General features: G+C 35.8%; 3 protein-coding genes across 3 annotated transcripts; all 3 read right to left on the bottom strand.

The window, feature by feature from the left end:
* Positions 1-40,693: 40,693 nt before the first annotated feature.
* On the bottom strand, positions 40,694-132,138 carry LOC149578283 (uncharacterized). The gene is made up of 4 exons (XM_089828085.1): positions 131,694-132,138; positions 41,601-41,669; positions 41,301-41,407; positions 40,694-41,203 (listed from the first exon to the last, which is right to left on the bottom strand). The coding sequence occupies exons 1-4, from the start codon at positions 131,821-131,823 to the stop codon at positions 40,937-40,939; spliced, it is 573 nt and encodes a 190-aa protein (XP_089684211.1). The 5' UTR covers positions 131,824-132,138; the 3' UTR covers positions 40,694-40,936.
* Positions 102,894-106,819, bottom strand: LOC149578284 (uncharacterized). The gene is made up of 6 exons (XM_089828079.1): positions 105,525-106,819; positions 105,153-105,385; positions 104,885-105,037; positions 104,343-104,743; positions 103,800-104,205; positions 102,894-103,665 (listed from the first exon to the last, which is right to left on the bottom strand). Exons 1-6 carry the CDS (start codon positions 106,196-106,198, stop codon positions 103,340-103,342), a joined length of 2,193 nt encoding a protein of 730 aa, XP_089684205.1. The 5' UTR covers positions 106,199-106,819; the 3' UTR covers positions 102,894-103,339.
* Positions 132,139-134,069: 1,931 nt separating the features above from the next.
* On the bottom strand, positions 134,070-134,597 carry LOC149578282 (uncharacterized). The gene has a single exon (XM_089799917.1). The coding sequence runs from the start codon at positions 134,595-134,597 to the stop codon at positions 134,070-134,072; it is 528 nt and encodes a 175-aa protein (XP_089656043.1).
* Positions 134,598-144,179: the final 9,582 nt, after the last annotated feature.

Raw genomic sequence — 144,179 nt, 5'->3', positions numbered from 1 at the left:
TTACTCAAATGAATAATCTCATATTCATTACAATATTATCTCTTAGGTAATGACCGTCTTGAAGTGTATGTGAGGATCTAAAACCCACATTCCACGTATACATTTCTGGCACCCACTATGGGGCCAAGAAATCAATTTTTCTGGCCTCAATTTCTCTGTTTTCAGTATCTTTTATGATTCTATCGCATTCATTTGTACAATTTTCCATATTTTCGCACGAGAAATCTCATTTTTACATGAAGACCTAAAGATTTTGTGTCTTGCTCTACACTTTCTCACATGAATAAGTGCATAAGCATGCAATTTCTCACACGGTGCACTCTGTTTCTTCATGCGGTTCTGTGCAAGATTTCGCACAAAATTTTGCAACAGCACAGTTTTCCAGATTACAGTTTTTAATTATGTTTGACCAAAAGTTTTTCTCTAAAGCATATCTTTCGGATTTCTATTTTTCTACAGCATAACAGTGGTTTACAAGACATTTATTTTTCAAAAAAAAGTATAAAATGAATTTTGACTTTTGATGTTTTCATAGGTTTTGACATTTTCTAAGCTATTTTATGGGTACAAAAAAGAACAAAAAAAGTTATATTTTATTTTGCCATAGTTAAGCTTTCGTTTGACTAACAATGTTTTCTGAAGTATTTTATTTCTGGTTTTCAAACAACTTGATAGTTGTTTACAAGACACATGTCGAAGACACCTTATCAAAACACTTGAAACAAGTACTAATTGTGTGATTGCAGGACACTTTGTCAAAGGTACGCATGTCGAAGACTCATTTCAAACCCACTTGAAATGTTGTATTTTCTTTATTGCTTTCCACACAGTATAAATAGGGTTTGTGAACTTTGTAGGGTGCAAGACAGGGGAATAGGGAAGTATGTTCTTTATCACTTGGAAGTGATGCCCAAGGGTAAATCAAAAACCTAGAAGCCTCTAAAAAATGGTACCCGAGGGAGGCAAGCAAGTTAGTGGTTCTCCCAAACAAAGCCTTTAATGAAGAGATGATGATTTCCTTTTAGGAAATCAGTCTTGGAATAGGACAAGGTGGGATCAATAAATTAGCTCGGTGATTAAAATGTCTTGTGTGTTTGGGTAAGGTGACGAGGTAGAGGAGTATGCTCTTTCCCTTGAGGGAAATCAAAAACTTGGACCCTTAAATCTGAACCACCAATCCATGTCAACCTTTAGAGGGCCTGCCAGAGTGATCCAACCTCCAGGAATGACCCAAGTGAGCACAATCCTTTCATCGAAGATTCCACCTCACTCTAATAAAGAATCTTTGTTGAGCGAAAGACTCCAAAGCCATATTAATTTCCTCTTCTTCATTATGATATCACATATCAAGAAGGGGCTATGTAAACTACACTGGTCAGTGTCGACTCCAATGTTTCTAGTCAAGTGTGTGCACTTATAAATGTTGGTGTGGACTACTAGCCTCAACTTATCTTGCAAAGCCATCGAGGATTAATATGAACTGAAGCCAAGTAAAAACCTCTTAGATAGTTGCTACCCAGTTCACCTCTAAAAGGAAGCATAATCTTTGTGCAAGGAGGGGGAAGAATCTCTCTTGTAGAACTCACCATAGGCATGTACCTAAGCGTTGGAAGGTGGTATATGTGCTTGACCCCTGCCACAAGGGTGTTCATTCAACATATATGTTATTGAGCCCTTGGAATACACCAAAAACACGGGTGCCCTCTAGTTGGGTGACACGGCTGTGTGAGGTGAACGCATGCACATAAGTTGTGGGACAAAAGTTTTGCCTTCTCTACCATTTTTTGTTATAGGGATAAAAGTGTGTTTGTTATTGAGTCTTAAATTTGTCCAAACCTGTTAAACAAACAAAAAGGTCAAGACTTCCCCATCCCTCTGAGTTGCTTTGCCCTCGATTGGATTGTTTGTGACTATTGCTTGCTTCTCATTATCTGAAAACAAACTTTCTTTTTTAAACCAAAATGTTGTTCAAAAATTTGAGAGCCATCTTGCTATCTACCTGAAATCTGTCAAATGACCAACAATCTTGTCCCAAAACTATCAAACTGCCTATCAAATTTGTCTGCGCTCTAAGTCTGGTTTGTTATCTACATCATTGTACCTCTTCTTTGTCTACAAACAGTATCAAACAGCGGCTTCTTTCTTAGCTTTCTATCCTTGGTCTCTTGTTCTTGCCATACTTCATGTCACGATAGTCATAATATTTGGTTGTTCTAGCCACTACTTAGACAACTTGTACCTTAGTATACAGTACACTTATCTTGCTTTTTGAGACTATGTTCTAGTGTAGTCCTTGTTTAAGCTTTCTCTTTCTGTCCTTGTCTATGACTGCGGAAAAAAGAAGTGGAAACATGTTTTATCCCCAAAGACCTAGATGAGGTAGAGCTAGGGGTACTAATCATGGTAGAGGTCACTCTTTAGTTCATACACAGTCTATCTCTAGTTCATCTAGTGAGGAATCTTCACAATCCCCCTCACCTGTCAGATCATGTTCGGAGAATGTTCTCTATAAACTTACAATAAACCAGGAACCCCTTGTATCAAGAGGATCCTAAAACTAGCAAAGGTCATACATCTCTAAACAATATAGCTGAAATCTTATTCAGACAACCTTTTCAACCAAAACACATTGAAACTTGTTACATGCCTACAATGGCTGATCAAGAAACTGAACATGGAGAAAAAAGTAGAGACCAAGATCAAAATAGGAATGAACGAGATAACAAACCTCTCTTTACTAATGAGAATAAAGAAGAGGTAGAAGTACTCCCTGATCATATCGAGAAATATCATTAGGACAAAAACTTCCAAAAGGTCATGGAAATCTTTCTTAATGAAGAGAAAGAGAAGTACTTTCTCAAACTTGCCCAAGAGGGAGCCAAGCTACCTCATCACTTTAATGTTGAAACCATAATTACACATGAAGAGGAAACTAAGACTTCCAAATTGCAAAAGCAACTGAAAATCATACAAGAATAGTTAGCCCTAATGATGCATGATAAAGAAAAACCTATAAAAACATACACCTTAGATGCTCTTTGTCCATTTCCTTTTGACAAGAGTATAGGCATGCCTCCTTTTCCAAGAGGAGTTGAGTTATCTAAGTATGATAAATACTTTGGAACCACCAATCCCCAAGATCATTTGTGGGAATTTGGTGCCTTATCTATGGAATTCATGCATAATCAGACATATCTCATGTATCTATTCCCAAGAAGTCTAGTTGGTTAGGCTATGGAGTGGTTCTCACACTTTCCTATTGGTATCAAAACATTCAATGAGATTGCTAACTTGTTTTTCCAACATTACTCTTACAACATACAACACTCGATTAATATTCGAGACTTGTGGAACCTTAAACAAAGAGTTGGAGAACCTTTCCTCACATTCCGTTAGAGATGGAGACAACTTTATACCAAATACTCACGTAAAATCCTAGAAACAGAGCAACTTGACATCTTTATGGATAATCTCCTACTTGATTTTGGGTATAGAGTTCAACTTCAAGGTCCACGTACCTTCAAAGGCATGGTCACACAAGCTATTTGGATAGAGGAATTCATGGCCAAAAAGGGTGAAATAACCCTTCAAAAGGACACTAAACAAGGGTCAACCTCTAATAAAGACAAGTCCAAATATGTGAACAAAAATTGAGAAGTTGTATGTGACGGAGTTGTTGACAACATTACTCCTAAACCTACTAAGGCAGTGTTCAATCTTATAGATAATCTCAAAGCATCCAAGAATATTGAGAAACCTCCTTCTAACAATAAGACATCTGAGAACAAACCAAGGAACTCATGGGCTACACACCCTAAACAAGATTTTACCCCTCTTGGTGAACCTTTGGATGTGGTTTACAAGACCTTGTTACAAAACAAACTCATCTCTCCATTGGAAAATTCTTGTCCTTATGATCCACAACCATGAGCACCATGGTGGAATGAGACTTCATTTTGTGAATACCACTAGAACAAAGGTCATAAAACTAGAAACTATATCAACTTGTGTCACAAAATCCAAGACCTAATCGATGATGGTGACATTGTTGTGGATGGACATAGAAAGAACTTGGATCACAAGGCTTTCAAGGAGTCATTCCCTCATTATGAAAAAGGAGAAAACTCCAAACCAAAACCTAACAACAAGGTCAACTATACATACTCTAACAATGATGATGAGATAGTCCATATGATTGAACTAGTCAGTGTTGAGTATTGTGACATTATCACCATCAAGGGTAAACAAGACAAAACTAAACCTAAGACACCATTTGTCTTAAGAGGTCCTACTTCCAACACATCTAACTGCAAGTCATCACAAACTTGTGCCAATGTTGTTACACATTCTCATGCCAAGTCAGTACTCAAAGGCCCTACACATTCTACTCCTAAGATAGAACAACACAAAGAAAAACCTCTTGCTAGTCCATCTGGAAAAGGAACAAAACTTGCTAGTTGCAGTATACTCGATTAGTTACAATGAACAAATGCTCAAAACATGATCTTTGAACTACTCAAAATCTCACCTGCTCATAGGCAGATTCTCAACAAAGCCCTCACTGAAGCAAGTGTCCCTCAAGATCTTGATCTTGAGGTTCCAATCTATGGTAGGTCATTTGACTTCACCTTACTATATGTCCTTCTCTGAGGAGGATGATAATTCACTGAATCATCTGCATAATCAACCTCTACACATTGAGGTCATGATACACTAAAAAAATGTTCAACGCATGCTTATCGATAATGGAGCTGGTTTGAATATTGTCTCTACTACTTTGCTCAGACAATTAGAATATTTTGAAGAGTTTGTTGACCCTAGTTGTAAGATAACTATCAAAGCGTATGATGAAGTCATGCACAAGTCTTTGGGTCTTTTTGTGTTACCTCTTTGGGTTGGTCCTGTCAAAATGGATGTCACTTTTCAAATCTTGGAAATTCCCTTATCTTACAATATTCTACTAGGAAGACCATGGATACATGAGATGTGGGTTGTACCTTCCACTTATCATCAATGCGTAAAGTTCCCATTTCATGGCTCTAAAGTCACTATAACTGCAAGTACTAGCTATACCTATAACATGTTAAAATCTACTACAAACTTTGTACCTATTAATAGAGAGTCTATAGATTACCTTGATAACAAGCTAAAGCAAATTGAGAAGTCACTAAAGCTGAAAGAAACTAGAATGGGTGAATATCAAATGGAACTTGTTCTGTCTTTGACATCTCTTCCTGAATCTCCCCATCATTATGGGAGACCATTTGAAGCAAAGAGGCCTTTTGTGTTGACACCTCAAACCAAGTATAATGGTACATTTGTTAAAGCTACAGTCCCTCTTGAGGAGGAAAGTGAAAACAGAGCTATTGTTGCATGGATCTATAAAGAGGAAACTCCAATTGACCTCATAGAAAAGTCCTATGAAATTACTCAAGAGAAGTATGGTCCAGGTCTTAAACTCATGAAATGCTTTGGCTACAAAGGAACTGGTCCTATTGGATGTAATAAAAATGGTCTAATTGATCTAGTCAAAGCGATAGTTAGGAGGAACTGAGATACATTTGGTCTAGGCTTCAAGAAGATTCCCTTCCATCTAGGGATCAACAAATTTGTACCAGAACCTAAAAATTCATTTGAAAATGAGTCACAAGTTGAGTCTGATGACAATGTTGACAATGAGGATCCTTATCCTTATCCCATTCCTGATGATCTTGCTAAATTCTTTGTTGAACTTGATGATTTTGTACCACATGTCAGCACCATGGATGGTGATAGTGTTTCTTTTGATGTTACTACTAATTCACATCATACCCAACAAGAACAAGAATAGTCTAGTCATTCTTTACACATTGAGAATCTTTGTAAAACTCTAGATGATGATGGAGAGTTTGTTTACATCATTGTTGGGTAATTTTATAGTCTGTCACCATGTAGCATAGATTCTCAAGAATATGAATTCGACTCTCTCTCAAAAGAAACTATAGACAAAGATATAGATCAAGTTCATGTCTATGAAAACTTGCTCAAAGTAGGTGAAGTGTCTAGGGTTAGCTCAGATGAGTTTTATACAACTAGTATCATCAAGTCTTTGATTAATGACATTAGAACTCAAAGGCGTTTGAACACACTTGTGGACAAAGTCGCTCTAGGTCTCGAATTTCTTGTCCAAGCATTTGTTGATTATACTATGAATTCTATTTAACCTGTCACTTCTCTTTCACTCGCCTATCCCAAGCTCATAGACTAGAATTCTAATGCATCTAGAGAAGTCCCTAAATTCCAAAATGACTATGCTCTTGCATGTTACTTAAATGTTGTCAACCTGTGACATCTTCCACCAACAAAAAAATTCTCAACATGACTGAAGCTAACATCAAATATCTCAGTCATACAATCAAGAAGAAAATAAATAAAATGTATGTTGGTGAAAACCATAGTGTGGAAGTATTAGAACCTAAAAATGTAAAACAAAAGACATGACCAAGGGTTAAAGCCTCTCTGAGGCACCTACGGATGAGATATTTGATGCACTTCCTAGTCATTTCCAAGAAAGGTCATCAATGTTGATAGAGCCAATGCAACCGATCAACTTGGGAATATAAGAACATCCTCACATGATACATCTTGCACAGTCGCTATCTCTAGGAGAAAAGGAGGAATTCATTACCTTCTTCCAATAGAAAAAGAAAACTTTGCATGGATATACTCAGAAATGCCAAGATTAGATCCTGATCTCATAATGCATCACTTGTCCATTGCACCAAGAGTTAAGCCAGTCAAACAAAAACTTAGAAAAATGCATCCTCATGTTGCATTGCTTGTCAAAGCTGAATTGGAAAAGATTTTGAAAGTTGGTTTCATCCGAGCTATTGATTATGTTGAATGGATATCAAACATCATTCCGATCTCCAAGCATGAAAAATCTATCAGAGTCTATACAGATTTCTGAGATCTAAATATAGCATGTCCAAAGGATGATTTTCCACTATCTAACATTGATATGATAGTAGATATGATGGCAGGATATGAAATGTACTCACTCATGGATGGATTTTCTGGTTATTATCATATCAAAATTACACAAGAAGATCAAGAAAAGACTACTTTCACTTGTGCATGGGGAACTTTCTATTGGAATGTGATGCCATTGGGCTTGAAAAATGCTCGTGCCACATATCAAAGGGCAGTTACTATAATTTTTCATGACATGATGCATAAAACAATGGAGGACTATGTTGATGATACCCTAGTTAAGAGCACAAAATGCAATACTCATCTTCAAGATTTGGGACCTATCCTAGATCACATGGAAAAATTCAGTTTGAGACTGAACCCCAAGAAGTGTGCATTTGGTGTAACATCTAAGAAACTACTTGGCTACATTGTGTCTGCAAAAGGAATTAAGGTTGATTCAAAGAAAGTTCAACCAATCATGGACATGCCTCCACCTCATAATATCAGTTAGATGAGGGGCTTACAAGGAAGACTTCAATCCATTCACAAATTCATCTCACAGCTAGCAAATAGGTCACAACCTTTTACTAAGACACTGCATAAAGGTGTGAAATACAACTAGAGTCAAGATTGTGAGCAGAGATTAACATAGATAAAACAATACCTTGATAATCTATCGATCTTGATGCCTCCTATTCATGGGAAACCTCTCATCTTGTACATTTTAGCAACAGAATCATCTTTGGGTATCTTACTAGCACAAGAAAAGAAAAGAGCTATCTACTATCTGAGTCACACACTTATTAAATGAATTATAGTATCATTGAGAAGGCTTGCTTGGCAGTTGTCTTTACTTCTCATAAGTGGGTTATCCTGATTTCCTAGTATTCGATCGAAACTATCTTGATAGTTTTTATCGAAACTAAGAAAGCGGTTTGCTAGCTGTCGTTGTAGACTGTGAATAGTTTCGATAGAAAATAAGAAATTTAGTTTCTATGAAAAGTTTGCAAAATAGTTTCGATAGGAACTCAGTTTCTATCGAAACTAGCTAGATAGAAGACCACATGAATAGTTTCAAGTTTTTTCAATGATTTTCTCTCTTCGGAGCTAAATTACCAGGTCCAAATGAAGCATTGAAGACCTGAAATTGTACATGATTGAAGTACTCTGAACTAGCTTTCTAATGACTATGAATTTGGTGCTTTTCAAATTTTTTAGGTATATATTTTTTAACATGAATTAAATATAGGTGTATTATAAAAAATAAACTGAGATATTCGACGCTCATGGAAAAATAGTATATATAAAAATAAAAATTTTGAAAAATAAGTACGGTCTCTGTATTTGAGTCACCTTTCAATCAAATTTTTCTTTTTAAAAATAGGGTAAATATATAATAAGTTACATATGTCAAAAGCCACGTATGTCAAAATTAGTGTTATGCCAACTTTAAACTACAATAATATATGAAATACTAATGATAAAGATATAAGACCAACTCTACAGTTTAGGTATGGATGTTAACAAACTAAATTCAAAAGAATCACATTGATATCTATTGTAGAAAAAAATTTATGTGTGTCAAAAATAGTGTCACTCTTTAAAAATCAGGTTTTTGATATCATACCAATTTTCGTAGGAGAAAAAATAATTCAATAAAATCAATTTAAAAAAATATAGATTTAGAATCTAGACACAAAATCCTAAAAGACTCTAGTTTACTTCATCTTCAAATTCCTAATCATTAAACGAGAATTTGCATTTGAAAGTGAACGTTTTCTTAAAAATTCAGAGTTCAGTGTCAGTTTAGGCAAAAAAGTGTAACCCACTATTGTGCGTTGTTGAGACACTACATGCTCGCTCATACTACACGACTGGTGGCTAAAATTGATCCACTGAAGTACTTACTCAGCAAAGCAGCTCTAATAGGAAGATTGGCTAAGTGGGTCATGATACTAAGTGAGTTTGACATTCAGTATGTTGAATGAAAGGTTATCAAAGGACAAGCAATTGCTGATCACTTAGTAGAAGCACCAATGGAAAGTCTTCTTCCACTCAACATTGATTTTCCTGATGAATCAATTCTAACAATTACACATCAAACTTGGGTGATGTTCTTTGATGGTTCTATTAGCATGTATGCTAATGCTATGGGGGAATATTGTAGAACATTATGATGTATTTATAACTGTGTTTGTCTTTGATGACAACATAGTAATAAATTTGTAGAAGACTAACAGAGCAAGCAGACTGAGATTTTTGTATTCAGGGCAATACATTATGTATCTGCTCATGCATAGTTACCCGCATATACTACAGCATGTATGTGAAATGTGGGAAAGTGTGCAAAACCTAAATCGACAACATACAAAAGTTATTAATGATTTACAAAGAACCATAAGGAAAAAAATATTAAGAAATAGTTTCTATTGTATGATCAATATAGCACATTGTATTTGGAATGAAGGGTTGCGCAGTTAACCATAGGTAGTACATTGACCATTGATGATGTTAGCAAGTGTGCAGGTATGAAAGTTGCATGTGTGGAAGGTTGTATATAACTATGAGCCAACAGCATTAATTAAATGTGTATTTCATTTAATTAACTTATGATAAAGTATGGAGCCGACTCAAGGAATTAATATTGAGTATGGTACAAAGGAAAGATGTTTTTTGAGTTTTAGTTATCATGATTGGAGATTAAGAAGCAAAGAAGACTTTTGAATTGTGAAGTAGAGGAGCAGAGTAATCTGCTAATGTGTGGCCTTAAAGGTTATTGATGGATACAGAGTTCCACATCTGATTGCATGATCTGAAGGTGAAGAAGTCTGGCGTACTGGATAGAGGAAGAAGCTAAAGATTATTTCACATCTATTATTCTAAAAGAGATAGTATCAAGATCAATTGGATAGTGGGCTCGTTGATCTAATCTTGAATCTATTTGGACAGTGGGTTCATATGTCTTCTTCAACTCCTAACAAGGTTGGAATCTCCTAACAGGGATTCAAAGTCTCCGAACAGGGACTCATTGTACTAAGTGTTGTAACAAACTCCTAATAGGGTCCATCCTCTAACAAGGAATATTCAGATTAGTACATTATTTTGTGGGCATCATTCCCACTAGGGTTTTCCCTTTGATCAAGGGTTTCCCTAGTCAACATATTTGGTGTTATTGTGTATGCGCATTTCTTTATGATTGTTGCTTAAATGGTTGAATATTAAAATTGTTCAAGATTAATATATAACTGATTCACCACCACACCCCCCCCTCTTAGTTATATTGGTGATATATTATTTCTAAAAATTGGTATCAGAGCATCAGGTCCTTGAAGGGAAGTTTAACAACTTTGGGAGATCCATGGTGAATTTGTTCAAAAAGGAAAGTTCTAGATTTAATGGCACAAACTATGACAATTAGAATGATAAAATGAAGACTCATCTCTTGTGCATGGGTCCAGGATATTGGCTTGTGACCAAGACATCAAAAAAATATTGCAGAAGAAGAAAATCTTGAAACATGTACCAAGGAACAAAGAGAAGTGTTTATGTGTAACATAAGGGCAAGAGAAGCAATATCGTTAGCATTACCTGAAAGTGAGTACAATTAGGTAAAATTACTTAAAACATCTCATGAAATTTGCAAAATTTTAGAGGCTAATTATGAGGGTGATACACATGCTAAAAGGGTTAGATTACAAAATTTGTATTGTTCTTTCCAAGATGCTAGAATGATGGAAGATGAATTTGTAAGAAGTTATGTTAGGAGAATATCTAAGATTGTTGCAAGAATCACATCTCTTGATGGAAAGAAATCTGATGATGAAGTAATATGGAAATTTTTGAAAAGTCTGACATTGCCTTTCAAGACAGTAGCACAAATGATTCAGCTGATGATACCATGTACTACTAACTTCACCAAAGAGATATTTCTTGGTCGATTAGAAGTTGCAAAATTTTATTTGGAACAATTCAGAGAATTGGAAAAAGTTGAGACAACATTCAGTGCACTAAACATCAAACCTGGTCTAGCAAGTAGCACAAACGCATAGGGAGACATCGTTAGCAGCAGCAAGACCATTGAAGAAAATATCCAAGAGGGAGTAGCTCTTCTTGTGGAAAGAGAAAAAGATGGTAAGAATATCTTCAAATGTTGGACATGTAATGAATATCGTCATTATGCATCTAAGTGTCTTAAAAGAGAAGGAAAGTATAAGGGAAGGTTCAAGTCTATAAGATCTAGAAATTGTTTGTATGCTAATGAAGAAGAAGAAGAAGAGGAATCTTATCAAAACATGAGTGAAGATGAATTAGGATTCGTAGCTATAAAGGAGGATGATCTTGATAGATAAATTAGAGAAGAAAGTACATTAATCTCACAAGTTGAAAAGAAAGATTGGATCATTGATAGTGGTTGTTCACATCACATGACTAGTAATATGAACAAGTTTGTCAAATTTAGAAGCCATGATGAAGGAATTGTCAGAGTAGGGAATAATGCAGCCTATCATATTATAGGAATTGGAACTATCACACTTGATGGAAAAACATACACTGATGATGTTTACTTTGTTGATGGACTAAAGCATAACCTATTGAGCATTGGATAGCTTATGGACAAAGTTTACCAACTGTTGTTTGGTAATAACACATGCATTATTAAAAACAAGGAAGGAAAACTTCTTAGTAATGGCACAAGAACTAGAGGTAATGTATTTCAATTAAACTCTATTGTAATAACATGTTTGATAGCTAATATTGGCAATAGTTGGCTATGGCATAGAGGATTTTGTCACATTAACTTTGATAACATTGTGAAGGCCAACAATACACTAGCTATAAGAGATTTACCTAAGATCACAAAGCCTAGTAATACTATTTGTAAGGAATGTATTTTGGCTTTGCAGAAGAGAGTCTCATTTCCTAGCAAGCAGTTTTGTACTACACAAAAGCTAGCACTGATTCATACAGATCTTTGTGGTCCTGCAAGAACAAGAGGATACTATGGAGAAAGGTACTTTATGATTTTTGTTGATGATTTCACTAGAATGATGTGAGTAGCTTTTCTTAAAGAAAAATCAGAAGCATTTGAGAAATTTAAGATATTTAAGAATAAAGTTGAGAACGAATCTGGAGCCAAAATCAAGAGCTTAAGGTTAGATAGAGGAGGAGAATTCACCTGTAGAGAATTCAATATCTATTGTGAAGAGCATGGTATTAGGATACAACTATCTTCACCCCATACACACAAGCAGAATGGGATTGCTGAAAGAAGAAACAAATCAATTGCTGAAGCAACAAGGGCTATGTTGTTTCAGAATGATGTACCAAAGGCCTTCTGAGAGAAGCAGTCAATACTATAGTATATACACTGAATAGAGTATAGATTAGGAAAGGTATGGACAAAACACATTATGAGTTATGGTTTGGTTACTCACCATCAGTCAAGTACTTTAGGATATTTGGAAGCAAATGTTACATCAAAAGAGATGATGATATCAGTAAGTTTGATCTATGAAGTGATGAAGGTATGTTTCTTAGCTATTCATTAAAAATTAAAGCTTACAAATGTTTCAACTATAGAACAAAAACTATAGTACAGAGTGCAAATGTTAAAATTGATGAAAAATTTGGCACAAAGAAAAGATAAAGGATCATAACTCTGATGGAGATGATTATTCTAGAATACCTAATAGAAGAAATGAATTATTTCTCAAGACTAACAAAGACTTGCAAAATAATGTGCAAATTGACGGTGTAAGAGAAGAACAGAGCACAGTTCCTAAAATAAGAATTTAAGTAGCAACTCCTGCCTCAAATAGGAACATGATAAAACATCATCCTACTGACCAGATAATAGGAAGCAAGGAAAAGGGAGTAATGACTAGGAGCAGAATTAATGAAGAACTATGTCTGATATCTCAAGTAGAACCAAGAAGTGCAGATGAAGCAATCAAAGATGATTATTAGATAAGAGCAATGGAGGAAGAACTCTAGTAGATAATTATAAGTGACACATGGGAGTTAGTTCCTAGACCTAAGGACAAAAATGTGATTGGCACAAAATGGGTATTCAGAAATAAAATGAATGAACAAGGAGAAGTAATAAGGAATAAAGCAAGACTTGTATGCAAAGGCTACTCTCAGCAAGAAGGAATTGATTATGAGAAAACATATGCTCCTGTAGCAAGGATGGAAGTAGTTAGAATGTTCCTAGCATATGCAGCAAACAAGAATTTCAAGGTATATCAGATGGATGTTAAATCAGTATTCTTGAATGGAGAACTTGAAGAAGTTTACATTGAAAAACCAGAGGGTTTTCCTTTGACAGAAGAGAAGGATATGGTTTGCAGACTAAAGAAAGCATTGTATGGATTAAAGAAAGCACCAAGAACCTGGTATGCAAGGTTGGAAAAATACTTAGCAAAGCTTGGATTTGCTAAAGGAACAACAGATAGTAACTTGTACTTGAAGAAAATAGGAGATGATTTGTTGATAATCATTGTATTTGTTGATGATGTCATTTTTGGTGGAAATGATGAAGCTAGTAACAAATTCTTAGAAGACATGAAAGATGATTTTGAGATGAGCATGATAGGAGAAATGAAATTCCTCTTAGGATTGCAGATTGTTCAGAACAAGGAAGGTATCTTTATCTCTTAGACCAAGTACTTAAAAGATTTGCTAAAAAGATTTGGTCTAGAAAATTACAAACTTGTTGGAACTCCTATGGTAACTAGACACAAGTTATCAAGCAAGGATGAGACACCTACCATTGAACAAAAGAAGTAAAGATCTATGATTGGAGGATTGCAGCATTTGACTCATAGCAGACCAGATATAGCCAATGCAATCGGAATTCTGGCCAAATTTCAAGCTGATCCTAAAGAATATCACTATGTAGCAGTAAAAAGGATATTCAGATATCTAAAAGGAACATTAGATTATGGAATTTGGTATGAAAAAAACAATGACTTTACTCTTTGTACTTATACAGATGTTGATTGGGCTGGAGATAGGGATGACAAAAAAAGCACTAGTGGAGGAGCATTTTTCCTAGGAGAAAGACTAGTTTCTTGGCTCAACAAGAAGAAAAATTGTACCTCACAAAGTACTGTAGAGGCAGAATATATTGCAACAGAAAAAAATTTTAATCAAGTCTTATGGATGAATAAAATGATGAAGGACATTAGAATTACATTCACAAAACTTATTATCATTTACTGTGATAACACAAGTATTGTCAACATGTCTAAGAATCATGTTTTACATTCTAAAACTAAACACATTGTCATAAAATATCATGTATTGAGAGAGAAAGTTGTTGAGAAAGAAATTAAACTAAAGTACATTAATACTAAGGAGTATATTGAAGACATCTTCACAAAGGCCTTTCCAAAAGATACATTTGAGTACCTAAGAGGTATGCTTGAGGTTATGCCCCTACCTAGCTCAAAATAAAAGATGCAAAGAGTGCATCAGTCCAAGGTATATAGCACTATTATTAGACTGGACTATATGTTGATGCTTCCTCGATGGGGGAGTATCTATGATGAATAGAGTCAGTCAAGGACTCTTGGAAATAGGTAATTGGTGTGCAACTGTGTCTTTAGATACTTGTGTTATTTATAGAACTATATGCAAAAGTTGAAAAGCAATAGACCGACTTGTGGTCATGTTGGTAAACTATTGTATTTTCAATTTTTGTACAATCTTTGACATTGATGTCATTGGGGGAGAGAGAGACATGAAAAACATTAGAGAAAGTTTGTACTATGGGGGAGAAATGTTGCAGTGAAAGATTTGCATGAAGAAACTTGAGTGATGAAACTTGTTGGTATTCTTGGAACTAGATGTTTTTCGTCTATGTTGCCATCAATGCCAAAGGGGGAGATTGTTAGCATGTATGTTGATGCTATAAGGGAGTATTGCATAACATTATGATGTATTTATAATTGTGTTTTTCATTGATGACAACATAGTAATAAGTTTGTAGAAGACTAATAGAGCAAGCATACTGAGCAGCAGACTAAGATTTTTGTATTCAAGGCAATGCATTGCACATCTGCTCATGCACAATTACTAGCATATACTACAGCGTATGAAAGCTATTAATGATTTACAGAGAACCACAGGGAAATAGAGCATTAGGAAAATATTTTCTATTATATGATCTATATAGCATATTGTATTTGGAATGAAGGGTTCATAGTTAACCAAAGGTAGTACACTGACCACTGATGCTGTTAGCAAGTCTGCAGGTACAGAAGTCACACATGTAGAAGGTTGTGTATGACTGTGAGCTGACAACATTAATTAAATGTGTATTTCATTTAATTAACTTATGATAAAGTATGGAGCTGACTCAAGGAATTAATATTGAGTATGGTATAAAGGAAAGATGTTCTCCAAGTTTTAGTTATCATGATTGGAGATTAAGAAGCAAAGAAGACTTGTGAATTGTGAAGTAGAGGAGCAGAGTAATCTGCTAATGCATGGCCTTAAAGGTTATTGATGGATACAAAGTACTAGATCTGACTGCATGATTTGAAGGTGAAGAAGTATGACGTACTGGATAGAGGAAGAAGCTAAATATTATTTCACATCTATTATTCTAAAAGGGATAGTACCGAGATCTATTGGACAGTGGGTTCGTTGATCTAATCCTGAAGCTATTTGGACAGTGGGTTCAACTATCTTCTTCAACTCCTAAAAGGGTTGGAATCTCCTAATAGGGATTCAAAGTCTCATAATAGGGACTCATCGTACTAAGTGTTGTAATAGACTCCTAACAAGGTCCATCCTCTAACAAGGAATATTTAGATTAGTACATTATTTTGTGGGCATCATTCCCACCAGGGTTTTCCCTTTGATCAAGGGTTTCCCTAGTCAACATATCTGGTGTTTGTGTATGCTCATTTCTTTATGATTTTTTCTTACTTGGTTGAATATTAAAATTGTTCAAGACTAATATATAATTGATTCACTCCCTGTCTCAATTATATTGGTGATATATTATTTCTAACAGGTTCCTTCACACAACAAGGATCAGGTGTCAAACTTGTGTTCATCACACCACAAAGGTACTCGCTACCTAATTAATACAAGATTTTGTTTCCTTGCACAAATAATATCATAGAGTATGAAGCTCTAATTAATGGCATGAATATTGTAGTTGAATGGAGAGTGAATCAATTGAGTGCCTTTGGTGATTCACAGCTTATAATTAACCAAGTCAACAATGTATAGCAAACAAAGGATAAGAAATTGATTCCTTATAAGTGCATGGTGGATGCCTTAAAGAAATAATATACTCATATCACTTTCCAATAGATTCCTTGGGTAGACAAAAAATTGGTTGATGCCATGGCTACTATGGCTTCCTTGTTACAGATGCCAGAAAATGATCTTCAACATGAGTTCCTGGTGGAAATGTTACTCTACCCTGCCTATGTCTCTTCCAAATCTAGAATGATCTATTCTATTGTAGGACACGATTCATCCTGCTACCACCACATATACTCTTAGTTGTGTGACCAAACCATTATAGACAATTTAACTTGAAATGAAAAACATCACCTTATCTGTAATGCTTCACGGTATGTTATTATTTCTAATGACTTGTTTAGAAGAGGTCTCAATGAAACACTCCTTAGGTGTCTAGAATTCGATGAGTCCAAATGTGCATTAATATATGTACACGAGGGAATTTTCAGATCTCACTCTAACGGCTTGACACTAGTTTGTAAACTTATTAGAGCTGGTTACTATTGGTCAAATATGGAGCAAGAGGCAATCAAATATGCCAAGTCCTGCAAACAATGCTAGCTCCATGGGAATTTGATTCATGCTTGAGCTAGAGATCTAATTCCATTTGTTACACTATAGCCATTTCAACAATGGGCATTTGATCTCGTGGGTCAAATTCACCCATCCTCTTCAAATGGACATAAGTTTATCATTACCACTACAGACTACTTCACTAAGTGGGTAGAAGAAGTCTCTCTCTCCATAGTGAGTGGAAAACTTGTAGCTTTGTTCATCATGAATTACATCATATGAAAGTATGGCTTACCTCCCTCCATTATTACTGACAATGGAGGACAATTTAAAAATAAGGATCTTAAGGAATTGTGTAAAAAGTTCAGAATCATGCAACACTGGTCTTCTATTTATTACCCCTAGGCTAATGGTCAAGCGGAAGCATCCAACAAGGTGATCCTTAAGATTTTGCATTGCACAGTTAGTAAATCTGGAAGGGACTAGAACCTCCAAATTAATCTGGCTTTATGGGCTTACAAAACAAGTATCAGAACTCTAATGGGTACAACACCATTTGCTTTAGTATATGGAGCAGACATTGTGCTTCCAACTGAGCTTGAGATTCCTACTTTGAGAATCTTCATGAAAGGCCTCATTACTGATGAAGACTATAGAATGTCAGCTTCAAGAGCTAGAATTTTTAGATGAACATCAGTAAGTAGCGTACGACCATCTTCGAGCTTATCAGCAATGTATGTCTAGAAGTTACAATAAGAAAGTTAAGCCACGTGACTTCCAACTAGATAATCTCATTTTGAGAGAAAACCCTAAGAATCAACAACAAGTATAAAAAGGGAAGTTCAAACCCAAATTTATTGGTCCGTACATAATCACTACAATTTTCGAATCTGGTGCTTACCAACTTTCTACAACCAAGGGAGAGGTGCTCAAGGAGCCCATCAACACTCTCCACCTGAAGTAGTTCTACAGCTGATATGATCTCAAAAGCTCTATCTATATACTTAAATGTCCTAAAAAAATTCTAAAAATTGTAAAAAGCCTTGAAAAAATCATTACCTTGGTGAAAACCTAGCAATAGGTGCCTTGGTAATACCAAAAATACAAAAAAAAAAAATCAAAAAGAGAAAAATTCAAGAAAAAATTGAAAAAGAAAGAAAAGTGCCATTGATTGAAACTTGGAAATAGACATCATAGTAGCAAAATAGAATTTCTACCAAGAAGTTGAAAACTTGGTAAACAGACACCTCTTGTTCCCAATACTATATCTTACATCACATCTTTAGGCTCATGTACAGTTGTTTTCCTACTTTAGTTTGTTTCTTTCGCTCATGTATCCATGGATTGAATCTTGTCATAACTCGGGGGAAATACCCTAAGGTGTCATAGGAATCTCTTAACTGTCAATCACTAGTTTTTCTAACTACGTCTGCCTACTGTTGCTAGTGTCACTTTTTGAGATTTCTCTCACAGATAATCTCTTAAGAATCAGTCACTAGTTGTTCTAACTATGTCTACCTACTGTCGCTAGTGTCACTTTTTGAGATTCTTCTCATGGAAGATTTCTCTCGCGTCAGTCACCAGTTGTTCTAACTACATCTACCTACTATCGCTTCTCTCATTTTTTGAGATTTCTCTCATGGAAGATCTCACTTGATTCAGTCCTTGGTTGTTCTAACTGTGTCTGTCTAATGTTGCTTAGTTCCTACCAAGGTTCTTCTTACTAAAGATTCCTCTTTGACTTTAGTCACCAGTTGTTCTAACTATGTCTATCTATTGTTGTTACCCTATTGAAGAGATTTCTTTCAAACATGTTCTGAACATTGACACTTGACATCAATCCTATAACACAGAAATTGAACTCAAAACAATGAATTTATTTGGAATATACTGAGCTTTTCTTTGTTTGTTTTGCTTTTTGATTTATCGTGTCTCTTTGAGCAACTCGATGATGTAACTTTTGACTAGAGAAGCAAGGACTAGGGGCATGATCTTTTCTTTTCTTTCTATTTTTGGTTTAGTTCCAATGATTTGAAGCAACCATATAAAAAGGGTGTCCACTATAAGAGCCTCCATCTCGTATTGGATGGCCATGTGTACCTCAATTCCTTTTATATGGATAAATTAGTGAGGTTGGTTCTACTCATTTCTTGTTTGAGTGAATTCTCTGTGATATAGTAAATACTAATACTCATCCTACTAAGTGAACATACGGGTTACTGCAAGTATACTTAGCACACTTCTGTCTCAGGTTACGAACGTAAGGATCATTATGGATAGAATACTTACTGATTACTTTACATAAGAAGGATCTCTCGTGTGTCTGGTGTGTCTGCATGCAAGAAACATTCTGGTCATCCTAGAATTTATGCTTTGATGCTTATGTTAACTTGCTATATTAGAAGGAAAAAATGTTTTGGTCATTCTAGCTTCTTGTGCCTCAAATGCTTACATTTAATCCTGACAAAACTAGAACAAATGTCCTATTTATATTCCTATGATTGCAATGTCAATGGGGATTGTATGACATCTGGGATTCGCTACATGCTCAGTGATGATAATTATCAAAGCTTGGTAACCAGACCTAGGCTTGCATCTAGTTTAAAGTTGCATCTAGCATAGGATTGCATTGCATAAGCACATGGTTCGATTGCAGATCTACTTGCATCCTTTATGATGAGGAATTGTTGACTTCTTCAAAGTATCACATTTCTTCAGAACTACACAAATGATCTATTCATCACCCCCTAGCTAATTTGGCTACTCTGAATCCATTTTCAAGATCGAATTCAAAATCTAACACACTTAAATAGCTCAAAATCACATTTTAAAATTTTGGGACCAACATGATCGAACTCTTGTGTAGTCTATCTTTCTGATACTTTGTGAATCTTGGAATCTTTTCAAATCACATTTTCTTCAAAATTTTCCAAATTTCTAAAAAAAATAAACTCTGTTCAACTTTGGTCAAACTTGGTCTTTTGAACCTCACAATCGCTTTGAATTGGCTCCAAATTTTCTTCAAATTATTCTGATCTCTTCTCTATTCTTTGAAATCTCGTATTTCTCCTATATCTCTTGATATATTGCTCTATATCATATTTCTGGTGTGTCATATTTTGATTTCGCTCCTAAGGGGGCAGGATGATTACATGATTGAATCTAAATTTCAACTCAATCTGAATCTTATTTCCTCATCACTCGAGGCATCTTTTCCCCTCTACCTGGCATCATTTGCCATCTATATTATCTTTTGATCCTTTGATCAATGTTATAACAATTCTTGTCAGAGTTCAATGGATAGGTATCAAGATAGTCTAAACCTCAACTTCTGAGGATCAATCCTCGTTCTAGAGATGATTCTATGACTCATGATAGGTCTTGTTATCTCTTTTATCAATCTAGGTATCTAGGTGCTCTATCTAGATTCCTTAAGGTTAAGCTTCATTCTGGAGATAATCTTTAAAAGCTTATCAATCTAGGTATCTACGTGTTCTATCTAGATTTCTTAAGATTAAGCTTCATTTTGGAGATAACCTTTAAAAGCTTATTAATCTAGATATCTAGGTGTTCTATTTGGATTCCTTAAGATTAAGCTTCATTATGGGGATAACCTTTAAAAGCTTATTAATTGGTCTATGTATCATCAATTTCGGAACCAATCTCATTTCTTGATCTTTGCATCATACTTCTAATTTCTTTGAATTGAACATGTTAATCCCACCTACATTCAAAGAGGGGCCAAATGTAATACCCCAAAATTGATTTAAAAGCTTATTAATCTAGATATCTAGGTGTTCTATTTGGATTCCTTAAGATTAAGCTTCATTATGGGGATAACCTTTAAAAGCTTATTAATTGGTCTATATATCATCAATTTCGGAACCAATCTCATTTCTTGATCTTTGCATCATACTTCTGATTTCTTTGAATTGAACATGTTAATCCCACCTTCATTCAAAGAGGGGAAAAATGTAATACCCCAAAATTGGCACATTTCCATATTAACCAAATTTTGGTTTATTCAATCATTCCTAAGTCTTATTTTACTAAGCAAGTCTAATTCTGATAATCACTACTTGACCTAGGTGTCAAATGAAGAAAACCCTAATTTGCATTAATCACACTATTTAATTCTTAAGTATCGACTCAAATTTTCTACATAAACCTATTGATTTAATTTAATTTAATTATAAGTGTTCCACTTTAATTAAATTAAAATTACCTCTTTAGCTAATGTACAAAAGAATTAAATACATGTAATTTAATAAGATATCTCCTCTTTTTGAATTACTGAATTTAATTATTCAAGTATTTAAAGTTATTCATTTATGAGGTCATATTCTATTTTATTAAATTAAATATTCTCAAAAAGGGATCAACTCCTTTTATCACTCAAAAAGGAATCAGTTAACTCCTTTTATCACTCAAAAAGGAATCAGTTAACTCCTTTTATCACTCAAAAAGGAATCAATTAACTCCTTTCATCACTCAAAAAAGAATCAATTAACTCCTTTCATCACTCAAAAAGGAGTCAGTCAACTCCTCTTATCACTCAAAAAGGAATCAGTTAACTCCTTTTATCACTTAAAAGGTAGTCAGTTAAATCCTTTTATCACTCAAAGGCAACCAGTTAACTCTCTTTTCATGAGGAAGTTTCCTTTATGATTGGCTCTCCTCTTCAATCATGATCATCCATTCTAATTAATCTCTATCGTCAATCACCTCTTGGATTCTATAAAAGAAGCTCTCCATTCCTAATTATGAAGGTAGAAAATTGGAATTTGCATTGAACTTATGTTGAAATAACCACTCATTTGCTCTTACATTCTTAGCTTAAATTCTTGCATTGTAATCTCATATTAGCTTAAGATGCATTCATTTAGCATAATATGTTTCTTTATTTCTTAGCTTAACAATGCATTCTCATATAGATTAATCTTGCATATCTCATATAGCTTAGAATTCTTCATTCTAGAGGTCTGGTTGCCCACTTCTCATTCTGAGAGCAAAGGCATAATCTTTCTAGTTAGAAGGCAACAAGTCACACTATTGGATTTACTTGGATGAATAATCTCATATTCATTATGGGATGATCTCTCAAGTAATGACCATGTTGAAGTGTATGTGAGCATCTGAGGCCTACATTCCATGCATACAGTAGTTAGTTGTACTATACAATGATAATTATTATGTTATGCAATTTGTTTCAATAGTGGAAGTGTACTAGTAGTTATTATAGATAATTTTATGAATTCGTAAACCTTAAACTATAAATCGCATTTTGACAAAAAAAATTGGTTGTCTTCATATGAACCTATCTACTTTAAAAACATCTTGTCTCTTGAGTATTTGTTGATCTCATATTGGCTTTGACAATTGAGTGTCAACACACTTTAAGTCATTTACTAAGCTCTTGTCAAAGTAGTAATACATGCCAAGTATAATGTGTAAATACAAGACCATGCCAAGTTGCAATGAGTGTTAATTCACTCATGTGTTGAGTCACTCAAGTCCCAAGTAGATAGGTTATGCCAAGTGATTCAAGTGTTGAGTAAACAGTAGATGTTGAGCAATTCAAGTGTCGAGTCAAAATCATAATTACAGTATGTGTCAAGCATTACTAACTTCAAGTGTCAAGCAACACAGATTGGACATGTTTGTTTGTGGCTACACAAACAACTATGTAAACCATTTTCAAGTCGACATAAGGTTATATTTTGATTCTTTAAAGATAAGGACAAATATATTTGTAGAATTCCTCTGTGTTTACATGCAACCAATTAGAAAATAGGAAGGATTAAGCGACAAAAAGAATGAATCTCGGCTATAGATTCATACTTAACCCTAAGCTACCAAAGTCTTTATAAGGAAGATGAAGCCCCAACAAAAAATATAGAGAGGAATCAAGCGAGTATGAAAGAGATCATGTTATAGGAGGTAATGAGGGATGAATGATTGAATTTGTTCAAAGAGCATACAAGGTGACTTAGCAATAAGAGTGAATTGCAGAATCAGCTGAAGGAGAAGAAAGAACAGAAGGATACAACAATTGTTACATCATATCAGAAAGGATCAAGAAGGACACTATACGGATTTGATCTTTAATCAGGCAACTAGAGCCAATCACAAGATCTATGTTGAAACATCCTAATAGGTGATTTTATTTAAATATCCTAGGTGGAGTAGTCCTAACAGATTGTTGTAAATCCTTTAATAGGGTGGCATTCCAAGTGAACGTCCAGAAGTCCTCTAACTAGGCACACTTCTAATAGGCTATTGAAATCCTCTAACAAGGTGGGACTTAACAGTCCTTGTAAGCCTTTAATAGGGTAGGCCTTTCACAAGGTAGATCATGTTTCATGGTCAAACCATTGTAACCTTAATTGGCTACACTTTATTACTGTAGTAGTGAAGATTTGTGGGTGTCATCCCCACCCCAGTTTTACTTTTTCTTTGGAGGGTTTCTGGCTAATCATATATGGTCATGTCAAATGTGTGATTGCTTATATATTCACATGATTTAGATGTATGTGCTCTACATGTTATTTCAGTTTATCTATTGAATGCATGAGATGGATGAGTGGTGAAAAGTTTTATGGGTTCATGTTTTAACTGTTGATTCACCCCCTCCCCCCTCTTAGAAGTTTACATTTCCTACTTGTAATTCTAACAATTGGTATCAGAGCCAAGTTCTCAGAAGAAGAAGCTTTGCAGCTTAGAGGAAAGACCTTGAAATGGAAGTCTACAAATTGGGAAAGTCCATTGAGAACTAGGAGATTGAGATGCATCTCATACTACATCAACAGAATGAAGCCAGAGATGCTTTGAAGAGTTCTCTGAAAAGAAGGAAATAGATTGCTATAGAGAAAATGACACACAATACAAAGAGATTGACACCACAAAGCTATTTACAGATGCTAATTCTAGTGAATCTGATGTAGCAATTGTAGATCTAATAGAGAGAAATAGAACACAAGCTGAAGAAATCAAAAATCTCAAGTTTGAGCAAGAATCACAAGCTATATTGTTGTGTGAGGTGACTGAACAAAAGAAGAAAACTATAGAAGATAAGGCCATGATTGAAGAAGAAAAAATAATTTTGGCAAACAAATTGGAAGAAAAGTCAATAGAGCTATCCAACATCTCAAACATGAATTGGATACCTTGAGCCAAATGATGAATGCTCATCATGATTTGAATGTCCAGGACATTGAGATAACTACATTAAAGTTGTAGAACGAACAACTGTAGAATGACCTAAAAGGAGAAAATGAATTTGCTGAAAGTTTCAACAAACCAAATCAAACCATCAAGTATTTTGAGCAATTACTAAAATCCCCTAGACCCAATAGAGATACATCAGGATTGGGCTACACAAGCATTGAAGAAGGAGAATCATCCAAAGTTGTTGAGGAAAGGAACAACAAAGGTAAGAACTCCAAACCTACATGTCATCATTGTGGTAAAAAAGGACATATTGCTAATGTGTGCAAGAGCAAGAATACAAATCAGAATGTTAAGCCTAAAAACATGACTCATTGTCATAAGTGCAACAAACAAGGTCATTAGGCACATGAATGCAAAACCAGAACCATGCATGCACCAAGATTTGAAGGACACTGCTACAATTGTTAGAAGTATGGGCATAGATCCTTTGAATGTAGATCTAAGTCCATGTGGTCATCAAACAAGTCAGCAAAGGTAAGAAGCTATGGAAGCTCTTATAATTGGGATTACAATACAAGATATAACTATTTCTATTGTCAGGAATATGGACATGTACCTGAAAACTACATTAGGACTCATTTAAATGGTAATTACAAGAGGTGGTTGAGTCAAACTACATGTTTCATCTATTTGAAGACTGGTCATATCAGTAAACATTGTCCAACTAGGTCCAAGGCACCAAGTTGTGAATTTGATAAAGGTAAAGGCAAGGCAGATGTTGAACACATTGGCAATGAGATGAACAAGACATGGAAGAAGAAAGATGGGGAAGGGATCACTTCACCTAATAGGTCAAGTGGTCACACTTCATCAAACTAAGCAACAGGAGGTAAGTGGGACTGATATTCAAAAGTAGTATATCATACATCAATTCCAAAAGAAATTAGCACTGAAAGGATTACATTAGCATGAATAAAGATGCCAGGAGTTGTAGAAAATTCAAAGTTAACACTTCAAGTTTTCATGTTGTTCTCAAGCATGAAAAGTTCTTTGTGAATGCCAAGTGAAATACTAGTTAGAGCTGAGCTATTAGTTGAGTTCAAGCCTATAGTAGTTGCCAAATGATGGTCATGTAGTAGATGCTGAGTGAAATTGAAATCATGTTGATGTTGAGTTTATAGCTATACAAGCATTAAGCATTAAATGAAAATTTTTGAAGGGTATAAGGTCAATTTTCATTCATAATTCATCATTTCAAATTCAGGCAAATACAAGGAGAGCAGAAGGTGACTCAAAAACCAAGTTTTAAGCGATTGCATTGATTCCAACAATGATCCAACTCTAGCTCATTGAATTTCCAAGGTGTTCTTCATAAGCTGAGTCACACAGTTTAAAAAAATTTAAACCCTAGCTTGTCAAATGGCATCTAGTTCAAGGAATGTAGAGGGTCAAGAAGTTTTGAATGTTCAATTAGTTAGTAATGAAGTAAAACAACTAGAATTTAAAGCAATATCAGACGTTGCATAAAAAAGACTTGTTAGGTGCACTTTCCATGATTCCTCCAAAGGTCATAATGGTCCAAGATGTCAAAAATGGCTATAACTACAAGATAGGTGGAATAGGAAACATGGAAATAAAGCAAGCATATGACAAATTGTGTGAAAATGGCATTTTGAAGGAAGAATTCAAGATTGTTGAAAGAAAGGGTTTGACCAATGCCCTAGATTTTTCCACAGTGTTCAAAATAGATTGGATCAAGATAGTGCTAAGAAGAATACATGATGGATACTTATGGCTGGAAGATGGTCCCATTAAAATTTCAAAGAGAATAGTTCATAGGGCAACTAGTTTTCCAACCCTAGATTGGCCAAAAACCTTGTGAAGTGACCAAAGGAAGTTATTGAGAAAAACACAGGAGCAAAATGGAACAAACATGGAATGACTATTGATACTATCATAGATCCTTTATTGGACTTTTCCATAAGGGTAATTTCTCACAATTTTTATTAGTCAAGTAGGTTAAATAGTGTACCTTGCATTGCAGTAGATGTGGGCTACAAAATTGTAAAGAGGGATATTCATACCTATGATCTAACTGAACTACAATTGCAACAGATAAATGAGAACCTAGGTGCCATTAGAAAAACCAAGAGTGCATAGTGTAATTTTGGACCAATCCTAATTTGCATATTTTTCTATGTTCAAAACACATTCCCATCCTTTGGCAAGGTAAGTTGGAAGACAAATAGATTAGTAGTAGTTCAAGTCAATGAGTATATTGAGAAAATAGGAGATAACTTTGAGACTATCATGACAAGCTATTTTGAAGACTTCAAGAAGTCTATGAAATAAAGGATGAGAATACCAATTTCCTTGGTTGAACAATACTACAACGACATGTTTTCTTGTAGATATTGATTACACATACATAAAAGTTGTTGTACCTAAGGTAAGATGGCTAAGACCCTTAGGATATGAGATCAATGTTGATGAAGCCTCAACTACCATCACTGCACTCCTAGCAAAGGAGATTGATAAAAGTGCCAAGATATTTGGTAATTATGATGTTATAAAATCTAAAGTTGATATGGAGGTCAAGATAGCCTCAACATTGAATAAGAAAGACAAATTGGTGAGAAAATTAAAGGTCAAATTTGGAGAAGGTGCAGGTGAAGAGGAAGAAGAAGATGATAAAGAGGATGAAGAAGAAGAATAGGAACAAGCCCAAGAACCTCTTTCTTTGACCCAAGACATGGGTGAGGACATTGAAGAAGAGGGTGTCGAGGAAGAGCAAACCAAAGAAGCACCAATACAAATAGAACCTAAGAAAAGAAAGGCCAAGGCACAGCCTGTGGAAAATACAAAGGCAAAGAAGATTGCTAAGCCCAGCCCAACAAAGCCAATAGCACCAACAACAAGGGAAAACACAAGGGCCACTACACAGAAGGCCAAAGAGCAAGCCAAAGAAAAGACAAAGGCTACTGAACAAAAGGGCCCAGAGCAGAAGAAGCAAAGGAGAAAATACATTGCACAGCTTGAGATTGATGATGAAAGGACAAAATCTAAAGATACAAGCCAGTTTAGAGTGGTAAGTCACACACCAAAATTTGATCTTGAAAATATCTATGAGAATGTTAAGAATAATGCAGATTTGATAGGTTTGAAAAATATTGATTTTGAAAAACTTGGTAGAGAAGAGTAGAATTTGATTGAAGAATCAATTTATGAAATGTTGCCTAAGTTCAAGAACACCCCACTTGAATTAGATAACACTATGCCAAAAGAATTGTATAATATTGTTTAAAATAAGTGGCATTATTGTTTAAACCTGGAGAAACAAATTAGAGAATCCACACTAGCCTAGGTAATGCTAGAATTGTCAAAGGGTAGATTATTAAGGCCAACAAGAAATATGGTGGAAGGTTTGCACCAAAATACAAAGCATTTAGCATTCTTCAAAACAATATTGAAGATGTTGTCAAGAAATCCACTCAAATGTGGAAATTGGTTTATGGATTGACAACTATCAAAGAAGGAGAAGAAGATCCCTTTGAGGGGAGAAATAATGATGATGATAACAATGATAAGGAGGAAGAAGATAAAGAAAAGGATACTACTGAGGAGGAGACACAAAAGAAAGATGAAGACATGGCTACAACTGAAGAACAGTAGGAAGAATAGAGTGTGCAAGACACACAAATGCCTCGTATGAGCCCTCCACGTGACACAAGCATGCTTGCAAAAACTATAACTCTTAAGGATGTTCCTGGTAGCTCAACTCAGAACATCAATCTTTTAACTATAGAAGATATGAAGAAGATTCTTGACCAGTCCACACTACAAGTAAGATTATGTGAAAATCCAGTATTGGTTAGGGTTGATGAACTTCAAAAGGTAGTAGATGACATTACAAGGGATAAGGTGTATACAAAAGAACCACCTTCTACGATCCCTTCAGCTACTAGTGATCAACCCTTGATTCAAACAACTAAAGATACATCTATCAAGGTTGACACAAGAATCAAAGAAAACACAGTTGAGCAGAGGTAGACTACCAAAGAAGAGGAAAAGGAAACAACAAAAACAACAACAACAGATCAAACAAGACAGCTAGACACATCTGTACCTACAGCACAACCACTAGGTGCAACTCAAATCATTGCGATTGATGGAAGCAAATCTGAAGAAAGAAATGATACACCAAAGGAGAAGGAGCAAGACGCTATTCAAGCATTGGTGACATTACCAACATCTGATACTTCTACAAAAGTCCTTTAGAAGCTGAGCACAGAGGCAATACCACTACAAATTTTAGTACCAAGCTCAAGCTCTACAAAAGTTGACAAGGTAACTCATTATGGTGATGTAACTTTAGATGAAGAAATAGTGATACCTCAGTTTGATTATGCAACAATGACACTAGAACAAATAAATGTGTTACAACAAGCTTTGGAAAAGAAGAAACATCAAGAAATACTTAAAAAGGAATTTAGGCAAAGGCAGGCATTACAAGACATCAAGGAAATCTTCTTAGATGCATTCAACCTGCCTACACCTGAAGAAACAAAGCCTCTGTTGGAACAATTGTTAGACATTGTTGAGAAGGTCAATAATGGAGATATTGACACAAGTGCAAAACTTCTTGAGTGTTCAGAGAAGAAATTTCAGAATAAAATAAACGAGAAAATATCTGGAGAGATTGCACTCACTCAAGTTGCACTAACCACAAAGGTTGAAGATGTGAAGAAAGTACTGGAGAATATTTTCTCATTATACACTAAATTGTTCGATCCCACACTCTTCACTCAAGAAACAAGCCATAGAATTCTAAGTCTGGAGAGAAATTTAAAAGTCTCAAGTATGCAATTACCTCAGAACCCAACTCAGAGTGAGAAGCATTTTCATGCATTGCTTCAATCACAAAGTCAACTAGTTGTGTTAACAAAAAAAGAGGCTCATATAAGAGCCAAGTTGACTAATATACAAGCCTCCCTCACCCCACATATGGAGATACTCCATAAAGAGCTAGGATATGCAAAAAAATTGTTAAAGAAAGATCCTCATCTTTCTACATCAGATGGACCAATTCACCTAGTTGTCGAGCTGGCAATCCAACTCAAGTCACTAGATGTTGCATGTAACAACTGGGATGCAGCTCTGAAGATAATTATGGAGGTCCACAAATCCTTTTTGGATAGATACACTCTAAGTGTATAGACCCTTTGACATAAGTGTCAAAAAAGGGGAGATAAACTAAAAAAGGGGGAGAAAGAAAAGAGTAAGGGGGAGATAAACCAAAGGGGGTGCAAACAGGGAAAGGAACAGATAAAGAAAGAAGAGAATAATGAAAGGGGGAGCTAAATTAGTTTTTGACCCCAGTGATATACATTTTGAAGAATACAAATACATAGACATACACAAAATAGAAGTAGAGCATATCATATGATAGAGCATCAATTGAAAATAAATTGAAGTCAAAGAGTATCAACAAGAGAAAAATTTACTCAGAAAGGAGAATAGATTTTGGATAGAAAACAAGCATATTAACTTAGGGGGAGTTACAAAATTTTTGAGGTATATAGTCTATTACAAAATTTTGCAATTTTGAAGTTTTGTATATGAGCCAAGTTGTGAATATATTATACTTGAGAAGGTTACATAATTATGTACAATTAAGTGTTTTTGACACTCATGTCAAAGGGGGAGATTGTTGATCTCAGATTGGTTTTGACAATTGAGTTTCAACACACTTAAGTCATTTACTAAGTTCATGCCAAACTAGCAATACATGTTGAATATAATATGTAAATACAAGACCATGCGAAGTTGCAATGGGTATTGAGTCACTCATGTGTCAAGTCACTCAAGTGCCAAGCAGATAGACCATGCCAAGTGATTCAAATGCCAAGTAAACAATAGATGCTAAGCAATTCAAGTGTCGAGTCAATATCAAAATTATAGTATGTGTCAAGCATCAGTAACTTCAAGTGTCGAGCAACACAGATTGAACATATTTGTTTATGACTACACAAAGAACTATGTAAACTATTTTCAAGCTGACATAAGGTTAGATTTTGATTCTTTAAAGATAAGGACGAATCTATTTGCAAAATCCCTATGTGTTCATGTGCAACCAATCAAAAAAAAGGAAGGATTAAGAAACAAAAAGAATGCATCTCAGCCATAGATTCATACCTAACCCTAAGCCACCAAAGTCTTTATAAGGAAGACGAAGCCCCAACAAAAAATATAGAGAGGAATCGAGAGAGTATGAAAGAGATTGTGTTATAGGAGGTAACAAGGGATGAATGATTGAATTTGTTCAAAGAGCATTCAAGGTGACTTAGCAGTGAAAGTGAATTGCATAATTAATTGAAGGAGAACAAAAAATAGAAGGATACAACAATTGTTACTTCAAATTAGAAAGGATCAAGAAGGACATTGTATGGATTTGATCTTTAATTAGACAACTAGAGGCAATCACAAGATCTATGCTGAAACATCTTAATAGGTGATTGTAGTTAAATCTCCTAGGTGGAGTAGTCCTAACAAACTATTGTAAATCCTTTAACAGGTGGCATTCCAAGTGAATGTTCAGAAGTCCTCTAACTAAGCACACTTCTAATAGGGTGTTGAAATCCTCTAACAAGGTGGGACTTAATAGTCCTTGTAAGCCTTTAGCAAGGTAGGCCTTTCACAAGGTAGATCATGTTTCATGGTCAAACCATTGTAACCTTAATTGGCTACACTTTATTGCTACAGTAGTGAAGATTTGTGGGTGTCATCCCCACTCCAATTTTACCTTCTCTTTGGAGGGTTTCTGGCTAATCATATCTAGTGTCAAATGTGTGATTTCTTATATGTTCACATGATTTAGATGTATGTGATTTACATGTTATTTCAGTTTATCTATTGAATGCATGAGATAGATGAGTGGTGAAAAGTTTTATGAGTTCATGTTTTAACTACTGATTCACCCCCTGCCCTAGAAGTTTACCTTTCCTACTTGTAATTCCAACAGTATTAACAAAGCTTCTTGTAGAGTTTTTTGAGCATTGAAGGGTCAATATGCAGCCATTTATAAGATGTCTCAATAGTCGTGCACTCAAAATTGTTAATGCTTGTGAGAAAATGTCCTAGTAGTTGTGCACAAATGGATCGATTATGAATCAAAAAAGCTAAAAAATCATCTGATATTGGTAGATATGAAACTTATTAATGCAATTTTAGTTAGTATTATTTTGTTACCTTTAAAATTAGTATATAAGGGGTCGAGTGTGTGTGTGGAGTGGACAACTATTAGAATGTGTTTGGATATTAGTGCTTTTCCTCTATGGGTTGATAATAGCTTATTATTACGAACATTTTGTGGCATATCCCCTTTTTAATTAAGTCATAATAGAAGAGATATATACCTAATTCCATTCCACATTTTATGGAATTCCCCTTTTTTAATTAATTCATAATAGAAGAGATATGCCTACTTCTATTCCAAATAGTTTCTTAGTCTGAGGTATGAAAATTGTGAAAATAATCATAGCTAAAATTTGATCATTTGGATATGAATCATTTATTATCAAAAAGTGTGTTCAAGTAAATACTTTACTATGATTAGTTCGGGTATTTAATTACATGTGTGAAGTTTATTATGAGGAGCTTTTAACCTCTTGGATTAGATGAGAATCATTTATTAATAGATTCTTTGGCGATTTATATAAAAGCTTGTGCATGGGGAGTCTTTTTAATCTTTAGTGAATAATCTTACATGGGGGCATATTTTGGAGGGAAGTGGATGATCATTTTAATCATTGTTCCGAGAGGTGGTTTTTTGAATAGAGTATATGTCATTTCATGTTTGTGGCATCTCTTTTTATCCTATCAAAACTCTATCAAGATTTTTATGGACACTTGTGTTCAACAAAGTAGGGAAAAAAAAAGAACTACTAGAGATTGGTGATCAATGAATACAACCCATTATTTACAAGTATCATAGAAAGAAAACCCTTTGATACATGAGGATGATCGCATTCAAAGGTTGCATCAAGAAAATGTAGATTTAATGAATTTGTTTTATGTGTGTGGCACATGTGGATTTCAATTTTGTTCAAACTCTTTTAGATAAGTTTCTTTGTTATAGTATAGTAAATCTAAGGTGTCCAAGATAACTTGTTAATAAGTATTTTGTTAAAGAAAATCTTTTTAAAGAGTATATATAAGAATTAAAATAAGAGATGGGAGTGGTGACATAGAAAAGTGTGACCATTAAGGTTTCTATTGTTAGAAAATATAATAAATTTTTGAATGTTAGAGGGTACTATTATATTTGCAATAAGAAATATAATAAATTTTTGAATCTTAGAGGGTACTATTATAATTGCAATTCAAAAATATAATATTATTTTGAATGTTAGAGGGCACTATTATAATTGCAATAACACTTGGATTCTTTCTAATAGGATGCAAGGATACTTGGTAGGGTAAATAAGCATTAAAAATGAAAAATTTAATAGTCACTGCAGATTAACTAAAATAATGTCAAAACATATTGTTTCTAGCTAGTAAAGGGGAAAAGTTTGGGAAATAGGCTGAGAATGAATTCTAAGACATGCAAAAGGTATGGACATTATACTAAATGCAATCTACAGATTTTTTATTGCATAGTATAAAATCCCATCCTCATAGGTCTTTGTTCTAGTCTTGGTCCAATGGTTTATTATCTCACTAATAACATATTCATGCTATGCCCTCTTCAAGATCACACATATGAGATGAGTTAAATTTTAACTATTTACAACACCATTAGTTTCACATATTGTGTTTAGTAGGTTGGGAATTCAAGAAAAATATTGTAGTATACAAATTAATTTAGCTTTGATTATCTTTTAATAATTTTAGCAATAGAGATTATTTGTTTATATGGTTCTCATTTTACCTCTCTAGTACATTTGCAATTCATTGTTTCAACCATTATTTGCAAGGCTTTGGTGTTTATGCTTCGTGGTATCAATACAATCATTACACTTCTATTTAAACCATATATTTTTTAAACTTTGATCATTGTATTTGACATTTTATATGATATACCAGGCCCAAATAAGAATATAAGAAATTAGATATTACATAGATGTGATTATTGTCTAAAACTTGCTTCACATCTAACATTTCATCTCTTATTTACTTTTATTATAGATCTTGCATCTTTTTTCCATTTCATATGGTTGTGAACTAACCATTGATCATATCTCTATTGTATTTTGTATATTTTTGTTAGTATGCTTTTGTTGGTTGCTTTGGTCATTTCACTTAATTTAATTTCTTTTTGTACCACCTTGCCACTCTTAGCATGTTTCATAACATTTCAAGTGTTTATTGGTATATTTTTTTTAATCAATTTTAAAACCTTGCATGCATTCTTGGTTAGTCCATGACCAAGATATGTTGTTCTTCCCTCTTTTCATCATTTCAAAGTAATATTTTGAACTATTTACTTTCATTTTTTTTCAATCTAAATCTAACCCTTTTAGGTTCATTGTTTCATTTCTCGTTTGATTATCACTTTCCTCACAATTGTGTTGACATGCTGACAACATCCTTCTACTTCCCTTAATTTGATAGCACTTGCAACACACTAAAAATATTCTAATGATGTTTTGGCTATGTTGATAAGTTTTACAACTTTTCCTTGACTCTTTTTGTCTTGACTATCTCTATTCCAATTATTGAACATGATCGTCCAGTGTAAATATATTTGTGTATTCATTCTCCCCCAATCCATACTTAACATTGATTTTGGAATGACAAGAGCATCCCAAAACAACACAAATTGGACTGATTAGTGGGAACATGTGATGGTTGTGCAGCTAAAGATAATGCATGGTAAATATTTGCACTAACTACTTATGCAATCAAATAAGGATACAAATTAAAATATAAAATAAATCATCCCATACTCCAGAAAGAAAAGTCAGTAGAAACAATCTCCTCAATTTTTTCCTATAATCTAACTTCCCAATTATATAACTATTGTGAATCACTATCACATAACCACATGGGCCTCAAACAAACATATCCAATCTAATATAAACCAAAAAATAGGCAAGAGGAAAGTATAAGGAATTCATCCTGCACTTGAGTTATAATTGCACTCCAATATTTGTCCTTCAACCAACAACTATGAAAACTAAAATCTCTAACTCCCATCTTCAATCTTATGAAATGTGGTGCCATGAATAACTCTCTTCTTTGCATTGAAATGTTTTCACAATGTTGAATAAGTCCACCTCAACTCCAAAAATATGAAAAATAACATAAATTATTAATGTAAAATCAAAATTTATCCAAATACCTCATCCAAATAAGGAGATTACCATAAAAGAACAAATAAAATACAAGATGGATGGGTATTGTCATAAACCGCCTCCTTTAAAAATAATTAAATAGGTTAACTATAACAACTTATAACTCCACAATAATTTGTAGCAATAGATGCATTGTCACTTGTCACCTAGATATCCAAAAAGGAAGAAATGTTCTTTAAACATAGAAAATGTAATATTCTAAAAGATATACTATCTAGTAAGCGACACCACCAGTACCCTTGAAGCAAAAGATTCTAGGACTATGTCAAGAAGTTGTTGTTGTCATGTGTCAAACTCCTATTCTCAAGTAAACCTTAGGACTTTGGCCATATGATCTATCAAATATTTTAGGACTTATCACATCAAAGTTATTCTCCTAAAAATATTTACAACTAGAATAAAGAAAATATTTAATTATATATATTTTTGGATGTTCTTTCATTAGACACCCAAGGTAAGAATTTTTTTGTGAATATGGGCTCATAAAAAAAAAAATTAGTGGCAATACCACTCTTTTAGATTGCAAGTGATTTGGAAGAAACACCAACATTGAATCAATAGCTCTGATAATTTATTCTTTCTCCACTTCCAACACATGTCATGACCAACCATTCTTCTCTAACAGCCCAAATCTTCAATCAACCTTCTGAATGTGGAAAATTCCACCCTAAAAATGTCCACCTCCTCCAAATGTATCTCACTTGATTCTCCAATCCACTAAAATGCACTTTCATTTAACTTTGCAACATCATTCAAACCCTTCTCTAAAGATTAAACATCAATATACAATTAAACTAACTCAACCCATAAAATGTAAATTATCATCATTCTCAAATATGATAAAACAATTCATTATTTTGTTCTACTACATTGTTATCATGCTTATGTTCTTCTTGAGAATAACATCATAAAAAAATGAATTCTACCTTAGTTCTACTCACTATTGCAACTTCAATTTTTTCTTCGATGTGATACGTCACTAGTTTTATTCCTTTTCAAGAACATAATATTGTTGCATACTAATCTTGCACATTCAAGACAACATGAGAACAATAGTCTTGAGATCCATCCACCACACTTCATAACAAATAATCAATCTCTCAAACAAGGGTGTCTTCATCATTACTAATTTCAAATAAAGTCATTGGAAAACTCCTCGACCTCCACATCTCATTCCTCAATTTCAATCTTCTTAAAATTATTTAATATTGCAAAAACTATCTCCATTTAAAGTAATTTAGTATTACAACAATCCTCCTCAAAGAAAATATTGAAATTAGATTTTACCTCACTATTGTTTACTATAGCCTCTACTCCACCTTTGATAAGTTGACTGCAATCTTCTTCAATCTAAACTAGTAAATCATCCTTGTCATATTTATTTGTATTCTCTAAAGAACATTATTTTTGGATTAAGGTAAAAACATGTTTTGAGGGACTCGAAACCCCATACAAAAACAAAAGATAAATGATAAAGAGTCCACCCAATTTTGCAAGGATCAGGAACCTAAAATACCATCATCAAACAACTAGGTTTTACAAGGACCTGAAACCTACAAATAGCATTCTAACAAAAAAAATAGCTAGAAAGTAAAACCATAGTAAAAGACAACTAGTACAAAGATACAAAACCAAAAACCTAAACTAACGATCATGGCCAGCAAAAGAAAAATAGGACAACCCTGTCCCTAGAGCTCCTCCACAGCCTTAGCCAAATCTTTGGCGGTATCAAAAATCTCTTGAAGGAGATCCTCAACAATGGAGACAGGGGCAGCTTCAATGGCCCTTTTGGTGTTCTGCCTTGTTCTTCTGCTAGGACCACCAGTCATTTGTATCTGCATAGGAAAAATAATTTTGTCATTGCTCCCCATGCCCAAACTAACCATCACCACACAAATTGGTAGTAATCATGTCCATCTGTTGTCTGTTGTCCTTGACCAATTGCCTTAGGCCAAGCCATTTTCCTTCAAGCTCCATTCTTTTCTTTCTTTCAATATCCAAATTCTTCTGCATCTCTTTAACATTTTTCTTCAATGAATAGATTTCATTATAGAGCCATGTATCTGCATGCAGAGTCACATTTACTTTTATTTTAGCTTTGTCAAGAAACAAAATCCTTCAACTGAAATTCTTCACCTCAATCTCCTCGTTCTCACTCTTCAGCTCATGGTAATTAGAATCAATGTGGATCTCTTTTGGTGTAGCCACTTCTGGCATAGATTATGTGTCCCCAGCAAGATGCTTTTCCTTCTTATCAATCATCTAGGTCATATCAACAGTATTTGGCTCGTGGGTAGTAAGCATTGTATTATCATCCTTCTTGGTTTCCATCTAGCACCCCTCTTCCTCAACAACTTCATTAGTAGGTGTATTATTTGTCACCTCAATATCTTTGTCCTTAGAAGAGATCAAAGAAATGTCAAGGTTCTTAATTTTAGGGTCCAGAGAACCCACATTACTCCATGTCCCACCTAACTTAGCCACAGAGTCATCTTGAGTGCTAGAATACCCTTCATTGTTTGAGCTAAAATCTCCACTCTTTGTTTCTTCTTCCTCTTCTTTCTCATTCTCTGCTTCCGTAGTGCCCTTTTCTTCTTTCAGGTTATCTTCCCTAACCTTGGGTTTTCTCTTACTTTTCCCTTCACCTTTAACCTTCATGTTTTTCTTTTTCTTTGCACTTTCCTTCTCACAAATTTCAGTAAGCATATCTTCTACTAGACATTCCTTACCTCCAAAATTAATAATTTCTTCATAATCATCCTCTTCCTCTATGTCACATGCATGAAACTCCACTACATCTCTCCTACATTCCAAACATCATTAGAATGATTAAAAATTATCATCTCCTCTTTTGTAATGAATGACTCTTCTCCTTCCCGACTCTTTTCGAATGTTGTTTTAACTTTATAAGTTTTTTCTCTAATGTAATCTTTTATTCTCTATCTAGTTTTATCAACTTCTAGGAATTCATCCAATAATAGAATTTCTAGTCCTCTTCCTCGTTTCCATACTTGAGGCCTCACGAACACCAATACAAATCCTCTTACCAACACTTTCATGTTCAAATGCAAACCACCTCACATTCGGTTCTATTTACAAACTCAAAAATCTCTTCCCAACAAATACTCTAAATAGTTTTTCTTACAAGTTGCACTACATATGCAACAAAATCACACACTTCACCATTGGCACCTAGTGCAAATTATCTCATATTTGAGATTTAGCCTACACATTTAGGAACAACAACTTTGATATCTAATGCATGATAAAATTCCACACAAATCACATATGCAAATTAAATAAGGATTTGAATTCAAATCTTTAAAAAAAATAGTTCACTTGCAAACAAGAAAAATCAATAGAAACTCTAGTTCTTCTCAAATTTCTATTACAATCTAGCTTCCCAATTACATAACTATTGTAAATCACTATTACATGACTACATGAGCTTTAAATAAACATATCCAATCTTAAATGATTAGAAAATAAGCAAGACGAAAGTACAGGGGGCTCATCCCACACTTGAGCTATAGTTGCATTCCAATCTTTGTTTGCCAGCCTACAACTAGCAAAATTGGATCCTCTAATTCAATCTTATAAAATATGATGCCATGAATAACTTCATTTTTGCATTGAATATTGTCATAATGTTGCACAAGTCCACCTCAACTTCTATCAATGAAAAGTAACATCAATTACTAACACAAAATCATATTTTCTCCAAATACCACATCTAAATAAAGAGGCTACAAGATAAAACAATAAATATAATACAAGATGCTTCATACGTGTTGTTATAAACCACCTTCACTAACATCCAATTAAATTGCTTAACTATGAAAACTCCATAACTCCACAAGAATTTGTAGTAAGACATGCATTGCCACTTGTCTCTTGGATGCGTGTAGCCTTTTCACACTATCGCCCCATTGCAAATGGAGCCCCCTCTTTTTTCTTTTGTTGATAATAAGTGTTAGTTTAGGAGTAGATTGACAACAATTCCAAAGTCTAAGTTATTCAATCATCAAGTCATGGAAAAGAAAGACTGAAATCAAGTTTCATCACAATCATGTGGAAAATAGAGAGTTCATGAAACATATGCAAGGTAAAAATTCAAGCCAAGCCTTCTCAGGCTTGACAATTTCAAAATCGAACTCCATACATATCAAGCATTATCAAGAGAAATGAATTTTCGAACAAATAGAAGGCAAGAGTTTGATGAAGATCAAATTCAAAGTAATCAAGGGAAAAAACATTAATGTCAAGATCGAACCAATCTAAATTCAATTTGGAAATACTAAGTTTGGGAAAGGAGAACACTAACTTAAACAATGAAAACACCAAAGTGCATGAGAAATTCCAATTTTATCATGACCAAGTCCCTTCAGCACCCACTAATTTCAAACCTCAATCAGATACATGAGCCTTATTTGAACTTAATTTCCAACCACCCATCTAGGTTGGAATCTTATTTGTACTAGAATTTTTCCCTGAACTTAGTCTATCCACCTTGTTTGGGTAGAATTTTTTATTTGCACTTATGTTCAGTTCCTTATTTATGCAACATTTTTGCCCAATACACAATGGAGGCAACTTATTCATCCCTTATTTATGCTTGGTGCCCAATATATTTACCTCATTTATGCTCCATTTTCGTCATGCTTTCCTTGTGCAAGTGCCTTGTTTAAATCAAATTTTTGCAACCCCTAAGAGCTAGTGCTAATTCATGCTTAATTTGGTAAAATATCGAGCAGTTTTGCCCAATGCTTGATGAATTTCCAAAAGAGATTCATGTATTTTGCACAACTTGATGTGAAATTTCAAAAATCACTAGGATCTCACTCAATCGAGCTATCAAATCCAAAAATATTTGTGTTGTTTGCCCTAGTACAATAGAATTCCGAAAAAACTCTATGACTTCTTCCCAATGGGACGCGGAATCTGAAATGCATGTATGGACAGTTGAACTTTGTGTATTTCAAAAATTGACTTCATAGCTTGCCCTATTGCCCTATGATTTATGAAGTTTATCCAATCTCCTTCAAAATATTTGATAAATAATGTTTTAAAAGACATTAGTATCATTAGCCCTTGGTGTACTGGTGAAGTTGAATGGTTCTAAATGAGCCCATTACTAATCATGTCTTGTTGAGTCGGTGGCTCCGACACCATAAGGAATGTAGTCAAAGATTGTGCCCCAAGTGAAAACTTTGGCAGAATAGATATCCCTCAATCTTTAGCTCTCAACCGAAGACATTTTTGGAACCTTCAACAAACTAAATTAGAAAAAAGGTCAGCCTAAAAAGAAACAATCTCACTAAATTCTGAAGTATAAGTATTAATGGCAACTATTACTCGATCAAATTTGATTTTAAGTTGCAGAGTATTTGAAAGGCTTTTTTGGTGAAGAATATCCGCTTGCTTATGGAATGAAAATATATGTTTTAATTTAATTGACTTTAAGAGATTAGGTCAGCCCAAATCAAGACACATAACTATTGGTATCAAGACATACATAAATTGAATGTTGAATCCAATTCAAAACAAATACTCAAAGGGGTAGATTAAGAGAATAAAGACCCGGCAGCAAAAAATTGATTATTCCTTCAAATCTTGAAGAAAACAACATTGATATTGGGAAGCAAATTTGAAATATTCCTAAATCTTGATGGATTGAAAGCATTAAGATCTGATCAAACCAAGAAAATCAGGCCTGTACAAGTTTGAATTACTCAGACTCAAATTTTTGTCATTAACAGCAAGGTGCATTCATTTTCCCATGTTAAGTTCGAAATGTGAGGGATTGTTTATGTATTTTGACAAGGGTTTCTAATGATGATTGTGATTGTACTCGAATTATTCAAGATATTCATTGGTTAATATAAACTCAGGATTTTAAAGATCGTCAAGGTGACTCTAAGCTTAGAGTTGTCTAGTTACTCTTTGTTTTCATTAAGAATGAATCATGCAGAATAATTTAGAAGCTTCATATTTAGTCTAGATATATCTTGGAGATTTCAGAGTTTTCTTGAGCTATCTTACAATGTTTTGTACTATATTTGTTATTAAAAATTAAAATTGAAAAAATAAACGTATCACCCTTCATTTCAATTGCACAATAAGATCCAAAGTCTGTTTGCTGTGTGAATAAAGTTAAAGGTAGTTTGTGGACTTAAAATTTCATAGTTTTTTAAAAATACTGTTTGTAGCTACTTATAAATTCGTTTATATACTTGTGAACTGTCATTATTTGGTTTCCATTAAATTAGTCTGTACTCTCCAAATACTTGGATTAGGTTAAACATGACACGCTACTCCCAGCACAAGTTACTATTCTATGATCTTCTTGTACTAGTCTCACCTTTCTAGTTTGCTATCTTGTAGGATCATCGTCCCACCGTTCAGACAATGTAGAGCACACGTAGAAACAGTGATTTAGTAGGTGGCTAAAGGCAATCTATGCATTAATTATCTACATAGTTTATTTTTGCATATAAGCATGTCTGCACCATGAAAGTGCAATCTTATATTACATTCAAATGACCTGTAACCATCAACTTATTGATAAAAATATTAAAATATTTTTCTAGAAGCTCCTCCAAATGATGGAACTGCAACCCAAGAATTATATGCTAACAAATTTGACCACAGACAAAAACCATGTTTGTGGTTTTCCTTTACTCATTAAACTCTCCAATAGGTGTTTGTCTCTTCAAGCTTGATGGGCTTTTTTTCTTCTTTCCTCCATTCTCATTCATTTTCTTTTGCACATTTGAAGCCTGTGACATCGAACTCACAGCCTTTTGAAGAGCCTTTTTCCTTACCTTTTCCTTCTTATTCTCCTCCAGAATCTGTGGAGGACCTACAGCCCTTGGAGGATCCACACGAGTATCCTGAAAACTAGGTCGTGCATAATTTACAATAATTTTTTTGCCATCCAATGCCTGCAAATGAAATGAACTGAATATTACAAATAAAACATATTTTTAAAGGTAAGTAAAGATGCATCCTGCTGACTTCCAGAGCATAGGAGAAACATACCCGACCATCCATTTGGTTTACAGCAACATCTGCCTCTATTTCAGAAGCAAATTGCACAAATGCATACCCTTTTGACCATCCAGTTTGAGAATTAATCATCACCCTAGCTGCAAGCAAATTTCATGACCATTATAATACATATCGTTATGAAACAAATTAGTTTATGTAAATGCCAAATGCAAAAGAGTGGACAAGAGACAAGCTATTGAGGAAAGACATTGAACAGCAACAGGATGAAATAAATGAGTCATTACAAATATTAGCTCAGTGAACAATAAAATGGAAAAGGCATGCTCTTACCATCAACCACTTCACCATAGCGTGAGAACATATCTTTTAAAACTCGCTCATTTGTGTTCCCAGAAAGCCCTGCAATTCATTTGATTGTTAGTTTTAAAATGAAGAAATCATTGTGTCATGCAGTCTTCTAAAACCCCACCTAACATTTAAGTGCCCATCTTCCAAAATGTCTCATTATTTTTCATAACCAAATCATGTGAATTCCGTGAAGCTGTATAAACACAATCTTGCTCAAAGCCACTCCGATCTTAAACAACTGTTGAAGTTTTCTATAGAGATACAGGGCTCTTTTGGTGAGGTAAAAGGTGATGGGATCCAAGATATCGAGCTTAAAATATTATAAAACTGTGGGGTATGGATGTTAAAAAATTAGAAATCTTTCAAATGTTGCATATTAAGAATATTTCCAATTTCAAACAACTCATATAACTGCATACTGCAATATGCAAGGACAATGGCAATGGAAGCAATATGAGAAGCATCAAGCCAAAGTACATTGTCTTTTCTCATCATTTTTGAAAGCTCTATATCTATTGATCATGTACATCAAGAAGTAGTCCCCACCTTTACCACCATTCTGTATAAAATGATGCCAAGCTTTTGAACAGATTATTGTCATTTGTCAAAAATCAAAGAATTCTGGTGGACGGATCTTTGTAAGTTATCATAGTCAAAATCAAATGCAATCAACACACGTAATGCTTTATTTAGCAACCTTAGCCAGCATCTTCTCTCCAGATCAAAAAATGGAAATATGCAGATTGAAATGGTTGAAGAGTGTTTGGAGACGTTTAATCAAATACAAATTGGTTAGTGCAATTAGGAGTTTTGCAAACTTTGTCAGTGTTCTCCACAGTCCTAGCATTGGCTCAAGTTGTTTAATACCAAAAATAAATGTGATCTTGGTACGGTATAATCAGGGTTGGCAAGGATGTTCTGGTCAGATATTCTCTAGTGAGCATCAGCACAACATGAGGAATCAAAGATATTCCACAATGAGATGTCATCTCATAAAATGCATGACTGCTTAAAATGAACGACTACACGTTTTTACTAATGGTTGATATATCAATCAATAAGTGTAGTGTGAAGCCTGAGTTTATTAATTCTTATGGGGAATATCACAATTTTTCTTTACGAATGAATATGTTGATATTTTGTATCTCCATATGGACAGATGGTAAGATAACATGAAGTACGAATAAAGCAAATAAAGATGACTAAGCACATCAGAAAAACCCTAAATTGATTGTTATATGTTCCAGATGATGCACAGGTTGTATTATAAATAGGATCTTTAAGGATCAATGAGTTATCAAATGTTGCCACACAAGGAGCAGAACAAGTTCAGACAATACACAATTTCAGAAAGATCTTCATAAAGCCTCAAGATAAAATGGTTGGAGATTGAAAACTACGTCCATCTCATCAATCACTTGGTCATTTTCCAAAGGCATAGGTTTGAAGACATCTTTTGTTTTTGTAAAAGTGACTTATGTCATTTGTTGTAACTAAAGTTAGATTTTGGACTTATTTTTGTAAAAGTTGGGTAAAAGATTTTGAATCTTATTTTTGTAAAAGTTCGGTAAATCCTAACTTGCTTGTAAATGGGTAGTTACTCTAAGTGATCACTTGGTTAGCTATCCTAGGTGGTTTCTCTAGGTAGTTATCCTAAGTAGTTAGGAAAGTAGTTAAGTGGTTATGAGTTGGTTATCAAGAAGAGCCTTAATATACAAGGCCTTTTGCTATATAAAAGGGAGGACTATTTGGCAAAGGGGAAACTACAGAGAAATTCTTTTAGATCCACACCATGTACAAAAATGCTTTTAACTTGTATATTTTCAAAAGAACAAAGATGAATGCATTTAGTCATATGTCTGTGTCCAATTATTATTGCATACTTCTCGTATGTGATGTGTGCACTCTCTTTTGTAATGGTGGAATTCTATATCCTTTTCATTCTATGTAATTGATTTGATGAAATGCATCCATCTTGTGGTAGCTTGATGTGGATGTATTAGAATACCCTATATTTTCCTATGTCAATGTTTTGTATTCTTATTTCATCATCATTATATTGTATACGAAAAAAAACCTTTGTAATCATTCTACATTATAAGTCTCAACTAGTATTCGTATGTTTGTTCTTGGGGTTTATGTTAACCATTTTCTTTAGTTTTTCTCTGTCTCCTTTTTGTACTTTCGGGTGAAAAGTACTCAAAAAATACAAATACACCCATAATCTAAAGGAGCTTCTCCTCTCAAATGCAGAGGAAGGTTGCAGTTTGATAGTGATGGAGCTCCAATCTATCCAACTGTTGGTGCGGTTGTCACTGCTCCTCGGGCGAACGGAGTCATTTTTGAAGAAGCACTCACAGTGACAAATCTGTTTACCAGCAGATTTTTGCCGATTCTTATCTTTAAGGGAGATGTTTGGTATAATCAGATTTGGTAGAGTATTCACCATTTCTCAGGCATTCAGGATCTATATACAAAAGCTTACCATCAAGAGCAGAAGCAGATCAAGTATGCTTGCATCGATGCCTTTGTATTGTTTGCCATTGGTCATTACAAACAACCTTCAGCAGGCAGATTCTGGAACGAAGATGAAAATAATGTGTGTGTTCTTCTCCATGTGGCCACAACAGCACTTAATGGGAGTTCATACATCCTATTGAGTAACAACGATTAAAGGTTGCAGATAATACTGTGTTTTGTACTGGGCATATTTATTCTACGTCTGAATGAATGTCTCAATAATTGAAAGCTATTGCAACCACTGTATTTATCTATTTGTTACATGGTTGTTAAAAGCAATGGTACTGGTGGGACAATTTGTCTTGGAGCTGCTGTTGTGGCCATTTCCTTTTGTGGCTTGGGCTCAGTCACAAGTAATTCAAGAATGTCTTGCATTTTCAGGATAGGGAACAATGCCACCTTCAAAATTCTGTACAGATAAGAATTAAAATTTATTAAGAAAATTGTATACAAATTTTAGTGAGAAAAGAGAGCTCAAAGTAATTGTTATAAATTTCCAAGCCAAAAAAAGGGTCTATAGCAGTACAGTGACTGCATTTGCGTTTAGATGAAAAACAGAGTCACAGAGAAGTATAGTTAAGTTTTTATCATGAATTGTCAAGCTATGAGTAGAGATTTGGCCTTCATTAAACAGTCAAGGAAACAATTTGAGAGATGGCAATAAGATCTACTACATGATAATTACACCACTATCAATATGGTGTATGAAGCATCAAAGCATCATTGTCACAATGATAATATGATTACAACCACTCCTTATATCAAATAATTCAAAGATCCTTGTATTATGTTAAACTTAGTCTTGGAGAATGTCAAGGCTATAGTCATTTAGAGATATGAATTTCATCATGCAGAGTTAAGCAAGAATTGGTCCAAGTTATCCATATAGTCATCATGTAGAACTAAGCAATCCTGGTGGCTAATTATTCTATGCATGGATATCCATATTTGAAGCAATCTTCAATAATAATGATTCATGAATACCTGATCTGTCATAACCCATCATTTCAAGACAAGAGTGATTACTATTGGAAGAGCAATCGTATTCTATTAGCAGAAAATTATGGAGAGAGTTTGGATTGACTTACTGCCATTGACAAAATAACAAAGAACTGGTGTCAATGATACTAGAGTGATTCGTTATGTTAATCCCGATGACATCAGCTCTCGTGGGTGTGTTTGCTAGGAAATGAGTGCTCCCTTTCGAATAGGATAATGAGGAATTCTTTAGGAGTATCTAACAAACAGGAAGGAAGAAACAAGCAGATTGCATTAGGAAGGATCTTAATGAGCATCTTGAGATAAGTATTGACTACTACTTTTATTTGCATATCGTAGTCAATCTCTTAGCTATATCCATGCATGTAATATAAGAATTATTTGGTTTATTATGCTCTTGTTCTTTTCCTTGATCCTCAGGATGATTCTTTGCAAAGAAGAAAAATAAAAACAGAAAGAAGTTTGCCGTATTTGATTGTTTGGCGATATAAGAGTGGGAATTTTACATTGTGTGGGGAGGTGGGGGGCGGATAATAAACAATGTTCCATTCCCACTTGAACCATCTTTAGAGAGATGTTCCATTCTCAAATATCTATGAACCCTCATGTGCAGATAAGTATTCTTATCTTTGAGTATTACATTTATCTACTCATTGTAGTCTCTCTCGTATTTGTAGTTCTATACATACTATAAGAGTTATGTGCCTCAACCTTTTCCTTTGTCTCTGAGGTTGTTCTTGTAGGAAAAGAAGGTTGGTACTTTACACATGTTATCAAATATTGTGCAGAACTCAATCTTATGACAATAGCTTCAAACAAGTTTTGATATAGAATTCATTAGTCATCTGATGATCATGCTGGATAAAGCAAACCTCTTGAAGCGAATATCTTTGATGATTGAGATTATGAGTATCCTTCTATATTAAAAGGGAGCATGACAGTTCATTCGAGACAACCTTGGACAAAGAGGGAGCAGATAAAGGATATATTTCAGTTAACCTGAGGGAGCCTAACATCTGACTCTTCATCAGAGGTAACTTTAAACAAGGAGCTCAAAAGTTGATATTAGATTCAAATGGAATTTTTGACATTTATCAGAAGTAACCTCAACAAGGAGAAAAGATTAGTGATTCTTTGTGAAGAAGAAGTTCCAAGTGCAATCCCTTATAATGCATTCTTCTCTATGTGAAATAAGTTTGGGGTGAAAGCACCTTGTTCCACCCTCTAGGAGGAGCTATGTTGGATCCACTTTGACATGGTTCATGGTGGATATCATGTGAGTTACTCCATGATTTTGCTAAAAAACATTATGAAAGGTGTCTTTAATCAATGTTTGATTATGGTCCTTGTTGTAAGGTGACAATCTTAACAATGGTTTGTCCTATTATCATGATGGACTACATTAAGTTGTCCCGGAGATCATGATTACTTTTTGTGATGGACTACATTAAGTTGTTGTCCCAGAGATCATGACAATCTAATTACTATTCATGATGGACTACATTCAATTGTTGTCTCGAAAATCAAATAACACCTATCCTACTATAGGATATGATATAGAGAAAATGTTTTCCTAGTAGGTGTCATGGACACGATGCCAATGCACATACTAAGAGAATATAAGTATGACGAATATCATATGATTGATACTTCTTGTTGGATCATATTCCGGATGATATCAAAAGTGATGAAAACATTGCCATTGATGTCAATAGCATGAAGATAATATTGTCATTAATATCAAGGTGTTCAATTGGAAGTGTTGGAAAGAAGATAACATTCCTCATTAATGTCAAGAATGAACAAGACTTGTTAATATCAAAGGAAAAATGACATGTATCTTTGAATAAGCCACAAAATCTGTAAAAACCCTCAACAGGCTATATCCTTAACAAACATCAATTTGCTTTTGTCAATCAACAGTATGATATTTTGTCAAACATTTGGCAGGCAAATTATTATCACTCAATAAATAATGCTTTAAATTCACAGCCAATTGCTCACAATTTTAATTAAGTCTTTATCAATTTGGACAAATGAACACCATTAAACAATTCAGAAGTAATTCTACAATTGATGGCAATGCTACTAATATCCAATTTAAAAATTGACTTCTGGAAATTTATAAGAATGCAATAATGAACCTAGAAATTGACTTCTAAAAGATGAAATATGGATTGCAGCTCTCAATAAATAATCCAATTTACTCGCAGGTTCAGAAATACATGCTCCTCGCTTATAATCCTAGGTGCTCTAAAACCTGATTGCTGCCCTTCAATAATTGAAGGCAGCCTTCCACAAAATCTAAAATCGCTGCCAAATATAGGGATGACAACCACAGTAGATTCCTCTTTAACCACGCCAAACAACAAACAATAATGGCATTCCAAATCACAAATTCTCCAGCCACAATGAAATTCCCAAGTATAGTACATAACAGTCGAGAATTACTATAATTTCAATAAGAGAATTCTCAGAATTAATTCACAATACCTCAGCTGTGAATTACCAGGCACTTCTTAATTCCAAACCCTTATACTTCAGCAAGGGCAAAGAAATCGGCAAACTCAAACTATTCGCAGGCAACAAAAGAAAATAATCAATCGAATGATTTACTCATCAAATGGGTTCATATTTATAATCTCCAAATGGCACAAAGTTTCCCAAATGAACTTCACTTAAGAAGCTTCCCACACACAACATTAAAACATAATAAAGTGTCATTATAAACTAATTTGTTAATTGCTTTTGGCTTCGAAAATGACCTTTTCCACCATAACTTCAAATTCTGACATGTAAGGCCACTGTTTCTTGTTCCCATGACTTAAAACTTTTCGTCCCGATTCCAACGAGCTATGATATTGAGGTGACCAACCAACAACACTAACAAAAATAGCAACCTCAGTGTATTTAGATGAATAATAGTAATAATTCACCCGTCTTGCGAAAACAACTAAAGAAGCATCAAAATCGAAATCTGACAACATGAAAGTGATCTTGATGATGAAAGATGATGAATGAACCTGACAGAGTGACTTACTATAAATAGACGCTCCCTCCAAGATTCTTGGAGACCAAACTGGAAGCCTAAAATAAAAACTGAGAGCATCCTCCAACTCCTCTGACTCGACTCAGCTCATTGGAACCAACAATTGACTTAACGAGGTGACTTACTATAAATAAACGCTCCCTCCAAGATTCTTGGAGCCCACACCCGAAGCCTATAATAAAAATTGAGAGCATCCTCCAACTCCTCTAACTCAACTCAGCTCATTGGAACCAACAGAATGACTTATTATAAATAGTAAGTCCCTCAAATGGAGCCAAAACACACCATAGAATGCTGGAAAGCCTATACCCACACAACGAAGACCCTCAAATCCTACCGTCAACTCACGAGGGTCACGATGGTGAATTGACCTAGCCAACCGCAGGAACCTGCTAAAAATGGGGGCATTACAGTCCTCCCTCCCTAAGATTGCTTGTCCCCAAGCAATCCTAGAGCAAAATGGACATCACAATCCACCTAGATCCCAAAGGTAGAACTGCGTACTATCCCTCCAATGTAAAAACAACTCCTCTGGCACCAACACCCAAATAACGGACATCAACATTAGAATCCTCTGAAAATTGACCTAAGGCGCCGATGAAGGCTACAACTCATCGCAACTCAACCCAACTAAAATACCAACTCTGTCCACACCTAAGTCCCCATCAAATTGATACTCATACCCAACTGCACTATGGAGATGGTAACAACCATATGTACCTAAAACACTACCAGCAACTCCAACCTCTGCCAATCTATCCTGGGTGTGTAGATACTGCAAGGGGTCTAATTTGCAGTTATCAATCTCGTCTGCAAAAGATGGTGCTAACCCATCCCATAATGGATGGCATGAAACTAGAGCCAACCCACACCAACGTGAAACCAAATCCTCTACCTGTGGATCATAAGAAACATGATGAGCACTCCTCACAATGTAATGTCGATAAAAAATCTCGATCTCTGTCAACGGCTCATTATCATCAAACTAGGAATCAGAAGATGGCTACACTCTTTGACTCCAAACTATTGGCCAGGCAAGATCCTAGGCAACCCTCTCAGCAAACCCAACCTCAAAATCCCTATGGGGAAGCATAGTAGACAAAGTCTCTACAATCTTTCCTGCCAACCTTTGAATAGCACGAGAACCTCAGATGAGAGTACCCTTAGACACTGTATGAATCCTCCCTCCCATCTAAACTCTCCAATAGATACTCCATGAAGGACTCTATGCAGTAGAAATTATATGTGAAAGCATCAACTTACAACCCACAACTAATCCCTCTAAAAATGTGGCACTACCATCTATCTAATGGTACCAAGTGTATGAAATGAAGAAATAGATCCGCTTCCGATTGAAGGAAGCAAATCACCATGAGAGCTCGTCTTCCTTGATGCTCTCACCTCCTTTGTACCTACTGCACGCATATGCTAGACGGATGTGTTGGCCACATCATCACATCCCTCATCCCCAACCGTGGAAGAAAACTCACCGCCAACCACAATATATAACTGGACATGGTTTGGGGTTAATGTCGACTATACCCACTCTAACTCCACGATAACCTCATCCAACAGTGACTGTGACTCTTGAAGAGCCAACTGAGTATACTAAAGAGAGTCCACAGTCACCTAAAGCTCCTGGGTAAGCTCATCTACCTCCTCCTATTTCCCTAACAATGTCTCATAACAGGTGCTACCCCACTCCAGAAGGTAATCCCTATCAACAACTAACTGAGAGTAACTATGCTTCAAGATCCTGACAGCCTCTCGAAGCGTATGAACCTCTGCTAGGGAAATACTACTATCACCGTGCTCATCTAACACAGGAGCACCCCAACTAGATGTAGCTAGCATCTGACGAATAGCATCATAATGCTCAAGAGTTGAAGAAATGTCACTATCACTCACCTTCAGTTGACAAGTCACATGATGCCTCTATAACCCCTACCTCCTATGCAAGCTCTCTGTCTCACTAACTGCACTGTGATAGGAAAACGAATCAGAACTACCCACCACAAGATCACTCATTGCATGTGTGCTATCAACTTTGCACAATTTTGCATCTGAGATATAACTACTATGTACCTCAATCAACTCCTCATCTGAAGAAATAGAGGCCTTGACAATATCAATATCCCCACGTCTCAACTTCCACCTCAAAAGATAAATCCTATAAACACTGGTTCTAGGACCCATCCAAAACCTCCTCAGAGTCCTCAACTGATACCTAGCAAGGGATATCGTACCCGGTGCAACTCAGCATCATCAAATGTATCATCAGATGCGTCCATACTATCTGCATCCACATCTCCTAATAAAGCCTCAACTACTGACACCTAATACTGCACACATGACTCAACGTCAAGTTGTGAATCAATAACACTAGAGCATGAACCCACATCTACTGACTCTGTTGTAACATACAAATCACCAACATCACAGCTTGGTGACTCCATACATGCATTGGTCCCACCTGGAAGCCATTGCCTCCTGTACTGGAGTAACACTATGATAACTCACATACAAATCTCCAATAATAATCCCCTCCTAGAGAGAGCCAGAAGTGTCAGTAGTAACAACTACATCAACTATCTCTGTACTAGCTGCAACAACTCTAGGAGCATCAACCTGCTGAAGCTCAATGCCGCTATCCACCAAGGGCACTGACACATCTACTAATCTCTATGAAATGAGTCCATCATCAACACTACGGATGGGGCTAGTAGGTGTCGTACTAAATATAGGTACATCAGCATCATGGACACCTATCGGGGAAAACTCAAACTTCCTTCCCTGCAACCTCGATGTCGGCCTTCTAAAGGCGAAAACCATATACCTTGCTACCCTCTCAACTATCGCAAGATCCTACAAGCTCTCTACCAACCTCTGTTGAAGAAGCTTCAATTTCTCCAAACTCTCCTGCAAGGCATTCTTTCTTGCACTCACTTCCTCATTACTCCACTGACTTCTAGAAATGTCAGTCCTGTGTCTATCCATAGCTAGAGAAAATAAAGTGCTGGACACTCTAGAAATCATATCTAAAAATCTTAAAGTCAACACCGAATAAAATAAGAACTTAGCCCAATTCATGCAGGCTGGCAAGAAACCGCACCGATACCACTGTAAAAACCCTCAACAGGCTATATCCTTAACAAACATAAATTTGCTTTTGTTAATCAACAATTTGATATTTTGTCAAACATTTGGCAGGCAACTCAATAAATAATGCTTTAAATTCGCAGCCAGCTACTCACAATTTTAAGTGATTAAGTCTTTATCAATTTGGACAAATGAACACCACTAAACAATTCAGAAATAATTCTACAATTGATGGCAATGCTACTAATATCCAATTTAAAAATTGACTTATGGAAATTTACAAGACTGCAATAATGAACCTGGAAATTGACTTTTAACAGATGAAATATGGATTGTAGCTCTCAAAAAATAATCCAATTTACTCGTAGGTTCAGAAATACATGCTCCTCATTTATAATCGCAGGTGTTCTAAAACCTGATTGCTTCCCTTCAATAATTGATTGCAGCCTTCCACAAAGTCTAAAATCACTGCCAAATATAGGGATGACAGCCACAGTAGATTCCTCTTTAACCACACCAAACAACAGATAATAATGGCGTTCCAAATCACAAATTCTCCCGCCACAATGAAATTCCCAGGTACAATACATAACAGTCGGGAAATACTATAATTTAGTTAAGACAATTCTCAGAATTAATTCACAATACCTCAATTGTGAATTACCAAGCACTTCTTAATTCCAAACCCTTATACTTCAGCAAGGGCAAAGAAATCGGCAAACTCAGAAACTCTTCGCAGGCAACAAAATAAAATAATCAATCGAATGCTTTACTCATCAAATAGGCTCATATTTATAATCTCCAAATGGCACGAAATTTCCCAAATGAACTTCACATAAGAAGCTTCCCACACACAACATTAAAACATAATAAAGTGTCATTATAAACTAATTTATTAATTTCTTTTGGCTATGAAAATGACCTTTTCCACCATAACTTCAAATTCTCACATGTAAGGCCACTATTTCTTGTTCCCATGATTTAAAATTTTTCGTCCCGGTTCCAACGAGCTATGATACTGAGGTGACCAACCAACAATACTAACAAAAATAGCAACCTCGGCATATTTAGATAAATAATAATAATAATTCACTCATCTTGCAAAAACAACTAAAGAAGCATCAAAATCAAAATCTGACAACACCAAAGTGATCCTGATGATGAAAGATGATGAATACACCTGAAGGGGTGGCTAACTATAAATAGATGCTCCCTCCAAGATTCTTGGAGCCCAAATCAAAAGCCTGAAATAAAAATTGAGAGCATCCTCCAACTCCTTTGACTCAACTCAGCTCATCGGAACCAACAAATTGACTTACTATAAATAGTAAGTTCCTCAAACAGAGCCAAAACACACCATAGGCTGTTGGAAAGCCCATAACCACACAACTAAGTCCCTCAAATTCTACTGTCAGCTCACAAGAGTCGCGATGGTGAACTGACCTAGCCAACCGTAGGAACTTGCTAAAAATGGGGACATTACATAATCATAAAGCAACGATAAGGATATAGCATTCTAATAGTTATGAAAGTTTCAAATATGTTCTCAATGATGAATGCTTCACATTGATCATATATGCCTATCGGTGACCATTTTAGAAGGCACATAAATGCATCAAAAAGCTGTATAAATTACTAACATTAAGATATAGTGGGAAGCCTGCTCCAAGAGAATGAAAATAAAGGTAATGAGATAAAGGAAAACTATATTTGGTTACATAGCAATTACATATGTGCATTAAGATAAGAAGATACATTAACTTCTCAAAGGCAAATAAGATTTGTGAAAGAAAATATCATGTAAGATGACTGAAATTAAAACATATCATTTAGTATCAAAGAAGACAATATAGATGTGCTGTTTAGTATCACAGAAAATTATTGAAAAACCAGACAGTCTATGGAAGCACAAGAAATAGTGGAGACATAGACAAAACAGTGGTAATATAGAAAGAAGAACTACCTAAAGTCCACCCGATAAGAACAGCAATAACTAGTAAAGTTTTTAGGAGCGACCTCGTGAATAAACTCAACAGCAGCATTAATTAATATAAAGGCAGTGATAATAAATGGAAGACCTGATAGGAGACATGTATCGAATGAAGAAATCTAATGAAGTTGCTAATTAAATAAGGAATGTGAGTTTTCAGCGATAACAAACAAAATCTTCAGCCGATATACATTTTCCAGTGAGTGAATGAGAAATAATCTGTTCAGAATAAGATGACTAAGCAATGGAAGTTAAACAGAGGCATCAACAAATAGAAGTTGACGCAGCATCCAATAATATATATTTTGAATAACATACAGCAGGATAAATCAAAACTTGCTACCGTAGAATGATGGAAGTCAGGTCAGCAGATATATATATTTAACATCAAACATTGATGATTAAAATACACAAACAATGGAGGTTTATATTCAGCGATGATGTCAATGACAAGATGACTAAAAATGATGAGACAAAGTGCAATATAAAGTCCAGCATAATATTAGAATACAAGATCATCGAAGAGGAATAAAACAATGGATCTCCCAGTTTTCAGGAAATAGAATGCAGTTATCAGAGCATTAAATCAAAGGTAAACAATAAAGTAATTGTATACAAGGAAAGGGAGTCGTGTCGTCCACGTAGACACTCAGAAGATTTATGTCAAACTCTTGGAAGAAATAAATTATCCAACTCAACGTTGTCAGAGCAAATGCAACTCAGCAATATAGATCGAGCATAGAATGAAGGGGAAACAAAAACATATATGGCAGATTGGCCAGTCACGAGTCATGGAGGGCATATGATGAACACAACTTCTATAGAAATAACATGCAAATCTCCAGTGGCCCATAGGTCATCAATACGACCATACTCCAGGGCTATCTCACGAAGAAGATAAAGACTAGAGTATTAGCAGCAAAATTAAAATGAGGAAAGAATACTTTGAGACATCAACCCCAAGTATTACCAGTATCCATCAAATACTCAGCAGATACACACAAATCATATGCCGTCAAATCTGAATATAAGAAGAAGAATATGATCAGAGCGATATCAAGCAAATGACAAGATCATTGACCTTGACTCAAGAGATGTATCCTGGATATCATGTTATATTAATGTTATGCAGAGACTTATGGCTGTGACTTGGACTAGGGAAGGACCTTAGGATACTCAAACGTATTCATGTTTTCATAGTATAAGTGAGAAATGTTTCATCCAGACGAAACACGAAAGCCTTGTTTGTCATGTCCTCATTCATGAGCCGCTGGAACTTTGGAAGATGTGGAGGAACCAACAACAATATAACAATATGATTAAAATTAATCAATCAATTTGAAAGAGAGAATAATTTAATTATTAGAAATGGACAGTTGGTCTTAAAGATCACAACCTTTCAATAAAAGGTTTTGTGAAGATATAAATACAAAGATTTAATTCATTATTTTAAACAAGGTGTGGAGAAGTGTAATGACTACAAAGAAGAATGTGGAAGCAGATGTGGAAGTAACATGAAATAATATAGGAATAAAGAAGATTGGATTAAAAATAGAGAGTAAGAGTGCTAAAGAAGGAAGATTCCCCTATAAGAAACTTGAAGGGGTGTTCCACTAAAGATTCTTGCACAGAAGAGAGTTCGGAGGAGGAAGATCTGGATAAGGAGGATGGACAATTAAGGGAGGAGGATTTCTTAGGGTTGAATGATGAAAGTACTCTAAAAGAAAAGAGAACTCTAGCTAAAACTGAACAAAAGAATCATAAAATTCAGGTTGGGGAAAGTCAAAAAAGAGGGAGACGGACTATAAATGCACTAATCCAAATAGTTGAAAGTGCAAGAGGTCAAAGTAAACTGAAAACGGGAAGGGGAAAGACCCCTTCCTAAAGAGGATGAAGCTCCTATCCTGGAATGTCAAGGGCTGCAATGCCTCTAACAAAATTCATTTGATCAAGAAAGGCCTTGATCAAGCGAGACTGGATATTGTCCTTTTGCAGAAAACAAAGATTAAAAGGGAAGATGTAGCAAGAGTAAAGAGAAATTTTGGAAAATGGTGTAGTGAATGGGTTGCGGCAGAAGGATCTTCTGGAGGTGTGAGTGTGTTATGGAAGGACTCGGTTAATGCTGTTGTAATGCAAGAGGAAAGCAATTGGCAATGGTTAAAGTTAAGATCTAAACAGCTTGAAGTAGAATTCAATATGATAAATGTTTATGGTCCTGTGCAAAGTAGGGACAAAAGAGAACTGTGGAAATCTCTAATAGGTGTAATGGAGGCCCTTCAAGATGAGATATGTAATGACCCCAGCTTTTAGCCTTCACGTTCTCCAAAGTCTAAGTGGAGCATAAGAGGAAATTAAATTAATTTCTTATAAAGTCATTAAATAAAATAAAATTAAAAATTAAAAGTTGACTTTATATTTAATTAATGTATTACAAGGGAGAAGCTTCTAGAGTGTATATTAATTATTTGAAAGGTGGAATCCTCTAGTAATTTAATTTTCTAGAAGCACAATTAATTTTTGTATTGTAAGGGAGGAGTTTCTAAAGAGTGCATTAATTATTGGAAGGGGGAAGCTTCTAGCACTTGCAATTAATTAATGTTTTAGTTCCTTCTAGAAGGGTGAAGGAAAAGGATAAATAGGGGTGAGAGTCTCATTGTTGAGCATCGGATTTTTGTGAATGACATTTGATAAGAACTTGGATGTGTGACTCACATATCTTTCTTGGCAATAAAGGACTTTCATCCTCTCTTGTAACATTCTAGATGTCATTCCCTTGGGGTTTGGCCTTTGGAATACATTGCTTTGTAATTGATTTTATCATTTTGAGAATTAATATAATTTCAGCATCGGTTCAATCTTCAATTTGCAAAAAAAAAATATTCCAGCAGTTGGTTCAGTTTTTGGGCATTTCTAGGGTGCCCATTATAGTGGTATCAGAGCTACAAGTCCTGCCATCCTGTGAAGATCTTCAGCATCTATGTTTGAGCATGCGACAAAGGCTTTATAATTTTCACAATACCAGAGCAAGAAAAAGGATTTCAGACTTGCAGAAAGAACAGGGTAGTTCATCGGTGTAGAGGAACATACAATCTAGTCATACAAACACGGAGGAGATATTCTTTGAACAAGACAGCAGTATGGGTGACCGAGATGATAGGAATATCGGTCCAGATCAAGAAAATGTAATGTTCAAGTTATTGGGTACATTAGAGGAGGGGCAACGGATGCAACAAGAGCAGAATAGGTGAATGGATATGATGCAACAGGAGCAAAATAGGTGAATGGATATGATATTGCAGCTAATGGCTAGACAGATGGGCATCAATATTAATCCAAGTGATGTCAATAATGGAAACAACAATAATAGAGGCAATGATAATATAGGCCGAGACAACATTAATGGTAATAATGGATATCAAAACAATGGAAATGAGGCTGATAACTTTATACATGTTGCACGTCCAGCTCAAACAAGCAGCTCGAGACCTCTTCTACCCACCTTCCCACCCAGAGATCCAGTTCAGCCGATTAATGAACCGCAGATTGTGGAGTTACAGGATCAGTTCAGGAGGGATTGGGAGGCCAGCGGACCGGAATTTCAAGCCTTAGAGATTACTTGGACTTGAGGATGAGACGCATGCCTAGATCAGGAGGACAAAGTCAAAACCTTGAGCTGAGAAAGAAAGTTGGGAAACTTTCTTTACCTTATTATGATGCTTCAAGGAAGATGACCGCACGAGCTTGGGTGCAGAAGATGGATACATACTTGCAGCTGAATCCTATGCCTGAAGAGGAGGCTATAAAGTATGCGGCTATTCACTTGGATGGACTGGCACATGAGTGGTGGCACCATGGCATGGTAACCTTGGGACATAATCAAATCACATCTTACGAGGAGTTCACGGAGAAGCTCATAGAAAGATTTGATACCAAGGATCTTGAATTACAGTTTAAGGAGTTGGCACAACTCAAGCAGTGGGGATCAGTTGAGACATTTATCAATGAGTTTCAGAGGTTAGCTATGTTGGTCACAAATATTTCAGAGAGGAGGTTAGTAGTGTTGTTTATGGATGGACTCTCAGAACCCTTGCAAGGATGGGTCAAAGGGCATGACCCAGCTATGTTGCTGGAGGCCACTAAAAAGGCTCGTGACTTAGCACCTTCTTCATATAGGAGAAAATTTCAGCACAAGGATTCTTATATGAAAAAGGAAAAGGAGAAGGACAAAAAAACCTTTTCACAAGGATGCTCAGCCCAAAAGAAATAAGTTGGATAATGACACCTTGAATGATTTAAGAAAGAAGAAGTTATGTTTTCATTGCAGAGAGCCTTGGGATTTATCTCATAAGCGTCCTCTCAAGGCTAAGGCAAATCAAATGGAGTATTTCTCAGCAAAAGAGTCACAGTCAGAGAGGGAGGATCAGCACTCTGATTCAGATGAGGATAGCACTACAGAGGAGAGCAGTATTCCTGAGGATGAGAAGTCATTAGCACGATCAACGGGGGCTCAGAAGGAAATCACATTTAAGGTCAGAGGTACTATCTAAGGGCAAAAAGTGATCTCACTCATTGACACTAGGGCTACACATAATTTATAGATGCACAATTGGTAGCCAAGAGAGGTCTATAGATTGAGGAGCACACCAGATTTAGAGTTATGGTAGCTAGTGGTGACAAACTATTATGCACTCGGAAGATATCTAACCTTCACATCAGGTTTGGAGATGGCTATGAGTTGGAAGATGAGTTCTGTGTAGTAGACATGGGAGACTATGATGTCATCCTCGGCATGGTATGGATGACCTCGCTAGTAGAGTTCACACTTAACCTAGCAAAATTGGAGATGAAGTTTCCGCATGAGGGAAGAACTATTGTACTTAGAGGATTTTCAGATGGGAGTTGCAGAGTAGTTTCCTTGAGAATGCAAAGACTTGTTTGGCATAATAACATAGAGTGGGTAGTAGAATGTTTCACTATGCCAACTTCACAAGAGCCACAAGTGAAGAGTCATCCACCAAATATCCAGGAGATACTTGATAGGCACGCTAAGGTATTTGGCGAGATTCTACATGGGGTTCCTCCTGATAGGGGGATAGAGCATGTTATTGAGCTCGAGGAGTGAGCCAAACCAGTCATGATTACGCCCTATCATCATCTTAAGAAACATAAAGATGAGATAAAAAAGGCAATTAAGGAGTTGTTGGAAATAGGGCATATCAGGCCTGGTAAGAGCCCCTTTGCTTCAGCAATAGTGTTGGTAAAGAAGAAGGATGAGACAATGTGCATGTGCATCAATTACAGGGCATTAAACAAGAAGACCATTAAGAATAGATATCCCATCCCACAAATAGATGAGCTGATTGATGAGTTACATGGTGCATTTTTTTTACAAAGATTGATCTACGGTCAAGGTATCATCAGATCAAGATGAGGGAGGAGGACATTGTGAAGATAGCTTTTCGGTGTCACTATGGCCACTTCAAGTTTTTGGTTATGCCATTTAGGCTAACCAATGCCCCTGCTACGTTCCAGAGTTGCATGAATTAGGTATTCAGGGAGCAGCTTAGGAGATTTGTCTTGATTTTCTTTGATGACATTTTAGTCTTTAGTAAGACTTGGGAGGAGCATTTACAACATCTTGAGATGATGTTGTCCACTTTGGAGAAAGAGTCACTGTATGCCAAGGAATCTAAGTGCGAGTTTGGGATGACTGAGCTACTATACCTTGGGCATATCATCAATGCAGATGGAGTTCGGGTAGATCCTAAAAAGATTAGGGTTATTGTTGACTGGCCTACCCCTACGAATCTTACACAGCTTAAGGGATTCCTTGGTCTCTACGGATTTCACAGGAGATTTGTTAAAAGATTTTCAGAGATCGCTGCACCCTTGACAGATCTTACCAGGAAAGGGGCCTTCACATGGACAGAGGCAGCTCAGAGAAGCTTCGATCATTTCAATAAGGTGATGTCATCATGTCCAGTACTAGCTCTACCAAATTTCACAAAGCCATTTGAGCTTCATTGTGATGCGTCAGGAGTTGGGATTGGGGCGGTCTTGATGCAGGAGAAGCATCCTATTGTTTTTGAGAGCAAGAAGCTCTGTGGAGTGGAGAGGAGCTATTCCATCTATGATCGGGAGATGTTGAATATAATGCATGCATTGGCTAAGTTTCAGTCCTACCTAGTTGGGGGAAAGTTTGTTATCAAAACTGATCACAACAGTATCAAATACTTCATGAGCCAGCGTGATCTGAATGATAGACAATAGAAGTGGATTACAAAGTTAAGAGCCTATGACTTTGGCATTGAGTTTGTCAAAGGTAAGAAGAATGTGATGGCAGATGCTATATCCAGGAGACCTTATATTTGTGCTCTAGCTGAGATTATAGGAGATTGGAGAAATAAGATCACAAAAGAGTATGCGAGGGACACTTGGGCTTCTGGAGTAATTGCAGGCACCATACATGATGATCATTACGTGGTGATGAACGGATTGATTAAGTTTCAAGGTAGGATATATTTGATTCCTTCATCACAGTTTAGGGAGGTAATACTGAAGGAATTTCCCGATGCACCTACAACTGGACATCCATGGGTCTTTAAGACCTATAAGTAGATCCATGAGAAGTTTACATGGAAAGGGCTCAAGGATGATGTTCAAAAGCATGTTAGGGAGTGTGCCATTTGCCAGTGGAATAAGGGAGAGCACACATATCCTGTAGGGTTGTTACAGCCTTTGCCCATTCCAGATAGGAAATGGGAAAGTATTTCTATGGACTTCATCATCGGGTTACCACAAGTACAAGGGAGAGATTGCATCTATGTGATAGTTGACCAGCTAACAAAGTTTGCTCACTTTTTTGTTATTCCATCCACTTACACAGTAGCACAGGTGGTCAATCTTTTCTTCAGAGAGATATTCAGGTTAAATGGGCTACCTAGTTTCATTGTCAGTGATCGGGATAGTAAATTCATGAGTACTTTTTGGCAAGAACTATTTAGGTTGTGTGGTATAGATCTTACACCTAACACTAGTTATCGTCCACAGACAGATGGGCAGACAGAGATTGTAAATAAATTGGTGGAAGGATATCTGAGGAACTATGTGACTGCACAACAAAGGGCTTGGGTCAAATGGCTACGTATGGGAGAGTATTGTTATAACACCACTTATCATATGTCCATCAAGATGACTCCATTCCTGGCACCGTATGCTTATGAAGCACCTAGTTTCATGGATCTGGTTTTGGGGGATAGTGGAGTGCCCAAAGCAAAACACTTCTTGCAGGATAGTCAAGATATTTTGAGGGTGCTCAAGGAGAATGTACAGCAAGCCCAAAATCAGCAAAAATTGTATGCTGACCAGCACTAGATAGAGCGCAGTTTTGAGATTGGTGATATGGTTTACCTGAGGCTACAACCATACAGACAGTCATCACTCAAGAAAAGCGGAGCAGAGAAGTTGAAGCCTAGGTTTTATGGTCCCTACAAAGTGATTCGCAAGGTGGGCGAGGTTGCTTACGAGATTGAGCTTCCAGAGGGTAATCGGGTACATAATGTGTTTCATGTGTCAAGGCTTAAGAAAGCCATCGGTCAAAGAGTTGTGCCTTCAACAGAATTACCACCATTAGATGAAGAGGGAAAGCTCATATTAATTCTTGAGGCTATTCTGAATACTAGGGAAAGGACTCTGCGAAGCAGGTTGATTAAAGAATATTTAGTTAAATGGAAATATCTACCAAAGGAAGATGCTACTTGGGAGAGCGAGTAGGTGCTACAGCAAACAGGACTGAGATTGCTTGAGGGCAAGCAATTTCAAGGAGAGCGGACTGTAATGACCCCATCTTTTAGCCTTCACGTTCTCCAAAGTCTAAGTGGAGCATAACAAGAAATTAAATTAATTTCTTATAAAGTCATTAAATAAATTAAAATTAAAAATTAAAAAGTGACTTTATATTTAATTAATTTAATTAATTATTGTATTACAAGGGAGAAGCTTCTAGAGTGTGTATTAATTATTGGAAAGGTGGAAGCCTCTAGTAATTTAATTTTTTAAAAGCACAATTAATTTTTGTATTGCAAGGGAGGAGTTTCTGGAAAGTGCATTAATTATTGGAAGGGGAAAGCCTCTAGCACTTGCAATTAATTAATATTTTAGTTCCTTCTAGAAGGGTGAAGGAAAAGGATAAATAGGGGTGAGAGTCTCATTGTTGAGCATCGGATTTTTGTGAATGACATTTGATAAGAACTTGGATGTGTGACTCACATATCTTTCTTGGCAATAGAGGACGTTCATCCTCTCTTGTAACATTCTAGACGTCATTCCCTTGGGGTTTGGCCTTTGGAATACATTGCTTTGTAATTGATTTTATCATTTTGAGAGTTAATATAATTTCAGCATCGGTTCAATCTTCAGTTTGCAAAAATAATCTATTCCAGCAGTTGGTTCAATTTTTGGGCATTTCTAGGGTGCCCATTACAAGATAACAATGTTGGGAGGTGATTTTAATGTTATTCTCTACCTAGAGGAAAAAAAAAAAAGAGGAAGACGTTGTAGATCGGTAAATCAGGAAGATTTCTCAGCCTTTGTGACAAAAAATGGTCTAGTGGATATTCCCTTTAAACAAGGTGAGTTTACATGGACTAATAGGAGACCAGGGTTTGTAAATATTGCTGAAAAACTGGATAGATTTCTGATGGGGGGTGACTGGATGAAAGTTGAATGGATGGTAGAAGCAGAAATTTTGCCTATACATGGTTCAGACCACTTTCCCAATTGGGCTTAGAATACAGGAAGAATCTTCATCGGATCGATGCCCCTTCAAATTTGAAGCAATGTGGCTATGGGTGGATGGTTTTAAAGATTTGATACAGCACTAGTGGAGAAATGCTCCTATTTTTTCAGGAAATGAGGAATTTATTGTTTTTAAAAAGTTACAATTCATAAAGGAGAGGTTGAAGGTCTAGAATAGGGAATCCTTCTAGAACATTTTTAGGAAGAAAGTGGAGTTAGAACTCTCTTTAAAGGAATTAAATGATAGAGTGATTTTGTAGGGTATGGGGGAGGAGGATTTTGAAGAAGAGAAAAAAATTTAAAAGGAATATGAGGAGATTTTGTCAAGAGGGGAGGTGACCTGGAGACAGAAATCTAGAGAGACATGGCTAAATGAAGGTGATAGAAACACAAAATTCTTCCATAATTCAGTAAAAGTTAGAAGAGCTCGTAATAGGATTTTCTCCATTGTAAATTTGGAAGGGGATTTGGTGAAGGATCCAAAGATGTTAAAGCAGGAGGCTGTCTCATTTTTCCAAAATAGAGGTAGGTTGGAAGAAAATGAGGGGGAGGAAGAGGCTAAAGTTTTAGAATGCATTCCTAATTGTGTAACAGAAGAATAGAATAGGATGTTTGCAAAAGTGACAAAGGAAGAAGTGAAGTGTGCTTTATGGGGATTAGGAAAGGATAACAGTCCTAGGTCCGATGGTTTTACAGGGAGGTTTTTTTGGTTTTTCTACGATTGTTTGGAGAATGAGGTTTGGGAAGTAGTTGAGGAATCTAAGCAAGGGGGGTTTGTGTTGAAAGACTTAAACAACACATTCATCGCATTGGTGCCAAAGAAGGATGCATGCAAGACCTTTGAGGAGTTTCAGCCTAACTCATTATGTAATACTCTTTACAAAATTATTTCAAAGGTCATAGCAAATAGACTTAAGAAGGTGTTAAGCACTATGATATCCAAGGAACAAAGCAGGTTTGCTCAAGGAAGATCCATATTTAAAGGTGTTATAATAGCTCATGAAATGATTCACTCTACTAGAGTCAAAAATCTTAGTAAAATGATGGTGAAGTTAGACATAAGGAGAGCCTATGATGAAGTTAATAGGGATTTTATGTTGAAAGTCTTGGCAAAATTTGATTTTAAGTACTGTCTTTTTGCCTTTTTCTCTCCCTTGTCTCCTCCATGGGGTTTGAAGAGGCCTTCCAGTACTTCTCATTCCAAATCAGTTAGACACTGTACCAGTCTCTCTAGGCAGCAACAATCCTACAACGATTCTACCGGCATTCTAAGACCATGGACCATTCACGGGTTTACCCCTCTATTACTGATTTCTTTGTTGCAAGGAAGGACCCTTAGTGCCTTACCTTGTCTTCTTTCTTGTTTTGTCTCTTGTTTTTGTTTCTTCTTAGTCACCATTTGGTGCTTCTGCTTGGTTGGCTCTTCTATTTGTATGCTCAGTCCCATAAACCTTGTTGGTTTCTCGTGGACATTAATAAATTATCTTATCTTATCAAGATGGATTAGTTGGGTGAATGGTTGTATTGGCTCAGTGAGGTTCTCTGTTCTTATTAATGAAAGTCTCCAAGGATTTTTTGAAATGGAGAAAGGTATTAGACAAGGAAACCCATTATCCCCCTTTTTTTATCATTTTAGATAAGGTATTGGGAAGGCTGATTGGGGTTAAAAGAGATGATGGGCAATGGAAAGGAGTTAAGGTAGCAATTGGAGTGGATGTTGTGTCATACCTTCTGTTTGTAGATGATACATTCCTAGCTAGGAATGCTTCAAAGATTGAAGTCAGGCTCATAACAAAAACGTTAGAGCTTTATGAAAAGTATCTGGATAGAAGATTAATTGGCGAAAATCTGAGATCTTCTTTAACACCCCTATAGGTAAAAAAGTTTATAAGCAGAAATTTAAACATCAAATAGGGTTTGCTCCCAAGTAGATATTTAGGGATCCCGTTGTTTCAAGGAAAAAATAAAAGGGAGGTTTGGAAGTGTTTAGTAGAGAAGTGCTTTAAGAAGATGGAGGGATGGAAAGGAAGGTGGCTATCCTCGGCAGGGAGGATTTTGATATTAAAATCGGTGGTGTCTGTTGTCTCCATTTTTTCAATGATGTCTTAATACTCTAAAGAAGAAGATTAGCAGTGTGGAAAAACAAATGCGAAGGTTTTTTTGGAGTGGAACAAGGGAAAGTGATAAAATCCCTTTGTTGAGATGGGATAAGATTTGTTGGCCAAAAAAGTTTGGAGGAGCAGGCCCAAGAGACTGGAATCTAATGAATATGGCTTTAGGTGCGAAATTGGTGTGGCAAATGGTTACAGATTTAAAACAATTACAAATGAAAATTTTAAGAGCCAAATATCTGGATTCTAATGATGGGACAAGGATATTGACAGTTCAAAATTCTTTAAGAGGTTCCGCTGTATGGAACTTCATTATCTCCTATAGACATGTTATCACTGATCACATTTCGTGGAAGGTTGGTGATGGGTGTCAAGCAAAATTTTGGGAGGATTCTTGGAATGGCTATGAAGTTCTTGATGAGGACTGTCAGGATAGAGAGCTAAAACAAAGTTTGTGTGATTTATGGGGTTGTAAGGTCAAAGACTATATGATAGAGTCAAAAGGTTTGTTGGGTAAAATTTGGGTTTGGAAGGATTGGAGGGTGGATGGTCTATCTCTTCAACAACAACAATACTTAAAAGGCGTGTTCTCTATGAGAAAAGTCTTCTTAATAGAAAGAAATGACAAAATTAGATGGTGTGCTTCATCTTCGGGTGAGTATTTTGTTAAGTTAGGTTATGACTTATATCACAAAGGATGGAAGCTGGTTTTGATGCTAGAGTATTATGCTGGAATAAGGAGATTTTTCCAAAAGCAGGGATGTTTTCATGGTTAGCAGTTCAAAGTTATATTCTGACAGGGGAAAGAAGGAAGAGATTAGGTTTTCAGGGCCCGTCACAATGTGTGATGTGTTTAAGGGAGGAAGAATCAGTAGATTGTTTGCTTTTACATTGTGAAGTAGCAGTGGAATGTTGGAGACATGTGCAAGTTAAACTGAGCTAGAAGGGGCCCTAGAGAAATTCTCTAATGGATTTCTTCTCAACCTAGCCACGAGTGAGAAAGAGAAATATGCTTGAAAGTGTGTGGATGGTAAGTCCATCTATTGTAATTTGGGAGGTGTGGAAGGAGAGAAATAGGAGAATTTTTCAAGAGACTTTGGAACCTGTGGAAAAACTCTTGAGAAGGATTGACCATTCCATAGAAGAAGTGGTAAGTGTTTTTGTGTTTAGAAAGGAACATAGGAAATGTGTCTTTTCTAAAGATGACAGAGCTATTCAAAAAGAATAGCCAAGGATCAAAATTAGACAAGCTGGAGTTTTAAGAAAGAATAAATCTAAAAAAGAATAGAGACTAAAGTCAATGTGGAAAGCACTGGAGGAGGGATGGATTAAGGCTAACTTTGATGTGGCTACGTTGGGAAATCTTGGTAGATCAGGGGCTAGTTTTATAGTTCGATATCAGAATAGGGAAACTCTAGCCTATGGGGCAAATTGATTACTGGATGGAACTAATAAAGGAGTGGAGTTCCAAGCAGCTTTATTAGCACTTCAGTGTGCAAAGAAATTGGGAGATTCTAAAGTGATTGTGGAAGGGGATTTGATGGTGGTCGATTAGAAGAAATCACATCTCTGCATGGCATCTAGAAAAAATATTGATTGCTGTAAATGAGGAGTTGGAATCTTTGGAAGATTTCAAAATGTCATGTTTTCAGGGAGTCGAATGAAGAAGCTGATCAACTTTCGAAATGGGTGGAAAATTCTTTCGAGGTAGGAAAAGGTTGTTTTGAATGGAGTAGCCATTGGGAAAACTTGTTTAGTTGATTTCTCTAAAAGGTAATATGTCCTTTAAGAATCATTGCTAAAAAAGTGGTGCAAATATGAATTAAATGAAGGGTGATGACCGAAGTGAAATGTTAGACTTGTGAAATGATGAGGAGATATAGGAAATTTGTAATGAATTTTCTCATTATGAAAAGTGATGTTTTAACTTGTGTAATGGACACCCTAGAAATGCCCAAAAACTGAACCAACTACTGATAGGAATTTAGTCAAATAATTTGCATCCAACTCTTAATTTTTCCGTTAAATGTTTAGACCCCTTTATGGTTCCGGAAATAAAATGTTTGTTTATTTTTATGTCTTTGTAGAAAATTTGAAACCACATAACATGAACAAGAAGGAATTTATAATAATATGCAAACTGAAAATTGAACTACTATTGAAATAATATTAATTTTCAAACTAATAAAATCAAATACATAGCAGACTTTTTAGCTCACTAATTACTCTAGCATTATAACATAATATTCCAGTAATGACATCCCATCTTGCTGCTACAATAATATGAATAGTGTTGCACTACAGTGCTACTACAGTAAAATCTGCCTTCAATCAGTCCAAGACCCTCATAAAATCATCCCTTCCCAATGGCATAAGCATCGAACAAGAAGTGGGAATGATATGAGCAAACACCCAATCTGCCTGTAGTTGGAAATGCGACCAATCTGCCTATTAACGAAGCTGATAGCAACAAATTCCAAAGGCCAAACCCCAAGGGAATGACGCCTAGAATGTCACAAAAGAGGATAGACATCCTCTAATGCCAAGAACGGATCTACAACTCACACATCAATTTTCTTCTCATATTCAACCTGCCAAATGAAACCACTAACGCTCCCTTTTATTCTTTCTCCAAGAGTCGATTCAACTCACATGAGCAATGCAGGATAAAGATGTGCAATATAAAACATATTAAAATAATCACTTATGTCTCCCTTGGGCGCCCCTTTTTGATTTGCACACATTCCCATAAAATTTAATATTAAAGTAACACTTTAAATTTTTACAACTAAATTAAATATTACTTTAATAATACTTCGGGCATAAAAATATATTAGCTATCGGACTTCGAATATCATGAGCGATAGCTCATCGAAAAGCTCTCGCCGAGTAGTATCAAATTCAATCACCAAAACTAGCATCTCTTGTGTCTTGTTGACTTACTAAAAATAGGAAGTATGCCTGATACTAAGTAAATCAACTCCGTTTTGGCCCACACTGGAGATGACTAGGCCAAAACACTCTAAGATCCCTTTAAACCCTTCATTAGCCCTCGAGACCATGTAGAACTAGGCTAATGCGCACACACTTAGTCGACTGCTAAAGTGGGGACATTACAATCCACCCCCTTGAAATTGCTTGTCCTCAAGCAATCTCAGTCCAACCTGCTGAATAACCTGCTCACTCTCCCGTGTAGCATCCTCCTCTGGTAGGTCTTTCCATCTGACCAAATACTCCTTCACTATCCTGGTTCTGAGTTTCCTCTCTCAAGTGTCCAGAATCGCCTCAAGTACTAACACGAGCTTCCCTCCTCATTCAAAGGGGGTAAATCTGTAGAAGGAACTACAACCTGACCAATGACTTTCTTAAGCCACGACACATGAAATACATTTTGCACTCGATAGCCCTCTAGAAGCTCAAGCTCATAAGCGACTTTGCCCACTCTGCGAATCACCCTATAGAGACCATAAAACCTAGGCTTCAGCTTCTCTGCTCTGCTCCTCTAGAGCGATGACTGCTTATATGGTTGTAGCCTCAAATACACCATATCCCCTACCTCGAAACTGTGCTCTACCCTATGCTGATCAGCATTCAACTTCTGTTGATTTTGAGCCTGTTGTATGTTCTCCTTAAGTGCTCTCAGGATATCCTGACTATCCTGCAATAGGTCTTTGGCTTTGGACACTCGACTATTCCCCAAAACTAAATCCATTAAGTTGGGTGCTTCTTATCCATACAATGCCATAAATGGAGTCATCTTGATGGTCATGTGATATGTGGTATTGTAACAATACTCCCCCATGTATAACCACTTGACCCACACTCTCTATTGCACAGCCACATAGTTCTGCAAATAGCGTTCCACCCATTTATTTACTATCTCCGTCTGCTCATCTGTCTGAGGGTGGTCACTCATACTAGGAGTAAGATCTGTACCGCATAGCCTGAACAACTCTTGCCAAAAGGCGCTCATGAACTTTCTATCATTATCACTAACAATAAATCTCGGTATCCCATGCAACTTGAAAACCTTCCTGAAGAATAAATCTACCACCTGAGCTGCTGTATAAGTAGAAGGAATAGCAAAGAAGTGAGAAAACTTTGTCAATCTGTCTACCACCACATAATACAATCTCTTCCCTACACTTGTGGTAAACCAGTGATGAAGTCCATAGAAATACTTTCCCATTTCCTGTCTGGAATGGTCAAGGGTTGTAGTAAACCTGCAAGAAACGTGTGCTCTCCCTTATTCTGCTAACAAATTGCACATTCCCTGACATACCTCTAAACATCATCCTTGAGCCCTCTCCATGAGAACCGCTCTCGGATCTACCTATAGGTCTTGAAGACCCCCGGATGCCCAGCTATAGGTGCATCATGAAATGCCCTCAAAATCTCCTCTCTAAACTATGATGTAGGGATCAAATAAACCTTGTCCTAAAATTTGATCAACCCATCCAACAACGCATACCTGTCATCCTAAATGGTGCCCGCCACTATCCTAGAAGCCCAATCATCTCCTGCATACTCCGTTGCAATTCGATCTCTCCAATATCCTAAAACCTCTACCAAAACACATAAGTGAGGTCTCTGAGATAAAGCATCAGCCACCACATTTTTCTTACCTTTGACAAACTCTGTATCAAAGTCATAAGCTTGTAATTTAGTAACCCATTTCTACTGTTGGTCATTAAGATCACACTGGCTCATGAAGTATTTAATACTATTGTGATCAGTTTCGATCACAAAACGCCCACCTACCAAATATGATCAAAATTTGGCCAATGCATGCATTATGGCCAACATTTCCCTGTCATAGATAGAATAAGTCCTCTCAACTCCTCGGAGCTTCCTACTCTCAAATGCAATGAGGTGTCCCTATTGTATCAATACTGCTCCTATCCCATCTCCTGAAGCATCACATTGAAACTCAAATGGCTTCATGAAATCAAGTAGAGCTAGAACCAAACAAGATGACATCACCTGTTTGAAGTGGTCAAAACATCTCTGCACTGCTTCTATCCATGTGAAGGCTCCTTTCTTGATAAGATTTGTCAAAGGTGCGGCAATCCATGAGAATCCCCTAACGAACCTCCTGTAAAAATTACATAAACCAAAGAACCCCTTAAGCTGTGTGATGTTTGTGGGAGTAGGCTAATTCACAATAGCTCTAATCTTTTCAGGATCAACCCGAACACCATCGGCACTAATGATATGCCCAAGGTAAAGAAGCTCGGTCATGCCAAACTCACATTTTGATTCCTTGGCATACAATGACTATCCAAAATAGATAACACCTCCTCCAGATGCTACAAGTGCTCCTCCCAAGTCTTACTCAAGACCAAGATGTCATCAAAGAAGACCAAGACAAATCTCCTTAATTGCCCCCTGAACACCTGGTTCATACAACTCTGAAATGTGACAGGTGCATTGGTTAGCCCAAATGGCATAACCATAAACTCGAAGTGGCCATAGTGACATTGAAAGGTTGTCTTCTCGATGTCCTCTGCTCTCATCCTGATCTGGTGGTATCTGGATCGTAAATCGATTTTGGTGAAGAAGAGTGGACCATGCAACTCATCAATCAGCTCATTAATCCTAAGAATCGGATACTTGTTTTTAGTTGTTTTCTTACTCAGTGCCCTGTAATCGATGCACATGTGCATCGTCCCATCCTTTTTTTCACTAGAACTACTCCTGAAGCCAAAGGGCTTTTGCTAGACCTGATGTGCCCCATCTCTAATAGCTCCTTAATTGCCTTCTCTATCTCATCCTTGTGTTTCTTAGGATGACAATAGGGGGTAACTATGAGCGGTTTGGCTCCCTCCTTGAGCTCAATAACATGCTCAATTCCCCTGTCAGGAGGAACCCCGTATAGGATATCGCCAGATACTTTGGCATACTTGTCAAGTATCTCCTAGATATTAGGTGGATGACTCTTTACCTGTGGCTCCTGTAGAGCTAGCATAATGAAACATTCTGCTGCCCACTCTATGTCATTATGCCGAAAAAGTCTCTGCATTCTTCTTAGGGAGACTACTCTACAACTCCCATCCAAAAGTCCTCTAAGTACAACAGTTTTTCCCTCATGCTAGAATCTCATCTCCAATTTTGCTAGGTTGAGTGTGAACTCAACTAGCGAGGCCATCCATGTCATGTCGAGGATGATATCATAGTCTCCCATGTCTACTACATAGAACTCATCCTCCAACTCATAACCATCTCCAAACCTGATGTGAAGATTAGATATCTTCCGAGTGCATAATAATTTGTCACCATTAGCTACCATGACTCTAAACCCAACCTGTTCCTCAAGTTGTAAACCTCTCGTGGCTACTAGTTGTGCATCTATGAAGTTATGTATAGCCCCGGTATCAATGAGAGAGATCACTTTTTGCCCCTGGATGGTACCCCTGGCCCTAAATGTGGTCGCCTTTTGAGCGTCTGCCAATCGTGCCAACGACCTTCCTTAGGAATGATATTCTCCTCTATAGTGCTACTCTCATCCGAATCAGAGTGTTGATCCTCCCCCTCTGACTGTGACTCCTTCGTAGAAAAATACTCCATTTGATTTGCCTTAGCCTTGAGAGGGCACTTATGAGATAAGTCCCAAGGCTCTCTACAATGAAAACACAACTTCTTCCTCCTCAACTCATTCAGGGTGTCATTATCCAACTTCCTATTATCCCCTTTTATCTATGCAACCTGGTAAAAAGGTTTTTTGTCCTTATCCTTATCCTTCTTTGTATGTGAATCCCTAAGCTGAGATCTTCTCTTAAAAGAAGAAAATGCTAAGTCACGAACCTTCTTAGTAGCCTCCTGTAATGTAGTCGGGTCATGCCCTTTGACCCAACCCCTTAAAGATCTAAGAATCCATCCATAAATAGAACTACTAATCTCCTCTCTAAAATATCTGGCTAACCTCTGAAATTCACTGATGTATGTCTCAATTGATCCCCACTGTTTGAGTTGTGCCAACTTTAAACTGTAACTCGAGATCTTTGGTATCGAATCTCTCTATGAGTTTCTCAGTCAACTCCTCATAAGATATGATCTAATTATGCCCCAAGGTTACCATGCCATAGTGCCACCACTCATGCGCTGGACCATCCAAATGAATACCCGCATACTTAATAGCCTCCTCAAGCATAAGATTCAACTGGAAGTATGTATCTACCTTCTGCACCCAAGCTTGTGCAGTCATCTTCCCTGAAGCATCATAATAAGGTAAAGAAAGTTTTCCAACTTTCTTTCTCAATTCAAAGTTTTGATTCCTCCCTCCTACTCTAGGCATGTGTCTCATCCTCACGTCCATATAATCTCTGAAAGAAATATCCGTCTGAAACTCCGGTCCACTAGCCTCCCAGTCCCTCCTGAACTGATCCTGTAACTTGGTAATCTACGGTTCGTTTACTGGTTGAACTGGATCTCAAGGTGGAAAGGTGGATAGAAGAGGTCTTGAGCTCGCTATCTAAGTTGGGCATGCAACTCTAAAGTTATCAGCCTCATTCCAATTGTTACCATGTCCATTATTATTACCATTAATGTTATTCTCAGGAACATTGTTATTGCCTCAGCCTCCATTATTATCATTGCCCCCATTTCCATTTTTGCATCACCTAGGCTAATATTGACGCCCATCTGTCTAGCCATAAGCTGCAACATCATGCCCATTCTCCTATTCTCCACCTGTTGCATACGCCACCCCTCCTCTAATGTACCCAATAACCGTCTGAACATTACCTCCTCCTGATCTGGACCAGCATTCCTACCTCCGCCTAGTCTTGTATTCCTATCATCTCGGTCACCCATACCACTGTCTTGTTCAAAGAATATCTCCTTTGTGTCTATATGACTGGATTCTATGTTCACCTGCACTGATGAACTAGACTACTCGCTCTGTGAGTCTGAATCTTTGTTGTCTTGCTCTAGTATGGCAGAAGTAAATGGCCTCTGTCGCATGCTCAAACATACATTTTTTACCTGTTTTATTTCTGATTTTAGTGTTTTGACATTTCGTTAAACACTTTTCCCTCTATCCAGCTGTTCCAAATTCCCTGTAAAGCCTCCACAGGATGGCGGGACTTAAAGCTCAGATACCACTGTGATGGACACCCTAGAAATGCCCAAAAACTGAACCAACTACTGATAGAAATTTAGTCAAATAATTTGCATCCAACTCTTAATTTCTCCGTTAAATGTTTAAGCCCCTTTATAGCTCCAGAAATAAAATGTTTGTTTGTTTTTATGTCTTTGCATAAATTTGAAACCACATAACATGAACAAGAAGGAATTTATAATAATATGCAAATTGAAGATTGAACTACTGCTGAAATAATATTAATTTTCAAACTAATAAAATCAAATACATAGCAGACTTTTCAACTCACTAATTACTCCAGCATTATAACATAATATTCCAGTAATGACTTCTCATCTTGCTGCTATAGTAATATGAATAGTGCCACGCTACAGTGCTGCTACAGTAAAATCTGCCTTCAATCAGTCCAAGACCCTCATAAAATCATCCCTTCACAATGGCATAAGCATCGAAAAAGAAGCGGGAATGATATGAGCAAACACCCAATCCGCCTGTAGCTAGAAATGCGCCCAATTTGTCTGTTAATGAAGCTGATAGCAATGAATTCCAAAGGCCAAACCCCAAGGGAATAATGTCTAGAATGTCACAAGAGAAGATAGACGTCCTCTAATGCCAAGAATGGATCTGCAACTCACACATCAATTTTCTTCTCATATTCAACCTGCCGAATGAAGCCACTAACACTCCTTTTTATTCTTTCTCCAAGAGTCAATTCAAACCACATGAGCAATGTGGGATAAAGATGTGCAATATAAAACATATTAAAATAATCACTTATGTCTCCCTTGGGTACCCCTTTTTGATTTGCATACATTCCCATAAAATTTAATATTAAAGTAACACTTTAATATTTTACAACTAAATTAAATGTTACTTTAATAATACTTCAGGCATAAAAATATATTAGCTATCGAACTCCGAATAGCACAAGTGATAGCTCGTCGGAAAGCTCTCGTTGAGTAGTATCCAATTCAATCACCAAAACTAGCCTCCGTTGTGTCCTGTTGACTTACTAAAAATAGGAAATATGCCTGAAACTAAGTAAATAAACTCCATTTTGGCCCAAACTAGAGATGACTAGGCCAAAACACTCTAAGATCCCTTTAAACCCTTTGTTAGCCCTCCGAACCATGTAGAACTAGGCTAATGCACAAACACTTGGTCAACTGCTAAAGTGAGGACATTAAAACTTGAAAGGATGGAGAGGTGATGCGTGACAGAGTGAGGTGTCAAATCAAAATGTGTGATCTGAGCAAGTTGGTGGATATTTTTGTTATAAAAAATGGCATGGGTAAAGGTGTTATTCATAAAGTGCAGAACCTTTATGAAAGCAACAAGTAAGGATAATGATAGAGAGTAAGAAATGGAGACTACCTTTACATTTCGAACGGCTCAACAGCAGAAAGTGCTTTATGGCCCTATCCAAAACCATTGCCTTTGTCTGTTGCTTGTTGCCCAATGCCAGAAGCAATGGAGACAGTCAAGGGAACCGTAGGGGAGTTGTTTCAGAATTCGACCCATCACTCGAAGATTAATGTGGATATTGTTGCAATGGTTATGGCATGGGATTTGGAGTTGGCATTCACGAAAGAGGTCAAGTGGGTAATGACATCATTGTTTCCAAAAGTCTTGATTATGGGTGTGGACTCTTTGTTAGAGTGAGCATGACCAGGGATGGGCTTCAATTATACTGAATGTTTTGAGGATCAAACAGAGGGGGAGGAAAGAGGGAAATTTGGTTTCCTCTGGTGGCCAAAGAATGTTAATAAGGAAACTTACAAGGAAAAAATTAGGGTGGAGTGGCTCAAGTTGGTGGAGGAAATCTGCTCGTTCCAGGAGAGGGCAGGAAGGAGGGTCAGATGATTTCATGTTTCTCATCCTCGACGTCATCGCACTGTGGGTTACCAAAAAAGACAAATGGTGGTGAAGGTGGTCTTTCCGGTGAGGGTGTAAAGGGGGAAGAAAAAGTGGCTGAAATTTTGTTTTTTGCTTCATTGGAAATTGGCTTACAGATTTCCAGTTGGATGACAGAAAATTTGATGTGTGAAGTTTTCAGTAAAGAAAACAAAGGATGAATAGAATTAGCAAACGTAATTGACAGAGAAATTGAAGCACAGGTTGACAGCCATGAGCAACCTTTGATAAGCTTAGAAGTTTTTGTAAAGAGAACCAGTAAGGCAAGTAACAAGCAAAGGATAACACCCTAGTGTTGAGAAAGATTAAGGACGGCGCGAACAAGGCGAAACTAATTCTCCAAAATCAGCAGGGATAATGAAGTTTTTTTTTTTCAAGGCGAACGAGGGTTTGGTTAATGATGTCAGATCACAGTGGTAGTAAATTTGAAATCTTAATGTGTTTTTGTAAGATCCTCATATATTAAGGATAGGAGTAACCTTGCTTAGTAATGAAGATTGTAATTGAAGTATAGGTGTAAGGGGCAAGTTTTTTAGTGGCTACGTTTTATATGTCCTCTCTATGTATATCTTTTAGTTTATTAATAAAACATCTTATTACCGACCAAAAAAAAGAATGAAGAGTAAGTGGAGTGTTGTATATGGAAAATAGAAATGAGACCTAGATAAAAAGTGGAAGAATAAAAAAAAGAAATATATTCTGATGTTCTAAAATCTGATATCTATATATATTTTTATAATGATGTAAGAAAAATAAAAAGAACAATATGAAAGTCAGAAATATGTATTTGAAGGCAGACATGAAGTAGAAGAAAAATAAGAAGAATGCGTATAAGCAGAGATTAAAGAAATCGTAAGTATCAGATTGAAGAAGAGAAATTGGTGCAATTAAAGTATCCATCATTTGTTGAAGAAAGCAACACTATCAGGGTAGAACTAAAGTGTGTGTGTGCAGTGGGTAGTTGCTCACAAAGATAGAAGAGGGAGTTGGAGCTTCTTGTAGGTCAGAGCTTGCGAAGTGTGGGAGTTGGAGCTTCCAGTGAGTCGGTGCTCATATACATAGGGGTTGGAGCCTCTAGTAGGTCGAAGCCTACAATACATTGTACAAGAACAAAGTTTATATAAAAGCATTTATTGTCATGGTTTTCTCCTGCATTGGGTTTCCACGTAAGTCATTGTGTTAATGTGTTCATGTGCATAATTGTTCATTTTGGCATTTAAAGTTAATTGTTTGGATAAAAGTTCTAAAAAGGCAAATTTCTTATTATGCTAATTCACCCCCCGTCTCAGTATAATTGTGTGCTCTTCAAAAAGATAACATCTAATGTGATGGATATATGTTGATATTATAAATATGTCATTCCAAGAATATCATATGATGATATCTCTCTATATGCTTAAGAGCATAATGTGTTCTATAACAATCCTCCCTAGCTAAGAGGGAGTGTTAATGTTGTAGCTTTAGTCAGATTGAATTGACCTAGAGATAATCTTTCTAAGGTTATTGGTTCATCATCAATTAGACAAACTCTTTTATATATATATATATATATATATATAATTATAATTGTCTAAATGATTATTAACTTATAAATTACCATAAAGACGTGTCTCTTCACAAGACATGTCTCCTCTACCCATATTTATAAACATTCAAATCTGCATTTGGAACACACAAAAATAATGGCAAAGTTATTACATTTGCAGAGATCCTTTCCCTCAACACCTATTAAGCCACCAAGCATTGATTGAGTGTTCACAAGGTTTTTGCAAAGATGCCTAAATTTCCCAATCAATAAATGGATTTGTGTGATCACTGCAAAGTCCCATGCCTTGTACATACTATAAATCGTCAAAATTTTCGTTGTGTGTCCCATTTTTGGGTTGCCTCAAGTTTCCTCAATAAGTTCCAACCTTGCCTCATCTTTTATGACTCTATTGCCCAATGTCTAAGGAACTAATCCTCAACCAAGATTTCGGATTCAAGCTAAGTCCCTCACGGTCCTTGTCCCCAGTTAGAGATGGTTAGCCCCTATTTTGAACTAGCCAAAATTTAAACATTTGTATAATGTTAACTATTTGGCTAGCTGAGACATGAGTGTTTTGTAAAAATATCTTCAAGATGAGCCATCACGAGATTGTAGTTAAAGGCCTTATCGGGATTCTCTTGATGAGTTAGTTGAGATGCTTGTCATTTTTTTAAGCCATAAGTTCATAATGAACACGAGTATAATTGGTTAGTACAACTTTATAATGTTGAATCGAGTCTCAATTTGGCATTGTTTCTGGAAGGTGTTATCTCATGGAATGTAATCAGCAAGTGTGAAGTCAAGATTTTCATATTGCTCATCCTAATGATGCTGAAAACTCAAACATGTGGTGAACTCATGGAATTAACCCCTTGATACAAGTCCAACACAAACATACTGACTCTTTCATATTGTTTGGTTAGCTTTCTCCAAGTATTGATGCACCTCGTCGAGCATATTTCAAACTTCAAAAGGGCCAACATGCAATCATTAGGAGTCGTATACAACTTTTCAATCATATACAAAATACTGATTATGAATTGTGAAGCTGTGGAAGAGCTTCTCTATATTGAACCCTTTAGAAGCATTATCAAAGGGTCAAATAATTTTAACTAGGGCATTTTCAAAGTTTCAAAAGATGATTATAACACCAAAAAGGATTGGATCATCTGTTTTAATGGCTTTACAAACTTGTTTAAACACCCAATCAATGTTTCAAACAAATAGAGATATGATAATTGTGAACTTCACAAGGCTCGAAAGGAAAAGTTGTCTAACAAGATACATTAGGGAAAAGTATTCAAAACAAAATTTTATTCAAGAAAAAGAAAATTTATTCGAATGGTGTTGTCAAATTCATTTATTTGAAAAGTTGGCCATGCATGTCAAAGTAATGGTAACAATTGATCTTAAAGTTTGACGGTTATTTATCCAAGTTTATTAAGTTTCCCAAAATACCAACAAAAATATCAATGCAAATTTGGGTGGCCATCCATAAATTGAGAGCTCTCTATCAAAATCTGAACAGGAATGTGTGTTATTAGCAAACATGAATTAAAAGCCCAATGAATATGTCCTCGGGGATTTTTGGGAATTATTGAAGTTATTCAAAGAATTGAGGCAAGTTCAAAAGAATCCGATTGGGAGGCCGATGAAAGCAGGTGATAAGTGACTGAATGGTTAAAGCAATCGATGCCCCACTCATGCTTTTGTGTATGTGGTATAGTTGCTGAAGAAATCAATTACATAGAAGGAAGTGTATCGGTAACTTTTAAAAGTTGTCAAAATTGTTTAAAACTCCAAAGAAAGTTTCAAAGAATCTTAATAGCGCAAAAGGTGGCAACATGATGATAAACGGTTTCCATAATTGTTTCACCATCTACATAGCATATTCATGCACCAAGAACTCTTGATCTTCACAAAGTCTTCCTCTTGACCATGGGCATTGAAGGAAAAATGGTTGTCGAATGTGGAGATAGCTTTCTTGAAGGCGGTTGTAGACCGTGCACAATAACTAGTGGATGATAAGCATTGACATCAATAAGTACTGTATTGATCTATTAGTAGACATGCATGCAGCGTTCAAGACAAGACCGAGACCATGACTACTAGACCAGCACACCTCCATTACTTTCAATAGACTGCCACTTTTACTAGTGTTTTCCATGCATGTGCCAAGATAGGAAGCCACATGAATCTACACCAAAACCAAAGAGCATTAAGTTAGTTAAGGGCCAACAATTGTAGATCCAAAAATAGTCACCTCACTCAAAGGACTCAAACAATGGTGAGGTTATCAAGATTGATATGGCTCTAGTTTAGATGTATTTTAGACATAACAATGGAAGTTACAATGTTACTTTTACCATATTAAGCAACCCATTGACATGGACATCCATTAAAGCAATGTGATGGATTCGTAGCACGTCTTACAATTAGAAACACTAGTAAGTTTGGATACAAAACTAGGAGATACTGAACGAGTTGGAAAACTAGCCGAATTGGAAAAACTGTCAAAGTTTTCTGGCCTGGAAAATTTTTACGACTTTTATTGGAACCAAAAACTTGGTATTTTTTGTCAAAAACTCAGCGAGTTCTATAACAGCACTCCCCAAATTGATCTCATTTCTTCACTTGTATTTTATTTAGAAGGGGAAAATAATCTTCCAAACACTTGCAAATTGATCTCTATCGATTTGAAGCATGTTTGAGGTGGTTTTTGAAGAGGATAGCATCAATGATCTGGAGACACAGGCCATGGAGGAGGGGGGTGGCTTTTGTTTCACACCAGATGACATTGAATTGAATGAGTATGAGTAGTCATTGCTAGTTTCAGGAGAGGTAGAGCCACATCCAAGATGGATGACAAACCACAGCCTGTCATACTTACCAAGCAACAAGGCACAGTCATGCCAAATGTAGACTTCTAGGACTAGACCCTCTAGTTCTACCTCTCCCCTATATTTTACTAGAGCTAGGAAGAGGAAGACGTATTTATAATGATGTATTTACTTTTAGTCTTACAAAATTTAATTACTATTTTGCTTCCAGCCATCAGCATTCCTCACGAGAATGCAATTTTATACCCACTTTGTGTTTATATATATCTAGGCTAAGCTTGTTTCTTTTGTGCTTTCATTTATTGACTCACTGGATGCATCTTCTCATTGAATTTTGCAAAAAAAAATTGCATTTCTAATTAAAATTAAGCAATTTGTTAAGATCTCAAGGCTTTTGCCGAGTTTTTGCCAAAACTGGCTGAAGTTTTCCTACTAAAAAAAAAATCAAGCCTTGGCGAGTTTTTGGCTTTGGCGAGTTTTTCAACTATGGTATTAAATCAGAGGGTAATTCATTAAGCAGTAATGCATGCAATGCTTTGCACAAAACAAATAAATAAGAACTTCTCATATCAGAGAAGGGAACAGCCCATGGAAGTCACACATTTCCCTTCAGTCAATAGCTGCACTAGGAGGTTTACTTAATATGCCTTAAAAAACTCAAAGAAAGTCTATCACTTGCCCTTTTGCATTCACAATAAGTGGACTGGAGAGACTTTGGTGAAGAAAACCAGGAGGAAACAAATTTCATTGATGAAGCCATACAGAATAAGTTTTTTTTGCACCAGTTTGTGGGAATAGAATATTGACACTTGAGGACTTTATTTTAAAGTACAGGATACAGGTTGAATTGACATCCTTAACTCTCGAGGTGTCCAGAGTTAGAAAAGATATAGAATCAGGCAGAATAAATTTGTAGGAAATTACAGAGAGACCCAAAGTACAAGAAACAGGGCAAGGTGCCTCAAAAGGCAAAGATAGAGTACTGAACTTTGACCAATGCAAAAAGAAAAAACTGTAAAAGACCTTTTAAAAGGTATTTTTAAATTCGCAATGGAACACATATTCACTTAAAAAATCATAACATTCAAGAGATGAATCATTGTATTTTCCATTTCTAGATAAAGATGGAATGGAAAGATGTGTCAAATATCCATCATTACTTGTCATATACATACATACATATACACATACTATACATACATACATACATATATACATGTATATACACACACACATACACACACAATATATATAGATCCACACATACACATATATAATCCCATTATACTATTGCCCCCTTTTGATGTTCAGCTATAATTCCACGTTGATGGTGATAAGCACCATGTAAATTGATGGGATAAAACCATTATACTAAATCAAATGAGTAATTGACTGCAATCATGATAGAGAGGAGTTAAATCTTATCGGAGTCAAATGCACAATTGATGATTATAATTATATTGCTTCATGGAAAATCTATTAGTAGACCCCAATTTCACCACCCTTTGTGGCCTGTAGCTGCAGTTGTCTTAGATACCAATTATAGTTATCGTACTCCAAAAAAATTGTCTACACCCTATATAATCCTTTGGGGTTAGTTTAGAGGCAAGCATGAATCTTGGATGCCATAGACCACTAAGAATGCTTGATGGGAGCTAGGCACTAATGGTTGTGTGCCTTCACATATGGTTGTATCCTACCTTGTGACTTTCGCCAAGATCATTTGTGTTGATAAATGTATTTCCTTTTATCATGACACCATTTTCTGATGTACATGATAGATGAATGATGGTAATTCATTGTTACAAGGGATTTTAGTCCTTGATATGCTGATGTATTGATGGAGACTAGTGGCAGTTGGATGTGGTTACCAAGGACTGGTCTATTATTGAAGGTATGTTCTTAGCCCTAACATTTTAGAAAGAGAGGTATTTCTTGCATATGGAGATTCCATGACCATAATACATATTGTTGCAGGTCTTCATTTTCATAATGATCATGGCAGCCCCTTGAGGACTTCTCAAGGATTGTGCATGTGTTTGGATATCAATTCATTCTAGTGCCTAGGTTTACATTCAACTAGTACTCACCTACAAAATCTACACCCAAAATGCTTAAGTTATACAATGGCAAAAGCTCCAAAAGAACCAATAAAGATGTCCAAAGATGCCTTTTCATTCCTCACAATCATAACCCTTGGAATGCCTCCGTGAAACTTGCCAAGGAAACAATTTTGGCTCCAAAACTTTCCGTCCAACATGGGCAACCTTTTTTTCATTACATTAAATGCAATAAACAATGGAATACCAAAAGACACATGTCACCTCTTCCATGTTCTCACTTGGAGAAGCCCATAGGTCACTCATTTGTTTGCTTCCTGATTTATTAAATATCTTATATGAGACATCCATAAGTGGGGAAAACAATATTAAATTATTGGGTTCAGAACCCACCATTGTTGTTGTTAGTGGAACCCATTGCCCCTCATGAATGTATTGCAAAAATAGTGAGAATCAAATAATATAAATAATTTTATAATACATCTTTAAGTGCCTCCAGACACTTTCCAAGGATACTGGAACCATGTCATAGGATTTACAAGGCAAATGGCATCTTAATCCTAGGATTCTCCCAATTGACATCATACATTGTACAATGTAAACACACCCATAGGAATCCCTGGGGTACACAGCTCATAAGTGAAAGGATATGAACATTTAACATGCATGTTAACTATAATGTGGCAGCATTGTATGCAAAGTTGCAAACCTCTCATACTTAAGGTAGATCAAACAAACCAACTATTCCCATAACAAAAGGAAATATGCCTGAAGCTTGAAAACCTAAGTCACCAGGTTAGAATTTGAGTTCGAGTTTGGCAACTATGAAATTCGGATGAAGTTCGACAATAAAATTTTAAAAAACAATAGATATGATATTCGCCTTATATTAAAAAAATAAAATATAAATATTTGAAAAAATATAAATATGTATAATAGTATATTCAATTATTCATTTTTATTTTCTTCTTTTGACTTCTAAAAAATTAAAATAATATTATTTTTATTTTATAAAACATTAAACTTCAAAACAAAATAAAATCCCTAACTATATTAATTAAAATATAAAATAGACATACATTAATTTTTTATTTTAAATTTACAAAACAAAATAATAAATAATAAATGTAATCAAATTTAAAATTTATTGACATATTAATGTAATAATAAATAAATTACCTACTAAATATTAATATTATAATAAAAATTAATTAAGATAAAATTTATAATGATAAATAAACTTTATATCTTCTTAATATTTATTAGTAAATAAAAATGAGATAAATCTAAATCTATCTCAAACATCTAAAAATATGTACAAAAACCTTAAAATCAAACAATATATTAAAATTTAAATATTTGGATGCCATTGTTATTTGTTTGTCACAGGCCATAGAAAAGCTCGATAAAGGCAGCAGACGAGGAATGCCTTTCGGCAGATCATTTTCTGCTAATTTGTTTGCAGTAAAAAGACTGTTTGCAACGCTAGTCGGAAAATCCCACAGAAAGCTGAGAAAATATTGCACATAACAAACTCGTAACAGGTGTTTCGTTGCAGACTTCATTTAACCATCTTCTAAAATGCTCTTCGAACGGCTAATGCTATTCCACTGAACTGAGGCCATAATTTAAGAGAACCAGAATTTTTTTTTCTGCTATACGAATTGAACCCAAACTTATACGAATTTTTTTAAAAAAATTTAGGTTCGCCGAATTTTGAGTCTTAAGCCCAAAACTCGGCGAACCTTGTGACAGTTGACAACTAATGCTGCATCAGAGCAAATGTTTTCTTGTTACAGTAGACAAAGAATCCCAAACTTCATAGTAAACAGGGAAAGACAAAATTTTCAGGATTTACGAAAAACCTGAGAGATGAGGCAAGTTAAGATTTGAAGTTCTGTGAAAATTTATTTACGGAATTATACCACTCATGCAGTCCAAGTGGCAAGTGTCTCAAACCTCAATTAAAAATGTAGCATGATTCTGGATATTATCTTATTATTTGTAATTGATTCTTTTCAAAGATCGGTTATGGTGACTGGAAAGTCTCAGATGATGAAAAGACACTTTCACTAACAGAAGTAATTGATTGCCTTATGGACCAAGAGGGATTACATACATGTCACAAAAGTCTTTTTTGAGTGCAAAATAGATTTCTTGTAAAGGTGGATAGAATGGACAAAATAATATGCTGAATCTGCACAGCCTTTGATGATTATAAAGAAGATAGACATCATATCTGCAAGGATGGTAATGGATTCCTCGAAAGAGAAGATGGCTATGGAAGTTGAACAGCACAGTCTCATTACAGATTGTCCTTTAAATATGGAATTTAAACACTCTGGGGTGGGAAGGGGGGCTTTTCTTTTTCTTGGAACCCTCATTGCCCTTCGAGGCAAAAAGTGAGAATCGGCGAAGAGGGAAGAGAAGATATGTTCAGTTCTGTAACAGGAGAGTGAACAAGGATGTTATTCCTGAAACCATCTTTTGTAGTAGAGGGGCTGGGATCTTTGAGTTCCACAGTAATCATAAGAGAAGAAGCAATATAAATTTTTGTGTTTATTTGTTCTCTTGATAATCATATTTTTCATGTGAGACTTCTCAATTGCCTATGACTGCTCTATTATATCTGATTGTATCGATATGCCTTAGGATCCTTATATTCTAATCGGCATATTTATCTCAGAAGGAATCTCTTGTTCATGTTTCCTGATCATAGTTATTTGTGTTTGAGAATGGCGACCTTTGTGTCGTTGTTTTTCCCCTTCTATTACAAATTCATAATCATGTCTGTACCATCGTGATGTGCAGATGCTAATTGCCTTTCCTGCTTTCTGGTCAAAAGCATACCTCAGAAAAACAAATATAGGTCACACGAGGGGGCTAAGATTGCTACCCTAATAAGCAATCTATCCAACTATTGGTTCAATTGGTATTTATGCATGGTCTAAAAAGAGTTATTTTATAGTTTATTTATTGTTACCGAAGGCCAATCTGTTAACCAACAGTATGCTAAGGCTGCATCTTTGAATGATCTTCTATTTATTAATTCGATGAGGCAATGCTTACATAATTATATATTATGCAAAATAACAAATGTACATGTGTGTGTGTGTGTACACACACACAAACACATACAAGTATACGGGTACTCATACATTGTGTGATGAAAAATACATGCATACATAAACACACATATATATAAGGGAGTTTCCATAATACATACTTATGAAAAGTATTTAATTTTCTGATTAAAAAGGAAAAGTAATACTATTTATTTCTTATAAATATAGTAGCCAGGAAAAGCCAAACTTGTAACATCAAGGCATTAGACATAAACTATATCAGATTAGATATTTTAAAAAACTGCCTCAAAAGGTTTTTATTTTGGGAGAGATGTTTATTTCTCCCAAGCTCATGATGGAAAAGAGGAAGTGCATTGAATCCTACTTTAAAGGAAATGCAAATGATATGGGAAAAAACAATATTTCAATGAGTGAACTAACTTAGAAATGAATTGAAGTTGTGTTGTTTCACATGTTTAAAAACGTCTTTTATCTGAAGAAAGAAATATGGAGAAAGAAACAAAATGAATTTGGAAAAAAGAAAAACAGCAAACTGGAAATGACAAGCCATGGTTGTGTAAGCTAGAGGAATTGCCAAAGTAGATGCACAGGCATCAACAGGTCTGCTCTGTCTGCTATTTTATTTCTCTTGGGAATTTTTATACAAACTAGGATTTAGAAATGTCTAAGTCTTGGAAGAAGTGATTTTCTACTTAAACAAGGACTGCATAAGCAACTCTTCAGATTCTACTTTACTTGCACAGGTAGCTTTTGAAAACCAGTATAACTTTCAATTTTTGTGAGTAATTCTTTAAATGATACCATTGCTGGTTTAGTGCATATTCTCTTGGAGGATTTACTTGGAAGCTTGACAAAAGTTCGCACTCACATTGTCAATGTTAAGATTATAGCTACAGTTGGATTGATTTAATCTTAACATACAATGTTCAAATAATATATATTATATATAATAATATAATTATACTATGTATATATAATATTATAAATATTATATATATATATATATTTTTTTTTTATTTTTTTTTTTAATTTTAAATTTATATTTTTTTTTGGATCAGTAATAGGTTTTTTTATATTAATTAATAACATAAGTACATAACATCAATAATTTGGATTAAGTCCAGCTAACAGCTCCCGCTTCTACCCTTCAAACCCACAATCATGTCCTCCCATCTTAACTGATTTTCATCTATATGGCTTTCCCTCTAAACTAGAAAGTGCTTAACCATAGAGACATGTCTCCTACTCTTATATTTATAAGAGATTGGGATCTGCATTTGGAACACACCTATAATAATGGCAATGTACTTACATTTGCAAAACCGATCCATGTTATTCAACATGGTATCAGAGCCAAACTGTAAATATAATATAGAATATGTCACTCACAGCCACAAACCATTAAAACATTTGATAAGATGAAGTTTACATACAAGTATCCCTAAATTATCAAAGAACACAAATTGATTCATATATCAATCTGATTTAAAGGCAATTGACTGAAGCAAACTACAAAGTGAATGATGAAGATTGACTTTGGACAGAATATGATAGATTGCATCAAGAATATGTACAGTTTGGATAGAATAATAATGCTGAAGATTTCTTTTGAATACTAAACAACCACGTTGACAAGTCATTCAATTGAGAATGATAAATTTCAAAATATGATTCAAAGAGTATATAAATTGCAGGAGCGAATGAAACACGGTACCACATACAGCCAGTAGATCCAAAGACTATTTGATCCATGTCGAAACATATCACATATCATATATGTTATTTTTAATAAGTCCGAAACAGAACAACTCTATATCAGGGACCGCTGGACAGTTTGGAAGATAACAGATGCATTGGCAGCAATATATACGCACAGCAAAATGAATATGAAAGCTTCTTAGTAATCATCAATTGAATACCTAAACTTTCCTGCAAACAATCTCCAGTGCTTGAAGAAAGGAACAAACATGATAAACAATGACAGGAACAATGAATGCAATTAGGGATAATAAACGCACCTCATATGTTGAAGTTGGAACGTTGATACTGGAATGATGGCAAGAAAAAATAAACCCTGGTCAACGTCTGTGGGCATCACATGATACTTGCTGAAGATGTTATACTATACCAGATAACAAAGAAAGCCCATACTCAGAAGTCGAGAAATAGACAATGCTCTGAGGATTAAACTATGATGCTTTATTTATACAGCATACACATCAATATCCAGCACAACACATGAATGAATAAAACGTTTGTCATGGCATATAATATAAGGATGTGTGAGTCAGGAGATGACATGGAGATGTAATCAGGTTGCAAATAAATATTTGAGCAAAATGTGTGCCGCTGAGTACATGGAAGATTCTAAAGGAGTTTAGGCAAAAGCATAACACAAACCGATAATTAACTTATCTGTGATTCAAATTTGAAAGGGTGTCATTTATTTTAAATAATGATACAACTTTTCATTTTGGACAGTCACGCCTTTGAATAAAAGGTATATACATAAGAGAGTTATTTTTTAATAGGTGTGAAGAAATATATGTGAAAGGAAGTCAGTGGTAGAAGTGTAGAGTGAAAGCGTCTGAAGTAAATCAGACACAGGAGAAGTGTGAAGCAATAAAAAGGAAAATATATATATTCAGATTGAAATTCTGATTCACGTGTGTGTGTGTGTGTGTGTGTGTGTATAATTTATATATAGTACATGGTGTGATTGAAGAAAATTATATATCTAACGGCTGACTTTAGGAAGAGAAGAAATAAGAAAGAAGGTTGCTGAATACTTTAAAAAAAATACACATATGATCAGATCATAACAGCTTATTTTTCTTCCTAAGACAAAAAGATCTTGATGATCGACAACAAAAATGGGTGAGCAAAATTCAAGCATACGATTTTGACATAGAATATGTTAAGAGGGTGAACAATAAAGTTGCAGATACTCTATCTTGATGTTCCCACCTCACTATGATTTCCAATATTTCAGGAGATTGGAAAGGAGACATCATTAACGCCGAAGATCCAGAGACAAGTAAAATCTTAGAAGGAAAATTTCCAAATGATGATTACAAAATCCAGGATAAAATCATACTTTATAAAGGAAGAGTGTTTCTAACCCCCCAGTCAAAGGTTAAAGACACCATCTTGAAGGAGTATCATGATAATCCCTTGTCTGGCCATCAAGGATACTACAAGACATATAAACAATTCCTGGAATGGCCTAAAGAAAGATGTCCAGAAATACATTCAAGAGTGCATGACATGCCAACGAAACAACGCAGAACACACACATCCGGCAGGACTACTACAAACACTACCCATTCCTAACCAGAAATGGGAAAGTATTTCAATGGATTTCATAACAGGCCTACCCATAGTTCAAAGGAAAAATAGTATTTACGTAGTGGTGGATAGACTCACCAAATATGCTCATTTCTTTCCAATTAGCACTAAGTCAACAGCTCATCACATAGGAGAATATTTTTTAGAGAAGTATTTAGGCTCCATGGACTTCCTCAGAATATAATAAGTGAAAGAGACAGTAAATTTATTAGTCAATTTTGGCAAGAACTAATTTCCAAGAACCAGTTTAACCCCTAGTACAAGCTACCATCCCCAAACAAACGGACAAACAGAGATAGTGAATAAATGGGTGGAAGGTTATTTGAGGAACTATGTGACTGGGCAACAAAAGGTATGGATCAAATGGATACATTTAGGTGAGTTCTGTTATAATACAACCCATCATATGTCCATTGGAATGACCCCATTCAAAGCTCTATATAGCTGTGAGGTGCCTACATTTGGGAATTTGATCCTAAAGGGAGCCGAGTACCAAGCGAACAGGGCTTTGTTCAAAAAAACACAGATATCTTAAAAACTCTCAAGGAAAATCTACAAGCCCAGAATCAACAAAAGATCTATGCTGATAGAAAATGCATTGAAAGAACATTTGAAATCGAGGATTTAGTATTTGTAAGACTACAAACATACAAGCAAACTTCAATTAAGAAAAATGGAGTAGAAAAATTAAAGCCACGATTCTATGGGCCATATTGAGTAATAAAGAAGTTTGGAGAGGTAGCATATGAACTACAACTACCCGAGGGTTGTAGAATCCATAAAATATTTCATGTCTCAAGGCTTAAGAAAGTATCAGGGAAACAAATAGAACTCTGTACGGAATTACCACCACTGGACAACAAAGGTCAACTTATTTTGGAACCCAAAGTTATTCAAGACACACGGAAGAAGTTGAGGAATAGAACCATTATTGAATATTTGGTCCAATGGGAAAATTTACCCAAGGACGATGCCACTTGGGACAAGGAAGAAAATATCAAATTGCTTGAGGACAAGCAAAATTGAGCAAGAGGGAATGTAATAACCCCAGGATCAAGATCAACAAATGCAATGATTCTCAATTTTTAATAAATAATAAATTTATTTTATTTTTCCTATCAAAATGTTTGTTTGATTTATTTTATATCTATATACGCATATATATATATATATATATATATAAACATTATAAATTATTCGAATGATTGAATAAGCAAACTATTCCACAAATTGAAAAGTCATTACTCTCGGGTGGTCAAGCCTATTACAACCCACACCACAGCATTGGAGAGGGGACAAGGAGAAAAAAAAAAAACCTTGGAAGGACACCAAATATGATAATCAAAGCAAACAAAGAAAATTTCTATCAACGCACAGGAAGACAAACATCCAAACGCACAGTGTCCCTACTATAATTTATATCTATAACACTAGTCGACACATACTCAACATAGGGAATGCAGAATAATTAACAGATCATTTGCGATAAAGCAAGGTACCAAGGCAGTATAGATGCACAAGGATATAGGCTACCAGAACACTAGTAATACTATTCTTAGCAAATGGAATACATTAGATGAGTCCGCACCCAACAAATTCAGGCCAGGATTGACATATTACCAGACAAGGGACCATCCCACCATGACACAGGCAAATACGCTCATCTAAATGAAGGCTAGAGGGAATTAAAATTGGTGAACTTCATTAATTCAACAAATAGAACCTGGGGACTCCAACACTAGGAGTCAGTAGATTAGAGCAAAGGCTTAATTCAAAGAAATTGAATTTAAAGATATCTTCAGCAAGGAAGAACATTTTTCCATAGAAGGTTGAAATTCCTATCAAGAAATTAAGGCAAACATAAAATATCTCTAAAGGTCAATAGCACTGAATAACTGGATCATGTCCATATAATAGGATGGGCGACCCATGGTTGCTCATAAGGCTTAGGTTGAGAATAATCTCTCCTAAGAAGGATGGATGGATATAATTAAACATCCATAAGGCTTATCGAGAAATTGTTGTGAGGTTTTCGCATCATCGCCCCAAAATTTTGGGGAGCCCCTTTTTTCGATTGCCTTGGCAAATTTTTCGAAGTTGTCCAAAGGTTTTCAATTTGAAAATTTTACACCTTGGACGCCTTCAGGCTCGGAGGGATTTGGTGTGATTTGTTTTTGACCCGGTGTTAACTTGATTTTCCAAAGCATGTAATTTTATCCTTAGGCCAAATAGAATTCAAAAGCAACATTTTTTTCGATAGATAAAACGATATCCGACGAGATAAATTTGCAAATTTTGGGACATAGACAATTTTGAAAATTTGATATAATTGGATAAGCTTGGACATTTTCAGAATGAATTTTAGATTTAATTGTTTTGGAAAATCTTGAATTTTTTGGTGAAAAGGGAAATTTTTTGATAGTGAAATTGAAATTGGAAAATCGATTTTGACTGCCAAAAAATGATTTATTTTGGTTAAAAATTTGAAATTGTATTGCAAAATCAAAATTGAATTAAATTGCAAAATCGCATTAATTTGGTTGAAATTTTGCCTAGAAGATTTTTTAAAATGTTGAAGGAAATTGGTGAATTGGAATTGAAAACTGATTTTAGCTTGCTAAATTCAATTTTAATGATATTTTAATTACCAAAACGTTGTTAAATGAAAATCTTGACATCTCCTAAGCTTACCTTGTTTTTATTTTGCAATTTTTTATCAAAACTAGCAATTAAATGGGCTAATTTCAATATGGGTTTATGTAATGTTAATGTTGTATTTAAATTTGGGCCATTAATTAAGGAGCTAATTTGATTTTGTTCTCCCTCCGAGTGTCAGTCGATTGGATTGTCGTCAGTGTTTTTGTAGCCGACGGGATGATTGTCGTCGGTGTTTTTGTAGCCGACTGAGTGATTGTCGTCGGTGTTTCTATAGCCGACGGGATGATTATCCTCGATGTTTCTGTAGCCAAGAGGATGATTGTCGTCGGTGTTTCTGTAGCCGACAGAGTGATTGTCGTCGGTGTTTCTATAGCCAACAGGATGATTGTCGTCAGTGTTTCTGTAGCCGATGGAGTGATTGTCGTCGGTGTTTCTGTATTCTGTAGCCGACGGGTAAATAGTTTGTAGCGGACATAATGTTTGTGGCCGACGGACAATCCAGTCGGCTGACACCATCCCCCCCAAAAAGAAAAGTCGTCTCCTGATGACTAACAAAATATCTGAGACAAATTAACAAACAAAATACATTAACGGACTAATTACAACAAGATAAATCTGCTTCTGACACATCACTGTCACCTTCGTCCCGTGCCTATAGCCTCTGCTAACACAATACTGCCTCCTTAATGAAGCTGACCTTGATAGCCACCTGTGCTACTTTCTCTGTTTTCAACTCCTCGGTACCCTGAGCCAAGTGTCGCTGCACTACCTCTAACTGGATGATCAGCTCCTCCCGAGCTCTCTACACATCCACCAAGATAGCCTCTCGGCCAACACCTCCTCCTAGTGCCTCTGGTACACAAACACTCCATGCCTGTAGCAGCTTCAAGTCTTCTCAACTAGTCACACTTCATGATTGGGGGCCCAGGGGGCAACGCACCCGGCGGGGTCGAGGGGCAGTGCCCCCGCAGGGTCCTAGGGCAATCCGAAACCCACACAAAACTGCATGGAACACACTATTTCTATCATTTTCTGCCGATTCCACACTCTTTCTGGCAACCACTAATGCTTCCCCTTTCCTTTGGCATAATCTGCTACTCATTCCGAACTGCCCCCATCCGTCGTCGTCTTTTTTTTCTTTTTTTTAATTCTTAAAGCTCCTCCACTTCTCATGCAGCTACTAGGCTTTACACAGACACCTCTTTCCTCCAATCCTCCTACACCTCCAACTAAAAATTTTCAGTACTCCACACACCTTTCTCACTCCCGGCACTTCGAATCTCCAGCTCGAACACGCACTCCCAGGCGGAGCAACTCCTGCGGACAGTTGCCCGCGGAGCAACTCCCGCAGATAGGTGCTCGCAGAGCAACTCCCGCGAACAAGTGCCCGCGTCGCGGAGCAACTCCCACGGACAGGTGCCCGTGGACAGGTGCAACATCCCCAACTTTATCACTCGATTGTCGCCGACCTCCAGGGTCTGATATGGTCCAACCCATCTTGCCTTAAACCTTTCCTATTTGCTTGCATTCCGATCGTCGTACTTGAGTACCAACTGCCCCGGCTGAAACCTGTTGAGTTTGTCATGCCACGCCTTATGCCTGTTCTGTGTCACCTCCGCCGCCCACTGTGCTTGCAGTCGTCGCGCATCTAGATTATTTTGTTTCTCTCGGCACCCTTCAACTAATTTTATGGTGCAATGCATTCTTTTCTTCTTGTGCGGTCCATTCACCGTGTACCAGATGATGGAATTTTTCTTTTTTCTGGGTTTGTATGTATGTTGTTCCCTTCTTTAACCGTAACCTCCTTTGCGTCATCTGCTTCTCTGTATTCTTTCGAACACTCATTTTCCTCTTTTTCCTCACCTTCGTCGACCCTTAGCATATTACAACTCGGAAAGAGTTCGTAGTCTTCTATTTGCCAGTGGTAAAAGCCATTCATCAAGTCTAAGTCGTCATCATTCAATCCTCCTAGTGTCAATAATCCTTCTTCGTTCGGTTCCATTCTCCTCTTTCCTTCGTCGTCATTTCCTTCGTCGTCACTGTCGCCTTCACCTTCTGAGTCTGACGATGCTGCCTCCTCACCTACCATTTGTGTGTGCAGGTCAATTATGAATCTTTTGCCTCTGCACTCCATTGATAGGGTATTTCGTTTCCAATCATGTTTTACTTTTGCTTGCACCAACCAAGTCCGTCCCAAAATAGCATCATATCCTTTTCTTTTCAATGGAATGACCACGAAGTCTAATAAAAATGCTTGTGTTCCAATAGTTATCAGTTGCGCCCTTAAGGTTCCCAACGGTTTGATCCCGTGCTGGTCTGCCATGAGCAACTGAAATGTAGGTGGCCACAGTGTCGGCTTTCCCAACTTCTTCCAAGTATCCTCCGGCAACACATTCACGCCAGAACCTCCGTCGACAATTGTGTCTGTCAGAACATTTCCCAAAATCTCCATCTTGACGACCACAGGAACCCATCCGGATGTGAGTGCCAACAGCATTGGGTCTGTTGTCGCCACTTCCCTACTGTTCCTTCCTGTGTCCTCCATTGCTTTCGAAAACGGTAGAATGGCCGTTCGTAACTCGGGCATTGTGAGAAGGTCGTCACTTATCTTGACCTGTACCTCCGTTTGTAAGATCTGTCGTACGATGTTTTGTTCCGCGTAGTCCTTGCCAAGGTGCTGGTGATGTCTTTTAACTGAGATGTCTCTGTGGACGATGCCTTCTCAATCTCTGCCTGTGCTTCCCCCAATTTTCTTTTTTCCTCCACCGACAGTTTTGCTTGCCTCTGCGTAATTGCCAGAACCTCTTCTTCATCCGTGCCGACAGTGATCAAGTTTACTCCAAACTTTGGGCACTTGGCATCTTCGTGGTTGTCGGGTCTACACCATCTGCATAATAATTTCAGTGTTTGTTGATGTACAATCCTGCGCAAAATGACCCCACAAATTACATGCTCGGCATTGAACGATCGGTCGTCCGTTTGCATCATACTGGGTTCGACTTCGGCCCCCATTATTATTGTTATTGTTCACATCGTTGTTATTTTTTCCTCTGTTATTATTCTTGTACCCTCCAGATGTGGCACCTGCGCTATTCGTATTTCCGCTACTGCCCGACGGGGAAGCTTCCTGTGTAAGAAGCACCTACGAAGATCCTCTTGTCTTCATGTTAAAGGGGCACTCTTTTGTCGAATGGCCCATGATCTGACAAATGTCACAAAATTGGTTCTTTGGACGCGATCCTTTAGTATGACCATCGGTCTTACACTCCGTGAACCACAGCTCACTGCCTTTTGGCTCCTTCTGCATGTTTTTAAACTCCTCCATCATGCGGATCATATACTTTTGTAGGGCACGAACCTTCTTATTGTTGCCTTCATCGTCGCTGCTATCACCTTCGGCACGCTCGTCGTCATCCGAATTAGATGAGCTAGTCTTCGTCTTCTTCTTTGTCTTCAGCTCACTTTCGAGGTCCAATGCTCTGTTATAAGCTTTTGTATATGACAACGGTGGCACAATTTTCATTTTCCTCTGCAACTTTGAGCGTAGGCCTTCCACAAACCATCTTTTCTGAAGTCCGTCTGCCGGCTTACTTTCCATTTTGTTTATCAAGTCTTTTAATTTCCTTGCGTAAACATGGACGGTTTCGTTCTTCCCCTGCTTAGTATTGAAGATCTTTGCTACAATTTCATTATCATCCCGCAACAGTTTAAATTCTGCCAGAAACTCCTTTTTAATGTTATCTCAACTGTTTCGCTTTTGTGGATCTGTATCAGTGAACCAATCAATTGCTACGCCTCGTAAGGTGGCCGGAAATTGCCTCATCCAGTCGTCTTCATCAGCTATCCCATTTGCCTTCCAGATCGTTTCACATGTTTTGCAATGTCGAATGGGATCGGTTGTACCATCGCCATTGAACTTCGGCAGTTTCTCTTTCGGTCCCGCCATCACGATTGGTTTCTGTAAACAGGCGTTGCTCGGTCCTGCAATACTGGCGTTGTTTAATCCCACAACGGCAGTCTGCACTCCCACACCAGCGGACTGGTCTTCCACACCGGCGGACTGCACTCCCACACCGGCGGTCTGCACTCCCACACCGGCGAACTGCACTCCCACACCGGCGAACTGCACTCCCACACCAGCGGACTATTCTCCCACATCGGCGGTCTGTGCTCCCACACCGACGGTCTACGCTCCCACACCAGCGGACTGTTATCCCATACCGGCGGACTCAACAGTTGCGAACCTTGGTGAAGAAGGGTGTTCTGAAGTTGTCCCCTGCAGAAGTATATCCCGGACGAAGAGTTCACTCCACACTCTTGCTCCGTCGACACTTCGAGCCGTGCGAGTCGATGCTCTTCTGTCTGGATTCTCTTCCCTCGGCGAACGCAAATTCAAAAACTCCTCCCGTGCTTCTTCCACCAATTCCACCTACTACCGAGTTTCCTCCAACAATTCTTCCGTGCTCCGTTTTCCGTCGGCAATCTTTTGGAATCTCCTTCGGCATTTGGCTTGTTGTGCCAGAATTAAATTATCTTGCGCAATACAGATTCCATCTTTTCTCTTGACCTTATTTCGATCCTTGTTAAGCTGATTTGGCATTAATCTTCATTCCTCCCACCTTCCAGGTTCATAGGGCAATGGCGCCAAATGTTTACCGTAAGGGTAAATTAAATGCACGCATACAGACAATAGAACACGAACAGCAAAATTCCTTAGATTATTCGCATATGCCAGAACATTACATTATGCTTCATAGGATAAGATGAATGATGCATAATGATTTACAATGATCCCAGACAGGATATAAATACTATCCGCCAAACCTTCCCGAAAGAGTCCGTCGGCCACAAACATTATGTCCACTACAAACTATTTACCCGTCGGCTACAGAATACAGAAACACCGACTACAATCCAGTCGGCTGACACCAGGCAGGTCGGCCCACTTGGAGAGGAAAAAAGGGAGGTATAAGAGAGGCCTCCCCTATTATTTTCTCATTCCTTTTTTCCTCCTCCTTGGATGTGTGATTTTCTTCTAGAGGCAAATTTCAGACTTGGGTGATTTCTTCTTGGCACAGATTTTATCCTTTTTTTGGCAGCATTTTCTTCTCTTTGCTTGGGCAAATTTCTGCAATTTTTGGAGCAATTCTAATTTTTTTCAGCTAGGGCGATTTTGTCAAGGTAGATTTTTCCATTTTCTTGGCAGCAAATTTCAGAATTGGGTGATTTTATTTGGTAAAGAGGCTATATGGTCCATGGTCTAATTTTTTTTGGCATGTGTGGGCGATCTCAAGGAAGTCAAAATTCTGACTTTTGCTAGGGCATCATTATTTGCAAGAAAGGTTGAAATTTTCGAAATCTGATCTGAATTTGAGGGCCCAGTTATTGGTAAAGGCAGATTTAAGGTAGAATTCTACTCATTTTTAGAGGTGAAGATTGGTTTAAAGGTGGATTCTATTCCTTGTTCTTACTTGATTTGTTTCCCTTGTTTTCTTCTTGCACTCATCATCCACCACTTCATCATTCAATTAATAGGCTGAAGTTGAGAGATATGTGTAGATTTCATGATAGGACACTTGAAGAGGCAGAAATAAGCTAGACCACCCTGGGATTGAAATTGGGAAATATAAGTGCAGTCCATCCTAAGGTAACAAAGAGGTAAAAATAAGTGGTAGTCTCACCCCTAGGTTGAAGATTGGAGATTGACAAGTGTAGAGATAGGACTTAGAGAAGCGGAAATAAGCTAGATTCCATCGATAGACAGAAGGTTGGAGATTGATAAGTGTAGTCCATATCATTTAGAACAAAGGGGCAAAAATAAGTGTTTAGGATGGTAGATGTTAGTGCAAGCAAGAACCCAAAGGGAACAAATACCAAAAATGACAAAGGAGACATGATGCCTAAGACCACCTTCTTCTCGAAAGTGAGGCGAATAAGTGATACCAATATCGGCACAGTGAACATGATATAGTTAAAGGATAGATTGAAGGAAGGACAATCCCCCATGGCAAAGAAGATCTACAAGAGCAAAATTGTTCATGCAACGGCTTTCCCTCCTACCTTGCCTTGTCCAGAATTGGTAATGGAGTGTGCATCCCAGTTTGATATTGTTACTAAGTCCATCATTTTCGATGAAGGGAAGAGAGTGTTAGCCAACATCGGTGGACAACTGGTCAAAGAAGTATTTAATATACCCCAGTATAAAAGCATGACAGTGGTAGTGATAGATCAGGCGGCTAAGTTATTTCAGGATAATCAGGAAGCTTATTTCATTCATCTAAAGAAGAGTTGGTTACACGAAGCCAAGAAGGGAGTTACCAAGTCGTCAAGGCCCACTAAGTCAGATTTCAAATCAGAGTACGGTGATCTCATTGTGCTTCTCAGCTGAATCATGGGCGTGGCTCAAGGTATGTAATTCCAAAACTGGATGTATTTCTTTATTGATGAAATTGAAAATGGGAAGAGAAGATTTGATTGGGCTAGGATTATAAGCGAAAATTTAGTGTTGCAACTTAGGGCAGTGCAAAATCAAAAGCAATTCTATATGGGGTCCTATCTTTTCTATTTGATCGCGAGACTATATGAAAATCCCGAACTTAAGGCCTTAGGAGTGATTGGCAACGGGTCGGTGCAATGTTTGGTGCATGAGTGCTATCCACAACTTCATTTGCACAACACCAAAGATTATAAAATGTTTTATGACGCCACTGCCATGAAGACGGTAAGGATATTACAAGGGACACCTGCTAGGAGGCTCTCATCAAAAGCGGAAGCAAAAGTTAAGAAGTATGGGAGTTGGTTCATCCAATTTCCGCAATTCACATATATTAGAATAGCAGGAAGTACAGTTTGTCCCAAGAGACTTCCAAGGTACCCACCCAACAAGGTAGTTTTGATGGAGTTGGCTAGGCAACTTGAGCATTATGACAAAATGATGAAACTTAAAGGTGAGACAGGGATTACCTTCTTATTTGGAATAGGCAATGATACTTGCCCCAGTTCTGTCGCCTTTGCAAGTGCGGGGTAGCAGTTAGAATGGTATCATCTAAGATTGTATAGAGCAAGACAAGGATTCGATCCTAATGGTCTTATCAAAGCATCTCACGGGAATACATTTAAACATGTTCCTACTATAGAAGATTTTTGGGCCAATGCACAGGATGACTTTCATGTGAGAAAGCTAGCTTTCTCAAGATTGTCAGTGGGCACGATGAGGGTAATCAGATGGAGAGGCCTTGATATTCCCAATCAACTGGAAGATGACGAAAATGTGCTAAGAGGAGATTATGATACAGTGGATGGAACGGAGTTGAGTCCAGTAGATTGGGATGATCATCGAGATCCTTCCTTAGAGGCAGTTACAAGGACAGTTGATCTACACACCGAGTCCTAGTACAATGAGAAGTTAAGGCAATTACAAAGTCGAAAGGTACGCCTTACTTATGAGAAGATGAAACCCGAGGAAGAAGGTCCAGTTGAGTCAGTCGGGCAAAAAGGTGAGGGCAGTATCCAACAACAAAGAGTAGTTAAGAGCAAGAAGAGAAGTTTGGAGGTTGATAAAAGTAAAGAACATCAGGGGCCTCCAACAAAGAAACAGAATGCAGCACCCTCAAGGAAGAGCATAATTGAGGCTAGAAGCCAAGAGGATAATACAAGTGGACAAGGGGCCACGGTAGAGGTGAGCTCTAATTTAGAATCAAGTGGTTACACTGACAGTACCGAGTACTCTCCTCTCTTAGAGAACCAACATGGAAATAATGTGATAGTCACTAGTGAAGAAGAAGATAGGCCAATTGATATTGAGGAAATAAGCCAGGCACTCGAGGCCGTTGGTGATGCTTTGCTAATCGAACTAAATCCAGATTTTGGGAGATGCACTGCACCACAATGGTTAACGCAAATGCTTATGCCAAGAGGCGAGGTAGTGACTGCCCGAACAATCGAAGATATCCGAAGGTTAGTGGAAAAGGGTGATAGCGAGAAACAAAAACAAATTGCAAAAATGGTGGCAAAGGTAATCAAGAGCAACAATGATGGTCACCGAAAAGTTTAGATTGCTATACCAAAGGTTAGCAAGGCAATGGATGAGATTGTAACTCAGGAGTATGAGATACTTGAGCATAACTTGGGAAGAATCATGGATGACATGGAATGTGAGGAGATCAAGGAAGGCATGGTTTCAATTAGAGAAAGGTTAAGGAAGGCAAACGAAAGGATTGTAAAGTTGGAGGCCGAAAATAGGTATTGGAGAGATTGTCAGCCTATCCAACAGTTGCACCAGGCAGCCCTTCCTCAAGACAATGGGAGCAACACAAAAGAGATATCGACTCAGTTGCATGAAGTCAAGGATTGGATCCATGATACAATTCAAGATGGGTTAAATTTCTTGCCTTCCTTTGTCTCAACATTCAAGCCATTAGTGGCTATTAGAGATAAATTCATAACATTTGAAGGTGAGTTGAAGGATTTCCTTCCAATCAAGGACTGAGCCATTCCAAGGCTACAGGCATTTATCGAGCTACCGGAGAAATATTTGGAAAGAGCCAAGTTGGTAGATGAAGGAGGAATGAGTACGATGGAGTTTTGGTTTGTTGCCTTGACTATCAGATTGAGGATACTTGAAGAGATACAAAATGAGATTGCATAGCACAGCCCACGCATTGACACTTCCATTTCAACCATGTTGAGCGATGTTGGGGCTGCACTTGATTTTGAAGATATTAGGGGGACGTCAATGAGACAAAGTTTGGATCGAGATTGGATGAGTTGGAGAAGGTTGCCATCAAGAAGGAACATTTGGGCACCCTTGCCTCCCTCAATGCCTTTATTGGATATGTGAAAGAATATGAGAAGGATCATGAGAAGACACTACAAGCAAAAAGCACCATGATGAATTCAACTGAGCTCAGGATGAAGCATACACTTTACCCTCCCATGAAGGAAGTCAATGACATGCTAGCCAAGTTCATCACTTTGGCTAAAAAGATGAAAGAAAAGGGTAGAACTATATTAGAATCAAGTGGTTACACTGACAGCTCCGAGTACTCTCCTCTCTCAGAGAACCAACATGGAAATAATGTGATAGTCACTAGTGAAGAAGAAGATAGGGCAATTGATATTGAGGAAATAAGCCAAGCACTCGAGGCTGTTGGTGATGCTTTCCTAGTTGAACTGAATCCAGATTTGGGGAGATGCACTGCACCACAATGGTTAACGCAAATGCTTATGCCAAGAGGCGAGGTAGTGACTGCCCGAACAATTGAAGATATCTGAGAGTTAGTGGAAAGGGGTGATAGCGAGAAACAGAAACAAATTGCAAAAATAGTAGCAAAGGTAATCAAGAGCGACGATGATGGTCACCAAAAAGTTCAGATTGCTATACCAAAGGTTAGCAAGGCAGTGGATGAGATTGTAGCTCAAGAGTATGAGATACTTGAGCATAACTTGGGAAGAATCACGGATGCCATAGAATGTGAGAAGATCCAAGAAAGCATGGTCTCAATTAGAGAAAGGTTGAGGAAGGCAAACGAAAGGATTGTAAAGTTGGAGGCTGAAAATAGGTATTGGAGAGATTGTTAGTCTATCCAACAGTTGCACCAGGCAGCCCTTCCTCAAGACAATGGGAGCAACACAAAAGAGATATCGACTCAGTTGCACGAAGTCAAGGATTGGATCCATGATACAATTCAAGATGGGTTAAATTTCTTGCCTTCCTTTGTCTCAACATTCAAGCCATTAGTGGCTATTAGAGATAAATTCATAACATTTGAAGGTGAGTGGAAGGATTTCCTTCCAATCAAGGACTTAGCCATTCCAAGGCTACAGGCATTTATCGAGCTACCAGAGAAATATTTGGAAAGGGCCAAGTTGGTAGATGAAGGAGGAATGAGTACGATGGAGTCTTGGTTTGTTGCCTTGACTATCAGATTGAGGATACTTGAAGAGATACAAAATGAGATTGCATAGCACAGCCTAGGCATTGACACTTCCATTTCAACCATGTTGAGCGATGTTGAGGCTGCACTTGATTTTGAAGATATTAGAGAGGGGGACGTCAATGAGACAAAGTTTGGATCGAGATTGGATGAGTTGGAGAAGGTTGCCATCAAGAAGGAACATTTGGGCTCCCTTGCCTCCCTCAATGCCTTTATTGGATATGCGAAAGAATATGTGAAGGATCATGAGAAGACACTGCAAGCAACAAGCACCATGATGAATTCAATTGAGCTCAGGATGAAGCATACACTTTACCCTCCCATGAAGGAAGTCAATGACATGCTAGCCAAGTTCATCACTTTGGTTAAAAAGATGAAAGAAAAGGGTAGAACTATATTAGAAGATCATTTGATGTAAGCCCAAGTGGCAAATTCTCCTTCTTCTTGGGTAGGATAGGTGTCTAATTCTAATTGGCTACCATTTTGGTGCCTTCTCATCAGTTGCCATTTTTCCTTTTTTTTCATTGGTTCATTGATGAGGTGGCATCTTCTCATTGGCCGATGGGGTGGCAACCCTAATTAGGGTTTCTAGGATCCAATCTGGATCGTTGATTTTGCCTCTCAATCTCTACCATTAATTGTAATTTTGACCTCTATATAAGGCCATTTGCTCTCATTTGTAAAGGGTTGAAGAAAATTATTACTAAGATAATACCAAAATCGCTTCTCTTTATCATTGATGTGACTTGCATGGTGATTAAGAACATTTGGTGTTATTTCTAATTCCAATAGTTAAAATTAGATTCTTTTAAAGTTGCTAAAGTAGATTTCATTTCAAGGAGTTGTTGAGTAAGAGTAGATGGATAGTTGCATGGTGATATTAGTGGATGTTTGATAGGAATCTATAACTAGGCCACTAGCATCCTAGCAGCTTGCTAGGAAGCCTTGCATGGTAAACTAGTATTTTCCCTTGAATCATTGCAACTTTTGAGGTAGGGCCGCTAATAAATTTTCATCAGATTCGATCCCCGTCCATTTGCTAATCTTTCCATTCATGGGAGCAGGAATAGAGCAACAAGTAGTTTAGTAATGGAGTTCATTCTTAGAAGTTAGAAAAGGAGAAGCATCATTGGTAGACACACCCTCCATCACCATCAACATCATTTGGCACTCATATACTTTACAAAACTATCATCATCACCATCACACCAAAAGTTCAAGTTATCCTTGAATGAACAACGTAAGGCCGCCTATGTGATTACCAGTAAATCACATTGATATAATTGAGTTAGTATCCACAGGTGTAAGGAACATTAGAGTTTTTCTCATGTCTTCATGAGTATTACTTTTCAAGAGAGGGATTGAGTGTTTGACATTCCATGTCCAGTATTCAATCGCTATATGTTATGTAGTGGTACAAAACCGACCTCAACATTATCTGGCGCTAGGAGGGCAGAATTGAAGTTCTAAATTGTATAGGAAGGGTGAACTAGAATTCATTCTTGGAGCAACTTTGAAATTAGAAGCATTATTGCCTCCATCGTCGTGCCCTCAACAGAAGTCTGTGAGATGACATCACTTAGTGGAGAGTCATTCCAATTTAGGAGCTCTAGGAGGCACTCCCCCAAGAGCAAGTGTCGAATCTTGATCTCTCCTTAAGAAGGAAGTACTAAATAGGAAATAGGATTTGTGCTAAATTTCTAATATATATATATATATATATATATATATATATATATATAATGCTTAGATAACATTTTTTATCATAAGTATTGGAGAAGTAACATTATTGCAAGATTCATTAGACTGGAGATTGTGGAATTTATCCAACCAATAACCAGGGACATTACAATGATTGTGATGGGCCTACTCATATGTACATCACGAGGAAGTAATAACTTATCACCTGAAGGTTGAAAGATTAATATCAGATTCAGAGGGAGTCCGAAAAACATCCTTGGGTGAAGAGAGTCTCAAAGGAATTAACTACAAAACCTGACTTCCCAGAATCATTGTTTAGAGGGAGAATATTTGAGGTGCAATCCTTTGTGAATGATATCTTCTCTATGAGGAAGAAGTTCTAAGTAAAATTTCTTGTGATGTATTCTTCTCTATGAGAGAGACTTGAGATGAAAGCCCTTGTACCACCCCCTCTAACTTGGTTCATAGTGGTTACTATTTTGCATATGATATGTAATGAAAGGTGATGATCTTTCATTGACATATATAGACAGAAGGTAACCATTATAAGGTGACGATCTTATAAATAATAGACCTGTTATCATGACAGACTTCATTAAGTTGTTGTCCTAAAGTGTTGGAAGTCATGATAACAAACGTATCAACCAGAAGGTAACCATTGTAAGATGACGACCTTATCAATAGTTGATCTAGCTCCTAGCACCAAAATGTATTGGAGCAAGTGTTATCATGGTTCTTTGGGCCAAATTTTGCCGGACACCATGAAAATCAATTTGTTATGGTTCTTTGGGCCGGATCTTGCCAGACACCATAACTTAAATCTATCATATACCACACTTAAGGTGGTGTTCAAATCTTGTATTATAATTCCTTTAACTCTCTCTTTGCTAAAGAGGGAGTATTGAGAAATTTAGCCACATAGTGAATTAAAGCAAATTTCATATGTAATATATGTTAATATATATATATATATATATGTGTGTGTGTGTGTGTGTGTTGATGGATTTATGTTGATAATCTTAAATATACCATTCTAGGAATATCATACTAAGATGATACCTCTTCATATACTTAAGAGCATGTGTTCTATATCAATCCTCCCTAACTAAGAGGGAGTGTTAAGATTATAGCTATAGTCGAATTGATTTAATCTTAACATACAATTTTGATATAATATATTATATATAATATTATAATTATTATATGTATATATAAAATTATAAATATATTTTATATATATTATATTATATATATATATATATCAAAGAAACATGAATCGGAATCGGATCAGAATCGGCAACGCCGAATCGAATCGTGAATCGGCAATGAATCGGCAAATTTGAAAAAACCCTTTAAATTTAAAGATTTTAACAATTTAAAACTTATTTCATGCACCCTTTATTGAATATAACTTAAGCACACTATAACATCATCAAATAGAAGTTAAAACTTAACATACATAAACATGAAACATAAAATCCATCACATACGTAACTATGTTATCTAAGATTCTAAAATGTAAATTGTAGGCTAGCTGAAGTAAATAGAAATCAAATGATCATAATGATTTAAATCATAGAATGTATGTAAGATGATCCATAAGACATCAAATCATAAATTTATGTAAGAATCTAAGATGAAGATCCATGAAAGTTTGAAACTTTGAAACATATGTCTATCAATGATTCAGTATCAATATCTGTAAACAAAATATAAAAACAAGGCTCCAGCTCAAGTCTCAGGCTCATAGTCATCATCATCCTCAACATCATCCTCAAGCTCGGCTACAGCCTCAGCCTCAGCCTCTGAGTATCCAGTCTGCCTAGTAGCAAGGCGTCTAATGTAGGTCCTAGAGGACTGTCGAGCCATATCTCCCGCATATAAGATGGGCTCACGAATGTCGCTAGGGCCTGTGTCTGTGCATGCACGTGTGCGTCTACCAATGCCTGAAGAACGTGCTCTAGCTGCCTCAGCCTCTATATCCACCTAGTCAATCCACGCACAGTCTTCCTCAGTGAAGACTGGATCTACAACCTCTGTGAGCCACTCTGATTCTGGATCAATCTCCTCCAGAATGATCGGAGAGGAGTCAGTGCCCAAAATCTGTCTGATCCTAAGACGGAGGTTGTAATGAACGAAGACAAGATCATTCAACCTCTGCACTGTCAACCTGTTTCTCCTCTTCGAGTGGATGTGCTCGAACATGGACCAACTGCGCTCACATCCAGAAGCGCTGCTTGGCTGACTCAGAATACGAATGGCAATTTTTTGAAGTTTTGGGGTTGTGGCCCCAAACATTTGCCACCATCTATCTGAAATAAGGGAAAATAAAAATAATTAGTCTCATTTACAAATTACAAATTACAAGTTAACTCTAAAATTACATAATCAACTTTAAGTTTAGAATCTAGATTCATGAACATTGAATATATTATTTAATTTTTACCTGGCTGTATTGTTTCCCGAGCATCTATGGCTACCCTGCTAGAGAAAAGTGGCCCTTCTTTATTATTGAACTTATCAAGCTCAATAATTGCAGCACTGCTATCCTCATCAGTACTCAACCTCTGGATCACTGTATATAATCCGGTGAGAACCTCCTCATCCGCCTTGAAGTCAGGACGGAAACGAAATGCCGAATTCAAAAAGTAAGTTGCTGCATGGATGGGTCTGTGGAGCTGATTCTGCCATCTCCTATCAATGATGTCCCAAATAGGGGCATACTTCTCCTGCACTCCTCCATACTGAGCTCTAATGGCCTCCTTGGCCCTATCCATGCCCTCATATATGTAGCCCATAGAGGGCTTCTCCCCATCAGCAGTTCGTAGGAGAGATACAAGAGGCTCAGTGGCCTACATATAAAGTAAAACATAAATTTGAGTCAAAACTTAAACATAGAATAATTCAATAATATAAGGTAAAACTAAATCATTAAACAATTAGCATAGTAAATTGTAAAATATTAAATGTTAAATTGCAATAAAATTACCTTAAGTATTTCTCTAGCAGGTTTCCAAAAACCATCATCATCAAATATGCAATCCACCACATCTATCCCTGCAGTGGTCGTAGCATAGGAAGATGAAATCCACTCCCGCCCAACAAACATGCTCCTCAAATCATCCCTTGATGTCAACAAGGACTGCAAGGTGATGAAATTCGAGGCAAACCTCGTGATCCCTGGACGAGCTAACTCTTTGTCTCCTGTGTACTTCCTCATTGTGCTAAGGACAAATGAATGATTATAAATAAACTTACATATGTTTTTTGCCCTTTCCACACATGACTTGACCCACTCAAGTTTGCCAATTTCCTCCAACATGAGGTCAAGGCAGTGTGCTGCACAAGGGGACCAAAATATGGTGGGGTGCCTCTCCATCAAAAGTTTGCCTACAACAATTTTAAGATAATTAGAAATTCAAATTTCAAACATGTTAGAACTTAGGAAACTTAGAAATTCTAAGTTAGAATTAGAAAAAGTTCAAAATTCAAATAAATTTATTTTCAAAACTTAAAAAGTTAAAAGTTTACCTGCAGCAACATAACTTGCTGCATTATCCGTCACCACTTGCACCACATGTTGTTCCCCCACCTCTGCTATAACTTCCTCAATAACCTCACATAAGTATGTGGCGTTTTTTACATGAGCAGAAGCATCAATGGATTTGAGGAACATGGTATATCCTACAAGTAACAAAACAACGAATTATAATTACTATTAGCAATCAACAAATCAAAATTTGAAATAGTCAATCACGATTCAAAATTATGTATGTAGGAAAGTAGAATGATCAATCACCTCCACAGGATACAAGAAAATTGAGGAGTGTTCTTCCCCTCCTATCTGTCCAACCATCAGTCATGATGGTGCAACCCTTTTCGATCCACTCCTTTCGGTTGTCCTCAAGCTCATGCCTCATATCCTCAACCATTTCCTCCATGAGGTATCCACTCAACTCAGCCTCAGTTGGGACTTTAAACCCCGGACCACAAATGGTAACTGCATCTATCATGTTCTGCCAATAAGGAGTCCTGTCACAAATAGATAATGATATTGATTAGAAATTTAGATGTCAAAAACTAAAATCATAAAACAAGTAGATATAATTAAAGTTTTACTTTTACTTTTAACTTTAACTTTGAAGATAACAAAGAAAAAAGAATCAATTACCTGGCTGCAATAAATGGAATGTTGCAAAAGTACCAGAATTTGCAAATCTCTTTTCTGGCAGCATCATGAATCTCCTTGTTCAAACCCATGCCCTCAAGCGTGGGTTGGGAGCCAGGAGTAGTGCGGGGCACAAAGTAACTATCCATTCTGCTTTTCCGCACTCTAGGCCGCAATAGGTTGGTGTTGGACTCTGTCTCAGTATGAGACCGACTACCACTAACACTCACATGAGCACTAGCACTAGGATGAAAAGGAGGCCTAGAAGAACCCTCCCCAACACAACCTAAGGATGCGGAAGCTGATGCAGATGCACTTGCAGATGTAGATGCGGTTGCGGATGTGGGAGCACGGGAGCCAATACCTCTTAACCCTTCAAGTTGCATTTTCTTAGTCAACTTGTCTTGTTCAATTTTTTCTAATGCCACTAAACAAGAGCGTTTTGCCTCAACGGTTTGTTGAGTGCAAACTGTGACGTCATGGCCAGGTATGCCAGCAATGTGGTATTTCAATCTATAGATACCTCCCGAATTTATTTTTTCTTTGCAAAATATACATTTTGTTTGATATTTGGTTCTCCCAGGAAACTCTTCATTATATTTCCAGCATTCATCTTTTTTACCCATTGTGGAAATTGGAAAATGAAAGCAAAGGGCTGCTGCAATAAAAAAATTCATGTAAAAAATCAAAGTTTGCAACTAATAAACAAAAACTACAAAACAACAAACCCTAGTTTGCAATTTAGTAAAACTAAAAATAAAAAACATTCAAGATTTGCAAATGAACACTAAAAAAATTTAACAAAAAATGCATACTACACTAACATGCAAAAAAAAAACCAACACTTACCTCTTGCAAATGAGTTGAGGAGTGTTGATATTGACTCCTTAATGCTCCCAATGCAATTTATGGCCTCCCCAAATGGACTTCTGATCTCTTTGGTGCTCTTCCTTCTTGCCGGTTGGAAACCTATGGATTCTCTTTTCTCTTCTTCTCTCTCACTCTTCCTCTCTTCTACTCATACTAAGCAAATAGAAAGCTCTTTAGGGTTATAACAAAGAGGAAAGTCAACTTAGAAAGCAAATAAAACATGTGTTTTTTTTTTTAAATTGAACTTTCTATCCTTGCTGCCGCGGCCGATTTCTGGAGATTCACGATGGCGATTTTGGCGATTTTTGCCATGAATCGCCGATTTTGGCGATTCAGGCGATTCACAAGAAAAAATCGCCACCAGCGATTTCCGATTCCAAAAAAATCGGGAGCCATGAATCTTATCGCGATTTCGGCGATTTCGGCGATTTCATGGCGATTTTTGGAACTATGATATATATATATATATAAATATATATATATTATTATATATTATTGTTATTTCCAAAATTTGCACCCTAATTGCTCTAAGTCCTGAAACCCTCAGCAATTTTGGAGAATCATTGGATCAACCAGAGGTTATGGGTAACCTATGACTTGATTGAACCTCTGGATTCTAGGCCGGTTCCTATCTGATATATCTAATATCTCACCTATGCTAATGAAGACGTGAAATTTGTATGGAAAAGGGTAAAGAGGTAAGCTTTAAAATGGAAAACCTAAATGATGAAAACTAAGGTGATACACCATATTAATAATGCAAATTATTGTTATACTTGTAACACAATGAATGATTTCAATAGAGTCACGAAAACACAGCTTGAAAGAACTGTTGATCCACACAAATATTTTAAGAGAAGGTTAAAATATGAACATACGAAAAGAAATAAATCACAATCAAATATATCACCAGGTAAACACAACTCAAAACCTATGAACAACAAATATCAGACACGGAAGATGAAAAAAGAGACATTACCCAAGAGGTTTAAAAATAAAACACAACTAAATAACAGCAACCGCCACAAAGCATACAACCAAATCCTTTACTCCAAAAGCTGAATCCAATGAAAATTGTATTACGATCAAAGGCCCAAATAACAATATCTTTGCATAATAGCTCAGAAAAATTATTTTAAAAAAAAAAAAAACAAAAAACAAAACAAAACAAGAAAAAGATGCTAAGGACGAATATCACATGCACATCTCTCTCCTCTCAAAATCTGAACCTCTTCTCTATAAACAAGAGGGGTATATAACAATAACGAAACAACACCACCTTCCACAAAATCAGGAAGTGAGGGTCAAAATCTAGAGAAGACTATTTACAAAAATAGCCTAACAGATCCAAAAACATGCCACATGCACTCCATACTGTGCCTTGACCCAATACACATGTAGACAAGTCCAAGAAGACTCTATAAGTGCCAAAAACCGCTCCATAATTGACTCCAAAGTCATGAGTTTGATCTACGAGTCTAAAAATAGCAATTGAAACGTTACCCTCAAATTTAGGCATTTATGAATACAACTCCCTCTTTTCAACACTTAGTCTAAAAATAGCCTAATCAACCCTTTACTATTACTTGTATTTTTAAAAATTATCGTTATTAAATAGTTTATTCATATTTTATCAATCAAAAATAATAATATTTACACTTCAAACAAAATAAAACAACAATAATAATAAGTTACTAATAAAAATAATAACAAAGACTTTAAAAGTTAAGTCCTATACTATTATTCTAATTAATAATTTATATCATTCTCCTAACCCACGCAAATATGCAAACCTGAAAGTATATTGTGTTAAATTTGATAAGGAAAAGATAACAAAAACTTTAGCATTTTAGTCTTTCTTCATTTGATCGATGAAAGGGGAAGAGAGAAGGGATAGGGCTTGTAGAAACCCTAGCCGCACCATTCTAGGTTCTACGAGTTTGTCTGCACTTTGCTCTTGGTTTTGTTTCATGCTGTAAATGCTCGTGTTGAGGCCTTGTTGCTTGGTCGTCTCCATGCTCTACTTCACGTGGTTGCTTCCTCTCATCCGCCCTTCTTGGAATTGGTAGCTTCATCTCCATGTCGTGATTACTATTGGGTTTTGTAATGTCGTTTTCTGCTGTTATAGCTGTGACTTTGCTTCATTTCCATGACTCGTAGCTCGACGTTTGTGCATATTTCTTGGCTCCTTCTTGGTTACTCAATTTCATGACTCATTTCTCTGCTGGGTTGTTTGTCGTGAGTCATGATGTCCTGGTTGATGTCGTGACTGCTGTTATGATCTGGATTTTTGACTATGGAGGACTTTGGCTGGCTTGTTATTCATTTCTACTTGTAGTGAGCCATTTTAGTCATGGGTCTTGGCTAGGTCTTTGATCTTGCACTTCTTTTCTGATCTTTTCTTGTCGTGGCTGTTGTATCTCCATTTCGTGAGTGCTTGTGGCCACCATTAGCTACGGCTTGCTGGGTTTTATTGAGGTTTTGCTAGATATTTCTTGGTCGTGAGTGCTAGTTACTCCTGTCTCCTGCTATGGTGGTGTTTTGTTATTGTCTTTTATCTCTCTCTCTATGTCTACATGTCGTGGCTCTGTTGTAGCTGTGTCATTTGCCGTAAGTGTATGTTTTGTTGGATATTTCATGGCTTCATTCTGCCGGTATGGAAACTGTTAGCCTTAATGGGTAAGAACATCTTTTGCATTTATATACAGCAAATACTTTGATTCTATAACTCACGTATTCCACTCAAGTAGTAAAGATTATATGAAAATATGTTTATGAATTTCAGATAGTTCTGAATTGAATGAGGGTTTTCGGGTTCATTTGATACAGTCCTTCAAATTGCTTACATATCTGAATATACCTTTCTATTTACCTGTATTTTTGATGGAGGGTTTAGACCTGCAAGGCACAAGGGTTTACCTGTATTTTTATATTACCAGCTGAAATGAATTGAGTGAACACCTTGAAAGCATGGACATTTACTCATATTCTTATTTAAATCTGTGTTTGCTTATTTGCTTATTACTCTTGTAGTTGTACACTTTCATCTCTTTTACTTTCAATGCAATATAGAACGTTCTTTTTACTAATGCTTTCTCAACTTTGACTGGCTGAAACATATTTTGTTTTTAAAAAAATTGAGCACGTGTTGTTTGAGAAAAAAAAAAATTATATATACCAATCTGGTTTGAAGAAATTAATTCTGCCTTTAACTAACCAACTTTGGTCGTTGTGTTCCAACCCCCTTTCTGCTCTTTTGCTTGCGTGTCCTTTTCTTTTCTGTTGTTTGGCTGATATTTGGAAAATACCGGTACAATGCGTTAACTTTCACTTGTTTCACTTTGTAACAACAACGGTTCCAGTTTACATTCTATTTATGTTCTTAACCTCCTTTTGCTGTTGTTACCCTTCTAAACTTGATTGACTGATTTCTCTATTCACTGCTCATTCTTTTCCCTCTGCCTGTAGATTCTTAAACTAAAAATTCCATATGCTCCATTCCAGCACCACTCCTTATGAACTTATCTGATTTTTAATCCTTAAATTGATGAGAAAACAAGCATTCTTTGATGGAACTATTATTTACATTTATCCATATCCATATCTTCTGTAGCTTTCACTTTTCAGCATGCTTGTATTGCTCTTTGCTGCAACCTGATGTTTTCAACCCTATTACTCCATCTAGAACAAAAGGTTTCAAGCCTATTCGATTTCTCCCTTTAGTGCTTTTGCTTTTCTATTAACATGTTTGTTTCCTGTACAGTGTGATCATAACAGATTGATCATAACACTATACAGGAAAACATATGTCATGATTGTTTTCCTTTTGCTAGTAGATATTCTTGTTTTATGGAAAAATATGTAGCATGACAGGAGTATGAAAGTTGAGATGACGTGAGACACCAGCATTGCTTAGATACATATGTTTCTTTTGAATGTAGAGTTGGAAAGTTTAAAGAAGATGTGGTGCGAAGCAGCGAATGGGCAGAATCAAATGGATGCAGCGTTACCAGTCATTACAGACTGGTGCCCATGACCTTTCCTCTACTCTATCCTCTTCTTTCATATTATGCAATTTTTTATAGTGGGAATGTATATCAGCAAAGGGACTAGTCTTGCAGTCATTTTGTGTGAGAGATATTTACTTTCAGCATCTTTATTCACGCTTGTAAATATCAATTGTACCATCATGGTGAATAATACAAAGACATATATTATTTCAATATGAATGAAAAATGTTTCTTTTTTGCAATTCTGAGTCTAACTTGAAAGTGATAAACATGTATGCTTACTCCATTTGAACATGTGTGAAAATTGTATACATGTATACTATATATAATACATATGTTATATTGTGATTTATATTGTTAATATATTAATTAATAATGATTAATCATACAGACATGTCTCTTCATGAGACATGTCTCCTACTCTTATATTTATAAGAGATTAGGATCTGCATTTGGAACACACCTATAACAATGGCAGTGTAATTACATTTGCAAAAACCGATCCATGTTATTCAACAGTCAAAACGTATGTATTGCTGATGAATATCAAATAAATTATGGAATAGAAGCAGATTTTACAGCTCAATAACAGAGCTTAATGTGCTGATAATAAACAGCTCAGTGTGAAATTCTTTTTGAGCTCATTTGTTAGGCTCTTAATGAAGGCCTCACAAGCAAGAGACATTACTAAGAGCAGCATTCTAAGATGACTCAGATTTATGTACTTTTAAATAAGACAGATGTAGAAAATACGACAAATCTTGAAAGTATAACAGCAATCAACCATTGCACTGTTGTAAAATTCTGCTGTGATTTATTAAACAATAAACATTTGAACAAACTATTCATGAAAAGCTCACTGATGAAACAATGCATACACTAGTATATACTACGGAAAAATATTTGGGATTTTATCAAGGCACTTGTCTACTATATATCGGTGTATTACCAGCAACAACTGGAACTCATAAAATTAATTCAAAACCACAGGGCCATATTCTTAAGGTTCAGGTAAGTCAAAACTTAATCTAGAATGAAAATGGTTAGAAAACCTATAAATGATATTTATATGTCTTCACATGAGCAACCATGGCTCAGATATATTTAATGAAAACCTCTCATTATAGCTTATAGATGAAATGGGCACAATAATTTTAATGTTTACCATAGCTGAGTAAAGCCTATATCAAGACCAGTAGGGTCATATGAAAGTTACAATTTTTAGTAGAGTGGCGAACCAGGACTGCACATTCAACGTGCCTATTCAAGAGCTCTTGGCCAAGGTGATGTGTTGCTCAGAAAGCGTATGTCTATTCATAAGATCTGGCTACACCCTTGAGTGAGTGAGACCATACTAGATAAGGGTTTACCTAGAGAGTGACCAACTAGAATAGTGTAGGGTAAGCCCACTAGAGCTCAGATGGAATTTGGTCCATCGGATGTTACATCCTCAAGCAGGGCAGGGTGACTCTCCACATGGAGAATGCACGGGGAACCAAATGGTTTGTGGCTGGAGATAGAGGTTTCAAACTTTACTTCAATAATTGTTACCAAATGGTTTGTGGCTGGAATCTTTACTTCAGGTTTCAAACTTTACTTCAATAATTGTTACAGCTCTTGTTTTGATTTCAGCTATCAGTAGCAATAGTGATAAACTACATTCAGTTTAAAATTACACTTGAGGTGCTTTCTGCAGTTATGAAATGTTGTTGATTTAGAAATTGATGATCATCTCTCGCACTTTAAAAAAAAAATATTGCTATCTATTCTATGTAGATTTGATTAAATTACTTACCTATATTTAGATTGTATTATTGCAAAGTCACTTATTACAAATCTATTACAAAAATAGTGAGAACTAAATGTTACAAATCATTTTACAATACATCCTAGGTACCTTATAGGATGTTTTCCAAGGGTGTTGGAACCATGTCATAGAATTTACAAGGTAGATGGCACCTTAATCCTAACGGGTTCAATGTTAATGTGTATTTCTCCATCAAATGTGAATTTGTTGGCATGCCCCCACTCTCTTTAGTAATTTAAATATGGAATTAACAGCTTCTCGTACCATAAGCCTACTCAGAGCCATGATAGAAAAAAACCACCTAACCCCATCCCATCACGCCTCACTGCCCCAACTTCCTTGCCTATTCTTCCCTCCCCCTCCGAGATCCACCAAATCTCAGAATACTAGATAAACCAAAACTCAAATACGACTAATATGAAGGCAATCTTGAATTAACTAAATTGCTAAAATGGAATGTAATTGAACTGCAAATCAGCAAACACAAACTGTTAGGGTTTTCCTAAGTTGTCAGTGGGAGTTGTTCAAGCATTGTTACAAGTACAAGAACCAAGTAGGTCAGTACATGCAATGGTTTTTTGCCCTTGGTTACTTGTGTGTGTGTACAAAAACTTTGAAGAAATATACAAAATTGTAATACTAAAAATGTTTGATAGTGTGATAATTCATCATTGATCAATAACAAATGTCAAATGGTAGTGATAAAGAGTAATATTAAATGCCAATTGATAGTTAAATATTTTATATTACCTTTATTAATTGGCATTTAATAGTAATAATTTTACTTGTCAAAGTTCTTGATTCTGGTCTCCATTTCCAGACCCCCTCATGGTAATCAAATTTCTTGTAGAACATGAGATCCCACTAACTAGTGGCAGTTTGGGAGTGGAGACCCTAATGGGTTTAGAGGGCAGCGTTGATAAGCTTTTAGGGGCAATTTAGGGTTTTTTGGATGTAAAAAGGAAGTCGAAAGTTCTTTTTTGATGGAGAAATTGAAATTAAAATTGAGCCAAAGATATATAAAAATTGCCCAAGTAAATTGCTATGAAAAGGAAATAAAAAGACAATTATTGTTAAAATTAATATTCCCCCTTTTCGTGTTGGCACTTCAAGGAGTGGATACCACCTCCTCAAGTGGCAAGGTCACCACATCAAGGAGTGGATTCCACTTCTTCAAGTGGCATTAACATATCAAGAAGTGGATTCCTCCTCTCATCTGGCAATCAACAAATCAAAGGAGTGGACTCCACCTCCTCAAGAAGCAAGGTTGCAACATCAAGGAGTGGATTCCACCTCATCGTGTGGCAAAGAAAGAAAGAAATCTTTATTGGACAAAGGGAAACAACTTGAGTCAAAGGATTTAATGAGGGAAGGTAGAAGTAATGCAAAAATGGAGAGGTAAGAGGCCTTAACCAATCACCAAGGCCTTAAAATCAAACACATGGTCCATGCTATGTATGTGCAAGCCCGAGTTCGATCCAAATGGTGCTAGAATAGATCCTAATCACCAAACGATGGCTCTTATCTCGAGACTAGAGCCTAAAATGGATGCAAAGCAGGCCCAATACAGGGCCTATGGGCTCTAAATTCAAAGAAAAGGCCCCTAAAATCAAATGTATGGGCCCTGTATGGATAGCGTGTGGCCTTAAGAGGATGGTTTGTGGGCCTAAATCTGAAAGGATGGGGCCTAAAAATGAGAAGTATGACCCCCAAGATGAAACATATGGACCTGGCCTAATCAGACCAGGCCCTAGTTTGATGAAAATAGAGAGACAAGTAGTTACAAAACTGTCATGACCCTAAAACAATTCTCTAATTCATTAACAGACATTGAGGATGTAGTATAAATACTTGAAATAATAAAGATTTAAAGAAATACAACTATTGAATTTAACTGAGTTTATATGTAGATGAATAGACATATAATTAACATAACCTTAGTGACTTCCTTACAAATTCTTATAAAGTGATAGATGATTCCATCAATATGAAGTGACATGACACTTGACAAGAGAAATGGATCCTACTTGTAACAATTAATATAAAACGTTGTGTTATTTCATTTTGATTATAGAAAACAAAAAATTTGAATGTCATTGTCCATATGAATATTTGGAGAAAAATAAAATGATTCATAATGTTATGAATCAAATAGATGGGCACCAACCATATAATTTATTCTCCTCCTTACTACAAAATACTTTTTATAGTCACAACATATATTAATTAATATCATATTTAGTACTTTAATTAGATCTTCTATTAAACTAAGGTGGACCTATTCAGCTATATTCTTATTATATATTTTAGCGGTTAATGTGGTTGAGATTGAATATCAAGGAGGAGATGCGTGATGTAAAATTTTGATACAATAAAAATCTAGTATAAAAGAAACAATACGATGGAAAGAATTGAGTTTAAATCTAACTAGATACACTAATACATGAGAAACTCTTACCTATTCTCTTCTTTAACGTCTCAGCTAAGAGCGGCCCTTGGGGAGACATGAAACCCAACAAGATTAATAAAAGAAAAGCTTTAACCTAACTATTACTTTTTCCATAAATTTCAGTATAATCTATCATTAATAGGGAATCAGGATGATGTCAAGGGAATGGGATGGAATTACGGCCTTCACTACTAGGGGTGGCATTCCTCCAATCATGCTATTCCATGATGCAACGTCTCTTGAAGACATCCTAACAAATAGTTGATATACCTGGAGTGTGCTTCTACATTTATCCATCCATCTCTAACAGAACTCTCAACGACCACATTTTTGGGAGAATTTCGCAGAAATTTCTGGAAATGGAAAACTAGATAAGGAAAAAAACAGAGGTGGTTGAATGGGAAGCATTATTCTGGTTTTAGGCACGACCTCTGACAATTATGAATTATATATGCAAGCTTGAAAAGGACAAGAATACAGAGAAAGGGCTGTATTCTGGAATTTGCAGGTCTTAGGAATGAAATGTACAGAGTGAGGTTTTGTATCTTACCAGGTTCTAGACTTTTATTCTTTTTCTTACTCAAAAACAAAATTACTTTAATTTTACTGATAAATTCATTCAAATTTGTTTTATTTCTATTATACAGTAAGAATTGACGATTATGTTAAGTTACCAATTTACCGCAGGTTGAGATTCAGTTGTAGAAATTATGTTAGTATCCTATGAACTAAAAGCTGTAGTGATGTGTAATGATAGTTACAAGGTATAAAGATGATAACATTGTTTGAAAGATTCTTTTAAATCCTTTTCAATAAATCCATCTGAACATATATTATGATTATGGTGATTCTTTAGACAACATCTCTTTGAGGCATCTTGAATGTTTGGTAGACATCCCTGCTTATGTTCCAAAGCTTACGCTTTAAGTGCAGGCTGGAAGCAGCTGGGATAGGCTGTGGAGTTTGGTTGTTAGCCTGCCGATTGCAAGTTGGAAGTTTTTAAGGCCTTAGCACTCTTATATTCTTTGAAAATTCTGAATTCTTATTTCATAGATTCCCTTAGTGAAACCTACAGTGTTTGCAGGCATTAAGGAAATTTTAACTGAAATTTCAAAGATATGGTCAGTGGCATAAATAAAACCCCAATATTTTTTCTTTTCAGCCACTCGATATTCATGATGTTAGTGTTCCATGTTATAAGTTTCATGTTTCTAGATTATTCTGCGCATACAGTGCAATTTTTTTAGCCCAATATTACCGCTGATTGGAGTTTATGGAAATGAATATTGAATCAGTCTTGTGTTTGAATACATATCTCCATGTTTTGTTTTGGTACCAAATCTGTGCCTGCTGATTGCATGGGCTTGAATGTGTTTCAATTCTTTCAACATACGCTGTCTGAAAATTTTCAAACAACTTTAGGTCCTCTGTCAACAACGAAAAATTAAAAGGTAAACATACTTCAAAAAAAAACTCCTAAAAATCTCAGATTCTTTAGGTATTATGCTTTATATTGCTTCTGAAACTGGACTCTTTTTCATTGCAACCCGCAACTCTAAAGGGAATGTAATTGCTATGGTGAATCCTCTTGTCCTATAAGCCAATTTCTATGATAATCACTTTCTTTTATGTCTCACAATTCACATGTTTCCATTCTATCTCGGATTGCTAAGTGGAAAATTTATTTGTCAAGCATTACGTGACATGTGAGGAGGGAGCAATACTCAATATTTTTATATCTTAAATTCACCCCTAATTTTCTTACTTCTATTCCTCCAAGATATGGATTCATCCTTATAATAAATGGTGTATGGGGTATATTTAATGTAGAAGTTCCCTAGAATAGCACATTGAGAAAAAAAAAAAAAAAAAACTTGCGTGAATTATATTTTAGTCATAGATGCATAGGATTTATTTAGGACTGTAAACAAAAAGTAATAACCTCCTTAATGGATTAGAGTATTTGCACTGTTCTCCTTTTAATATGAAATCATTTTAAATTAGCAAATGCTTAGGTGTGATGATGGAAAAGTTTGATAATAAAAATAATAATTATTCTTTTTAAATTTTGAAGATCTTAAATAAAAGAAATAGAAGCAAATTTAAGATTTAAAATCCTTTCTTAACTAAGAGTTTGAATCTTAATAATTAATTGATAATTAATAATCATTATATTATGATGTCTTATGCATTGTAAATAAAATAATGTATTTTTTTAATTAAATATATAGAATATGATTATGAATATATATCCTGGTTTAAATGTTTAAGTTCAATCTTAAAATAGTTATAGAAAATTTTGTCTAAGACATATTTTAATATTTTGTTACATCCCAAACTTTGCTTGATTTTAAAATGTTCTTATAGCCATTGAGATTTCAGGTGAAGTCAGTTGACTAGTAAATTAGTTGAACATTATGGTTTCATGTGAAATGGAAAAGTTGGTTATTCATTATAATTTCATGAAAAGTGAAATGACGGTCAATCGTTATGATGTTTTATGAAAATGATTACTTGTTATGGTACCTTTGATTTTATAATGAGGAATATGTTATTATTATGGTAATTCTCTTTTTGCAGGAGCACGAAGAAGTGGGGAAGCATTGCCAGAGAGGGAATTGGGTAAGGGGCACCAATCCACCAATGAGCCAACGGGTATGAGTTCTAATCAGCATGGATAAGGGTAAACGGCTAGGCAAGCAAGAGTATACTATGGAAGAACATGAGCTAACCTAGTCAATATGTGTTTATCATTATATAATAAAAGAAAAACACTAAGCATAAGAACAAATTGTTACCTTTAAATATTGGGAAATTCTCAGAGCTTTTTGTTGTGTCAGGCATGTCTTAATATAACAAAACCATGATACCTATATACTTATACATGTACATACATATATGTATATATGTGTAAATCAATTAAGGTATACAAGAATGTATACGCCTACTTTAAAATTGACTACAGAAGATACATATGTTTAGGATTTACCCATGTATGTGTATGTGTACGTACACGTGCATATATGAGTATAGGTAGGTACAATGATGTCCTTATATTAAAACATTAGGAGGATGAAGCTATTATTATTATTTATTTTTTCCAAACTTGGCAATGGTTTAATATTATATCATGTGCAGCCATATTCCTTATAATCTTCAGCGGGCCTTCATATTTCTCAGTGGCCATTTTAATAATATGAAATTGCATATGCCAATAGTGGCCTGTCGTGATGGTTAAGTTGTTGAGTTGTTATCCTTGCCATCAAGGTTCAAATCTAATGGGGATGAGGTCCCCCGTTTGTGGCCTCACTGGTTCATAGCTCCAGGTCAAAGCGTTTACCCCTCTTTAAAAAAAATAATATGAAATTGCATATATGTTGATGATTCTTGTTGTAACTCATATTGCCACTTTCTTCCTTCTTGCTCGTAACCGCGCATGCTATCAAAGAGACAAGTTCTTATATGTGATGGTTTCTTCATGCCAACAATCGCAGGTTCATATCTTATTCTCAGCCCACTTATTGTTCTGCAAATTCATTCCATTCATAGTCGCATATTGTTCTGTAGATTCATTCCATTCACAGTCGCATATTGTTCTGTAGATTCATTCCATTCACAGTCGCATACTATTTTGCAAATTCACTCCATATCACATTCGCAGTTGCAGTCAATTGCAATTCCACTACCGTATATTTTTAGCTGCTTATCTCCAATATCATGCATCATTGTTGAGAATACTTTCCACACAGAGTCGTGCAACATTTTTGCGCATATCTTTCATACAACATCGAGCATCCTTGCTTGAGAAGCGCAAGCATATAGTGTCGTGAGACAATATTGCAGGCTGCACCTCTTAAATCCTTGCTCTACGATTGCAACCCTTGCTTCACACTTACCAACAATTGCTAAGGGTCCATTCTACACATACAAAGGAAGCGATAATATTTATCAGGTATTATTTCTATTCTTTACAGTTGTTATAAGAGGCTCAGAAATCTTAGCTTGAGAATTGAAAGAAAGTAATGATAATTTAGATAGAGTCTAGCTTCGAATGGAACGTCTTCTATTTACTCATGTCTGGTTGTACAAACATGCATAAGAGTTTGAAGAATCTATTATGTTCAGACTTAGTTTTCTTATCATAACATTGTTTAACTTGGAAAGAGATCCAACCAATGCAATGCTTATACAGGGACATCTTCTATATGCCTCTAAGATAAGAGACAACACTCTTAGGAAGAGTCAAGAAAGACAATTAAAAAGCATCATGAATCTTTTGTATTAATGTTAAGCCAAAATCCTAGGCTTAGGCAGAATGTATTTGGTTGTGATTATACAACGTTTAGACAGCCACCCCGAGATTCATCAAGGATGACCAGCAAGGTCGAGATGAAGGGTGTGGGCTGATAATTAATGAACAGTGGGTTATCCCTGCATGATAAGAGAAAGAAATCAGTAGCTAATAAACAAATAATAAATATAAGCAATCTAACGATCTAAATCAGCTCATGATAGTCCAAAGTATAGGTCTTGTTTGTCAAGGAGCGATGGGTGATCGAGTACATAGTGTCCACGCAAATCCTTGGCCAAGGTAGGGTAGTGGCATGCTTGCTACTGTGATCACAAGAGATCAAGATTGCTAGCAGTTGTTAGATAGGTTGATGGAAGGTATCCATTGCCTGGTTGGCTGCCTAGCCGACACTCTAACACTAGGATGCTCAGTGATAGGACAGTGGTGTCCCAAGCCTAATCCCGGGGTAGGGAAGGCCTTTCTCAGTTAAGATTGTGTGGGGATACGTAAAGGTCCGCGGTTGGGAGGTAAAGCCCTTGGCAACTCTCCACCAGATGCCAAGACTTGCACAATACAAGGATATGATACATGCATGATAACTTCTTTATCAGGTACCTTACTTTTATGTCTTCACATTTTAAATTGATGCATGTTGTAGATGGTTAATATAGTTAAATCGGTTATTCTTTTCAATAGATTAGGATTCAGTTAATTTGCTATATCTTTTGTTCATTTCATTTGAATATATAAATTATTAAATAGAGGTTACTATTTATAAGGTGGTCATTATAACTGTCCTTCATGTGATTTTGAAAAGAAATGTTTTGTTAAATTAAATCAATTAAATAGGAATGGAAAAATTAGCTTGTTACATATTTATTAAAGTCCGATTTTATCTTAGCATCATTCTTCTAATTTTATCTTAATGAAATAAATTGTAGATATTTATGGATTTATTTCTGGATTGTGACTTGCATGCTCTAAGATAGTATTGACATCACATTTTATTATTATTATATTATTTTATTTTATTTGAGTTCAAAATAAGGAATAAAATATATATTGTAAAGAGATCATGGAACTTGTCGACTGGACTCAAGCAATATGCAACAAATATGTTTATTGAGGCAATGTTTGATTTTTAATGGATATAAAGTTGTTCCAAATGCATGTGACTGATTTGAGAACTATTGACTGCATGAGCAGGGGTATGATTGAATTGTGGTATCCTCTTGAATTTTTTGAGATCACTATGTTTTTCATCTTGAAACTATGTTTTCCATGTGTTTGAGATGGAAAGAAAATCTAGGAAATGCTAGTCAAGAAATGAATTTTCTCTGTCTTAATCATTTATGTATCGTGTGTACTTGTCTAAATATGTGTAACAGAAACTTATATTCAATTGATTCAAATGTATTTGCATTCGATGATCAATACATTGATTATTGTTGGCTATATAAATTCATTATTTTCCTTAAAAAAACTACCAAATCCTCTTGATGGGACTGTAGCTTCCCATCATTTAAATATGTAGTTTATTTTATTGATCTAAAACTAACCTAATTAATTTAATATTCCAACATTCCCCCCATATTACATTAATTCGAACAAGAGTGGAAGTTGCAAGGGTTATTAACCCAACCCTTTGGAAACTTTGACAAAGTGCTTTCAGCAATCCTCTTCACTCGCTCAAGCAACACCAAACTGGTCACATCAATGGATCTCCTAATCATAAAATGAAGTTGTCTTCACACTATGAATGTTCCCACCTCCCCTACACAATGGGACACATTTCCTCTGAAATTCTACATCTCCTCCGAGTGTGTTTGATGCCTCCTCCAGTGTTGCACATGAGACGCCTTTCATCCAAAGGTCCACATCTCCTCTAAGTGTGTCTGACGCCTCCTCCAGTGTTGTGGAAACAATCACCATCAATATGTCTACCCTTAAGATGCCTTTCCTTTGAAAGTCCACAGCTCCTCTTAGTGTGTCTAATGCCTCCTCCGATGCTTGACATATCACCAACCAAATCATGCCCCCCCCCCCCCCCACTCCTTAAAGGGACAATCATGACACTAAGCCCCCTTTTCTCTTCAGGACACGTATAAGTCAAGCCACCTCTTCTCTTTAGGGATGAATTTGCCAAGCCCCGACTTTACAAGGACACGAATAGTGAGAAGCTAGCTCGGGATCATAAAAAATCTCCTGCCTCTAATCTCCTATGTGACCATATTAATATTTATCCATTTGATGACTAATTCATTTCCTTGAAGACCTCGATCCATTTAATGAAAATGGCTTCAAAAAAACAAAAGTAATGTTTGGCATATGTCTGACAATGACGATATGTTTTCCAAATCTCCAATCAAAATAAGCAAGTGCATTTGTGAAGATTATAGAATTTGGAACACCAAACATCGAATGAATCCCCAAAAACAATGATCCTCGAAACTTCAAAATGTACCAAATTTCTCTTGATAGATTTACACTAGTCAGAGAAAATGACTAAACTACAATTTATGATGCACATGCAAGGAGGAAATCCTTTAAAAAAACTCTAATCTATTTCATAAAGGTAAGTCTACACACCAAATGCTATCGTCAATGCCTTTGTACAAACATGTTAGAATATTCCCTGTGCTTAATGTTTGTTGTTTGCACTCTAATCCAAAGCTATGGTCATCGGTTTCTTTTGCTTTCAGATGCTGCCTCATTTCATTTGATGGTTCATCGCCTTTTGATTTTTATTAATGTTGAAAGCTATGCCCTTATTTCACAACCAAACACCTTCTGAACTTATACAGAATGCAGCATGCATATTAGCAACATACCTTTCTTCAACACTGGAATTTGGATCCTCACACCTCCAATGTAAGAAACCAATAACCAAATATGACTTGTGAAAATGATTGATTAATATGCAATGCAGGATTCAATTTGCACAAGATTGTTGCCTCACTTCAAAACGTTGAAACTGCTGCTATAGGATGAATGAATTATTGATATACCGAAAAAATGTGTAACAGGTTCGCTTACAGTGCAGACTTCAATACTCCAGAAAATTAATTGTATAACTTTGTACTGCCGCAGCTATTGATATCTACAGTAATGCCCATGGTCCAAATAAAAAATGACAGTTCTCCTTATCACACCTCCATTACAATAATTTCAAACTAAAATATGTCTCCCTCCAGCACTAAGGCAAGAAATGGTAAACTTTATTAAACCAGGTTTTAAGGACTATCTATTGGTGTTGTAGCATGCATTGAAATTTTGAATAACACCTCTTTAAAAAATGACTTCAAGGCAACTTATAAAGTCAAAACTTCTCTTTGCACTCTCCTTATGGGCTACATTCTTGGTAACTTTGCACAGTTTGCACTTTTATCACACATGCAACTATATTTCAGGCACCATTGTCTTTTCTCTTCGTTTGTATCTACCATCTACATCTCAGTAGCACATGAACTGTAATGGCTCTGATACCAAATGAAAACACGTAATAGAAACTTATATTCAATTGATTCAAATGTATTTGCATTCGATGATCAATACATTGATTAGTGTTGGATATATAAAGCCATTATTTTTCTTAAGAAAGCTACCAAAACCTCTTTACAGGAATGTAACTTCCCATCAGTCAAATATCTAATTTATTTTATTAATCTAAAACTAATCTAAAAGTAACCTAATTAATTTAATATTCCAACATCCTGATGTTATTATATCAGTATTTCATTATGTCATGCTACACAAGTTCCATTGGCCTTGTCAGTATCACGTTGTTAGCCTTCCTCATGTTGGGTTGTGTATCTTTCGTGTCATGAAAGATTCTGGGGAAGTGTAACTGCTTCATGGTAGGGTGGAAATGTGCTCCGGCAATGTTCTTGCCCACCTTGTTTGACAAAGAAGTAGGTTTCAGGTGTTCCCTGTCAAGATGGTGGTCATATGTCATAAACTCTTCCCTGTCAGGTATTATGTATTACATGTCTTCTCCCATGTGAGCTAAATGTTTCCTTAAGTTTAGTATTGTAATCAAATTGTTGTACTTCAACTTATTTTAGGATTATGGTTTCAAATCTCTGCATGGTGTATTAGACACATGACATTAGTATATACTAGAATTTGTGTATTTTGATGAATTACATGAATTTATATAATATTTAAATTATGATGGTCGTTGCAAATACTCAAGAAGTAGGCCCCAAATGTCAAATGTATGACCTACAGCCTGTAAAACAAATCTTAATCAGCAAGGCAGTCCCAAATTTGAGCACAAAGTTCAATGATAAGTCCCTAAATCTGGCCTTTAACAGCAAGTAATGTAGAGGCTTAGCAAACGTGGCCATTGATCAATGGTCGGACCCCAAAAGCCAAAAGTGTGGGCCAAATTGGGCCTAGAACTGAATGCCTTAGGCCCTAATCACCTGACCTGTGGCCTTGAGAATGTCAACAGGCCTTAAAGCTGAAATGTGTGCACCTAACACTTTACAAGAGGGATCCTAATTACCAAACAGATGCCCTTGAATTGAAAAATCAGGCCTAAACTATTTTTGAGATGCCTTATTATTGAAGCATGAGGTCCTAAATCAGACCCTAACTTAAGTGGGGCAGGTCCTAAATCTGGTCTAAAGCCAACGTGGGCTCTAAGTTCTAAGAGCCAGCCCCAAACATCAAACGTATGGGCCTAATGAGGCCCTAAATTTGAGTGACCATGGGTCCAATCCTGTAGCATGTGGCCTAGAATTGACACCTATACCTAAACTCAAACAAAATAAAGATCTAAAGCTGAAACATGTGGGCCTAAATCAGGCCCTAACTCAAATAAAATAAAATTTCAAGCCGAGGCATGTGGCTCTAAACTCAAAGTATGGAGTCCCAATTCATACATGTGCTAACAGGGCCTCAAATTAAATGCAAGACATCAAACATGACATCAACTCGCCTCGAATTTAATCACTATAGGCCTACACTTAATGATGAGATGCCTACATAGAGAAGTTTGATCCATTATGGAGGTTTTAATTTTAATTTTGAAATGAAAACAGGCCTAAATTTAACAAGGAAACTACAATTCAACGCAAATAAAATGGGCTGTCAAATATCTTCTAATTATTATTAAATTTTTGAGGCACTGCAAGGGGAGTATCAATCGAAGAGACAACATCCATATAAACAGAGCCCATTCTTTCACTTCAAAGGAGATTTTTCAAACTCATTTGAGGCAGATCTGGAAAATTCGAACCAGCAGGGCAGGTTTTGGAGATTTTTCCACTCATTTTTCTGCAGGACTGCTTATTGGTGATGGTAGAATTCAGTTCATAGCAATCTCTTTCAGATTTTCATGCTAAGAACTGATCTCAGGCATTTAACAGTGATTTAGGGTCTCATTGCAACCCTTTACCAGCATTAAAACTCTGATTCTAAGTGCCTCCAAGTGTTTATGAGCATTAAAATTCTGATTTCAAACACCTACAGATCTGATTACATCAACTTAGGCTCCGATTACAAGCATTTGCCAGCAATAAAATCCAGTCTCGAACTTTTGGCAGCAAATGGAGAAGCTTACAAGTGAATTAGGCTCTGGTTTCAAGCTTTTATCAGCAATTTAATATCTGATTTTTCAGATCTCAAATCTCAGACGTTTAGCAGCGAATTGAAGTCTGTTTTCACTTATATCAGATGCATTTAAGGTATGAGATTTATCAGCACCACTCCTAGACTTAAGATTGTGGCCTCCTTATAATGTTGCTATCATAGTTGACTGAGATTTGTCGTCATTTTCAGAACTACATAGTTCTGTATCAAGCTCTGTTTCTCAGATCTCAGTTAAATTCTTTCATACGAAGTGAAAGTGATTTTAAGAAAGTAGTATGAGGTATAGGATTAAAAAATGACTAAATTTCTAAGGTCTGATTTTAGTACTTCAGCAGCTCTTAACTTTATAATTTAGTCCAAATTTGAAGAAATAACTTGAAATCTGATTAGAGGTTAGTGTGGCAGGATTATTCATGGAGAAAGGGGTTGAAAATTCAGAGTCTAAGGCCAAAGCCAAGGAAAAGAGGGATCCAGCAGCAAAAGACAAAGAGCTAAATGAGCCAGCAACTAAAGGAAAAGAAGCCAAAAATGTTGAAAGTGTCAAAGTACAAAGGTTGGCACAACTAAAGTCTGATACCCAGCTATCACTCCTGAATCCACCTTCGCCTCCACCTGGGAAAACATTGGTGATGCCAATCTTGGCCCATTCGACATAAATCTAATAAGAGACAGAATATATGAGGTCAACCAATCCAAAGAAATCAAGAAGATGATCAAGAATAGTATCGCACAAGCAGCAGTCTTCTCTCCTACACATCAATGGACAGAGTGAGTTTTAGAGATGGCAAAAAATTGCAGTCCAACCACTAGACAAGTCCTCACACCAAAGGGAAACATTGCAGGCCCACTCACAGCAGATGCAACAAGGGAAGCCTTCAACATCCTAGAACACAAGGTAGATGTTTGTAAGACAAAAAAGGAAGCCATGAAAAAGTATGAGAACAAATCCAGTCATTATATTAGCCTCGAGGACAAGGAATGGTTAGCAGAAACTAAAAGAACTTGCTCCCAGCTCACCAAGTCAACACTGATTTTAGAGATGTGGGAGATCTCATTTTGATGCTGAACAAAGTAATGGGCAGTCCAGGAGCAGCAATTTTTAGGTCATGGATGCGTTAGTACACAGAGATGATACTTAGTGGGAATGGGATGTTTTATTAGAAAGTTATGATCAGTGACAACATCAATGAGCAATTGAGGACTAAAACACACACCAATGTATTCTACATGACATCCAACATAGTCTATATGATGGCTTGGATGTGCAAGTATCCTGGATTGCAATGTCTTGGGATAGTAGGGAACAAGAAAGGAAAACTAGTGGTTTATGACTGCTACCCTCAACTGCACCTCCACAACAATGGTGGTTTCAGAATTTCTAATGATGTATTTGTCATGCATTATGTAAGGCTATTGCATGGTAACCCACTAAAAGAGTAGTCAAAAGAAGCAGAGGATCTAGCGAAGAAGCCTGGTTCATGGTTTATCCAATTCCCCAAATTCACTTACAACTGGGTTTTAGGGAGCATAGTGTGTCCAAAGAAACTTCCTAAGTTTCCACCTAACAAGCTAGTACTGATGGCGGTGGGAAAGCAGTTGTTGGCATATGACAAGATTCAGAAATACAAGGCTGGTTTCCATTCAGCCTCTCAACTCTTCAAGTAGTGGAGGTAGCAGAAGGAGATTTTAAATTCTACGCTTTCGGACTATATCATGGGAGAGCACACTTTGAACCCCATCATCAGACTAAGAGAGCATATGAAGTTCAATACAGGCACATAGCACATATAGAGAATCATTGGGCTAATGCTAAAGAGAATATCATTTTCCAGGATGTCAATTGAGTTGATTAGAGCAAGCAAGTGGATCTAGATTCCTGATCAAGTGGATGATGATAGGCAATACCTCCAACCTGATTATAACATGGCAAAGAAGGATGCCATTTCACATATTGATTGGACAGACAAAAGTGAATAAAGTTTGGATGCAGTAATGGCAAGAGTTAAAAAAATTGCTGAAGTTTGATCGCAAAGACAGATAGCTCACCTACAAGTAAGCAGGCTTTTGTTGACTTATGAACTAATGAAGGATATAACTGAACCTAAAGAGAAATCACTTGGACAACCACAGGGGATGAGTATTGGATTTGAAAGTCAAAACGGTTAAAGAGGTGGAAATAGGCCTTCCTAAACAAAGCATAAGAAAAGGAAGAAAACAATCAATCAAGAGCATCAACAAAAGAAATGAAGGCCTTGAACAATAGAACAAGTACTAGAGAAAGAAGTACAAGTGTTAGTTGCAAATGAGTTGGCAGCTATTAAGAGCTCTAGCTGCATCCTATTGGATTGGAATGAGTAAGGGATAGATTCTCCTCTTCAGCAGAGCAAAGTGCATCCAGATGAAGAGAATGAGATTATACACTTGGAGGCACTATCAGAAGACAGCGAGATTCAACCACAAGAGGTGGAGGCAAATCAAGAAATCAATAAGGAAGTTCAAGAACAAAATGAGGAAGAGGAGAAAAGAGAAGATGAGATAGTAGAGATCACAGCACCAGCATGGCTATTGAATGGAATGATGAAGAAACAAGTTACAGTTGGGCAGCCGGTTAATAGCATGGAAGAGATAGTTAGAAGGAATGATGAAAAAGAACATAAGGTGTCAGCCAAGAGTTTCTATCAAGTTACAAAGAATGCTTCAGGTATGCACATTGCTCAAGTTCCTAGACAAGGTAAGGGGAGAGGTTATGACTGGAGATTATGACATAAGGGCCCGTTTGGCAACAGGAATACGGCTGGAATAGGCATCTGTCTATTCTTGAAATCTATGAATTCTCCATTTGGGTGTAGAAGCTAGGAATTGAGAATAGGCATACAATAGTAATATTGCCCAAAAAAATGAGTATCTCAATTCCGCCTAAATAGGTGGAATTGGAATACTTATTCCTATTCCACTTTTTTACTTTGTTAAAAAGCACAAAATTTTGGGTCCGTGAAAATTGTGCTGCTCATTTGCGTCCATATTGGCACTCAAGCTTCCATGATTTTTTGGCACTCAGTCTTCAACTCAAAAGAAACTTGCATCAACACTGGTAAATGCACCATCACCACCACCAGATTCCTCCAATTCCCACACATCAAAGTCACTTGAATCACCATCACATTCATCCTCTCTATTTGCATTGTGTTTTCTGCCACGGCATCATCTGATTTTTTCATCGCAGGTTTATCAATAGCACTGGGTGCACCAGCAGATGTGCCATTGACAGCAGATTTCTCTAATTCATAGCAAACAGAATCAGTTGAATCATCATCAGAATCATGCACTCTATATCGCATTCTGTATTGGCTCCATTCCTTGTCAATTAAATCTGAATCATTAGAGTCATCATCATCGTGGGGCCTCTCCTTCTCATTCCTTCCCTGGCTTTGTGAGGACCAATTCTCCATCAAAATCCTGGTGAACCAAATAGAGAATAGGAATACATGTTCTCATTTTCTATTCTCAGATTAACAAATCCAGAATATGTATTTCTATTCCTCTATTCCTATTCCTACCGCCAAATGGGCCCTAAAGGAGTATGAATTGGGGAAAACTACCAAGAAACAAGAGGTTGAGGAAGCTCACGGGTCTATTTGATCTTTACAGGATGAAATAATCAAGAATGTTGTAAAGAAACGAAAATATAAAGAGGAGAACAAACGGTTGAAAGAGAGCCTTAGACAGATAAAGAATCCACTTTAGAAAGCTGGCCCAACTTTCATTCGTCCCATGCCAAGTTTCAGTCCGTCTATGGTAGGGCTCGGAGTAAAACTTACAGGGCAATAAGCAAAGAGATGGGTGGCATTGTATTAGAAGAGGCAAAAATGTTCACTGTAAAATTCATTAAGACTTATGACACCGTGCTCTTTCTTCAAGAATGAAGCCTAGAGATATTGAAACACTACAAGGATTTCTCATCCAGGCAAGAAGAAAATATTTCCCACTTACAGGCTCTCATGGAGGTACCATTACGTACACTAATAAAGGATCAAGGAGTGGAAAAAGAACAAAGGGTTGATTTCCTAGCATGGCATCAAGTGATCTCCCACAAGGATGATGTACTTAAACATAAAGAAACCGATTGCTTGGCTATAAAGGATGCCATTTTGGAGGTAATGAATGATATAGTGGGTTATGTAAACCATATTTCACTTGAAAGTGGATGATAATCAGAAGATAAGTGTGAAAAAACTACAAGGGAAAGGTGAAAGAAATCTACTTCATGGAAGGGAATCCACTCGTGCTTGACCATTTGGATGCAGCTGCGAAATTTGTTGGGTTCATGACTATGAGTAATGCAGCTGATTGGAAGAAAGCATGTGTTATGTATACAAGTGAGGTGAGATATTATGAGTATAGGCTTGGATTAATGCCACTTGTCCCCATGGAGGTGCTCAATGAGATTGTGTCTAGGTTCAATAAATGTGAGAGAAAATGATGATGATGGACACAATTCCCAAGATGATGACTTGATGTAGGCCAACATGGCTTTGAATTTCATTGATTAATAAATAAATGTTTAGTTTTGATTGGCCCATTTGATGCCAAGTGGCATAGGACCTACATTGGCCTTCTTTCTAATTGGCTCTTGGAAGCATTTGAATTTTCTTATTGGTCTATTAGACGGTGGCTTCTTCTACAAGCTCTCTCTTCTCATCGGTCCATTTATCGGTGCACCTTAACTAATGGCTATGCCTATTCTATTTTTTTCATGGGTCCTTGAAAAGCAATGTAATTTTTCCATTAGCCCATATGGTAATGTTAATTGCAATTAGGTAGGCATTTAACATTTGTAGCTATGGTTATTGAAACCCTAACTAGGGCTTATGTGGATTAATCTAGGCCATTGGTTTTGATTTAATCTTGGTCATTCATTGGAATTGAGCCACTATATAAAGGCTTATTCACATCATTTGTAAGATAGAATTGTTGGAGAATTGTTGCTTATATACCACCAAGTTTGCTCTATCATTCATTGTTGTGTCTTACATGTTGAATAAGTATTTGGAAGTATTGAATGGTGATCTACATTCCTTGCTTAGAATAGATTTGATTTCAAGTTGTTAAATTAAAATTTGCTTTGAGTAGTTTAGCTAGATAAGAGTGATTGTGAATGCATAAATTGTTTGGGTCGACCCTAAATGAAACCACTAGCTATTTATTTATTGTAAATTTTGTTCGCAAAGTTAAATGACATTTATATAAACTTGGCGTCAGTCTATACGTGATCTTTGATTTGCATTCATAGATGGAATTAAGGAAATGGTATTGATTTGAAAATCATTTGAACAAACCTTAGAAGCTTGCACTAGGTAAGTGGAGTCAATGACAAGATTGCATCTAGTAGAGTCCAAATGTGCTTGTTGTGTGATCAAAACATAGTCCAGGGAGATGTTGAGGATGTTTTCATAAGCAAAAATGGGAAAAATCTGAAAATTATTTTTTTGGTATTTTTTATGTTCGAGTATTTTGCATTTTCGGAGGCCTCTAGGGCATTTCTGAGCTTCGTCAAACAATGAATGTAGAACTTTAGAAGATCTTTCCAAAAATTCTGACGGTTCATAATTTTGAGCTACAAGTAAAAAGTTATGACTTCTACAAGTAGACGTAATTTTTAATATAGATTTTTGTAGTTTCTATAGTTGTTAAGAGTTTATTTTGTAATTAATTAGCTTGTGGACTTTTTGTTTTCATTTCCAAGGGATAATGGTGACCCTTGGGATCCATCAAACTTGTATAAACTCTATTTTCGAAATGAATGGATTACTTTTTGGCTTGCAAAAACATCTACTGTTGCATTTTAATTGCTTTCAATTAAGTCACAATACCACAGGTTCTACACCAGGTATTGTAATCTGAATTCCTAATTCAGATCACTGTGTATTGAATCGTTAGGTAGAAGTAAAATTAGTCTAGATTTACAAGTTCAAGTAGCATATTGCAGTTGGATATACAAAGTATATTTTTATTGCACATTGTCAAATCAATCAAACCAAGTTGACAAGTCTTAGTGCACAATGTAAGTCCCCTTAGTGAACCCAGTAAATCACATTATTTCAACTAAGTGAGTATCCACATTAAGGAGGGAAATTGAAGTCACGCTATGATCTCATTGCAGTCTTAGCATATGAAGTGTCATATCCACAAGAGGATTTGATAATTGGTGTTTCATCTTGAAAAATTAGGTGTTTTGTCCTGCATATTGTAGTGGAACAAAACTCGCATCAAAAATAACCCACATAAACCCATACTGAAATGGACTTGGTATGGCTGCATGATGCTTTAAGGGCATACCCAGTGACCTAGGGGTTTTCAATGCTTGTGCAGCTAGAATAGGCCAGTCCAGACTCTAAACCAATTAAACACTTTTAACTGAAATTTGATCTTGATCTGGTAAGCCTCAGGTCTCAAATGCTATCCTGCAGTAATCACACTGCCAAAGTTTGAGCTTGAGAGCAGAGAAATTCTCTAAAAGTGGAAACATCTGGACACTAGTCCTGCAATCAGAGATCACAAATTACAATGATCGGAGCATTACATGCAGGAGGAAACAACCCATCCCCGCAAACAGAAAATGTCCATTAGTCTAGACATTGCATTGCCGAAAAGATTACCCCTACTCAATTGTACTTCAGCTCAACACATCAAAGAAAAGCCATTCTACTAGAGTTTTAGAAGCATATTTAAATATGATCCAAATTTCTTTAACGACCATGCCAGAAGTTTAGCCCTGGTGAGTTACCATTAGATGAATTCAGCTTCTGCTGGGCCGTAACAAATTAAAAAGAGGAAAAAAGAAAATTGAACTCCAGATTTGTTATATCCATCTATCTATCTATATAGGAAAGGATGAGGGTGGGTAGCAGAGAAAAAGGGGAGTGGGGATTGGTGGATGGATTAATGTGTGTGTGTGTGTGTGTATGACATCAAACAAAGGCAACACATTTATAAATGTTGTTAATTATTTCAAACGGACAACACGGAAAATGAAAAATACAATGACTTACAAAATAACATAAACAAGAAGGCAGAAACTACAACTAACAGAAATATAATTGCTGATATTCTAGACGAAGTTTTAGTAATAGGTTTAGAATGGAAGCACCTCCAACAAAGAGCTTCGTCAGGAAATTTGTGCTGAGTCCCCTAATGTGGGGCAGTGTCAAACACTCTCTGCGACAAATAGCGATGTTGCTGCATCCAAATAAATATCTGAATCCTGAAATTATGGGCATTGTTATTTGATTTCCCCCAAAAGTGATGCTAATGTTCTGACTCTGTGTCTGCAAAAGATGCTAAATTAGCAACTGTAACCGAAGACAGCCGCACGTTGCAATAGTTTGTGTAAAGATTTATGTTCGAAATAGTCGACTACAAAGTTTAGGCGTTAGATGACGGTCAATGGAGTTCCTGTCAGGGTTATAGGGGTTTTGGTTGTGATTTCTGTAGGGTTTTAGGAACTGCGGGGTTCGCCGAGATTCTCCATCTATTGATGGATAGAATTTATTGCCACCCCATAACAACGTCAGAGGTAATAAGAATAATTAAACTGTAATAACATGTACTCCAATTATACATTCATGAGAATTGTAATAATTGTAAGGAAAAATAAATCACATATGAAAACTTGGAAAGTTAGTTACTTATGCTAGCTAATATATATTCTATTCGTTGAATTTTTTTAATGCATATTAAAAGTGAATAATGAAAAAAATTTAATCACAGCTGCATAACACATTGAATAATTAATGTGTCATGTTCAAAATATAACTTTACAATTTATATCATGGTTAGGTTAGTATTAGGATTACTCTTGCTATATATTTATTACTATAATAATAAGGGACAAGGTTTGGTGTTTTTATGAGTGGAAATATGCTTAGTGTTAGTATTAAAGTTAGGGATAGGGTTAAGGTTAGGGCCTAGACGTATATTATGATTACAAAAATGTATTCAAGTTAGAAATGTAGTTTTGATCATGATATTGTTTACAATTACAATTTAATGTTAAGGTTTATTGTTAGGGTTAGATTTATGTTAAGATTTATTCTTAGGGTTGGATTTATGGTTAGGGTCATAAATTTTTTTTATGGTTATGATTGTGTTTAGCCTTTAAATCAAAATTAAGGTTATGATAGGGATTAAGGTTAGAATTATGAATAGGGTGATTGAAGTTAGGATGGAGAATATTATTAATATGTTTATGATACAAATATAGTTATTATAGGTCAAGTACTTAAGATTAGGATTAATGTTAATGTTAGACTTCAAATAATGGACAATCTTAAGATTTATATTATGTTTAGGAATATGGATATAATTAGCACTTGGCTTTGAGAGACATTTAGATTTTTGTTTATTTTTGGTATGTACATTGCAAATAATATTTCATCTATATTTTCCACATCCATTTAAAGATAACATTTAATCTTATCTATTTTAGAATTTTATTAATGATACATATTATATAAAGCTATATACAAAAAAACAAGGGTTAGTTTTAGGATTTATACATGATGGTTAGGATTATGCATAGAATTAAGATTTATTACAAATAAATTTAATGTTTGATTTATTTGTGCTACCGCATATTTGTGACTTCCATATAAAGCAATATTTTGATACCAAACATATTAGAAAGTCATGCATATAGACTTATGAAAGTATAGCTTACAAATCTTTCGAATATAGAGTTATGAAAGTATACTATACACATCATGTGAAGAATTAAAAAAAGCATTAGAGTTTACCGAGCCATTTGGGCTTCCAACAACCATTTCTGATTTGTTTTCCAAAGCATCTATTGTTTTAATTCTTTACTGCAAAAAAATTTAAAATACAAAATATCAATATTTCAAAATTATGAGTGTAAAATTATCCATAATTTGTAATAAAGTAAGAGTTAATAAAGTTAAAATAAATAATGTTTGGTACTACATTTTGTGCAAGAAATATTAAAAATACTTAGGATAAGAGATTAATTTTTTTACCAAGGTGAATTCTAACAAAATAACTTGAGATAGAAAACCAAATATAAAATTATAAGGTCATGATGTTACATAGATGAATTTCAACTTGTTAGTTTCCAGAATAGTTATTCCTGAATGCATCCATTTATTTATTTTTTAAATATATATAGATACGATATCATATTAATTTTATTTTTTAAGTAATAAACATTTTCTCATATGCAAAACCTTAGCTTTAATAAACCTAAAGTGTATAAACACGTAAAAACATGAAAATGCAATGTTTACCATTCAAATAACTAACTCGAGTACAAAATAATGTATTTGAATTACCAAACTTATATAACATAAATAAATGAACATTAAATTTTATCACCGAGCATTTGGATCAAGAGACAATATATAATAATATTGTTCATTATTTTGAGAAGTACAAACCACCAAAATTTATTGATAATGTCTATTATGTATAAAACAAACAACAAAAATGTGTTGACAAAATGCACAATCTATCAAATAACGTCTAAGGTTCCCAATCTGCTTTGTTCTTCTTTTCCTCTAGCAACTTGCTTTCTTGCCTTCATTTTTTCATATCTGTCATATGTGAAGGGTGGCATAATCCTTATTCCTTGCAAAGATTTGACATGTGATATTGCAACAAATGTGAGACCACTTCTTTCAGTGGGACCTATATCGATAGTAGCTTTTTGTAGTGTTAGCCCTTGTGATTTGTGTATAATTAAAGCCCAGGCCAATCTCAATGGAATTTGTTTTGTATTGCCCCTATCAATTGCAGGAATTGGAACTCTCTGAAGATGATGGTCATCGCAAGGAATTCCAGAATAATTATCAAAATCAACAAGTACATATGATGGCAATAGTGGTGATGCACTTCCAGGATGATATACAATACTTTGAACATATCCTAATGCTCCATTGACAAGACCAACTTCAATCCATAGGTTTGAAGCTAGCATTACCCTTGCATCTTTGCTAAGTAATAGTTCAATGTCCAACTCATCACTTCCATCTCCATCCATAGAAACATGTGTTGTTCTAATAGCAATGCTTCTTGCAATAGGGTTTGATAGTCATAGTAGCATTTTCTTATTATGATTGTACACATTATCATTTGTTGAAAATAAATGAACACTATTTTTAAACTCCTCATTTTTTATATTGCTCATGTGTGCATTGCATCTTGACATAAGCAACATCCAGTCCTCTAGTGTGGGGTTTGCATCCCTTATATTTGATAGAAGAACACGAAATCTTTCTTGCTCATTACTTTGCCCATCATGTCTAAAAATATGATTTAAAGTAACTACAGTTTGGAATTCTTGCCATAGTAGCTTTGCATGCCCCCCTCTACTTTCATATATTGTTATATCACTAACTAGAGGTAATTGTGCCTAATCTCCAACCAATATCATAGATATCCCTGGAAAAATATTAAAATATGTATATCAAATAAATACTTACAAATTTGTATTCTCAAAGTACGGAACAAACTAAATTACAATGAAAATCTCTTACTCTAATAAATTCAAATACTAAACATACCTCCAAATGTTTTATGGCTATTTTCTAAAAATGCTTGTCGAAGACGAGAGTCTATGTTTTGGATTAATCTCTCTCCAAGGAAGCTCATTTCATCTATTAATATGTATTTTATATGAGATAATTCCTTTTGGAAATGTGTGAGTCTTGCTCCTTGTAACTCTGTAAATTCTTTTATAGGTATTCTCAACTTGGAATGAATTGTTGATGCTCCAATGTTGAATGCTGCAACACCCGTTGGTGCAAGTAGAAGGAAAGGAGAGCATTGTGGAAAAGATGAATTTTGTAATGCTTGGCTAATTGCACCAATCAAATAGGACTTTCCCGTTCCTGCTGTCCCTATGATAATCCCTTGAATTATCATACATAAGGGTGATGCATCTTGACATGTATGATAGTGTGACATTATAATGTTAATTGCTTTATTTTGTTTGTCACTAAGTTTTTCATAGTCCACACATTGTGGTATCTCATCATGGATAAGACAACCTACATCTCTCATCAATCTTATGAAATTTATGGCTTTATTTGTGTATTGTTCACTTTGAAATTCTTGAGACCAATTTGTTTGTCTATCAATATCTCTTCTCCCTAACATATCTATCTCTGCAACTTGCATGATTTGAGCTCGGTGAAGTCTAGATAAAATCTCCCATTCATTTTTTGTAATAGTACCTTGGGCATTATCATTATCTTCAAATTCTATATCAAACTCATTTTCAATATTATTTTATTCTTCTTTTTTTCAAGGTGCCATGAATTATATTTGAAGTTATCCTAGGTTTCAACTATAGATTCATCATTGTTACCAATATCTACATTAATGTCATGAAAAGGTTTATAAAGCAATAACTCTAAGAAGCAAAAATCAATCCATTTTTCTAAGTGTCGTGCAGGAATTGAGTAAAATCTAGGAAATACTCTTACAATAGGTGATTTTTTTTCTGGGACTCCATTTATCTTCACCTCTCTTTTTCTTGTTATATATCCATGATTTTGCAACATTAATAAGGCACAAAGCTTACATAAAGTGTGGCCTATTTTTGTAAGCATCAATGAAAGATATGGTATGTTCCTCACTTTCTTCATCAAAATTTAGGTCTACATGTTTGAATAATTCCTTTGAAACATTTAAGTTGACAAATACTCTACTACTTTGCACCAATGGAAGCTCTAATAGCATATGACTTGTTTCTTGAGCCCCAACATCCCTTTCTATCAATTTTTCAGTGAGAAGTCGTCTATAAGCCTTTGATGCTAAATCATTAAGATTTTTTACATTTGCTAGTTGAAATAACATCTGATGGTATGTCTTTGAACTTCTTTCAACTTTAGTTGCATACTTGGCAATATGCTTAATCAATGCATGGTCAGACATAATAGGTTGCCAATTAATATTTGCTCTCCAAATTTGAAGTATGTAACGGTTATACGAGTTAACTTTGTCGTCATTTCTGAATGGCTCAAATATTTTCTCACCAATTTCTAAATCTTTCTTTAGTCTAGATCCTTGTAAATTCAATGGCCATGGTGCATTATACCTATATGTCATTAACATGTTTTTACTAGTAAATATAATGATATGTTAAAGGAGAAGAACATTAACATTTCAAATGAATAAAAAGTGTTTGGAAGTATTTACCTACAAACTAATTTCCCTCTCTTTTTTTGTGCAAACATGCACCTTCTTTACACACTGTGTGTCTTTGTACAGTATTTAGAATCTCATCGTAGTCAATGTTAAAATCACTTTCAACCAACTGTTTGGTATTTTTCAAACATGGGTGTAGACTAAAATTTTGATATACCTAAAACACAAATTTAAATATATGATATCATATATGCTCTTATGTAAAGTTACCACAATAAAGAATGTTTAATTTTATAACTTTCTATAATCACATCTGTATATTTCGGAGGTGTGTATCTCGTCGAGGGTTACATGCATGAACCAAATCGTGGAGATATGATGCAACATAATATAATTGATCTTGATTATTCTAATCAATACTTTCCATTTTTGGTTCTCCTTTTAACCATATAAAATAGTGGACATGTGTAGATCCTCTATGTTGCCATTCATATTTGAACCTATAGTCTTCAACATTCATCCCATTCTCAAGTATCTCTTTTTCTGAAAGTTGTATTTCGTAAATGCATGTATTGTGCAACAATGTGTGGATAGTCAATGATATGTTGTTTCCTCCACATTTGTGCTTCCCGTGGATCACTTGGTGGTGTTCCAGGCATCATTGCATGCAAATTTGGCCAGTACAAATCTGCTACACTTAATGTTAAAAATATTGTTGGCATTCCAAGTTGATGAAGCATGTCTATCAATTATGATCGACACTTTTTCCAATAAGACCGTGTTCCCCTTAAAGTGGTTCCAAATTACATCAATCTATTTGTAAGATGAGAGTGTGGCATTTTGTCCATATGTTCACGCAATTCTTGTATTGTAATTGGCATTTCTTGTAGACTTCTTTTCATGCAAACACTTGTTGAGGTATGTGCTCGATGTCTCATAATAATATTCATCATATAGTAATAAAACTTGGATGCTTTCCAAATCTATTATCTCAGTATCGTATTAGGTGATTGACATATTCATGCAGATGTATTCTTTTTAGTCGTGGTTCTAACCAATCACATTTACCACTAGGAATTAATGAGGTGAATGTCATGTCAATCAATCCTAGTGTGGTATATTCATTGATAGGAAATGCACCAATGTTAGGCCAACCCATCATTGTTGTGGGTCTATGTTGCGATTTTTGACCCATTCACGAATCAACTCCATTTCCCTTTGGGCATTTGGTGGTTTCGATGCCATTGATGTTGTGTGCTCTATTGCATTTCTCTCATCTATCTCCACTAAAGGGCCCACAAAAACTATGTCATTTTTATCTGTATCAAACTCCATGTGCATTGTTCTTAACTCATTGAAGACATTATGATCTACATTTGGTGATATATTGTTGAGAGCATTTTCATCAATAATCACATCGGAATAGAACTTGTCATGCATAATTTTATATCTCAAAGCAACATATACACGAGATTTTTTCACTATAAAGTTATAGCTTGTTCCACGTTGATCCTTTCTACGTACTACAATCAATGGAAGATCTTTAACTAAATGTGGTAAAAAAAATTCCACACTTTCAACATTTTGTGGGAAACTTATTGTGTGCCCTCTATATTTTAATTGACCACCAGTTGCATGTGTCACTTGTAAAATTGGGCTTACACGTGCAATGAGCATTTCTTCCACTTGAGTTAAATTTTCTAATTTTGTTGGTTGTGGTTTTGGATCCATATTATTTTCAACCAAGAATTTATGAATATCTTTTTCTTGTCTACATCTAATGCAAACAAGACCTTGGGGAGTGCGAGAGACATTAATTCCAATATAACACTCTTGACATATGTAACACATTGCTAGTGATGCCAATCTATCCAATTTATTTTGCAATGCCAATTGAAATTTCATGAAATATGTTTCTAGCAATCCATTTGCATCAGGGAAACCATGTTGACATGATTAAGGACTTGATTGTATTGTATTTTGATGTATGTTTTCTAGTGTTTCTGCAACATATTCAACTGACTTTAAAGCTTCATCTTCTGCATTCCTCTCACAATCTTGATTGCATACATTCATTTCAATATTTCCTTGATGTCTAATTTGTTGTGTTTCTTGTAGTTAGGGATTATTTTGTACTTGTTCCATATTATCTAGACCTTCATCATGTATATGATGTACCCCAACAATATCTTCTTTTCTTATCACACATTGTGCATTTACATCCTTAGATGTGCATTGACCCGTATTTCTATTTGTGTTCCCATGCTGCAAGTTTTCCATGCCTTGTTTTTGAGGATGAGACTGATCCTTAGGTGTTTCATTGTCAATATTTGTATTAACATAACCCTCTACTAATGCTCCACTGTGTAACTGTTCAACAATGATCTCATATCCATGTTTACCATGGTGTTCTCCTTCAACTTCATTCATGTGACTTGTAGATTGATCCTTTTGAGCATCTGCCATTCTTTGCATACGACATCTATGATACTCCTGTTGATCTTCTCGTTTGTATTGTTTTCTTTGCTCCTCTATTTCAAAGAAGAGTTTCTTTCGTCTAACCATAGCTAATATATAAAAATAATATATAACATTAATAAATAGGATACTTATTTTTATTACCATAAAGATAAATTTTAAAAGTGAGAAAAATATAGAGTAATTAAAAATGTTCTAATATTTTTAATAATAATATTGAAAATAAATATTCTGAAACTTGACTTCAAAAAATATAAAACACACAAACATCTATAAAATGTGTACTTATATTATCAATGTTCTAAAAGATATAGCTGTGTATATTAATCATGAATGTATAAATGTAGTATTTTGTTTAATTTTAATATTTATATTTATATGAGATGAGTAGAGGAACAACTACAAAATTATGTATTTATATTGGCCAAAATACAAAATTTTATTTCTATTTTAGTAAATAAAAAATTGTGTGCTTGACTCTACAAAATTATTTGGTGCATGTTGTACTTAGACTTTTTGTTCTATTACATTGCATTCAAATATTTGAGGAATTCATCCTTGATTAACTTAGATTCACCTTGCTCATATTGCTCATCATAAAATAGCTTCCTATAGAATCCCCCAAAAGTGTCATATATTGTAGCCGTGTCACACAATGATTGAATCGTTTCTTGAATCAAAGTGACATCATCTCCTTCAACTGCATGCACATGTAATATGATGATTTTAAATTTGTCATTGAGTTCTCTGCAAAAAATCATAATTTATCTTCCCATTTTATGGAGATCTGTATTGTTGAAGTCATTTGATTGGACACTTGATAGGTGAGAACTTGTAATCAAGTTATTGTTCGTAGTTGAATGCTCATAAGTGGTATGTGGAATTTCAATGATTTCTACATCTTCTTAATGGTTTTCCATAACTGATTCAATCGTTTTTATTTCATCGATATGATTTTTCATGACCTACGATAAATGATCAAAGAATATTTTAAAAGAGATCAACAATACAATTATGTATAAAAGTTGATTATACCCTAACTTGGAAATATATAATTAATAGCAATTTACCATTATCGTAATAACAATATAACTTACATTTGATCCCACTTTTGATCTAATTAAACCATAGAATTTAACACTATCTCTTTTGCTTAAAGCTTAAAAAATATGTTGATTATATCATTATTAAGATGTAATTTTAATATTTTTAAAATTAATTATATCATCCACTAATTTTAAAAATCCTTTCATATTAAATAATGTTAAACATTTTGCATATTAAACAATTTATAGTGTAGTAACATTGTCATCTAGCATTATTAATTTCATGTATTTAATATTAACTTATATCTCTATATTTAAGAACTTGATTTATTCTTATGTTGCACATTCTATTTTATAATTCTCCAAAACAAAAAAATGTTTCAATAATATTCTAAAGCCAAAATAATTCAAGAATATTCAAAAATAATTTTAGAATAAAAATAATAATAATAATCATTATTAAATTGAATTGTAACTGATTGTTGATGAGGATTGATGTTGCCAACCACTCATTTGAAATTAAATATTTCAAAAAATTTGCTTTCAGCAAGAAGAAAAAGAGTTTAAATATTTGTATTAGTAAAATTGTAGTGTAATCTTAAACTTTAAACATTGCAATAAAACAATTTAGATGAATAGAGGTTTATTTAAGGTTTTGTCAAAATCATAAAGCTTTATAAAAAATATTAAATTGATTCATTTGCAGAAAAATCTATCATAAAGCAACATATTCAAAATTACATATATTGTATAATATTATTTAGATTTCAAAGCTATCATACTTTCCATTTTTAGTGCAACATGAAAAATAGAATCTTTCCATTGATTTGGAAAAAACAGTTGAAAAAATTAGATATCTATTAATCTAGAATAGAATCATTCCATTAGCTTACTAAAAATAAAATGAATAAATATACAAGTTAAATCTACAAATGATTTTCATTTATCTAAATACATGAAAATAGTTTTCATGAATGTTAAAATATACTCTTCCAAATGTACAAAAGGAAAATAAAATTCTTGATTAACTGGTTGATTAAATCTATGGTTAATGTTCAGGAGCCCAAATATATGGTAAATGCAATCATACAACATAATTAGATTGCATCTACCTCTTGCCATTGCTACAATCAACTTATGGCCATCTAGACATTAAAAAGAAAGATCATCGTAATAGTAAAAAAAAATCTGAAAATGGAGGTAGAACAAACTCACAATTTGCAACAATAATGCAATATAGAGTAGCGTATCTATAGGCTAGATTTCCTATATAAGATGAGAAAATAGAAATATAAAAGTATGGATGTTGAAAATTAGAATAAGAGTAAATCAATTTAAAATTTATTATTGTGTGTAATATTAAGATAAGGAAATGAAAAGCTTGCATCAATAAAAACAATAAAATTATTTGCAAATTTTTTTAGAGGACTTTGCCAATAAAATGTGGCCTGCAAATGAAATAACCAAATTGAATGAAAACTATGAGCATTGCTTGCTATAAAATCTTGCAAATATCCTGGCTTTCCACTCTCTTATTGTCTCCATTACAATGTCATTCCACTACCCTGACATTCCAGTACGCTGCATGAACATGCACGTGGATGGCCTGATTGAGTATTGAGCATTCCATTCAATTCCCATCTACCTGGACTGTTATATTCACTATGTTATTTGTTAGAACAAAAATTGGCGCACTCATTAATCTTTCTTAAACAAAAATTAGGCCTTACATGAACATAAGGCATTATAATATGTATCAACATTTGATTGAGTCATTATTGGTAATTATTAATTAACTATATAGTGGCATGTTAGATTCTTTATTATATGCAACTAACTTCCATTATTTTTGACTTTTATTATATGCAACTAACTTCCATTATTTTCATCTTTTTTCATGAATGTGGCCTATTTTTATGAAGCTTGGGTGGAATACTAAACGTTTCTTTTTTCTTACAATAGTTTTTTTTAATGACCTCCTATAGGGGGTATTATGCCATTGTAGTGTTATGCCTCTCGACGTAATAATAAAAATTGTTAAATTAAATGAATTTAATTGTGATATTTATTAAAATTTTGGAGGTAAGAAAATGATTTGAAAATGTTACAAATCAGTTTATCATATTATTGGAATTTTAAAATTTGATATGTGTTTCAATATTTACAAATTGATTGTTTTTTTTCCTTGGTTCTTAGAAATGACTTGGCACATAAATTTGAACATATGCCTCTAAACAATAAACAAGCAAACTTTTGATTGTTGAGATTTTCTCACCTCAATTTTTTAATATCTAAATTAAGGGACATAGGTTATATCCACAAACACCTTCAAAGGGATCTACTAAATTGTAAAGATCATGCTTTACTTAATCAAACTTATAGCAAAGCAACTCTACAACTATATGGCAAGGATTAAGGACATTGAGTGAATGTGGAAGGCTTTGGAAGATACATGTTGATGTAATACTTTGATAATGTTATTTGGTGCTCTCAATATTTCCTATGGTAACTCTTTCAATAACTCTAGCAATGATTGATAACTCTTAGATCATCTCAACATAAATAAAATTTGTATTTTAATAAAACGTAAATGTGTATTAGGTTTGCTCACAATGACTACTAGATAAAAGTGGCTAGGATGTGAATTATTTTTTTGAAAGTTAGGATTTAGAATACAAGGCTATGGAATTGTCATAGTTAATTCTACACCTACAAATGTTATATGTGTCCTCTCCTTCAAAATTATCAATAGGTTTCATGATGTTTACTATAAAAGGAGGCATCCCCTCTTCACTTTTAACTTTGCACTTCAAGGAATTCATATCTCATCAAGTAATTTTATAAATATATTTTTCATTTTCAAGGCAACGAATGAGGAGATCTAACATTAAAGATGACATATGTTTCCCCCATGAGTGAAGACATCCATGAGCTCCCTTCCTACCATTATCAATCTTTTATGAAGGCTTCAAGACAAGAAGAATTCATTAGAGAATGTGTATCATTGTGATTTAACAGTGTTGGCTTCTAATTCAAGTTTTATGTTAGATTAATTATATATTTTATAATTAACTCTATTCTACTTAAGCTAAGCTTTAGGCATCTAATAATTAATTATTTTATTAATTATTATAATGCAACCTAGGTTAGATTCTTGTTAGGGTTTTGATCTCCTTTATGAGGGCAATCTCTCTTTGTAATCTTATTCAATACATTCACTTTTGATTAATAGAAATTTCTCTTTTTTCTCATCAAGAATGTCTCATCTATGGATTCGAGAATTCCAGCCTCCATAGCTTTTTCTCATCTCTTTTTGTGACACATGTTTGCATACAGATGATTCTTGGGAGTTATGGGGTTGATTTTTCATCAACTTCAATAGTTTATTTCATACATTATTATTGTAGGGGAGGTTAAATCCCCTTGGTTCTTGACTTGGGAAAGACCCTTTACAACACAAACACCATTTTTCTCCCTCTTGTGAGCAAGTTTTAAGATCTAGAAGTTAAGTGTTGTAGATCTAGAGAGTGTGAACTAAGATAAGAAGATTCAAATCCTAAAGAAGAGTATATGATGCAATCAATTAAAAAAATAGTTTGCAAGTAGAAAAGTAGTCAAATACATTTTTTGAGAAATTTAGGGGGATGATCAAAGTAACATCATTGAGTTAAAAATTATGTGTGATATCGTCTTCGTACATCATTGAGACTATGTCACAAACTAAAACAATCTTATGAATTTGAGCTTAAATATTAGTAATGAGTTCATCTTTTATTCTCCTTTTGAAATATATATTCAATATTGGCCTATCAAACCTCTAGATTTCTATTTATGCCAATTAATGTCCATTTTCACACATTACCTAGCTCTAGTTGCAACAAATTCATCCACATTAATCCAATCAATCAAAAATAGATAATTCGATCAATTTAATTGATCCCAACTAT

Source organism: Cupressus sempervirens, chromosome 1 (assembly GCF_028749045.1).
Source record: "Cupressus sempervirens isolate cs-2001-9-10 chromosome 1, ASM2874904v1, whole genome shotgun sequence".
Taxonomy (NCBI): Eukaryota; Viridiplantae; Streptophyta; class Pinopsida; order Cupressales; family Cupressaceae; genus Cupressus; species Cupressus sempervirens.
The sequence above is the reverse complement of the archived record's forward strand: the minus strand, read 5'-3'. Positions and strand labels throughout refer to the sequence as shown.

Coding starts and splice junctions, on each gene's coding strand:
- LOC149578283 (XM_089828085.1), bottom strand. CDS start 131,823: ATGCCCATAATTTCAGGATTCAGATATTTATTTGGATGCAGCAACATC. Junction 41,670..131,693: donor GACGAAGCTCTTTGTTGGAG/GTGCTTCCATTC, acceptor AATGAATTGCAG/GGCTTTCTGGGAACACAAAT. Junction 41,408..41,600: donor CTATGGTGAAGTGGTTGATG/GTAAGAGCATGC, acceptor ATTTGCTTGCAG/CTAGGGTGATGATTAATTCT.
- LOC149578282 (XM_089799917.1), bottom strand. CDS start 134,597: ATGGATGGAGATGGAAGTGATGAGTTGGACATTGAACTATTACTTAGC.
- LOC149578284 (XM_089828079.1), bottom strand. CDS start 106,198: ATGAATTTTTTTATTGCAGCAGCCCTTTGCTTTCATTTTCCAATTTCC. Junction 105,386..105,524: donor ATTCCATTTATTGCAGCCAG/GTAATTGATTCT, acceptor TATTTGTGACAG/GACTCCTTATTGGCAGAACA. Junction 105,038..105,152: donor TTTTCTTGTATCCTGTGGAG/GTGATTGATCAT, acceptor TGTTACTTGTAG/GATATACCATGTTCCTCAAA.